This window comes from Onychomys torridus, chromosome 16 (assembly GCF_903995425.1).
Source record: "Onychomys torridus chromosome 16, mOncTor1.1, whole genome shotgun sequence".
Taxonomy (NCBI): Eukaryota; Metazoa; Chordata; class Mammalia; order Rodentia; family Cricetidae; genus Onychomys; species Onychomys torridus.
Window position 1 is genome coordinate 49,444,605 of NC_050458.1, and position 111,605 is coordinate 49,556,209.

Genomic DNA, 111,605 nt, shown 5'->3' on the forward strand with positions numbered 1-111,605 from the left:
AAGTCTCCCACAATGCTGAGCCTGTCTCCCTGACCTCAGCACATAGAGCCGTCAGTCCAGAGGCTTCACCCACCTTCCAGAGGGCCAAAGACCCCACTGACCAAATGAGGTATTAGGAGGCCCCCAGAGGCTGTGGAGGAAAGAGGGAGAAGGAAGTTTTGTACTTGAGTTCAGATACACCACACAATGCTCAGGAGGCAGAGGCAGGTGGATCGCTGTACATTTGAGGCTAGCATGATGCACATGGAGAGTTCCAGGCCAGTTGGGACTACATAGTAATCACACACACACACACACACACACACACACACACACACACACACACAGAGAGAGAGAGAGAGAGAGAGAGAGAGAGAGAGAGAGAGAGGGGTTTACAATATACTTCCTTCACACATAGGTAATGAGCCAACTCAAAGCCTCCTCCAGTCCTCAACCAGCCAATGAACAGAAGAAAATCAACTGGCATGATCAACAGTGCAGCTGGCCTCTTGCAAGGGACAAAGCCTGAGGATCAGAGTGGATGGCCCCCTAATCTGGCTGCAGCACCTAAACTATGTGCCGCTTAGACGAAGAATAAAGTGAGAAACAGAGCGGACATGGGGGCTGTGATGCAGCTCGGTGGGTAGAGCGCATGCTTGTGCATACAAGGCCTGCCTGGGTCTTATCCACAGCATAGCATAAACCTGGTGTGGTGGTCCACTCACAATCCCAGCGATGGAGAGATGGAGTCAGGAGAGCTGGAAGATCAAGGTCATTCTCAGCTATGTCATGAGCTGAGTCCAGCCTGAAACACAGAAGACAGTCTCAAAAAAACAAACACATAGCCACACACAGGCCTGTAATTCCAGCACTTGAAAGACAGAGGCAGGAGGATTTCTGTAAGTTTGAGGCCAGCCTGGTATATGTGGCAAGTTCCTGACCAGCCTGGACTAGATAGTGAGATTCTGTCCCAAAAAAAACAAACAGGGCTGGAAATATGGCTCAGAGGTTAAGAGCACTGGCTGATCTTCCAGAGGTCCTGAGTTCAATTCCCAGCACCCACATGGTGGCTCACAACCATTTGTAATGAGATCTGGTGCCCTCTTCTGATGTGCAGGGATACATACAAGTAGAACACTGTATACAAAATAAATAAATCTTTAAAAAAAAAAATAAACAAATAGAGTAGAATAGGACAGGATAACAAAAGTAAAATACAGTGTCAACACTATCTTTCATGGTGGATGGGGATGGAATTGGCAAAACCACCCTGGAACACAGGCGTCTCCTGACACCCTAAGCATACACATACCACATAACCCAGCCATCATACTCCTGGGCACTTTCCCAGACAAATGAAAACATATGTTCACATGAAAACCTATATACGAGTGTTTATAGCAGCTTTGTTTTGCACTTTCCCCAAACTAGAAACAATCCAGCTGTCCTTTAGCAAGGGATCGGCTAAACACACGGTGCATGCCCATCCCTTGGAAGACAACTCCAAAATCAAGACAAGAGACGGGCTTAGGATACCTGAACCCCAATTGAAGAAACACAAAGAAGGCTGTTGACTCCAAAAATAACCTCATAAGCATTGGAGATTTTTTTTTTTTACATTTTTATTTCCACCGTAGTGGGAGAGGGCATGCTGGTGACGTGGCCCAGGTGTGGAGGGCAACTTTGCAGGAAGTTGAGTCTCTCCTTTCACCTTATTTCAAAGGCCAATCTTTCTGGTTTCTGCCTCTTTTAGACTTCAGGACTCCCCAGGCTAGCTGGCCTGTGAACTTGCTGTTGGCCGTGTGAGTGCTGGGATTACAGATGCCATCGCTGGGGATGGAACTCAGGTCATCAAGCTTGTGGGACAAGCACTTGAGAGCCATCTCTCTGGCCCAACATGCATCATCTCTGAGATGACAGGTTGTAGAAATGGAGAACAAGGAAGGAGACAAGGATGTATGACAACACAGGTGTCCTTATGGTGACCAAATGTCCTCTATCTTTTTTTGTTATTATTATTTATTATGTATATAGTGTTCTGCCTGAATGTGTCCCTGAAGGCCAAAAGAGGGCACCAGATCTCATTATAGATGGTTGTGAGACACCATGTAGTTGCTGGGAATTGAACTCAGGACCTCTGGGAGAGTAGTCAGCACTCTTAACCACTGAGCCATCTCTCCAGCCCCCAAATGTCATCTATCTTAATGGTATTTTTTGTCTGTGTGACCAGCAGGGAAAATGGATCCAAGAGAGCTCTCTGTAGTCTGACTTGTCTTTTTCTTTCTTCTTCTTTTTTTTTAAGTGTCTCGTGTAGCCCAGCTAGCCTTGAACTTGGTATGTAGCCAAAGATCACCTCTAACTCCTAATCCTTCTGCCTCTACTTCCCAAGTGCTGGTGTACCCCACTATACCTAGTTTGTTTATTTATTGGGAGTGGGAAATGTGCTATGATACTCATGTGGAGGTCAAAAGGTAACTTTTCAACCAGGAGGCAGTGGTGTAAACCTTTAGTCCTAGCACCTTGGAAGCAGAAGCAGGCAGATGTCTGTGAGTTCAAGGCCAGCCTGCTCTACAATCGAGTTCCAGGGCAGCCAAAGCAGTTACACAGAGAAACCCAGACTGTCTCGGAAAAAATAAATAAATAAATAACTTTTGGGAGTTGGTTCTCTCCTTCCACTGTGTGGGTTTGGGGGCTCAAACTCAGGACATCAGGCATGGTGGCGAGTGCCTTCACTGCTGAGCCATGACACCAGCCCTGTATTCTTTTTTGTTTTAATATTTGTTTTTATTTGTTTATGTGTATGACTGTTTTGCCTGTATGTATATGTGTGGACCATATGTGTGCCTGGTGCTGGTGGAGGACAGAAGAGGGCATCAGATGCCTTGGAGACCTGAAGTTACAGACAGTTGTGATCTACCCTGTGGGTGCTAGCGACTGAGCCTAGGTCCTCTGCAAGAGCAGCCAGTGCTCTTATCTGCAGAGCCATCTCTCTAGGCCCCTGTATTATTTCTTATAACTTCATGTTGTATCTACAATATTCTCAAAATAAGAAAATTTAACTTGAGCCAGGTATGGTGGCACATGCCTTTAATCCCAGCATTTTGGAGGCAAGGGCAGGCAGATATCTGTGAGTTTCTGGCCTGGGCTGCTAGAGAGTTCCAGGCAAGCCAGGGCTACATAAGTAAAGTAAAAAGTAAGTTTACTTTGAAAAAGAAGTGGTGAACTGTGTGTTCTCACACCTAGAGGTCTATTGGATGGCCTTAAGGTCCAGCATCACCATAAGTTTCCCCATGTCTCTCTAACACCTCGGGGACCTCAGCCCCACCTCTGAACCCCTTCACTGTCTACTCAGGCTAGATGCCTCATAAACACTTACACCCCAGGTTTTGCTCCAGCCTGCCCTCTGCCAGGTAGATCTTCCTCTTGCCTCCCTCACTCCTGGACTGTGTGGACCCCTGAGTCCACTGAGGGTTTGGCTGGGTCACCCCCTCTTGGGGTGTAGCCACTAAGAGAGCTGGTACCTCACCCGTACCAGTGAACACTACGTCTGGGGCTGCTGGGTGGTTTCACTCCAAATGAGCAAGTGATGGGAGGGGAAGGTGTATGTGTGAGTATAGACACAGATTGGCACAATTGTGTTCTAGAATTTCCAACCATATCTACACATGAAAATACAATAACCAGAGACCATCTGCACTGAGTCTTGCTCTAGGACCCTGAATAGGCTTGCTGCCCTGGGAATTCCTGGTTCTGGAGTAACCTCTTCACTTCCTACCAACACATCACAAAGGCAGAGTGAGGTGAATTAAAAAAAGAAAGAAAGAAAGAAAAAAAAAACTGAGACGAGAGGGTGAGGCTTGGGTGTAGCGTGTTAGACATGGAATGCTGTGGAGAGTTGAGTATTCCCACAGAACAATTCTTGAGCTGCAAAATGGGAATGGCACAGAGCCGTAGCCCACCAGGAACTATGCTGGGCTTCCTGTAGACAGGGCAATCCATGGTTTTCTTCTAATTAAGAGCATACTGAGGTCACCCAGATCGCTACAAGCTTTGAGAACCTTAGCCGGGATATTTACAAATATCCCCGTGACTCAGGACAAGGACTGAGTCTGTCAGGTTTTTTGTTGTTGTTGTTTGTTTCTTTCTTTCTTCTCACAGCTACAAGCTCTCGATGGTCATTTAAGGACCACCAGAGGATGGATTCTAGGGATTCTGGCCCAAGGATGACCCGGGGAGCCCCCTACCGGGAGGATGGAACACACAGCTTGCGCAATGCACGCAGTGGTATACAGGGAGGAGCCCGCGCTGCCCGGATGATGGGCGTGTCCGCAGCCCCTTAAGCGCCCCAATTCTTCTTGCGGGAGACGGAGCCTCCGCGGGCTGGGCGGGGCCTTTCAGGGGCGGGGGATCCGCGGGCGTGGTCTGTGGTGGGCGTGGTCTCTGCAGTCCCTCCCCCAGCCGGTCCGGGCTCTGCGCGGTGGTGGCGGCTGCGGCGGCGGTGGCGGCGGCACGGGGACCCAGGTGAGCGGCGGTCGGTTCTCAAGGCCCGGCCGGAGGGGGAGGGTCCCGGGTCTGGGGGAGGGGGGCGGCACGCGCGCGCGGTTGCAGAAGGCGAGGCCCGGGCGGCGCCGCGAGTGCATGTGTGCGTGTGCGCGTGAGTCCCGCGGAGCGCCCGAAGGTGGGATAGGGGTGGGGGCCACCTCTAGGCAGAAGCAGCCCCTGGAGGAGTACAGCCTCCCCGTCAACCTCCTGGGACCTTCCTGGTTCGTCTCTCAGAGGCCCCCGCCCCGCCCCTTTCTCTCGGTATCTTGAGTTTCTCTCGGTCTCTGTGTGGGTGGGTCCCTATTGGGGTCGTCCAGCCCTCTGTCCAGCCGCCTAGCCTAGCCATCCTATCATCCTCCCTCCATCCGATGGTGCCTCCTCCCTATCACAGCCTGCCTCTCCCTCTCCATTGCCCCCCTTAATAGAGCAAACAAAGATGGTCGAGGGAGGGGGACCCTTGTTTCCAAGCTGTTCCTGGCTCAGGCTGTGTCCCCCCACACCCTCTGGCCTCTGGCCTGGGCCTCCAGCCACGTCCTGGCAGGGAGCTGGATGAGGGCAGCGGATGATCCCACACAGGCAGAGGCCCCAGGGCGGAAGCACTTAGGGGTCTGTCACCCTCCCTGGCCATTGACAGCAGGTAGGGACACCTGGCAGATGAGCCTGGCCAGGGTCTGAGCCAGTGACTAAATCACATGATTCCTACATGCCATCCCATATGAGCAGGGCCTAATGCTTTCCAAGATTTTCCTTGCCAGAGCCAGGGCGGAAAAGAAGCACAGGGTTGTGGGAGGGTCCCTGGCCTGCAGGCCCCAGGAGGCTGACTCCATCCTGCCCCCTGAGCTGCCATATCCCTGTCAGGCATGGGTAGGAGTGATGTTGTGAAGGACTGTAGAGACTGTAGCATGGTATCGAAGTGAAGTGATTAGGGATGTACTTGACCAAGAGTGTGGCTGCACCTGCCTGTGTCCAGGATCCCAAAGGCCTATGCCCTGGACTGCATTCAGAGAGGCCGGCATCACCCGGGGGCCCTCCTAGGATAGGCCTCCTAGGCCATTCTAGTCAGGTCTCTGGTCATCTCTTTGAGGACGTTTGATTCATAGAATGCAAGCCCTTGGGCTGTCCTAGGATGTTGCTGGGGCCCTAGGAATCTGCATTTACTACACAGACCCTCAGACCTGTTCAAGTGCACATTGAGGTGTGAGCCTCACTGAGAGAAGGCTGACTGACCATGGCTCAGTCTCAAGAAGGGTCCCTGTTAGTGGCCAAGGCTCAGCTGTGTCCCTGAGCCAGCCACTGCTCTCTGCAAGCCTAAGTCCCCTTGTCAGAGGTTATGACCTTCTGAGTGCTCCCATTGCCTGTTCTGGTATCCACAGCTCTTGGCTGAACTGTGGGACACAGGTTTCTATGAAGGCAGGTGAGCCTGAGCACACTCTGAGGCCCACTGCTGAGTGAGTGTGTGGCTCTGGGCAAGTCACTTTGCCTCTCTGATCCTCAGTGTCCCATCTGAAAACAAGGAGTCAGTATTTCTACCCACACGGGGTACCTCGGGAGGATCCATTGATGTGCACAGAACGTGGAGGTACCAGCCACAGGGTGGGTGGTGCTTGTTTTCAGGATAACTGCGTTAATGGAGGGTGCTGAGGACAGTTGTATTTCTTCAGCAGCAGGGAAAGTGTTTGTGCAGATGCTGGTTGGCAAATGGCTTTTGTTTCTAATGGATGGCCTGAAAGGCTAGGGCTGGCTGGACGGAAATGCCTGGGGAGGCAGAGCAGGCACTCGGTGTGATGCCAGCTTCTGTGAGCAAGCCTGAGGGGCGACAGTACGCCACCTCGGCAGCTCCCCACCCAGCCCCACCTTCAGTGCTCTCCTGTTCTCACAGAATACCCATGAGACCCCCATCAGGAAAGTGATCGGTTCTCAGAGACCTTCCCCTAGCCTGCAGGTGGCTGGAGGGACGGGGGATGGGACAGAGACCTCACAGAGGGAGCCAGGTACACATGACATGTGGATACAGAGCTGGAGGCTCAGATGAGGATGATGATGGTCCCCTGGGTTATACAGCAGGGCCCAGGAGTCCTGCCCAGAAGCTCAGGGTGGTCCCAGGGGCCAGTCACTCCCCATCCAGAGGCAGAAGATGAGAAATCGAAGTTTGCCTGGAATGAGGAGGTGACCCCTTAATGACAGTGTAATGCTTTTCTCTCTTAACCACATTGCTATTCATGTCTCAAAACTGGATCTGGACGCGGGACTTTTTTAAGGGACAGCATCTTGGCTGGGGCTGTAGCTCAATTAGTAGAGTGCTTGCCTAGCATTCACAAGGCCTGCCCCCATACACACACACACACACCACAGAAGTTAGGCATGATGGTGTATACCTGTTATTCCAGCACTGGGGGGCAGCGAGGGGCACAATGATCAGAACTCTAAGGTCATCCAGCTCTGTAGTGAGTTTGAGACCAGCCTGAGCTAGAGACCCTGACCTTGTCTCAGAAAGGGGGAATGGGGAGGAAATCACCTGTCCAAGGAAACTGCCTGATCCCTGTGAGCTGTGTTTCTCTCCTCTGCAGAGTAAGAGCTGGAATAGACGGTTTTTGCACTAAGTGGAGGCTCTGGGCCGGCTGTCAGGATCTAATCTGCACACCTTCACTAGCCCTGTGGCCTTGGCAGGTTTCCCAGCCTCTGGCTGCCTCCTGCTTTGTCTATCAAATGATGAGAATGGCCACCACATGCCTTACGTGTCATCATGAGAATTGAAGGATTGTCCCGGCCAGGAGTGTTCTCTGCTGGTGAGGAAGGAGGGGGGCTCTGTTGTAGTGACGCCACCTTAACAGTACTGTGGTACTGTAGACTCTAGGGAAGCCATCCAAGTCCAGGTCATAGTGTCGTTGTGGGCTGAGGTGACGGAAAGGATATAGGTGAGAAAGAAACAGGTATCCATGTAATGCAGAGTCCAAGGAACCTTCAGCAGCTCTGTGCCATCTGAACCACCCCAGAGCGGGGGGGGGGGGGGGGGACTTTACTGCCTTGAACCTACTGACCTCTGTGCCTGTGGGGAGGAGACAGTTCCTATCCAGGACCCATCAGCTGGACACAGCTGTAAAACTAGGTCTGACTCAGATGAACTGGAAGTCATCCATTATGGCTATTTCTTGGTGGAGAGACATGGAGCTCCAGCTTGATTATTTTAGATGTGAGGGAGCTCACTTCCCTATGATTGTTAGTCTAGAACTTGTCCAGATAACAGAACCTATCTCTGTACCCTGGACTGTGGCTGCTGTCACCTGCAGCCATGCTGGATGTCAACAAAGTCCTCAGTTCTTTATATCACTAATTTCTAATTCAAAGTGGGGTTGGTGTGTCCAGATACAGAGTAACCTACCCATACCCTATAGCTGCAAGGGAGTCCGAGAGACTGTGTTACTGCCTGTCACTCATCTTTTAAAAGATGAATGGTGACTCACAGAGATGAAACTCTCCAACTACATAGTGGGGCATGTCGGGGAGGCCCCTTTATAGAAGATTGTCCAGCAGGCATGCAGAGAGATTGCTCTGTTTGGTTCTGCCCCAGAGCTTGGCTCACCCTGAAATGAACAAGTGTCCCTATGTGTCAATCATCTGCTCTGTGCTGGGTCCCATGGCTTCTGTCTACTCTCCCAGCAGCCCAGGAGGTTACTGTGGCTCTGCCCAGTTAGCAGATGGGCAGACTAAGACCCAGAGACAGCAAGAGGAAGGGCCAGGGCTTACACCCAGGTCTCTGTAGCCAGCCACTTGACACTTGCCATATTGGTATGCTTAAAGATAAGGACATGAAGCCTCACCATCAAGGGCCACCACATGGGCTCCTTGGATCCCAACATGAGTCACATGCATTTTTCTAAAAGGTTCTCAAAGTTTGCTTGCTGGATGGCAATCATTAAATTGTAAAAGCATTTTGTCAAGCAAAATGAATGAACCTGCACCCAGGGGACAGTCCAGGAGATAGACACAGAGAACACCCAGCCTAGAAGACAGCCCCCTCAGCTCAAGAACCTGAGTTCTAGGTCTGATTCTATTCTGGACACCCTCTTTGAGTCTGAGGAGTTAATTTCTGTGCTACAGTTTTCTCATCTATAAAACAAGCTTTCTACCCTGTGTGACTGCAGAGAGTGTGATAGGGTAGCCTGCAGTGCTGAGAGCCAGCATAACCATTCTTGGCCTTCGGAATGCTCTAGAAAGGCAAATCGCAGGCACACAGACCTGCCTCCATGTTGCCCTCTGCAACTGTAAGGTTGTACAACTGGGCAGATGAAGGAGAGGCAGTGAGGTCAGTATCCAGGTCCTGGGTCACACAGCTGTAAGACTGAGTCTGACTCATGTGAACCAAAAGCCATCCATCATGGCTACTTCTTGGTGGGGAGACATGGCTCCTGCTTGATTATTCCAGATGTGAGGGAGCTTCCTCCCTCCCCTCTGACTGTTAGTCTAGGACTTGGATAGTGGCGGTCACAGCCCCTGGTGCATAGTCTCAAATGTGCCAGGTGGAGACAGACCACAGCTTGATCCTGCTTCTTGGGAGGCGCCAGAAGGCTCCTGTAGAGAGGGGAGACTCCCCCACTATGTCATTCGTAGCTGTGTCCTGCCCCTCTTCAGCCAGGCGTGAGACAAAGGAGAGAGCTGCCCACGAGGAGGGTAAATACAGTGTGCTCAAAGACCCTCAGGTGGGCCAGTCCTGTGTCACCCATGACCAGCCCAAGTGCCCAAGGCCTGGAAGGAGACGCCAGGCTCACTGCGCCCACACCCTCAGACCATTATTCTGAGAGTTTGGGTTTGGGCTTCAAAACAGGGTCTTACTCTGTAACCCAGGCTGGCCGGGAACACACTATATAGCCCAAAGCGACCTCAATGTCTCAACAATCCTCCTGCCTCAGACTCACATGTGCTAGGATTGTGAGTGAGCACCACCACACCTCTGTTTTCATTTTGTCTCTCTCTCTTTTTTTTTCCCAATAGATTCTGGAGTGGGGTTGTATCTACAGTACCCAGTCCAGATATGTCACCAGGCAGCACATGAATATGTGTCCTGCTTTTTCATATGGTGTCACTCTGACTTCTTCACTGTTTCTAGAAAGTTCCTACCAGGCCTGAGTTCTTAGCAGTGCAACATCCTGCACTGTGCACAGAGATGTGACAGTCCTCTGTACTTTAGGTTCTACCAGATTACACCCGGAACACTGTGTCCCAGAGGCCCTGGAAGGAGGGAGCCTTTGGTGGGATGCAATGGAGGGTGTCTACAAGCTGCAAAGGACTATGTGGTGGCTGCCATCGCTGTGGTTGCTAGAGCCTGAGTTATTGTTGTTGTAGCCATTCTCCCTACTAAAGTGGCTGGTCCTTGCAGGAGGAGACCAGGTCTTACATTCTGAGCCCACCTGACTTGATGTTCTGTGGCTTCCCAGCTAGAATGAACCTCCGTATGGACAAAGTTCCAGGAGACACTGCATGCATTCACACAATCTCATCTTGTCCTCTTTCATCGGGGAAACATTAACTCCACTGGAGAGCCAGGCACTATGATAGGCCTTCCCAGGATTGCATGACAGGAAGAGACATCCAGGAAGGCTTCCTGAAGGAGGTGGCTGGCACTGAGCCAGCAGGATGGAAGGGCAGAGTCTGGCTGGCATTCTAGTAGAGTGAAGAAGGGGGCTTTATGTGAGGGGTGTGGTTAAGCCTAGCATAAAGTTGAGTACATACAGTGCCTAGCATTGAGTCGTGTATAGGCGTTATGGGGTTGTGTATGAGCTGAATAGAGATGCCCTGAAGTCATCTCGGGTCAGAAATGAAAAGAACCATCCAGTTGCACCTCCTGGCACCCACCTCCCTCATCACTTCAGGTCTGGACAGGAAGGGGTGTACCGTGGGCTCCAAGGCTACAGGCACCCGCCTGGGAGCTGCTCCATAAGCATGATAAAATATTTATCAGGAAGCAGGCAAGCAGTTGGCTTTGCCTGCACAGACGGCCATGGGCAGCTCCCACCGAAGCTGGCTGCAGCCTCCCCGAGTTCTGAGTTCTGCTGAGTCACAACCCAGGAGCCCTCTGCCCAGCCCGCCTGCTCGCTGTCCTGTGGCCACATGGATTCCTCATAATATGTAAGCCATTGGGTAGTTCCACGACCAGGGCACCCAGCACAGTGAAAACGCTGACCCAACCAACTTCAGACCTCTCTGGACTGTGCAGGCCTCAGTCAAGGTCACAGGCAGACAGGCCACGGGTACCCCTTCCCTCAACCGCCCTGCAGCCTCTGGCACCTGAGCAAGGTAGGTCCTTTGTCTCTTTAGCATGGGGACACTGAGGCTGTGTGGAGGTCGGATGGGGTGGGTCTCTCAGGACCTGGTGGTTAGAGGAGACTTGGCATTTGTCTATCTGACCCAGAGTCTGTCTCTGAGGAGCCGGACTCCGATAAGGACCACTTCCTGTGTCCATCTTGATGTGACAGTATTAGGACTTTACGTTGGGATCAGCAGCAGCAGAAACAGTGGCAGATGGTGCCTTCCCTCTGCTGCGTGGAGTATGAGCACAGCCAGGCTGCCGAGTCTTCTGTTCACCCATTCATAAAACAGTCTGTCCATCCGGGCCAGCCACCTAGCTTGTGTCTTCTGTGCACGCTGTGCTGTGTGACCTTGGATGGGTTGCTCCGCCTCTCTGAGGCTCACTCTTGGATCTGTGACTTGAGGTTACATATGGATCTCCTTCATGTCCTCATATCCCTGAGGCTGGATGGGCCTCAGTAGGCCTTTGGAAAAGGCTCCACTTTCCAGAAAGGCCCTGGCACTGCCTGAGTTAGGCTTGCCAGGCAGTAAACCAGAGGCTTGAGGACAGTACTTGTTGGGCTGGATAGAAGTGTCTCTGAGGTTGTCAAGTTCCCCAGGGAAAATCTGTGGTCCCTGGAGCTGCTCCAGAGCATCTGGGGGTGGGACAGGGAGCTGGCCACGCCAGCCACTAGTGGGGACCCTGGGGGCTGCTGAGCCAGTGCACACCCCAGTTCTGGCCGGGCCATCATGCCCCTGGCTGCCTGTGGTGCCTGCTACCCCCGTTCCTGCCTGCTCAGCTGCCCTTCGAAGGCCTTCCTCTGCTGCTGTTCTTCTTGCTGCTCTCCTCCAGAAGGGCAAGCTCCTCCAGAAGCCTTCCTGCTCTGGGGGGCCCTCCCGGCTGTCTGCCTCCCTTGCCCAGTCACGTGTCCCAGTGCCTTCCCATGCCAGTCATGGGGTCCCTCTCCTGGCTCTGAGAGGTGATTGCTACAGCACTCCCATGCCTTCTCAGGGCTCTGTGTGAAAGCTCCTGGGCCTAGTAGTTCCTTGTGGGTTTTCTGGAGTGTCTCTTAGGTGAAGACAGGGAATGCAAGTGGCAGATGTCCAGTGAAGGCCTTGTGGAGCAGAAGGAACCCCTGCCTGTCTGGGAAGGCCCCAGCCAATGGCCTCTGTCTGCCTGGTTCTCGAGGGTGGTGGAAGCTGATGGTGATGGGGTGATAATTAGGGCATCTGGGCCTGGAAGGTAGGTGGGGCCTGGGGCAGAAGATAATCTTGCCTCAAGTCCAGTGGGCAGGCCCAGTGTTGTCCACTCTAAAGAGCAGGCAGGGGATGTGCAGGCCGGGGCTGTCACATTCCTAGTGGTGGCTGACACACCCGACAGACAGCCTGGTGTTGCAAAGTACGACAAGGAAATGCCCTGGTGGGAGCAAAGCTTTCTCTAGTGGTTACTTTCTCTTCCATCTTCTGCTTTTGAAAAACATCCTGGAGTTCCTTCAGTGACTTTGGATGTCTTCAAAGTCCTGTGACAAACCCTGAATTCAGTGGTTACAAGGACATTCAGGGACACAGCCTGATGGGATGATTGACCACAGTCTGGCAGCAGAGACTGGTAAGCCAGTGTGTGAGGTTAGGCTCACCAGACACAGCCTGATGGGAGAAGCTGGGCAGACAGTCTGATGGAGGAAGAGAACCACCAAGCAATCTGATGGGGGTGGGGTGGGGGTGCTAATAGTCTGACAGAGCCTAGTGGCTTGCCAAGGTGGCCCTGCAGATGAATTCCTAAAGCCACAGCTCCATCCACAGAACTGGGCATGTCTCCCAGCATCCACATGAGGGGCTTGTGCCTGTCATTTCCAGATGTCTACTGCACAGCCAAGGGCCCACTCCCCTCCAGTCAGGCTCCCAGGAGCCCTGTGCTTTGCAGATCATAGCCACAGGAGGTGTGGGATGCTCTTTCCTTTGTGAAGAGACTAGCCGACACTTCTCAGCTCTGGGGAGGTGAGGGTCGGATTTAGCTAGCCTGCTTCAGCAATAGAGCCTGGAAGGGAGGACCCCTGGGCTGCTTGGGAACTCACTGAGCTGTGCAGTCAGGTGTATAATGGCTATAGCAGGTGGTTGGCCAGTAGATGGCAGCCTAGTTCAAGGTGTGTAACATGGTCCCCACACCTCCTCCACCACAGACACCTACACTGTGAAGAATGGGTCAGGGCAGAGGTCAGTGCAGCCACTTTGCTGTGGCTACTGAGCATCCCCGTCTGGTCCAGGTGGTGGTATGCTTTTTTTCACTCGGCACCTCTGGGCCTCAGAATTGCCTGGCTAGCACTGTGCAGCATAGGAGCCCCGCTGAGGACCACTGCCCATCCAGAGCCTACTCTCTAAGCTGGAGCCTGGCTCCTCCTGATGACCTGTTGACTCATCCCTCCTCAGTGCTCCAGTAGGGGGAAGGGAGTGGCATTCCGAGGTTGCTGTGGCAACCCCACAGTATCTGGGCGGTGGCAGATATGCCCAAGTGAGTGGACCTCAGAGAGAGGTATTCCAAGTAGGGGAAATGAGGACTGGGCATCCCTGAGCACCTTGGAGCTCCACCCTCAGAGGAAGTACTGTAGGGGTTCTGCATTCAGAGTGAGCACCATGGAGACTCTACCCTCAAAGTGAGCACCATGGGGGCTCCGCCCTCAGAGTGAGCACCATGGGGGTTCCACCCCCAGAGTAAGCACCATGGGGACCCCACCCTCAGAGGAAGTACTGTAGTGACCCCACCCTCAGAGTGAACACGGTGGAGCTCCACCCTCAGAGGGAGCACCATGGAGGCTCTACCTTTAGAAGGAGCACCGTAGTCACTCCATTCTCAGAGGGAGCATTGTGGGTGCTGGGCATAGGAACTTTTCCAGACTATTTTCTCAGAGCAGGAAGAGGTGGTGCTGGGGACAGGGAGCAGGGCATATCCCGTGGAGAGGGAAGAAGGCCGTGTGACCAGTGACCGAGAGAACAGATGAGAGCCACGTGGCAGTGGAGGCCAGAGGAGAAGGGGCCTACCATGAGGGAATCCCTGTTCTGCAGTGAGCATAGAATGGACCCTGGCCACTTACCTCCCATCTCAGCACACAGGAGCCGTAGCCCCAGGGGGCACACAGCCCACGATCCTCAAAAAGCCAAGGCAGGGGAAGGCTGAATTAGGTCGTGGAGTCAGAGGGCCTCTGCCAGAATGGAGCCTGGCAGTTGGGCAAGCTGGAGCCAGAGGTGACTGAAGTAGACAGGCCAGCTGTGACAATGGTGTCAAGGTCAAATTTCAATGGTGTCAAGGTCAAATTTCAACGTATTTCTTTGCAATTCTCAAATCTGTGACGCGCCCCATTCCATAAAAAGTTAAAGGTGTAGGGCCAGCAAAGTGATTCTGTGGGTAAAGGTGTTGACCTGAGTTCTATCCCTGGAGCCCACATGGCGGAAAGAGAGAATGGGCGCTCGCAAACTGCCCTCTGACTTCTCCATGTGTGCCAAGGCATGTAAGTGTGCGCACACACACACAGTGAATAAATAAATGCAATAAAAAATGTTTATGTTATAAGAAGTGTCTGAAAGCCGGGAGGTGGTGGCACACGCCTTTAATCCCAGCACTCAAGAGGCAGAGGCTGGTGGATCTCTGTGAGTTCCAGGCCAGCCTGGTCTACAGAGTGAGTTCCAGGACAGCCAGGACTACACAGGGAAACTGTCTCAAAAAACAAGCAAGCAAACAAAAAAGTGCTCTGATGAGCTAAGGGCAAGGCTCAGCCATATTGGTCTCAGGCTGGGTCCTTTTCTCCTCAGAATCCCAGGACTCTTCAATGAGGCCCAGCTGGGCTGGGCAGAACAGGAAGCATGGAATCACAGGATTAAAAATCAGGCCGTGTGGCCCATACATGTTATATTACCTGAGGCAAGGAAAGCACTAGGAATTTGAGTTCCAGCCTAGCCTGGGCTACACTGTGAGATCATACTTCATTTTTTTAAAGATTTTATCTTACTTTCTACTCGTGTGTGTATGAGCATTGTATGCAGGTACTCTCAGAGGCCAGTAGAGGGTGTCAGATCTCCTAGAGTTACAGGTAGTTATGAGTCCCCACCCTGTGGGTGCTGGGAATTGAACTGTCTTCTACAAAAGCAAAGAGTGCTTGTAACTGCTGAGCCATCTGTCTCTAGCTCCCCTGCAAAACAATTTAAACATTTAATTAAGAAGACCTGGTCACGGTGTAGCCTGGGTGATCCCTGTCTAGGTTCTATTCCACAAGGTGGCCCCAAGTTATTTCTGGTGTTTGAGAAATGATCAGATTCTCATAAGACAGTCACTCTTGGTCCAGCATGTGGCCTGGCCACTCTAGAAGAGGCCCTCCTTTGGGAGGTGTCCTGTCCCTCGAAGCTCTGCAGATCGCCATTGCTTGGGGGCGTTTCTGTACCTTGTCATAAAAATAGTTGTCTCTCAATGTTGTTGTTGGGATCCAAGGTGACTGCTGGTTTAGGGCATGGATTGGAGACCTTTGGGCACCTTTCAAGGTCTGGAATAGGACATTGTGAAAGTTGACCATATCTGCCTCAGCAGTAGTTTGTGCTTTTAGCCTTGAAGTAAGTTACTAAGGGACAATCCTTGGGTGATTGGCATGTCTCTGCACGGAAGTAAGTGAAGGAGACAGACAAAAATAAAACAAGGGATGCTGTGCTGTCGTTCTGCCTTCAATGGCCTTGTTGGATGGAGAGGGCCTGTGTGCTTTTAGCAAAAGTTGCTCTTGGGTGCCTGTTGCAAGGACACTTCCCTGACATTAATAGTTACGTTTTCAAAAAAAAAGCATAGCCAATGAGAGGTGGGGCCAAAGAGAGACCACCAGACCGTACCTTGACCAGGACTGCTTAATTATGTGTATGCTTAAATTGTTTTGCCGGGCAGAGTCAGACAATGCTAGGTGGAAAGCAGGCAGGATTCTAAGGTCCCGGCAGGAGTGGAGGGAACAGGGAATGGAGGTCTCAAGAGAGGAAACAGGACCCAAAGGATGCACGCTGGGCCCTGCCTGCCTAGGGTCCAGAATGCCAGCCTTTGGAATTTGGAGTTTTCTCCGAAGGCACAGGACCTGATCTAAGGATTAAGTAGGCAAGGCAGGGGCCCATCTGGACAGGGCCAGGGATCCAAGCAGGTGGCAGAGGAGACCTGAGCCCACAGGAGGTTGCTGGTCCCCATGGAAGCTCTGGGGCGCAACAGAGAGCCAGGGCCCCTAGAGCCCCAGCCACATTGCCCAGGCAGCAGTGGTGGGTCCTGGTCTTGCTGCCTGACATTAGGGCAACTCCAGCATCAGTCTGAGCTCCGACTCTCACCAGTCTGTGACTCTGTGGTGACCTCAGGATTTGGAACCTCCCCTGGGCTTCGTGGTCCGGGCTGGGTGTGACAGGTACCTGGTAAATGTCACTGCTTTTCCTGACATTGGTGCCCAGGTCCACTGGGGATCCCACCCTCCAGGGATTTTCTCCTTCACAGAGATTTTGAAGGAGCCAAGTTTTGACTGCTGGGTTTGTCTCCGCCTCTCCCCACCAGGTGACATGACTCCTCCCCCAGCTCAGGGCTCTCTAATCAGAAGAGCTTTTCACAGATAATAATTTCTTGAGTGTCGAAGGCCAGGAGTGGGTGGCTTGGGCAACACCACCCTGGGGAGCAGCACCCTCCCCCTGGGAGGCCCTGGTGGTATCCAGACAATCCCGGGCTGGCTCTTTGTACTTCAACCAGAAAGTGAGGCTCAGCGGCCAAGGGTTTGTTCCCCCTGTTCCCATCGCCCACGTTGGCTCCTGACAGAGAGCAGCACTTCCTACCTGGCAGGGCTGGGTGCAAGGTTCAGACAGTCAGAGAGAGAAGGAACTTTCTCCATTCAGATCTCCTACCACGCCTGCGTACTGTGTCTGGGCTCTTCTCCGGTAGTGCCAGCAGGAGCTGATTCCTAAGTCACAGTCATTCTTTCCAAGAATTCTTCTAAGAAAAAGCTACTGGCAAGAAGGTGCCTCAAGGAGAGCCCAGAGCAGGAAGGCAAGCTGGCAACCTGCAGGTCCCTGCTGCTGGCGTGTGGGCCTTCGTCCGTCCACAGAGTGGAGACAAGCACCATAATCAGGCACCCACATGAAGCAGGACAGCCATATTCAATGCTAATGTTGCGATGCCTTTGGCAGGGCTGGAGCAGATCTCCCTAAGAGAGTCAAATCTAATTCTCTGCCACTCCAAGATTCAGCTCCATGGGGAACCTCACTTCCCCCAGGGCACTGAGTGAGGGATCAGAACCAGGGTTCTAAACCACCCTACCCAAAGAACCTTTGGAAACTGATGTCCAAGACCTTCACTGAGGCTTGAAGGGAGAGTCTCTTGGGGTCACATGGATGTGGTGAGGGTGTCAGATACAAGAGATCTCTGCTGGTCAGAAACCCACAGCAGCCAGAAGCATAGGAGGGAAGAAGTGTTTAGGGCAAAGGATCAGGACTAGCCAGGTGAGCTTGTCCCATGTCAGGAAGACCTGAGGGGAGGGTAGCATGGATCGAGGAGACATGAGTGAGGAGGCAGATGGCACTGCCTACTGACTGGTCGGCTGGCTTTGGGGTACAGGGAGAAGAACCTCCAAGATCCTAGCTACCCCATGGTGGTGACAGCTTCACTGGGCTTCTTCAGCCCTGGCTCAACCTCCCTTCTCTCTGTTCCTCTGTAACAGGAGCAGTTGCTAAGCTCCTGATGTGACCCCGCGACCTTGTGGTTGCCCTGCGCCACCATCTTCTACACACCAAGGAAGGGATGAGACATGACCCAGGGGCACAGGCCAGAGAGGCAGAGCCAGGCACACTTCTTAGCTAGCTACTGGTCCTCTTTTGGGTATCTAGGACCCCAGGGTTAGGAGCCAGCTCTGCCACAGGCTGTTAGAGACATGGTATCAGTCAGCTTTGGGCAACTGCCAGACCTTGCCAATGGGGCAAAAGTGCCCCCTCTGGAGTGAGTGACTCTTGAGAGGAGAGCCTAGTGAGCGTGCTTATGGGGGAGGCAGGTGACGGTGACTGAGCTGGGGCTGTTTCCTGCTCACCAGGCCAGACTCCAGCTTCAGCCCTGCCACTTGGCTACCCTGATTTTGTGCATGTGCCCCAGCCTCCCGGAGCTTCCATTTCTCTGTTGTGACATGGGATCCCCTCACCTCCAGGGAGCACCGCAGCCTTGAGAGCACCAGATGGGGCAGTGTGTTCAAGTCCTGCCTCTCTGGCCTGTCTCTTGTCCTTCCCACCCCTAGCAGGGACCTCTCCTCAACTGGTTCCTTTCAGATAAGTTCTCTGTCCCCTTTAGTTGTCGTGGGCAGGTGAAACTACATTGTGATCTTGTCCTAGGAGACCAGAGGTCGGTGGTCGGGGTTTGAGAGTACCATGCCCTGCATGTGAACCATCTGGGCCAGCCCCTCGGTACCTTCATACCCCATGAATGGGAGAGGACTGTGGGGAGTGTGGGGCCCCTCCGTGCTTCAGTTTCTCTTTCTTGACTCTCAAATTCTGAGAAACTACCCATCTTCCACATGGGTTCCCCGAGTCCCTAGAGGTCAGCTGATCCAGTAGCAAGGTTTGATGAGATGGACCCCAATCCTGGCTGCTCACTCAGGCCTCACTCCCAGCAGGATAGCCCTGATGCCCTTGGTGTCTCACTTGGTGGCCAGGATCCTGTCTCAGGTTCCTGTTCCTCGCTGGCCAGGTAGAGGTTGGCGCTTGGGTCCCTTGGGAGGAGGCCATGGTTCTGAGGCGGAGACACTGGCTGCTTAGGGGATGTGTGAATGAGTTCACTTTCCCCCCCCCCCCCCCCCCCCGGGTCCTTAACCAAGAGCCTTAGACACAAGTGACTCTCTTCAAGGCTGTTCCTAAGACAGCTGCTCCATCCTTGATCCAGGGACCAAACCCACAGGTCCCCATTGGTGCCTGGAGGGTCGAGCAGGGTGCATACAGGGTGATAGCTGTACCAAGAACTGTCTAGGAATTCTGCCAAATAGGGTTCTCTGTCCCTTTGACCTATAGACACTGGCTTCATAGGGTTTTTTGGTTTTTTTTTTTTTCTGACACTTCAGGCCAAAGGAACACTGTTAGGGGTTAAACTTGCCCCCCAACTCCTCAGTTGTCTTTTCTGGGGAACTGGAACAGACTCAGCCTTGGATTTCTGGGCCCAGCGAGCTCTGCCCTTTGCTGCCTACCACCAACACTCACCCGCGCTGCCTACCACCAGCCCCAACACCCGTTGGCGGCGGCGGCACCGCACCCCCGCGTCTCTGTCACACTTCTGCCTTGGGCTGTGGGTGTAGCCGGTGTAAGTCTGTGCTGGGGCGGGAACAGCTCATTTCTTCACTCTCTCTGGAGATGTCTTCTCTTCTCTTTTCCTGTCTTTGAGACATTGTCTCCTAAGAATCTATAATTCACTATGGAGCCCAGGCTGGCTGCAAACTCAAGGCAATTCTCCTGTCTCAGCCTTTCAACTACCAAGATTACAGAGGAGCACCCCTACAGTTGTCTCTAGATAGGTCTTCTAATTCTCACAACCACGGACCCCATTCTGCATGTTATTTATCTCACTTCTTAGACCCTGGCTGCACTCCAGCCCCTTCCACTGCCTCCCTGTGCAGCTCACTTCTCCCTCCCTCCTCCTGCCCACTGTGGTCTCCCCTCACCTACCAGCCTCTTCCTCTGGCTACTCTTCCAAAGCAGCCCAGACTGCCTCCCTGTTCCCAGCCGGCCACTCCTGCCAGGCAGGCAACCAGAAGTCAGTCCTGCCCCTTGACCTGCCTATCTGTGCTGGGTACAAGGCCAGGCTTCTCTGAAGAGCCTGGGATTCTGCCGCAGTTACACCCAAAGCGGAGACATGGCTGCCTCATATCCATGCATCTTGGTTTTCACCAATATGGCCTAACACATGAGATGAGTATATCTATCTATTCCTATCGCGCACCTACTGTGTGCTAAGCATAGGGAATGTGAGTATAAGCATGTTACAGCCCCTGGCCCTGATAAAAAATGTCAAGAAAGCCATCCTAACTCTAAACAAGGGCAGCGGCAATCAGAAGGGGGAGTTGACCTTCAGCGTTGATGTTCTGGAGAGCAGGAAGGCATGGAGGTCTTGTAGGTGTCTCAAGGATTGGCGGCCTCAGGCTTGCTCTTTGGCACAGTGGGAACTACTCAGGAGGGCAGTGTGTGCCATGGCCAGATCTATCTACTGGTTTGTGAGGGCAGCAGGTGTGACTTGGAGAGAATGATCAGGAGGGGTCTGTAGTCCAGGCTAGAGATGCTGAGGACTGAGGCTGGGGAGGGGAAGGGCAGGTAGGGGCAAGAGGAGGGTCTAGTACATGTATCCAACCTTTGTTTTTGTTTTTATTTAAAATTTTAATTGTGTGTCTGTATGTATATCTGAGTGTAGGCTTGTGTGCTTGCATGCAGTACCTAAAGAGACCAGAAGAGCATGTCAGATCCCTAGAGCTGGAGTTCCAGGTCGTTGTGAACTGCCAGATGCAGGGGCTGAGAACCAGCCTTAGGGTAAGGGTTGTGATTTTATGGTGGCCGGCATTCATATTTATCCTGACACACAGAGCTCACAGGCAGCAGATTGGACATTCCTGATACAGGATGAAAAACCTCAGCACCTGGCCAAGATGTCCTGGAGGGACAGGGAGAAGCCAAGATTCTGTGGCCTTCACTTTCCACACAGGAAACTGAGGCCCTAGAGAAGTGACTCATCCAAGGCTCCAGCTAGTCCAGATCTCTCAAGGCTGGTGCCATGGGACAATGACTGCCCCACCCACCCACCCCACCCTAATCATGGTGACCACTATGCGCCACCATCGTGGGCTGGTGGGTCAGTAATTCACTTGGGATTTTCATCCAAGTTTTTTTTCTTTTACATTCAGATAGGAACCCCTTGTCCAGTTGTGACAGTGTCCTATGCATGTCAGTATGGCTGGAAAGTGAGCAAGCTGGCTTCTTCCTGCTCCCTTGAGCAGAGCTCCTGGCCAGTATGTCCAGCACTCCGTAGTTGGTTGAGCACTTTACACCTCTCTGGGTGAACTGGCTGATCCCTGCTTTGATTGAGAAGGAATGGAAGCCCCCTCAACAATCCCCACCTGAATGCCTCCTCTTCCCAGACCTGGGTTCCTTGACATGGATCAGGAAGCTGGTGCCTGCCATTGTCACCTCCACCCTTGCTTGGAGGCTGGTGAGCTCATCTGCCGCTGACCCCCAAGTCCACACTGGCAGGGACAGACAGCCTGGGAAGCCATTGACTGGGAAGGAGGCTGGGGAGCCCAGCCCTTCCCCGGCTGTCCTTTCACAGTAGCTTGAGTGGCCTTAGGCTCGATGGGAGTTCTTGTGAACAAGGAGTTGTCTGTTTATCACTGCCTCCTGAGACAAGCGTGTGGAGGTGTCCGGTATACAGTGGGTGCTTAGGAAATGCTGGCTGATTGTAGTTGAACCATGACTCTGCTCTTCTGCAAGTCACCAGGGGCCACGTCTGTCCCCTGTGTTTGGAGATGGCAGGCAAAACTAGTGGCACTCCCAGAAGGTCGGCTGAAGAAGGCTCTGTGTCCAGTTGGGCACTGTGTGTTCATGAGTCCTGGGTTAGGTCCGGCTTGCCATGTTTGAGTGGCAAAACCCTGAAGAGGTTATTTTACCCTGGATGCCACAACATCCCCAACAGCTAGAATCCAAATTGCTCTCAGTGGCCCAAGGCTGTGTGGTATTCTGTCCCAGGATCATCTTGCCCAGGCACAAGGATTTAGGATACTCCCTGACTTCTACCATACAGGGGAACCTAGGACTCAGGGGGTATCACTGCCCTTCATTCCTTCGACTCCCAGTGAAGCAACCCCTCAGGCCAGTCAATCATCCAGGATCCCAGCCTGAGAGGACCCTAGTCCCCGGCCCCTCCCCTAAGAAAGAGGTCTAGGACTGCCTGGTTCGTGCTGGACTCAGGTGAGGTGGGGCTGATGGTTGAGGCACCCGGTTGAAAGCTTTGATCCGCAGTGGGAGGAGCTTGTACCCACGTGAAGGGGGTCTGGATGGATCTCTGTGGGCACAGCCTTTTCTCCTGGGATGGATGACTGGCGAGGGAATGACTTCAGGAGACGTTGATGGGAGACCTGTGCGTGGTTTGTGTATGCGCCCATAGTGTTGGGTGCCGGGTGGGCAGTTGGGGTTGGACTGCTGTGTGGCTCTTGTGTGGTGGCTTCCTAAGGGAAGGAAGGAGGCGGCTGAGAGCGCACCCTGAACTGGCCCTTTGGCCGCTGAGGGCTCCAAGACGCCAGCCCCGCCCTCCCAACGCGAGACCACGCCCACCGTGGCCCCGCCCAGAGGGAGGCCCCGCCCCCGGCCTGCTTTTGCGCTCCGAGCGCTCCACGCTGCGCCGCCGCGAGCGATGGTTCACAGGGCCCGGCGCTGGGCGCGCGGCCCCGGGCGGAGGCGCGGGGCCGGGGCGGGACCCCACGGGGTCGCCAGGCTTGCGGCTAGCAGCCGAGTATAGTCGTAGGGGACGCCGGGCGCGCGTGGGCCGGGGTGAGCATGAGGACTCTCCGCAGGTTGAAGTTCATGAGTTCGCCCAGCCTCAGTGACCTGGGCAAGAGGGAGCCGGGCGCGGCGGGCGCGGACGAGCGAGGCACGCAGCAGCGCCGAGCCTGCGCCAACGCCACCTGGAACAGGTAAGGCGCGCAGCCCGGAGCGGCGTGGCCGGAGACGGCACCGCGCCACTTTGCGCGCAGCTCGCCCCGCCGCCGGGCCGCGCGCGGGGAGGGAAGTGAGTGCAACGTGTCGGCGGCTCGAGCCCGCGATCGCGCCTCGGGGGCGGGCGGCCCGGGGGCAGGAGGCCTCTGATTCTCCCCACTTCGCAGGGGCGCACTTGAGCTTCGTGGGGCCCCAGCGGGGCGCCGCTGCACTTCCTGTATGCGTGTCGGGCTGTCGGCGCGGGGTGGGCGGTGGCTTCCCCCGAGTTGGACCCCGGGCCTCCCAGCTGTCCGTGGGGGTGCGGCAGCTGCCAGACATTCCTTACCGGACCCTTCCGGAGGCCCATCCCGGACCAGCCGGGCGTGGGAAGCCCCTCCCCCAGCTGTGCTCCCAGAGTCAGAGTCACAGATAGTTCTTTTTCGTTGAGTTCCCCAATGGGTCTCCTCTTCAACAAAAAATAAGTATTTCCACCCAAAGTAAAATACGGATCGAGGGAGTGTGAGGCAGGCTGTTGAGGGAGGTCTGTGGATGCTGGCTCTCCACTCCACCCCTCCACCTGGCAGTGAAATCCTGCCAGGTGCTTCACCCGCTGTGGTCTGCCACCAGGGACCCGGCTGTCACTTGGACACACATCTTCTGTTCATCTAGTCCGTGAGCAACCCGGGGAAGATGGGGCTGCCAGCTGGGACCCTGTCTTCCACCTTCCACTTAACTGCAGACTGCTTAGGAGGCAAGACTACCTACCTGCCTCAGTTTCTCTCTATCCTAGGCCTGCACAGTCCTCCTCACTGGGCTGGAAGCAGAACAGTGAGAGAAGAAAGACTCCTTTTACCCCAGAACTGCTCACTACTGTCTCCATCCCCTGCCTTGTCTCTGGCCAGGGTTTAGTGGAGCCACGCTGACTTTTGGCTCAGATTTCAACTCCACTTCTCTGCTGTGTGACCTTACGCAGTTTGCTTACCACCTCTGGTCCTCAGTTTCTTTATCAATAATATGGGTGAGTGACTGTTGTTGGATTAAATATGAAAGGTGTAATAAGGCTCTGAGCATGGCTCCTGGCACACAGTAGGTACCCTGTGATCCAGAACTCAAGTCAAGGTACATGGAAAGAACACCCCTAGGAGTGATGTCTGGGGAGTTACTAAAAGCAACTTTGTGGGGACCCCTTTCACTCCCTCAGATTCAGAGGTCTTAGATGGCTCCTCACCTTGTGTGGTGGTGAGGGGGTCTGCTTTTTGCCAGAGCTCTGGGGGGCTTTGCAAGGAGAGGTCACCAAGAGGCTCGATGGCAGCTCCTATCTCCAGCCTTTGGGGCTCTGCTGTGTTCTGTGCTCCTATCCTGTGTCAGCCTGTTCGGGGACCTCAGTTCACCTTGTCCGATCTTAGCCAACAAGGGAGGGAAGTTCTACCCTCTACCCCAGATGGGAGATTCAGGGTTACCCAGAGCACCTAGGACCCATACTGTGAGCACTGCTTGATTCCTGATCCCCTCCCAAAAGAAGTGAAGGGGCTTGGGACCCTGGGCCCAGAGTCCCCTCCCAGCCCCCCACCTATCTTCCTGCTCCTCTCCCAGCATACTGCCTGCAAAGGCTCCAGGATATCAGCCCTGAGCCTGATCACCCACAGCAGGATCAGCCTGTAGATCCTGGCTAACCTTCCAAGCTATGGCCCTCATTCTGAGCCCAAGGTGCCCCCTCTTACCTCCGTGACCTCATTAGTGTCCTGGGGCTGTAGAGTCACACCACACTGGCCCACCCTGAACAACAGGAGTGTGTTCTGGCACAATAAGAAGTGAGGGTGTGGCCTGGCCATCCGCCTCTGGGGACTCTAGAGAGGGTCCTGCCTTTGCCCGTGCTGGCTCTGCTGTCATGGGTTCATGGCAGCTTCAGTTTAGTTCTGTCTCTGTCTTTACAGAGCCTTCCCTAGTGAGGTCTCTGAGTTTTGTAAAGGAGTGTTGGTTTTCTGTTTGTTTTTTGTTTTGTTTTGTTTTGTTTGCTGTTTCTTGATATTTTTATTTAGTGTGTATGAATGAGTATTTTGCCCCCCCAGTGTGTGTGTGTGTGTGTGTGTTTGTATGTGTGTGTGTGTGTGTGTGTGTGTGTGTGTGAGAGAGAGTGTGAGTGTGAGCACGCGCGTGCGCGCGCCTAGTGCCTGCAGAGGCCAGAAAAAGGTGTTGGATCCCCTGGCAGTGGAATTACAGGTTGTTAGTCACCGTGTGGGTGCTGGGAACTGAACCTGGGTCCCCTGCAAGAGGAGTTCAGCGTTCTTAACTACGGACTTGCCTCTCCAGCTCCCTAGTCTTGTCTTGTCTTGTTTTTTGAGACAAGGTCCCAGCATATCCCAGGCTGACCTGGAATTCACTATGGAGCCAAAGATGACCTTGAATTTCTGATCCTCCTGCCTCCACCTCTCCGAGTGCCAAGACTGCAGGCCTGTGCCACCACACCTGACCCAAGTGTCTTTTGTTTATGAGGCCACCTCAGCCCAGGACCACTTCATCTCTCAACTTCTGGCCCTTTGTAGCTAATTTCTTTCCCAGTCAGATTGGAAGCTTTAGCTTTTACACAAGACACCTGGGAACAGTGTCCAACCCAGTGACAGTGAGTACATCCCCCAAATTCCCTGCACAACTGTTGCTGTGTCCTGAGATAGTCCACATACTCAGTCATGTGTTCGTTCATTCATTCATTCATTCATTCATTCATTCTTCATTCATTCATCTTCTTGCTGTTGGCTGGACCAGGCTGAGATCTTGATTTAACAGCAAACAGCCTGCTCAGAGCCGGAGACCCTAGACTGAGTCAGAAAGTAGACAAGGGGGCTGTCAGAGGGGGAGGTAGTTGCTGGTGGCACTCAGCACTTGGAGGAAGTAGAGCAGGAGCCACTGGACTGCTGGCTACCAGGTCTGCCCCTGCTCTCCATGTCTGCTGGGTGTGCAGGGGCATGGGAAGTTCTCTGAAAGAAGCATGGCATGCTGCCTTGTCCCCTACCAGCACCTGGAGTCCAGAGCTGTTCCCAGCCACCTGCTGCTGATTTCCCAGAGCTCAAGGGCACAACAGGCCTCCCCACCTGGCTTCACAGTTCCCTGCTGCCAGGGATGTACCCTGGCTGTTGTCCCTAGCCTCCCAAGCCCAGAGGCTCCCAACAAACTCCTAGAAGATGTCGAGAATCCACAATAGATCCAAAGTGCTAGGGCAACCCATGGGGGAGTCCATACTCAACCAATGCCTCACCTCTGTCCCCCAGCAGGTGGAAGTCCTGGGCAGGCAGGAGCAAGTACACCCCAAAGTGTGGGACCCCTGCAAAGCAAGGTGTGCACCCCTGCCCCTGGCCCTCCTCCTCCCAAGTGGGCTGTCCTCCTTGTCAGTAAAGAGAATGAGGGCATCAGAGGAAGGAGGTGACCAAGGTATCCCCTGACAGCAGTGTCTGGGGTCTGAGCGCGGCCCACCAGGGAGCCCAGTGTCAGGGATGCCTCTGAGTTCCTGTTTCCCCCAGGCAGGGTGAAGCAAGGGTTAGCTCTGAGCTGTCTTTCCAGGGCAGGTGGTCCTAGCTGAGGTGAGAATAAGGAGCAGGAACCGTAGGGAGGAGTTGAATACACTTAATGTAGAGATGAGAAACTTGGGATTCAGAGAGCTGCAGGGACCACATAGGCCCAAAATGTGAGCGGGAACAGAGGCAGATCCCACCTAGGTTCAACTCTGAAGTATATTGCAGCCTCCAGCCCATGGGGTCTTTAAGGGCCAGAGGACTGAGCCAAAAGCATCCAGGCTAGGGTCCTAGGGTTCTGGGCCCTCACTCACCTTGCTCTGCCCTGGGCCCCAGTCTAGGTGTGGTCAGCAGAGCAGTGGCCCCAAGAGTGTCCCTGCCCCAGTTCTCAGCCTATGGATGTGGGCTTTCAGGTGGCTAGCAGACTCAGCAAACGTGGTTAAATTACAGTTGCTGAGCAGAAGAAATGGCGCCCAGCCTGTCTAGGTGGCTTTGTGTGGTCACAGAATCTGTGATGGGTGGGACAAGTCAGAGAAAGAGGTGTAATCAGGAAGCTGAGACCTAGAGTTGTCCTACCTTGCTGTCCTTGAAGACAAGGAAGGACCTGAAGCAAAGGACACAGGTGCTTAGAAGGCCCACAAGGTGGAACATATATAGCCTGGAGCCTCCCTAGGAGGCACATGCTGTGCTGGGATTTAGCCCAGTCTGGTGAGTGATGGGTGCGCTGGTGTCAGAGTAGATTTGGCTTGCTGTAGGCTACTAAATGATTTTAAGCAGTCGAGATATTCACCCCTGGCTCTTCTTCCCTACTTGGGCCTAGGCACTAAGAACTAGGTCTGAGGTGGCAGCATGGCCGCCTGTCAGCCCACCTTCCAGGTACATTCAGAAAAGCCCCTGGCAAAGAAGGAACAAGCTTCTATCTCCATGTCCTCAGATGCCTCTGGGGGAGGCCAGCGCAGGCCAGGATCTGGGGAAAATGGTGCCCTACCTGACGCCCCACCCCCCCCCCCCCACTGCCGGAATCTCAGCCTCCTGGTGACATTGTAGAATCATTCTCAATGGAACCAGAGCAGCCACAAGTGAGTGTCCAGGAGCCTCAGGACTGGGCTGTCCCCCCTCTGGTGGCAGTCTGCCTCAGGCTGAACTTCCTTCTGCCTCTCCCTGTGCCCACCCAGTGAAGTGAGCCAGCCTCTGAGGCTGGGACCTGGCCTGCCTGCACTGGGAGCCTGGTTTTCTAGTGAAGGCTAGAGAGGGGTGCGGCTCTACACCTGAGGATGCCTTCCCCTGCCCTCTCCCGGAAGTCCCTCCGTTCCTGTGGTTTCCTGAGGACCATCTGCAGATGTCCTGACTGGGCTTGTTACTCTCTCTGGCCAGGAGGCTGTTGTTGAGTTAGGCAGGGTTTCACTTCTGTGTTTCAGGGTGACAAATCATGTGGAGTCCCCTGGCCCTCTCTATCCTCCCTTTCTCCAAGCTGACAGGATTTGTTTGATTTGTTTTTGTTTGGTTGGGGGGGGGGGGCTTTGGAAAGCCCACAGAGCCTCAGAGCTAGGGAGAGTCAAAAGGATCAGGGTCTAACCTGTGTACCTGAAACGTGAGGGACAGGAAGACTGTGAGTCATTACTTCATCTCAATTCTGGTCCTGCTGAATAGATGTGTCCCTTGGCCTCATTAAGCCTCAGTGTTTTCTTCTCTGATTGGGGTCTGACTGTCCCCACCACATGTTGGTGCTTAGAACACCAAAGAGACCACGTACAGTGAGTGGCCCCTGGGTTCGGTGTGGCTAGGTGTCCTGAGTACCCATCTCTAAAGAGGCCTTGTAAACGCTGTGTTCACTTAGTTCATTTATATGGAAAGGAACACCAAGGTCTGGAAGCCAGAACAGGATGCAAACCCAGGCCTGCCCCTTGCTCAGCCCATCCATCAGGCTGGAGTGAGTGCAGGGCCCAAGGGTGGGTGGGGAGCTGGGCAGAGACTCAACCTGGACTGGCCTAGGAGATGATCAGCTGGCTATGTGGGGGGCTCCAGGGCTGTTGGCTCAGCCATGGCAGCCTAGGTTAATGCCTAGGCAGGTTCAGCTCAGGGGCTGCTGAAGCAAGCCCATGGGCCAAACCCAATCCATCATCTGATATATGAATAATAAAGTTTTATTGGTATACAGTCCCACATTCCTAACTTCAACAGATAGCTGAGTAGCTGCAGGAGGCTGGGTAGGCCTCAGACCTTTAACAGCTAACCCTTTGACCCTTTAGAGAAAAGTGTTTGCAGCTTCCTGCTTGAGAGAGTTTTAATCAGCAGGGCCTGGACAGGGTCAGTGTCACTGTTGACATTGGAAAGGGCTGTGGGGGCTGGGACCCCAGTGGCTGTGGGGCTCCATCATGGGGCTAGAAGTATTGGGGTGTGGAGGCAAAGTATTGGGCGGACACACGGAAAGCAGAGGGAAGAGATGCAGAGGGCCCCGAGTATCTGGCCCGGCTGGGAGGATTAAAGCGTGCAGGAAGGAAGGGAAGGTCTGCCCAGGTTGGACTGCAGCACCCGCAGGATGCCTGGCCGGTTCCGGTGAGCCAGACTTTGTGTCAGGAGTCCAGACCTGGAGTTCAAGTAGGGAATGGGCACACCCATGATTTCAGGAGTAGGACTGGATGGGTCTGGATGGGTGGGAGGAGGCAGGCCCACCCAGAGGGAAGCGAGGGGCCCAGTGCCTCTGGGTGACCACTCCCCTGTCTGCCCACAGCATCCATAACGGCGTGATCGCCGTCTTCCAGCGCAAGGGGCTGCCCGACCAGGAGCTCTTCATCCTCAACGAGGGTGTCCGGTGAGTACAAGCCAGTCCTGCCTGGGAAACCCATCTGTGTGGCTGGGGGTGGGGGAGGGAAGGTCCACACCCCACCCTCCTGGGGACGCCCTTCTCCAGCCAGCAGGGTGGAACTTAGCGGCTTGAGATAATGTCCACGTTCCCTGCCGCCCCGGTGCATTACAGAAGGATATTTATTCTGTCAAAGAGGAAGGGCCCACCTGCTTAATGACCCACTGCCATTCAGGAAGCAGTCCAGCCACGAACACCCCTCATTTCCTGTGACTAGCTGGGAACCAAGTTGTGGGGCAGCTGTGGACGGGGAAACGCACTCAGGCTACTGCCGTAAACCAGGCCGTGGCCGTGGCCGCTTTGAGAGAGCGTGCAGTCATCATTTGTAGTGGAAGAAGCTAGAGGTTCAGCGTGGTCCTGCTGCTTCCCCAGGGTCACACAGCTGGTACTATGAAGTGTTTCCACTCTACGCTATTAACTTCCAGCCCTGACCCAGAGCCTCCTGTCCCTAGATTCAAAGCATATCTGGAAAAGTCAGCAGTGAACCTTTCCCTTGGTAGCGAAGGCAGGGTGTAAATGGGCCAGGGGTCAGCAACCCCACATCCACCTTAAAGGGTCCATATGTGGGTAAACTGAGGCCCAGGGCACAAAGGGGGCTGGCCAGAGTCAAACAGAATGGAGCAGGGTGCTTCCCCAGGCCCTTGTAAGCTTGTTGCTTACTTGTGGCATCCTGCTATTGGAAGCGCATCTGGCCAGCCCAGGGGACCCATCTTCCTAATGGGTTTCTTATAACAAATCTAAACAATCTTTAAATCCACCGAGTAGGTGGAGCCCAGCGCTGTGCATCTCTCTTGGCACTTTTGAGTGCGGCTGCTGTCTCTTCTCTAAGATGCCTCCAGCCCTTAGGGGTTACCCTGCTCCCCAAGATGGGTTGGAGGGGTAAAGGTTTAGAGGAGCCACCCTGTGTCCCAGCTCCTGACTAGAAAGCAGGTAAAAGTCAGGGTGATGGGAGGTCCTGGGTTCAGGGCCGTCAGATAATCTTGGGGTGGCTGTTTTTAATACCAGCGCAAAGCAAAATGCCAGGAATCCTTCCATAATGGCAGTGAGCTCCCTCGGTGAATCCCACTGCTGTGCCAGCATGTGCTGATGATACCTTGAACCCCTCCACTCACCTCAGCCCTCGGGTCCATGCCTTCATGCCTGTATTTTACAGATGGTCACCGGCTGGCAGTTGAGTGCCTTGGTCACTGAGCTAGAACTCAGGTCCCAACTCCAGGGTCCACGGCCATTCAGAAGTGTCCCTTCCCACTCTGGCCCTCCTCCACATTAAATTAACTAGGACTGAGGCTGGGAATGTGGCTCAGTAGGTGGAGTGTTTGCTGAGCACACATGAACGACACCTGAGTTCCAACCCCACTACATCAGTGGTTCACACCTGTAATCCCAGCACTGGAGAGGTAGACACAGAAGGTCAGGAGTTCAAGAGCACTCTCCGCTATATATCGAGTTCAAGGCCATCCCAACATACTTGAGACCCTGTCTCAAATAAAAATGAACCGCAACTGATTGTGCTTCAAATACGTAGCTGGTCATTGGCTTTGATCCAGCAAGAGAGCCTATGGATGGAGGAGCCATTGATGGCTTCATACCAGAGTTACCCACCACCATAGTAAGGGCTAGTCAGTGACATGGACAGGTCTGTCAGCTGTATCTAGATAGGTACAGTCACAGTTGAAGTGTCCACCATCTGCATCACTCTTCTCTCCCTTTATATGTGTATGTGTGTACACATACTTATGCATGCACATGTACACAGAGCCTCGAGTGGTTTGGTCACAGGACACATCGGCATCCCCAGGCACTTCCACTGTGTGAGATAAACTGAGTATAGCTTCATAAACCCAGATAGTAGATCCAGCTGCATGCCTGTGGTGCGGAATGTAGCCTGCCCAGTGCTCCCCAGACACCAGCAGGTCACTGTCCTGGGTACTAAGACACTGTGACATGGTGCTATGTATCATGGACAAGGTACAGAGATGCTCAGTGGCGGGAACTTCCAGCCTCGTGGTGCACCTGCACAGCCACTGTCCTCAATGGACCTGCCACTTGTGCACACGGCTGTGTTAACTTTGACTCACATGCAATTCGTGTACCATAAAGTTGCCCTGAAGAGGCCCTGGCCAGTGTTGAGTGTGCATCTGTGGTTGTAGGACTATCACCAAACTCGCAGTTCATTCTGCTTCACTCCAGAAGAGTCCCTCCCCTTTAATAGCCTATTCGTTATTCACCCCAGCCTGGCAAGCATGTCCCCTTCCTGTCTCTCTTGACTCCCTCTTCTCGACATTCCATATGAATGGCATTTCATGACAGCCTGCCGCCATTCCCTTGGTGCTTCTGTGTCGGAGTTGTGATAACATTGAGTTTGCTTCACCTGGTTACCTGTGTGGCCCGTGGCTGTGGCGGAGTGCTGAGTGCTACTGTTATGAGCGTCCTTGTGCAGAAGGCTTGGCGGTTTTCGTTTAGTTCTGTGTTTTGTTATCATTATCTTGTCTGTTTGTTCTTTTGAGACAGGGTCTCTTGATGTATCAGTGACTAGTCTGGCACTCTCCATTTAGCCTTGGCTGGCTTTGAACTCACAAAGATCCTCCTGTCTCTGCCTCCTGGGTTCTGGGATTAGAGGTATGGGCCACCTGGCTATGGTTTGTTTTCTTGTTTTTTTTGTTCTTCAAGATAGACTTTCTCTGCGTAGCCCTGGCTGTCCTGGAAAACTCGGTAGAGCAGGCTGGCCTCGAACTCACAGAGATCTACCTGCCTCTGCCTCCTGAGAGCTTCAATTAAAGGTATGTACCATCACCGCCTGGCTTGGTTTTGGTTTTAAAGAATGGGTCTGGCTGGGTGGTGGTGGTAGTGACTTTAATCCCAGCCAAAGCTACACAGAGAAACTCTGTCTTGGAGGGAAAAAAAGAGTGGACCTGATGACCTCCACAACCTAGGCTAGCATTGAACTTGAGATCCTCCTGCCTCAGCCTCCTGAGTGCCAGGATTGTGGATATGTACCCAGGTTCTTTGTTCAAGATTTGACAAGGATGTGTGATACTGTTTTTCTTAGCCTATGTCTGGATCTGCTGGGGGCCAGGGTTTCAGTTTGGGGGAGCTCCCGGCTTCCCAGAGTGTGAGCAGTGAGGTGGGTCCCAGCTTCTTACTGCATTTCTTTCTGGTTGAGATTCTCACAGCACTGTGGGTGCCACAGTGGCTCCTTGTGGCGTTGGTCGGCATTTCTTGGTGACTAATGGTGTCGGGCATCTTCTTGATGCTCGCTGGCTGCTTATGCATATTCTTTGGAGAAGCATTGGCTTGCATCCTTGGCCACATGTCACTGAGCTGTCTTTGCTGTGAGTTTCTTGGTCTAGCAGGTGTATCAAGCCTGCAGCCCTCAGGCCACGTGCATCTCTGGATAGCTATGAGTGCAGCCTAGCACATTCATGGTGCTACCTCCATAGCACATGGTGAAGTCTAAACCCTTACTGGGCGCTACCTTCAATCTTTTCTCCGCATCCCATATCCCTTCCCCTTTTTCCTTGGCTTTCTCCAGAGCACAGAGGGTTTACTGTTGAGGAAAGCTTTTTGTAGCAATCCTCCTGCCTCTGCCCACCCCGAGTGCTGGCATTACAGCTGGCACCACCATGCCTGGCCAGGTTACCTTTTTAATCCACAAGATTAGGGAGCCAATTTGGGGTCCCTGGGCCTGACTCTGACTCATGCCTTCCGAATTTCAGTTTCTCCTCCTGAAGACTGTGAGTTTAAGACCAGCCTAGGCCCCATAGTGAGTTGGCAGCCAGCCTGAGCTACATAGCAAGGCCCTGTCTAAAATGAATGGATGAACACTCCAGAATGGCTCTGCCGCCTGGCTTGTCCAGAGCATCTCACTTGCAACACAGCCATCATTTTCATGCTGCACACAAGATTCAGTAAATTGCCCGAGTCCACACTTTGTGTCAGTGTGGACCAACAGGAGACTGTGTTCTGAGCATGTGGGCCCACCTGTGCTGTTGTGTTCATTAGATGGAGTGGGTGCATTTTTTGCTTTTTTTTTTTAAGACACAGGATCTTTTGTAGCCCAGGCTGGCCTACAGACTCGATGTATAGCCAAGGATGACCACAATGTCCTGGCAGATGTATGCCTCTGCACTCAGTTTTGTGAGTATATTCTGGATGTGGGCACTTTCAGCTTCCCGTGCACATGTGGGAGGGCTTGCTTTCTGGTCTGCTGGTCACTTCCTCTTTTTGTTATGTTTTTGTGTTTGTGTGTGGAGTTTTCACCCTCCTGTGTTTCCAGTTCCTGTGTGGCTGTTGTTCTCAGTTCTGAGAGCTGAGCCTTGTACGTGCCGGGCAAGTGCTCTACCACGGAGTCACCTTTCCAGCACCTGGCTTGTCTGTTTTCATGAAGTGTCTTGTGGGGGTTGTTCCTGGGAGTCCAGGAGTTGATGGAGCCACGTGCTGGGTTGAGTGTGAGCTGGAGGACAGATGATCTATAGGACCAATGACAGAGCAGCTTTGAAGAAAGTGCTGTGCTCAGCCACCCATCAGGATGGGGAGGAGCTTATACTGTAATCACTCACTGTGGCCACTGAAAGAGGACCATGCTGTTGGGGATGGTGTTTAAGCCCGAGTAACTAGGGTTGGTGTGTATCGGAACCATGACAGGCGAGGGCTGCCTGTAATTCTGGACTGGTTACGTCACCCAGGTGGAAACCGCTATCAGCCAAGGTAGGACCCCTGCTGGGTTTGGCTCAGCACATGAAGACTGTGCTTGTCCGAGGCTTTCCTTCCTGGTGCTGTGATTAAATGCTGTGACCAGAAGCAACTAAGGGAAGAAGAGTCATTGGACTTAGGCTCAAAAGGATGAGAGATCATCATGGTGGGCAATCATCAAGGGGCGGCCCTGGCCGTAGGAGCAGGGAGCTGAGAGCGCCCATCTCCAAACCTAAGCTTTAGGTAGAGAGTAAACAGGAAGTGGGGTCTGCCCCCAGTGACTTAATTCCTCTCTCCACCTCCGAAAGGTTCTACAAGCTCCTCACACAGCGTCACCATCTGGGGACCCTGGTGCTCAAGGATCCGAGCCCACGGGGCATATTCTCATTCAAACCTCACCGTAGCCATGTTTTCCCAGCATGGGATCCGGGCAGCCATGTTTTCCCAGCATGGGATCCGGGCGGAAAGTAACTCCACTAGAGACTAGAGCAGCGCTGTTCACAAAGCAGCGAGTCCTGGGGTGATCTGACATGGGTTGTGTGGCTTAGGGCCAGTAGCTGACCTCTCCGAGCTGCTCCTGCCTCAGCTATTTACCAGGGCCCCAGTCAGTTGCCTGCCTGCCGCTGGCTCTGTGAAGACTCGGAAGAAAGGGGAAGCCGCTTGGGAAAGGAGGGCTCTGCCGGCTGTGGGAGTCAGGCAGATTGAAGATGGATGAGCCCAGGGGTGCAGGGTCAGGCCCGCAGGCGTCTGCTTGAGGAAGTCGAAGATGTCATGGTCCCCCTGGGACCCTCAGGCTTCTCTTCTGTGGGTTGGTTAGAGGAGATACATGATGAGCTAGCCGCTCTGTGGGTCACCGAGGGAAATGTTCTCTTGGGCCGATTGTGTTGTGTGCCGAGCAGGTGGGTCCCTGGCTGCCCGGCTGACTCCAGCCTCACCAGCACCTGTGACCTCAACTCATTCCCATCTCCCTTTCCCAACAGGCAGCTGCTGAAGACAGAGCTGGGGTCCTTCTTCACTGAGTACCTGCAGGTGTGTGGGCCTTGCCACGGAGGAAGGCTTGGTCTGTGTCTCAAAGGATGTCACTCTATCATATGACCTGGGACAGCCCACGCAGGCTCAAGGCTTGCCTCTCAGGGTGCACGGGGTTTTGATTGTGTGGCAGGAAAGGGTGGGTCTGCTTGTTGGTGGACTCCTGGGGGTCCTGTGGGCCAGACCACCTGGGATAGCTGCAGGCCGGTGATGGCACCTCTGTTCGCTTTCAGAACCAGCTGCTCACAAAGGGCATGGTGATCCTTCGTGACAAGATACGCTTCTACGAGGGTGAGTCTGGGGCCTGAGTGTAGGCAGCCTGGCTGTGTCTTGGTTCTGGTTGATGTTCTGGGACAGAGGCATGGTAGGTGCTGCGAGGGAGGTGTGGTTCTCTGGTTAAGATGGCTGCAAAGGAAAGAAACAGCCTTGAGCAGTAAGACGAAGAGGGGAGCCTTGGGGAGAGTCTGTCCCCCATACTTGGGAGCCCAGAAAGGCTGTGCAACTCCAGGAAGAGCCCCTCTGCTTCATCTCACTACCCACAGGGACGGTGCCCCATGACGAAGCCAACGCTTCAAGAGGGTACCTTAGTTTCATCTCTGTCGCTGTGATAAAAACACGCTGCAAAAAGCAACTTAGGGGTGAAAGGGTTTATTTAGCTTATAATTCCGGGGCATAGGCCCTCATAGCAGGGGCACCACACAGGCCCAGTCGTCACAGTCAAGATCAGAGAGAGATGGACACGTGCATGCCGCTGTCTGCTGTGCTCAGCTCTCTCTTACACAGTCTAGGACCCCCTGCCTAGGAAGCGGTGCCACCCACAGAGGGCTGGGTCTTCCCGTCTCAATTAGCAATCAAGGCAGTGCCCCGCAGAGAGACCCATAAGCCAACCTGATCTAGATCATTTCTGATTGCGTCTCTTGCTCAAAGTTGGCAAAGCTAACCATCACAGAGGGACAGGGTTTATTTTGGCTCACAGTGTCGGGGGTCCAGGGACAGTCCCCGTGGGTAGTGAGATGAAGCGGAGGGGCACTGTCCCCGTGGGTAGTGACCTCATCACGTTGAGCCTGAGATGAAGCCAGTGTCACGTCAGAACATGTGGCTTAGCACAGCTCTTCACCAGGACCAGCCTCTGTGGCCAGGAAGCAGAGAGACAGGAAGAGACCAGAGGCAAAGCGTACCTTTCCCAGCCCCTCCCACAGAGCTTCGGTTATGTTTCTCGTTGCCATGGCAAAACCAACTTAAGGAAGGGGATATTTTGCTCACAGTCGGAGCCTGCAGCCCATCATGATGGGGAAGGCATGGTGGCAGAAACATGAGGAGCTAGGTCACATGGCACCCAGAGCCAGGAAGCAGAGAGATGAACGCTGATGCTCGGCTCACATTCTCCTTCTGACTCCATCCAGGACCCCAGCGTCTGGATTGGGCTGACTACATTGAGGGCGGGTCTTCTCCCCTCACTTAACCCAGCTTGGAGACTCCCTCATAGACGTACCCAGGGCCGATAGATCCCCTGTTCTGAACCCTGTGAAGTTGACAGCCAGCACTAACTATCACACATGCCTCCCACTTCCTCCCACCAAGCCCCACTTCCTCCCACCAAGCCCCACTTCCTCCCACCAAGCCCCACCTCCTAAGGCACATTTAACTCTGAACTAGTCAGAGGTCCATCTGTGATGAAGCCAGTGCCCTCATGATCCAGTTACCTCCACAGCACCCCCGGCTACGGACCACACCATCAACACATGAGCTATTTCAGGGGCTACCTTATATCCTGACCATAACAGGAACCCCATCCCATTGTCTGACAGTTACCATGTTGAGTCTGTGAATATCCAAAGACCAGAGAAGTAGGTGATGACAAAGGTCATTGTTCCCACACAGGGACAACAGAGACAGTAGGCAGTTTGTCCACCACCACACAACAGGGAAGGGGCTGAGGCAGAATTCAAGCCTTGGTGCGATGTCAGGGCACCCCTAGTCCTTTCTCAGGCTCCACAGTCCCAGCCAGCCTCCCTGCTTGGGTCAGCCTGCATCTTAGGGCAGAGGGCTTTGACCTCCTGGTCCCAGCACTTGAGGCCTCTGGCATCTGATAGTCTTGGGGTCCCAGGAGGAACTTAGCACTATAGTATGGCTAGTGTCCAGAAGACTTGGTATATACAGATTCTCCTTTGCAAATTCCTACTCTGTGCCGGGCCCTGTGCTGACTTTGGTAAGCACATTTGGTGAGCAGCATTTAATGAGCACCTACTATGGACTGGGTCCTAGACTGGCTTCAGGATGTGAGCATTTTATAGGCACCTACTTTCTTTATACTAGTTCCTGTGCTGGCTTCAGGATTTGAGTGTTTCGTAGTAGCTACTATGGCAGCTTGTGGTGGCACACACCTTGAGGCAGAGGCAGACAGATCTCTGAGTTCGAGGCCATAGTGAATGAATTCACTGGTCTACATAATGAATTCCCGAACAGCCAGGAGTACCTAGAGAAACCCTGTCTCAGAAACCAAACGAAACAAAACATAAAAATCAAGAAGAGAGACAGGAAAAAGGAAGGAAGGAAGACAAAGAAAAAAGCATGTACTGTGGCCTGGCTCTGCGTTGGCTGACTCTGGGCTTTGTGCACATTTGTTGAGTGTCTCCCGTGGGCCAAGCACCAGGTGTGTTCTCCACTAGGTTATGTCCAGCTTCTGCTGACTGGGCGGGCACCCCAGCAAGCCCTGGGAGGAGCCACAAATACTCAGTCCTGTTAGGGTCGCTCAGGTACAGAGCAGATGACTAGCTTTCGGTAGCCCACTGAAGTCACTCACGGTTCCAGGTTCTTCCTCCAAATGCTGGGCCCTGGGCACATGGCTGTCAGCCCACTTCAGAGATTGGGGGGCTGAGGCCCGGAGTCCTGCTTCACTCCAAGGGACTCCCTGTTCCCTGCCATCTTCCTACATATGTCAGATAAGGCAGGCCACAGCAAGAATAAGAAAGCATGAAAACAGTGGGTGTGGGCAGGAGGCCCAAGGCAGCCAGGGTCCAGGGGGCTTCCCAGGGAAGGCAGTAGCCAAGCCTAGGATGGCGCTGTGAATGTTTGGCACCTGGGGAAGAGGCCTCCCACACCCTCCTGACCCGCCTGATTCAGCACATTCCCTGAGGTGCCTGTGTTTCCCACCAACGCAGCCCAGGGGAGCCAGATCCTGGGAGAAGGGCAGCTTTGTGATGCCTGTGGAGCCTCATGACTGTGACTCCGGGCCTCCCAGGGAAAGAGGAAAGGCCCAGGGAAAGCGGCAAGCTCCAGGCATCTGTGAATACTCCATGGATATCACATATTGCAGCCGCCCTGCCCTCAGGGCCCCTCTCTTAACCACTGGAGCAAAGAAGGAACTATGTCCAAGCCAGAGCTCCAGGGAGTCTCCCTTGACCTGGAGATGGAAAAGATACAGGCCCTACCCTGCAGGAACTTACAACTGAGGACTGAGACATAAACCAGATGTCCACAGGCCAGTGTGATGAATGTCAGGTGAAGGGAAACTGGGGAAGGAAGGCTGACTCCATCCTCGCACACAGGGAAAGCTGTGCAGAGCTGTGTTGCAGCCCCTGGATATGGCCTCCGAATGTGGTCTGCTCAGGAGCTTATGCATCCTTTCAACCACACCGCTGCCCTAGGGGCCAGCCATCTCGGCCTCTCTCCACCCTGTGAAATTCATCATCCCCTTGAGCCCTCAGCCCATAACTGCTAGAGGGGCCACGTGAGGCAGGTGGTAGCCTCCAGAGGGCAGTCCAAGCCTGGGCACCTCTCCCCTCTCCGCAGCCTCTAGGGAGGCCCTAGTCATCATCTCCCAAACTGGGTGGTTCCTGGAGTCGGCAGCCGGCTGGAGCAGGCGTACCCCGCAGGGGAATAGCCTGGCACCTCACGAAGCTTCCCAGCTCAACACCCAGGCCGTCACAGGGGTCTGTGGCTGTTGAGGCTGGGGTCTGTATCTTCTCACCTAGGAGCCAAACTCAGTGTAGTTGATGTGACGGTACACCCAGCACTCTCCTCTATCCCTGGCTGCCTGCCTGAGCCCATGCCTCGGCCCCAGCTATACAACATCATTAGCTCCAACCTCCATCATTTCCCCGTGGACTGGAGCTGTACCTGCCTGCCTCTCTTCTGTTGGTTCTTACCACCCTGGGGCCGAAAAAGGGAGAGTCTAACTTGCTGGTGAAAGCCGTCGTCAGGGAGCCTCAGCCTGGCCCTTCACCAAAGCGTTCTGCTCCACCTCTGCCTGGGGTCCAGGCAGGGCACACCCACTCACTGGCTGTGTCATACCAGCAGCAAACACAGGGTACCTTGTCATCGATCCCTGGGGACATAACCTGTCCCTTACATAGAGGGTGCCACTAAGTCTGTCTGGAAGAACTGTGTAGGGCTCCGCCACAGCCACAGAGCAAGGCTCCAGCCTCCGTGTCTGAGTTTAGCCTCTGCTGACCCCACTCCCCAGCACGTAGCCCAGTCCGCAGTCCCAGGCGAGAACCCAGCCAGAGACCAGGCTATCCTTCCGGGTCTCTGACAGCACACAGCTCCAGCTGGGGCCTGGATTCTGTGTTTTACAACATCTGCTTTCTATGGTGTGTCCGCCCTGTGGGCTGGAGGACGACCTTCACTTGGTGGCACACTGCCCTGGCCGGCGCCCAGGGCCACCCCACAGCCAGCCAGGACTGAACAGCCTTTCTTCCTGTATGATGGCAGAAACTGAAGGGACTTTGTGTTCAGGCAGGGCTCCGAGGGGCTGTGAGCATCCGCCTGCCCCGGGCATTCCTGCGGCCTCCTTGCCCCTGGAGCCAGGTGTGGGCCACCCGGGAATGTTAGAGCTGTCGGCCAGCAGGCAGCCCTGGGCGGCCACACACAGAGGCCAGCCTGCTCTCTGTGCCCTGGCCCCCAACATCTTTGCTCTGTACCGACCTGGGGCGTTCCATGAGGGAAAGTTCCACAAGTACTGAAAAGCTGGGCAAAGACCTTCACAGGTTTCCTTGTTCCCATAGAAACTGGAGACAGGCAGGCTGGCCCTCAATCAAGGACCCTTTCTCCCCCCCCCCCCCCACTGCTCAGACCCACATAGCAGCAGAGGCCAATGGGACACATGCTGGGCCTGTTCACTCCTAGACTCGTCTCTGCTGTCTGCCCTGGTGACAGATTCCTAAGTCTACAAGCCACAGAGTCATCTTGGGGCACCTAACTGCCCCATTCCCCAATGGCTATCCACCTGAGTGCCACTCTGCCTGAGGCCAGCTGAGTTCCTACAGCTTGTCCAAACTCCAGTTCCCCACGGGCTGCTGCTTTCTCTTGGTAGAGATGGGGAAGGGATGGGGTAGGGGTGGGTGTCCCAAGCCCAACATATATCCATCTGGGAAGCCAGCTTAGACACCAGTCAACTCCAGGAAGTCCTCCCTGCCAACCCTCTGCCCCATCTCCCACCAGTAGGTTGGAATACTGTAGCCTGGGTCACTGACCCTAGCTAGAAGCCACTCTTTATCCATTATCTTCCCCAAGGCTGTTCTGTATCCTGCTTCCCTGCCACATAGTAGGGGGTGCCCAGCGCCATTGGGGACTTGACTGTCCCCAGTGCCCAAGATCGGGCCTGTCCCAATTAGGAGTTCTCTACTGGATGGGGCTGGGCAGTGATGGCGCACGCCTTTAATCCCAACACTCGTGAGGCAGAGGCAGGCGGATCTTTATGAGTTTCGAGGTCAGCCTGGTCTACCGAATGAGATCTAGGAAAGGCGCAAAGCTACATAGAGAAACCCGTCTCGAAAAACCAAAAAAAAAAAAAAAAAAAATGTAGTAGATGCATGTATTGGGAAGAGACAGATTGGTGAAAGGGTCTGTGCCCAGCGCCTGTGCCGGCATACTCAAGGCAGGACAGGAGTCAGCTGCCAGTATTCACCATCACCTGGGCTGAGCATCTTCATGGATGCGTCTCGTTTTGTTCCATCTGCTCTAGATTGCAGGCCATGTCAGGTACACACTTCACAGGGGCTCAGGGTGGCAGAGAGCTGCCCTATGCTGGGGCAGATAAGGCCTCTGCGGAGCCTTAGGGACCTCCCACTCTTGCCTAGCTCCTTGTCCTGGATGTGTCTGCTGGTGTGTTCAGGACATGCCGTAATGGATTCTCTTGCCCACAGGCCAGAAGCTGCTAGACTCCCTGGCAGAGACCTGGGATTTCTTCTTCAGTGACGTGCTACCCACGCTGCAGGCCATCTTCTACCCCGTGCAGGTACATGGCTGGGTGCGTGGTGGGAGTGAGGGGAGTCCCAGTTGTCCAAGATACACTGTGGGGTCCTGGGATGGCTCCAGGAAGGAGGATTCCAGGCCTGATGTCCCACTCTGCACTGATCCTGGCTGTCCTTTACAGGCCTGGACTAGGGAAGCCTAGTGGTGGAGCCAGGCCCTGCCTGATAGAGAAAGCCCTACTAGTGGAGGCCTCAGGGAATCTTAGATCTTTGCGGGGTTCATGTGGGAGAGAGAATGGGGGAAGGGCTGGGTGCCCTGGGCCTGTTCCCACACCCCACCCTTGACCTGGGACAGAAAGAGAAAACTGCATGATAGCTGTGGGGTGAGCATGCCTCTTCCCGTGTCCACAGGGCAAGGAGCCATCAGTGCGCCAGCTTGCCCTGCTGCATTTCCGGAACACCATCACCCTTAGTGTGAAGCTAGAGGACGCGCTGGCCCGCTCCCACGCTCGCGTCCCCCCTGCCATCGCACAGATGCTGCTGGTACTGCAGGTGGGTCGAGGGTTTGGGGATCCTGAGATTGGGAAGACTCTGATTTGGGAAATGATAGAGACCGACTGTTGGGCAGGGAGTGGGCAAGTGAGGCCTTGGGGCCAGGATGTGAACCAGACCAGAATTACTTACTGATGGCAGCAGCTGGCTGTATGTTCGATTGGTTACCAGGGCTGGACGGACACACACACACACACACACACACACACACACACACACACACACACACACCACAAACTGGTTCCGGATACTTGGTACAGATGGACTCCATCAACGGGGTTAGGAGACGAGACAGTGGCCAACAAGTACAGCTGGAGTAAAGGCCCAGGACAGAGGACTACCAACAGCACATGTGTCCTACACCTGACACCTCCCCTTACAGTTTGCCAGCTCACCTTACTGCGTTCTCACAGCTTGACATCCTTACAAGACTTTAGAGGTACCACCAACTGCCCCATTTGACTAACAGGGAAACATTTTACTGTTCACGGGAATACGGCCTCACTTGGGTTCTCATAGGCACCAAAAGCCTTATTGTAATGAGCCCCCCATACCTGTGGAGTCCTTAAAATTAGGGTTTGTGGGGTTGGGCTTAGGGGCAGAAGGAAATGGTACAGATTTCACAGCAAGGAACAAACAGGCTGTGGTTTCCAGGGTTTTCAGGGACCAGGGGCTGCCCTAGGTTGGAGGCTGTGGTCACCTTGGAATGAAGCCTTTGGGTGGGATTTCCATACTCCAGCCTGGTAGGGTGTGAAAGGAATTGGGAGAGATGGAAGATCAGGTCTCTGGTCCTGGGATCTGGGATTCCATTGGAGGAGGCAACCCAATGCCCAGGGCGGTGCTGCCCCCTGCTGGCTACTGTGCCTCCTGCAGCTTCCTGGCTATGGTTCTACATCCCAGCATAGCCTCTATACCACAGAGGCTTCCATTGTTCCGCCTGCCATCTCTCCCCAGCCTAAGTGACCTTGACAACTTGAGGTGGCTGTGAACTTGTCCCCTGATCTCACCTTGGTCCCCAGGTGAACCTGGCCCCCACTGTTTCAAGTCTTGAGTCACTCTGAGGTGTGTTGAGGGCCTACTGTGTATCCCTACCTAACCCCCAGAATCACAGCTCCTGCTGGGGGTCCGAGGGGTGGGGTGCCAGTCACACTAAACAGCCGAGTGTGAATCTCACTTGTACCATAGGCAGGGGAGATGTGACTTCATAGAACTCACAGAAGTGTATGGGCAGGGTCTGGTGACTCACATCTGCAATCCCAGCTCTCGGGAGTCAGGCAGGAGGATCTCATGGTCAAGACAGTCTGGAATACATAATGAGACCTAATCTCAAAAAGAACATGGGCTGAGGACCTATCTCACCCTATGAGCAGCCTTTTCTGCCTGTACCCCACCCTCCCCAACCCCCAGGCATGAGCAGTGAATGAGTGTAGGACCTCCGGTGATGAGCTTGGTGCTCCTGGGTAAAGCCAGCTGTCTCTCAGAGGACCACCCAGGACCCCCAGGACACCAGTGCCAGTGACTTAAGTGTTAATCACCTTATGTGACTATTGGGCACCCAGATATGAAGGAGACTGTAGCAGCATCTTCCTGCCTGAGGAAGACGGGTCAGAGACAAGCTGCTGCTGAACCAGGGTGTGTGACCCCATTCTCTTGCAGGGAGTTCATGAGTCCAGGGGTGTGACCGAAGACTACCTGCGTCTGGAGACACTGATCCAAAAGGTGGTGTCCCCATACCTGGGCACCTATGGCCTCTACTCCAGTGAAGGGTCCTGCACTCATTCCTGCATTCTTGGTGGGTGCTGCCTGGGGCTGGGACTGGAGCAATATGATAGCGTGGGCAAAACCAGGAGACCAGCCACAGTCACATAGCCTGTCGTCTGTCCTGTGCACCTGCCTGGCCCTGCTGTGTGCACAGCTGGAGCCCTGGGGTAGAGGGTGTTGGAGGGTAGCAGGTAACCCCCAGAACAGTGGTGGCGCTCCACAGAGACCCACCATGCGGGGAGCCTCCCACAACCCCTAGATGTCACGTCTGTACTGGCTCAGGGAGGGATGAAGTAAAAGGAGGCCCTACAGAGTCTGGTGGGTCCCTCAGAAGCCAACCACGTCATCCCACGTGCCCTTGTTTGGGCACCTTCTGTGTCCCAGCCCAGTGACCAAGCCACACCCTCCTTCATAATTCTGGGCTAGCAGGGAAGATGTATCAGTGAGTCCCCATGGTGACCACTGGGTTGCAGGAGGGGATACAGACTAGATCGTAGGAACAAACAAGGTGGGGTCGCTTGGAAGGCTTCCCATCATCTGGGTTGCTACCTAAGGTATAAAGCCAGAATATTAGGTGTGCCTCAGCTCAGGCAAGTTAGAGCTGGAGAGCTTTGCACCTCTCGGGACCTGTTTGTCTGTAGACAGTGGGATACCCTGTAGTCAAGAAGGCAACCCCTCCTGATCAGAGAGCCTCCCTGACAGAGCTTGCTGTACTCAGGAGTGCCATCCCACAGTCACTATTGGGCATTGCAGGGTCCTGCTTGGAAGCCTTACTAATACAAGGCCAAAGGGATTCTGCTCTGTCCTCACTCCCTGTGACTCTCTACACAGCCAGTGAGGCCTATAAACAGCTGGTTCATAGCACTGCCCCACCCTGCAGCTCCTCTATGCAGGCTTGTCCCCTGGGTGCCAGCCTGTGAGAACAGAAACCCAGTCTTTCCTAGGGAAGACTGGTCCCTAAGATCCATAGGCTTCCGTGGGTAAGGAGAGTGAGACATGGATGTATGACTGTCATGGGGTCATTCACAGGTCTCTGACAGCTTGCAGATTTGAACCTGGGTGGCTGAGGCCCCACTGCCTATTCAGGCCAAGGCTGGGAATGTTAGTTAAGGTCCTCTAGCTAGGGCAGGAGGCTTGTACCCAGTGGCTGGTGAGGCTGATCCAGCACGAGCGGCCACTGAGCCTTTTACTGGGTGGCCCATCTGTGCGTTAGACACTTGATGAGGAGCCTCTGCCCAGAGTTGGGACTTGGATCATACAGGGAACATGTGGGGCAGCATCCACCATCCTGGTGTACATGACTGTGTCTTTTCCTGCAGAGAAACGGTTTCTGCGCCGCTCCCGCTCTGGGGATGTCCTAGCCAAGAACCCAGTGGTGCGATCCAAAAGCTACAACACGCCCCTGCTCAATCCCGTGGCTGAGCATGAAGCAGAGGGCACAGCGGCCGGGGGCACAAGCATCCGCAGGCACTCAGTCTCCGAGATGACATCTTGTCCTGAGCCCCAGGGCTTTGTGGACACACCTGGCCAGGGCCCTGCAGGGAACTTCAGGTCCTCTCCAACGCCCCACTCAGGGCCTTGCCCCAGCAGACTGTACCCCCCTGCCCATTCTCCCGAGCAGGGCCCAGCCCACGGCTCCCCACCCACCTCCAGCCCTGAGACACTGGTGGACCAGATCCTGGAGTCCGTGGACTCAGACTCTGAAGGAATATTCATTGACTTTGGGCGGGGCAGTCGCTCCAGCACATCTGACTTTGATGCCACCGGAAGCCGACCGAGTGTTGTGTGATGACCTGAGGTTAGTTCCTGTTTTTACTGGCCCGTGTGTGTGCGTGCGCGCGCGTGTCTGTATATGTGTGAGTGAGAGACTTGTTACTCTTTCCTAATCTCGCTAGTCCCCTTGTCACTGCCTTGGTCACTTTATACTCCCAGTCTGGTGGAAAACCTATCCACTTCCCATGCTCACCCCAGGTCTGATTGGGACGTCCAGTTGGCGCCACCCAGATACTCAGCCACCTCGAGGATGTGGTCACCATGTACCCTCCTGCCTGCCCCACCCTTGGTGCCCACACCTACCCAGGAAAATGTGAAACCAGTGGGTTCTGCCTATGCCAGCCCAGCTTGGCTCCCACAGTGACAGGACTCACACCACAGCCAGACCTGCCTCCCTCTGCCCTGGGTGGCCACGAAACAGGAAGGCATGAAATAAAGTTACAGCTCCAGGTTCCTGTCTTCCCCCAGGTGTCCTTCCGGGACCCCCACCTCACAGGACTTCCTCCTGCCAGGGCACATTCCCAAGCCGAGGCCGTGGTCACTTGCCCATTGTCAACTCTTCCACTGTTGTCAGGACAGCGTTGCTCTGTCATCTTGATGGAAGGATCCGGAAAGCATATAATGAAGGCCTGAACCCTTAATGGATGGTGCTTAGATATAAGACAGGCCGTAGTGTGGATCCCTGGTCCGAGCCCCATACATTGGCTGAGAGGGACCCACTGCAGCCAGGAAGGGAAGAGGGTCACATGAGATCTACAGACCTTGCCCTCTGTGTGGTGGGGGTTGCTGAAGATGCTCCTGGCCTGGTGGGACAGGCACCCCAGCCCTCCCATCTGCCCTAGGAGTGGTTCTCTACCTCTGGGGAAGTTTACCCAGAGTCTGAGGGTGGTTAGGGCCTCCCAGGTCTGCAGATGGGCTGGTTCCACTGCTGGGCAAATGGGCATAAGTGTACTTGAGTGCTGGCAGGTTTGCTACAGGATTGCACCAGCCCAGCCGCTTAGCCTGACAAGCCATGCCTGGAGTAGGCCTCTGTCCCATTGAGATCCTCTCTAAAGAGCCAGGGAGAGTCTGGTCCTCCTTGATCACATGCTGACCCCTGCCCCAGACCCTTCAAAGCCCTCGGGTCTTGATTGTCTTCTGGGAATAACAAGCGAAGAACAGACCCAGGAGCAGAGTGACCAAATCTGGCCAGAAAACAGGATGGGAAATGGCTACTTCACGCGAACTGCAAGGCCATGTGGGTCCAGGGGATCTGCTGGAGATGTTAGGACAGAGGGTGCCCTGTCCCCCAGGGTGGGAGAAACAGCCTGCTCCAGTTACTGTGCTGCCTGTGGTCAGGGTCAAGGCTGAACTCACAGGGTGTCTCAGCCAGGGTCACTAGTACTGTAATGAAACTAGACTCAAAAGCAACTTGGGGAGGAAAGAGTTCATCGTTTGGGCTTACATATCCAGACTCAGTCCACTGAAGGAAGGTGAGGCACGAGCTTGGAGGCAAGAGCTGACGCAGAGGCCGTGGGGGATTCCTGCTGGCTCTTCATGGCTTCTCCAGCCTGTTTTCTTTTGTTGTAGTTTTGTTTTGTCTTGAGACAGGGTCTCTACATAGCCCTGGCTGTCCTGTAACTATGTAGACCAGGCTGGCCTCCAACTCACGGAGATCCACCTGTCTCTGACTCCTGGGTGCTAGGATTAAAGGCGTGCACCACCACCACCAGCTCAGCCTGTTTTCTTATAGAACCCAGGACCACCAGCCATGGGTGGCCCCTCCCACAATGGATTGCGCCCTCCCCCATCAGTCACCAAATCAGAAAATGCCCTACAGGCTTGCCTGCTGCTGGATCTTAGGGAAACATTTTCTCACTTGAGGTTCCCTCCTCAGATGACTAGCCTGTGTCGAGCTGACAGAAAACCAGCCAGCACACAGGGCTTTGGAAAAGTGACCTCCAGGGACCCAGGGGAGCAAGAGCCATCCCAGTCTCAAGACAGGCAGGGCATCAGGCTGGGACCTGAATCAAATCCCTGGCTAGAAGCTGCCCGGGTTGCTGCGGGCTCTCGGGGAAGTGAGGTCGGCTTGGGACCCGGCTAAGCTGTGCCACCCTGCCTCCCTCAGCACCAGCAAAGTCCCATCTTCAACCCTCACTTCTCTGGAACCCCTTTGAGAGCTGGGAGTGGATCTATGGGCAGAGGCTTCTGCTGGGGAGGGGTTCTACTGTAGGCATAGTGAGCAATCACAGCCAGTTAGATTAGGATTCTCTAGAGGTACAGAACTGGTGGGCTGTACATAAGAAGTGGGCTCTAATGCCAGTGAAGGGATGAACTCTTCAGCAGGAGTGAGAGCAGGCAGGCAAAGAGAGCGAGCTTCCTTCTGCCACATCCTTTAGATAGGCAACTACCAGACGGTGGACCCAGATTAAAGGTGGGTCTTCCCACCTCAAAGATCCAGATTAAAAGTGGGACTTCCCACTTCAAATGATTCAAGTAAGAAAGAAAATCCCTCACACGTGTACCCAACCACTTGGGTTTTAATTAATTCCAGATGTAGTCAAGCTGCCAGCCGAGAATAGCCATCACACCAGGCGTACAGAGACTGGCACACCAGGATGCGCCCACACACGAACATATTGCTAGGATGTCCCACTCACTCCCCGGGAGACCCCTGAGCCAGGGGGCCCAAGTTCCTAGCTGAAACGTCATGGTTTCGTGGTTTGTGGTCTCCCACTCCAGGCAGCTCGGTCGCTCATCCACTGAGCTCCCAGATCTGTTCCAGTGCCAGCCCTGTGTCCTGCTACTAATTAGTTACTACTAAATCAGCATGGGGCCCCAGGGGAAGCCCAGTGAGGGCCTCTCGGTGTCCTAGGCTGCTTCCATTGGTTCCCTGGACCAGCCTCCCTCTACAGACCTGCACGTGTGTTTCTGCCACCCATGGGTTGGAAGGCAGATGTTTGTCACAAATGACAATTGATCAGAAGTTCAGCACACAGGGAAAGCATGAAGAAGGCCCATTCACTGCTGACTGTCGTGGGGTGAGACACCAGGCCCTGCCTGTTGGCCTTGAGCTCTGAGCCTCAATTCATTCTCTTGAGGGGAGGGGTGGGGATATAGGGAGCGCACAGAAAACAGCTCTTGGGAATTTTTATTGTTTTAATGTTGAGTGGGGTATGATGGCATTTTCCTTTAATCCCAGTACTTGGGAGGCCAAGGCAGATGGAGCTCTATGAGTTCAAGGCCAGCCTGGTCTACATAGCCAGTTCCAAGCCAGCTAGAGTTCCATGATGAAATAATGTCTCAAAACAATAATAAAATGACATAGAAAACATTTTCCAACTGGAGTGACTCTTGGTAACTGACACTTGGTTTGTGCTAACTCCCAAAGGCTTCTGGGACAATAAACAGCACCCTTCTCTGGAGAGGATGTTGTCTTGGGCTTTAAAAACTTGGCATGTTGGAATGTGTGTCCATCATTTTTCTTTTTTTTTTTTTTTTTTAGCTTTTTATTGATTCTTTGTGAATTTTATGTCATGCATCTCCGTCCCTCCACCCTCACAACCTCCCCTCCCCAAAAGAAAACAAATTAAATAATAAAAAGTAAAAAAAAAAAAACAAAAAGAATCTCGCCGTAGAGGCTGTGGCATGTCGTGGTGTGTCGCCCAGTCTACCCTTTTGCCCAAACAGCTTTGCTTACAAATGTCCATTGCAATGAGTCCTTGGTCTGGTTTAAGGCTCTGGCTTCTGCAACACCAATAATACTAGATCCTCTGAGAGGGACTCCTCTCTGGTATCCTGTTGTTGCCCTGTGTCATGGAGATCCTGCAGCTTTGGCTCTGCAGGACCGGCCCCTTCACACGCTCCAGCAGTTCTTAGATGGGGTGGCTGAGATGTCATCGAGCCCTGGGAACACAATCAGGGTAGGTTTCACCATCAGCAAGCCAAGCCCTCGGCTCAGTTCCCATCACTAGAGTTTGATAATACAAAGATACCACTGCTTAAGGCTGAAGATGTGGGTCAGTGGGTAGATTGCCTGCTTATTAATATGCACAAGGCCCTGGGTTGGATCTCATGGTGACTCACACCCAAAGTCATCCTTAGCCACACGGTGAGTCTGAGGCCAGCCTGGGTCACATGGACCCTGTCTTTTTGTTATGTTTTGTTTTGAGACAGGGTCTCACTATGTAGCCCTGGCTGGTCTGGAGCTCACTGTAAACTAGGCTGGCTTCCAACTCACAGAGATCCCTTGCCTCTGTCTCATAAGTGCTGGGATTAAAGGTGTGTGCCACCATCCCCCACTGAACCTCTATCTTAAAAAAAAAAAAAAAGAAAGAAAAAAGAAAAGAAAAGGAAGGAAGGAAGGAAGAAAAAAAGAAAAGAACCATCACTTTTCCATCAAGCTATCAGACACCTGGGCTTTATCTCCTGCTGTTTGGAGGCAAAGGCATGCCAGGTCATGAGCCTCAGTGAGGCTGATGGGAAATTAAGGGGCTTTGTGGTCTCACATGGGGGCCTGGTTAGTGTTGGTGTAAGAATCATGCTTCCTGCTGGGCGGTGGTGGCGCATGCCTTTAATCCCTGCACTCAGAAGGCAGAGGCAGGCGGATCTCTGTGAGTTTGAGGCCAGCCTGGGCTACAGAGTGAGTTCCAGGACAGCCAGGGTTACACAGAGAAACCCTGTCTCGAAAAAATAAAGAAAAAAAAAAAAAATCATGCTTCCTGCCTGGCCTCTCCCTCACACCCACAGGACCCACTAAGACAGAAGGCCTTGTTACCTGGATTCCTCTGCCCCACCCTGTCCCAAGTCCACTGGCCATACTTCTGTGGCTCCTGCACTCGACCCTTAGCAGCCTGGCCCAGACTGCACAGACAGGGATTAGGGCACAGTACTCCTTTGTCCTCAATTCTGCAGTGGCCCCCTGTGCCCATTCTGGTGGCTTGGAGATGAAGGTCATTGCATTCACAGAGAGGTACGCTGACCTTCCCACCAGCTCCCTCACAAACGTGCTCACGAGGGATTGAACCTCCTCGGTACCCTTTTCAACAGTCTGTCTACCTGGCTAAAGCCTCAGCTCTTGGAGCTCCCAGGTTCCCCTGCACCTGTGCCACACAGCACAGGAAGTGTGTTGGGAGTGGAGAGGGGGGACTGCCCCCCCCACCTGCATTATTCTCAAAACCTTTGAAACTTCTACCAGGGAACTGGCAGCCACATCTGCTTCCTGAAGCCCCAGGCCTCTACCCACCCACTCTGCTGGAAGCTTCGCTGTCCTGTCTCCACAGGGACACTGGGACTTTGGCTGAAATCCCAACACTCTTCACACATACGGTCATCACACACACACACACACACACACACACACACACATACACACGTACAAAGATAATCCTACACCCACACATACATACTTGTATACTTACCCACTCACAGTACGTGTTCACACTTGCCTGTACACACAACCTAGGAAGAGGGGCCTCCTGGCCCGCCCCTGGATGGGTAGGTATGCTGTAGAGAGGGTCTTCAACTCCTCCGCTCACCCCCATTTTCCCAGAGTACCCCCACCATTTCTGGGCACTACTGTTGACCACAGATTCAGGAAAGCACTGCTCTAAGCTCTGCCTGTGTTTGCCAGGCCCTAGACCAGGCAGCTTGGAGGCCACAAAAGGGACACAGGCTGGGGCGACCGATCAACTGTTTTTGTTTTGTTTTGGTTTGGTTTGGTTTTGAGACAGGATGCTATGGGATGTCTTTCTGTATGCTGTGAATATGTGTTGCTCTGATTGGTTGAGAAATAAAGCTGTTTGGCCAATGGTGAGGCAGAATAAGGTTAGCCAGTATATTCCCACTGGAGAGAGAGGAAGAAGAAGAGAGGCAGAGGAGAGGAGACGCTGGGAGCCCCGCCAGGAGGAGCAAGATGTGAAAGTACCGGTAAGCCACAGAGCCACGTGGTAACTTACAGATAAATAGAAATGGGTTAAGTTGTAAGAGCTAGCTAGTGAGGAGATTGAGCCATTGGGCCATACAGTTTGTAAATAACATTAAGCCTCTGAATGATTATTTTATAAGTGGCGAGACAGAAACACTTCTGACTACAACAGGATTTCTCAGTGTAGCCCTGGCTGTCCAGGGTCTATAGACCAGGCTGGCCTCAAACTCACAGAGATCTGCCTGCCTCTGCCTCACAAGTACTGGGATTAAAGGTGTGCGGCACCACTGCCAAGCAACATTCTTATATTTCCTACAGACAAGCTGGGAGCACCAAAGCGGCTGGGATGGAGTGTGGCAGGGCATGGTTCTTGGCTACGGCCAAGTGGGGAAGAAAGAAGGGACAGAGAGGGAAAGAGGGAAGGGTGGAGGGAGAAGGGGGGGGTCTGGTCCTGAGCCTCACCCTCACAGGGCCTTGGTCTGCCAGTTACAGGTTATTGTGGGCCTCCCCTCTCAGTGACCTTGCCTACACCTTTCTGAAGGATAATTTGTTTGGGGGTGGGAGGGAGGGAGACAGAGATAGAGACCCCACAAGATAGAGGTGAATACAGCAACAGTAGCCCCTCCAAGAGCTCTCTATGTAGCCCAGGTTAGACTATCACACACAATGATGCCCAGCTAATACTGTGAATATATTGAACATTGTAGTTGGAGAGCTTCTCTCCAGGTGCCACCAAGCCCTGTTAGTCTGACAACCCACTTGTAAAATAAACACACAGACATTTATATTATTTAAACTGCTTGGCCATTAGCTCAGGCCTACCATTGTCTAGCTCTTACTCTTATATTTAGCCCATTTCTGTTAGTCTATACTTTGCCACATGGCTTGTGGCTTACCGGTGTCTTTACATGTTGCTTCTCATGGCAGTGGCTGGCAGTGTCTCTTCCAGCCTTCCTGTTCCAGCCTCCTCCTCTTCCTTGTCCCGCCTACCCTATCCTTCCTGCCTGGCTACTGGCCAATCAGCACTTTATTTATACAGAGTGATATCCACAGCAGAACATGGCTGAGCTATACCCTGAATTCACAGTGTTTCCCAGACTGAACGCATACTCCTGCCTCAGCCTCCATCCCTGTTCTGAACTTCATGTTTTAAAATCATAACAATGTTAATATCCCCCCGCTTCCCCCACACAAGCACACACAGGATCTCAGTAGCTCAGGCTGCCTTTGAGCTTCTGTAATGGGTTACAGGCATGTGCCACCACACTTGGCTTGTAGTAAGTTTTTGTTTTGTCTTGTTTTGTTGGTTTTTCTTTTTCGAAACAGGGTTTCTCTGTGTAACTTTGCACCTTTCTTTCCTGGAACTTGCTTCGGAGACCAGGCTGGCCTCAGATTCTGCCTCCTGAGTGCTGGGATTAAAGGTGTGTGCCACCACCGCCCGGCTGTAATAAGTTTTAATGATATACATTCTATCAGGTTGTGTTTATTTATTTATAGGCAGGGTCTCTTGTATATTTCTAGCTGGTCTCAAACTCACTATGTAGGCCAGGTACTGGCCTCCAGCTCACAAAGATCCACCTGCTTCCCACGTGTTGAGGCTAAAGGCTTGGACCACTATGCCTGACTTAACATATTATGGGGGTTTGAATGAGAAAGGACCCCATAGGCTCATATATTTGAATGCTTGGTCCTCACTTGGTGGACTGGTTTGGGAAGAATTTGGAGGTGTGGTATTGTTGGAGGAGGTGTGCCCCTGGAGACTTTGTGGTTTCAAAACCCAGTCTTACTTTCTTCCTATTGCTTGCAGAGTGAGGTGTAAGCTCTCAGCTACTGCTCTAGCACCATGCCCACCTGCCTTCCTCCAAGCTCTCCACCATGATATTTATGTACTAATCCTCTCTAGCTGTAAGCCAGCCCCCAATTAAATGCTTCCTCCTGTAAGTTGCCTTGGTCATGGTGTCTCTTCACAACAATAGAACAGTAAGGAAGATATATAATCTTTAAATAAATGTGGCATATGTGTATGCTGGAATATCACTCAGCCTGAAAAAAAAAAAATGAATTCAAAGGGCTGGGGAAATGCTTCAGTAGTTAAGAGCATTTGTTGCTCTGATAGAGGACCCAGATTCAGTTCCCAGCACCCACATGGTGTGTCATAACCATCTACAACTCCAGTTGCAGCGGACCTGACGCCCTCTCCTGACCTCCACAGGCACCAGGCATACACACCCACACATGTAAAATAATAAATCCAAGGAACTCATACAGTACTAAAACTTGGGTTGGCCTTGAAGAAATGTAGAGGGGGGAAGAAGACTCAACAATCCTTAGTCTCCTGTGGAATACGGGATGTGACCCTTGCAAGCCTAGACACTAAAGACCAAGAGAAGAGGCCCCCATTCCAGCAGGAGACCTTGGTCTCCGAGCTCCAAGAGTGTCCACTGGTCAATTGGTGATGTCTTGGGGGCCTAGAGAGGAGTAGGGGTCCTGGGTAGAGGAGCCTACATGGGGAATTAGACACATCCCCTGACAATGAGCCCCGACATGGCATCTCCCAGTGTCCTCTATGTTCACGTCCTGAGTACATCCATGTCTTGTGGACTCCTGTGTTGAGCAGGGTAATGGGACCAACTCTAACCAGAGAGTTCTCAGGGGGACATGGGGGAGCCTTCTGGAGCTGCAGCATCGTTAATGGGTGGAAACCCACGTGGGCTGTCTCTCCCTTGCTTCTGGGACTAGCAGCATTCCAGGTGAGCTGCAGATGTGTGGCATGCATGACGTGTACACGAAGCTGGGAGAAGATGCTGAGCCTGGGGTTCAGAGATGGAGGGAGATGGGGTGCTGTCATTTTGGCAGTAGCACTCAGTGCGACCTGAGTACACATGCCTCTTTCCGGGAGTCCAGAGGTTTATGGGTTCTCCAGATGGAGAGAAGGCTGATGGGAGAATATTAATTACACTGTGTTCATGTATCCCCCATACCTCTCCTGGAGACAGCAGGTACTACTAGCATTGAGTCTGAGATGATTGCTGTGAGATATCAGGCAGGCCAAACAGCCTCAGTTTCTCCATTTGAAGAAAGGGTCTTTGCAGATTTTGGTGACTTTGCTGGTCTGTGCCTGTGACTCACATACTGGGTTGTAAAGCCGCACTACTGAGCACTGCACAAAGGCTGTGTTCAGCAGCAGATAGGTCCTTCATGGGCTTTGGCCTGAAGGTGATAAGGGCTCAATACTAAACCACTGGCTTTGCCCCCAGGACCCTCCCCTCATTGATGGATATGTTTGTAGAGAGGGCACACCAGCTCTAACCAGCAGTGAAAGGCTATGAAAATGTAAAGGATCATCACATTACCCGCAGAACAATCTCTAATCTAGGGACTCTCTGGGACTCTCCTCAGCTTGTGTTTGGTGGAGATGAGAGCAACATGGGGATGCTGATCAGGGAAGGGTCTTATGTGTGAGCCACTTCGGCAGCCCCTTGCTGAGGCAATGCTGATTGCCTGGTGGTAGGAGCTTCCCAAGTTGTCAGGAGTGGGGAGCCACACGCAAGCTCAGCCTCCAGGAACAGCGTCCCAAAGCACCCAACGGAGCAGAGTCCGCCTAAGGGCAAAGAAGTGACTAGTGTAGCTACCCACAGGAGGCTCCACCCCATAAGGAGACTCCACCCACAGGAGGCTCCACCCCACAGGAGACTCCACCCCACAGGGAGGGAGACTCCACCCAAAGGTGATCACCTCACAGGAGATTCCACCCCACAAGAGGCTCTACTCCTCAGGAGGCCCCACCCCACAGGAGACTCCACCCACATGAGGCTCCACCTACAGGAGGCTCCACCCACAGGGAGACTCCACCCATAGGTGACCACCTCACAGGAGATTCCACCCACAAGAGGCTTCAATCCACAAGAGCCTCCACCCCATAGGGAGACTACTCCACAGGAGATTCCAGTTGTACTGATCCAAAATCAACAGCCACAGCAGCCATACCCGGAAGGTCCCCATCATTAGCCTGAAGCCACTTTGCACACCACCTTCCTCCACCCCATCCCCCGTTTCAGGGGTCTCTGCAAACACCATAGCCGGCAGAGTAATAATCTGTGAGAGGCAAGAAGGCAGTTGGGTTCAACGTGACTCAGTAGCTGGTGTTGGTGCAAGCATTGACTGTCTGACCTTGAGTAGTTTATTTCAGGTATATTTAAGCACAGCACAATTTGATGAAGAGTTTCCTGGTGATGATGAACTCAGTCCCGTGTGCACAATAAAGCTTAAGACATGACTACGTCGAAACTCTTTGAAAAGCACAAGAGGCATCTTCAGTAAAGATAGGTTCTGCAGATTCACTGAGAAAACAGGCTCATGACAAGGATCTGGGGGAGAAAAGCCTGGCCACACAGACGTCACCAAGGTCACCGGGCTATTAACCATGTCTGCTCCCAGCCTTCTGGACAGAAAACAGGTTGTACATCTCTCCCCTTGAAGAGACAAGCCTCTGTGTTTTAACATTTCTGTTTCCCCTAGTGCTTATGTGTGACCATAGAGCCTACGTGCCTGCTACACACCACCACACACACACACACACACACACGCTGGACACAGTAGCCCTCGTAGCACAATGTGCTCCCAGTCAGCCCCCTCTCTGAGAGTGTACCTCACCACAGTGGAGCCTGTCACTGCCCATGCCCTGGTGGCAAAGGAGCCTGGGTTAACTAATTGTTAGGTCATGGTCTGTCAATGAGGCTGTCTAGCTAGTTTTATGTCAACTTGGCTATTGTCACCTGAGAAGAGGGACCGCAATTGGGAAATGCCCCTTTGGATCAAACTGTAGGCAAGCCTGTGGGACATTTTCTTAATTGATGATTGGTGGGGAAGGCCCAGGCGACTGTGCATGGTGCCATCTCTGAACAGGTGCCATAAGAAAGCGAATGGTAAGCCGGGAGGTGGTGGCACAAGCCTTTAATCCCAACACTCAGGAGGCAGAGGCAGGCGGATCTCTGAGTTTGAGGCCAGCCTGGTCTACAGATCAAGTTCTAGGACAGCCAGGCAGCCAGGGCTACACAGAGAGATCTTGTCTGGAACACTTCCCACCACCATCAAAAAGAAGAAAGAAGGAGGAGGGGGGAGGAGGAGGAGGAGGAGGAGGAGGAGGAGGAGGAGGAGGAGGAGGAGGAGGAGGAGGAGAAAACTAAGCAAGCCATGAGGAGCAAGCCAGTAAGCCGTTTTCTCCACGTTTTCTGCTTTAGTGTCTGCCTCTGATTCCTGCCTTGAATTCCTGCTCTAACTGTCCTGATGGACTGTGATCAGGATATGTGAGTTGAAATAACCCCTCCCTAAGTTGCTTTTGGTCATGGTCTTTATCACAGCCACAGAAACTTAACCAAGACAGAGGCCTATGAGATGAGACCTCTTTGATAACACGGGCATTTGAAGAGCTGGGATACCAGCCTAGGACACCAGTGGCCACACTCCGGTCAAACAAGAATGAACTGAAGTTCCTGAAAAGACGCTGCACCTGTAAGGCCAATCCACTGGTTGCGGAGAGGTTGGAATGTTGCAGATCCAGAGCCAAGTTATCTCATGCTATGTTGATAGCCTCCATTCATCACCCTCCTCTGTGTCCTTATGACTATCCCGGGAGACCCTGGGGGATGTGCTAACAATAGTTCCTTATCTCCCCTCAACCCAAAAGCTTAAGAATGTCATCAGACAGCGTCTGAGGTCTGTGCAAAAGATCACCGGGATTTGTGGAACTCGCCTACCTGATGTTCCCACCATTGTGTTTGTAAAGTGTGTTGATTCATGACTTCTTCTGTTGTTCTAAGAAATTCATTCGGGTTGGGGATTTAGCTCAGTGGTAGAGTGCTTGCCTAGCAAGCACAAGGCCCTGGGTTCGGTCCTCAGCTCAAAAAAAAAAAAAAAGAACTTCTTGCAACCATGCCACGCTTGGCGTCGCTCATATTTGGCTCTAGAACAAACACATATTCCCTTTGAGGTAATCACTGTTTTTTAGGGTTGCGGTATCCAAAGCAGAGGCCCCTAGGCTGGGGATGTAAAGGGCTTCCACAGTGGGCCAGAGGGCCCCAGAGCACACCATGGAGAATGCACCAGAGTTCATCCTTGTCTACACCTGCCTCTGCTGGGAGACCAGAGCACGGCCCAGTCTCTGCATTTGGCTACCATCAGAAAGCAGGCCCAGAACCCATGGGTTCCAGTGCCTCGGGCAGCAGAGGAGGTGGCTGGAGGTCGGCCAGATTCCTTTCTGCCTGTCTGTCCCCATGCGTCAGCAGCACGGAAATGCAGGTTTCCTGGCTGTAAGAAGATTGCAGCTCCCCACAGCTGGCTGGGTGAGCCACTAGGGAGAACACAAACAGGAAATCTAGGATCGAGACTGGTGGCCCAGGTGTGTGCCCCCCCACCCCCCACCCCCACCCCGTCTCCTGTGCTCCACCTCAGCACGCTCATTAACTTAGAATTTGCTGCTTGGGAGAGAAGGGGCCTCCGACTTCATAAACATGTGTAAGAACAAATTTAATAAAGGCAGCAGTAACAGCATTCGGTGGTAACTCTTCACTTCCCATTATCATCCTTTTTTTTTTTTTTTTATTGCAGAGCCTTTGGAATGCAAAGTTATTGTTATAGAAACAGAAGGGAAAATCCAACAGCCTGATTACTGTTAGAAGAAAGAGAGGGAGGGAGCCTGGTGTGCAGTTCCTTTCCGGCCTCTGCCCTTTCTCGTCAGTGGTAGTACACACATTTCTATGCCATGCAGTCACCGTCGATGGTTGGTTTACTGTGTTTTAATTTGTGTGTGTGTGTGTGTGTGTGTGTGTGTGTGTGTGTGTGTGTGTGTGTGTATTTTGAGTGCAAACCCACTTGGTAGATAACTAACTCCCAAAGGTTGTCCTGTGACTTCTACACACACGCCCTGACACACATGTACCACCATAGCGTACCCAAAATAAATTAATAAATATAATAAGAAATAGAAAGAATTAAGCCTGGATTCTTTGCTTCCTGCCCCCTCGAGTCCTCTGTGGGGAGGAAGATGTTAGATAATCATATCCAAGCAGTTCTGTGTTGGTTTACAGGCCCACATGCCAGCATGGTTGAATTGTCTGCACAGAAGAAGCTACTGTGAGGGTACTGAGGGAATGTGGAGGAAATTACCCCACCATCCTACTGTGCAGACACAATCCTACTGTGTGCTGGGGCAGTGAGCAAGTGGCCTCTGCTTAGCACAGGTCACTGTTACCTCTACCTCTTCCTGGTGATTTCATAGTGATTTCACAGCAAAACAAGTGACCGTTCTGGAAAGATCCTTGTGTGTGTGTGTGTGTGTGTGTGTGTGTGTGTGTGTGTGTGTGTGTATGTATGTGTGCGTGCATGTGTGTGTGTGTGATAGCTATTCTTGTGTGTGTATGTGTGTGTATGTGTGTGTGTGTATGTGTATGTATGTGTGCGTGCATGTGTGTGTGATAGCTATTCTTGTATGTGTGTGTGTGTGTGTGTGTGTGTGTGTGTGTGTGTGTGTGTTAGCTATTCTTGGTTGTCACCTTGACTACATTTGAAATGAACTAGAACACAAACAGCTGGGCACACCCGTGAGGGATTTTTTTTTTTTTTTTCTTTTTAAGTAAATCATTTGAAGTGAGAAGACCCACTTTTAATCCGGATTTTCTGAGGTGGGAAGATCCACCTTTAATCCAGGCCACACTTTCTGCTGGCAGCCTATGGAGAGGGCATGGAAGAAGGAAGCTCGCTCTCTTTGCCTGCTTGCTCTCGCTGGCAAGTCCATTCCATCACTGGCGTGAGAGCCTGCTTCTTTGAGATTCCAGCATACCGAAGGCCTGCTGAGACATCCAGCCTCATGGACTGAACATCTCCTGGATCCTTGGGACTTCTGTTGGTAGACAGCCATTGTTGGACTGGCTGGACCACAGCCTGCAAGCTATTCTAATAAATCCCTCTCATATACTTACATTCTATCAGTTCTGTTCCTCTAGAGAACCCTGACTAATACAGTCTAATATCTTAGACTCGGTTGATTATCATCCTCCCCTGGGATGAATTTTTTTCCCTGCTGCTAGCTTTGTCAAAGAGACAACTTAGATAAAAAGCCAGAGTAGTGGCAGCATATCTCTTCCAGGATGTGGGAGACACCAGGTTCTATTCCTTGTATTGATAGGAAAATAAAAAGGCTGATTTTTCCATCAGGGTGCTTTGACTCCTGTGGAATAAAAAAACACAAGCTCAAACAAAAATAGATGGTTTGGATGCATGAAGCTCAAAGGTAAGAAGGCCTCAAGGCAGGTTTGATCCAGGAAATGTTCGATGTTGCCACAGACTCAGGTCCCTGCCAAGTCTACCTCATCCTAAGCCTAGATCCCACCATGGTGACCAAATGGCTAGTGATGTGGGTTCAGAATGCACTGCCCCCAAATGTGGTACTTGGGAAAGTTGATTCAGGAAGAAGCAGTGATGGTTTGAAGTGTTCAAATTCAACCTAAGTGACAGACACCTAGGGGTATGATGTGACTTCTGGAGACCTAGGAGGACCCATCTTGAATGTGGGTGTCACAGTCTATTGGGCTGGGGTCCCAAAGCGAAGGAAGGAACAGGAGAGATGGCTCTGCCATTAAGAGAGCGTCCTGCTTTTGCAGAGGACCTGAGTTCAATTCCCAGCACCAAAGTTGGGTGGCCCACACTGGCTGTAACTCCAGTTCCCAGGGATCTATCACCTTCTTCTAGCCTCTGAGGATACCCCCCCCCTCTCTCTCTCTCTCACACACACACACACACACACACACTCCCACTTACTAAAAAGAAAAAGAAACAGAAAGTGACCCATGCACCAGCATATCTCTCAGTACCACTGCCCTGCTGTTCCCTCAAACTGGGGGCCAAAATGAACCCTTCTTTCCTTAAGCTCCTTCTGTCATAGACATTTCATCCTTCCCTGTCCTTTCTCCCCTGAGCAGGTCATAAGACCCCATGAGAAGTGCCTCGTGACACCCAGGGGAAGAGAACACTCTCATCTCCTGATACGGGGACACAACGACGGGGCTAACTTCCTCCAGTTTATTACCATTAAGCCATGACCAAAAGGTCATGCCTGCCAATCATATTCCCCCCTGACTAATGCCCCTCCTCAAACCCAAGTATGAAAATACATAATGCACCTGTTTCTCTGGGTCTTCCTTTCTTTATGAAGCTTCCCATGTCCCCTAAAACTCACACGAGCCAGGTGGCAGTGGCGCACGCCTTTAATCCCAGCACTCAGGAGGCAGAGCCAGGCCAATCTTTGTGAGTTCAAGTCCAGCCTGGTCTATAGAGTGAGATCCAGGACAGGCACCAAAACGACACAAAGAAACCCTGTCTCAAAAAACAAAACAAAACAAAACAAAACAAAACAAACTAATAAAAAACAAAAAGACCTCACATAAAATGGGACTAGAGAGGTGGCTCATTGGTTAAGGACATTGGCTCCTCATACAGCCTAGACTCAGTTCCCTGCATCCACATGGCTGCCCACAACCCCAGTTCCAGGGGATCTGATGCCCTCTTCTGAGCTCCATGGACACTGCATGCATGTGGTGTGCAGACATACGTGAAAGCAAAACACCCACACACGTGAAATAGAAATAAGTTAAAAACATTTAAAATCTTACATGAAATAATCTGGCTTGTTAAGCTGTCTTCTGTTATAGGGGCTTCAGTTATGGGCTCAGCAAAGGAGGGTGGAGATGTTTTTGACTTTCACTAATGCCCCCCATGAGCCAAGCTTCCTCTACTAGGGTGAGGTGGTAGATACAGTGAACTGTATTTTTTCTCTTCCCCACCGTCCAGCAAATTCCAACAGATCCACTGTGCTGCTGGCCTGAGGCCCAGTTACTTCTGGAGGCAGGAGGTGGTGGCTTGCACTGGATGTCCCCTGAAGTCACTACACCCTCTAGAGGTGGGTGGTATCAATCCCACACTGTTTTAACTGGTTCCTCAGGACCATGTCCCCTCCATGCAGGGCAGCTGACTTAGGAAGCTGCCTCATCTATTGGACAGGAGAAACTTCAAGTGGAGCTTGGTGTGAGGGTCCTCAGAAAGGGACCCCCAGACCCTGTGTGGGAACAGATGGACAGGAGGCCACTAACTTGACTCCCTGGGAAGTGGTGGTACTAACGGGGTGGCTAACGGGGCTTGAGAGTGTCCCACACATAGGATGTGAGGACTCAGCGGTTTGGCCCCCACCGTAGGAAGAATGAGATGGGCAAGGCTTGGGGAGCGGGTGAGTGTGCCGCTCCAGAGGTTGGGTATCCAGTGGACAGCTAGGAGCCTGAGCTTGGGATTGAGGTAGGAGCTAGGGGTCATCGGAGTCGGAGGTTGGTGGACAGCAAGTGGATGAAGGAGATGGGGTGTAGGTGGAAAGAGGTGCCGGCCCAGCATGACATCAGGAAGTACTGGAAGCAGCAACCTGGAGGCAGAAGTACGCGCTCTGGTAATGCCACTTTCGAGCCTCCCTCCACCTCTCGTCTGCGCTCCCTAGGACATCAAGACCTCCTTGTGCCTGGAGGCAAGTCACAGGGGCGTGGGAGTGGTTCTGAGTCTCCAACCCTGGCTTCGCTTCTCGGGCAGGGACAGCGACGCACCGAGGGTGGAGGGAGCCCTCGCAGCCTGAGTCAGGCCTGGGACGGCGGGTCGGGTGATCCAGGATGCGGGCTCAGTTTCCTAACTCAGCACCGATCTCCGGTGTCCCGCCTCATCCCGAATGAGGGTAAACCTGCGGGCTGGCAGCGGGTGTGGAGGCGACACAGGGACAGTGTCCCTCTGCTCCCTCCGGCCCTGATCTGATCCCGCCCACTCTGAGGACTCCGGGCTGTGCGCCTCAGGACGTGGGGCGGGGCCTGGCGGGGAGGGGCCTGGCCAGGTGAGCGGCTGGAGTTGCAGAGGCCAGGTGAGCTGCCCTGTGGTCGGGTGAGTCCCCCACCCTGGGAGAACTGCTTGGTTGGGGAGTCACGGTTCCTGTGCTTCTGATCCCTTCCCACCCCACCTTCCCCTGGCTGTCCCTCCACTCCCCACCCCTCCCCGCTCTCGGTGCCCCCTACCTTCCTCGCTTCCTTCTGACCTGGGTTCAGTCCCCTTTGGACCACCGGGCTCAGCACCCGGCACTGGCCGCTCGGCTCCCCCATCAAACCTGAGCTCATCGTGGTGGCATCATTCCCGCTTCACAGGTGGGAACACTGAGGCCGGGGCGGGTGCTGAGGATGCACGTGGGGCCTGAGGCTGGGGTCTGTCTGGTCATCTTGTCACACTGGGTCCAACTCCCAGGATTTATAGGCCGTGAGCCTCGGAAGTCCCCACTTAGGCAGGGCAGCCTGCGCGGGTTTCTTTCGTTTTCCCAAATCTGGCCAAGGCCTCCCGAGAATGTTGCTGGGCGCCGGGGCTGTGCTGGGGAAATTGCGGAGGCCACCAGGGGGGAGGGGTGGCATTCCTCCGTCCTGTTGACTGGGGTGGGGACGTCCTGGGACTGTTGACTGGTCCCAGGCTGCAGACAGGTTCTGCTCTGAGACTTCCGTCGAGTGTGCGCGCTGTCAGCGAGAGTCGGGGCGCACTTGAGTCCTCAGTTCGACTCGACAGTTTGGAAAGTAGGCAACCCTCCACTGGCCTCTGTCGTTTCAGAATATGCTTGGGAGTTCCTTGTGGAATGCCCCGCCAAGCCCTCCCCCCACTCAGCGCCGGGATGGGGGAGGGGGCAGGGGACTGGAAGTCTGAGCTCAGCTACTCCCAGAGGGTCAGTCAGGTCAGCCTCCCGCGGGTGCCCAGCTCTCCGGAGCCCAGAATCAGCTCTCTGTGATCAAAGCCATAGGGTGTGGAGACTTTCCTGGAGGAGGCTGCAGTTGAGCTGGAAGTTGGGTGGGAGATAAGCAGATGGGGTATGGCCCTCAGAGGTTGCTGGGAGGTACAGAAGAGGTGGAGATGGGCATGCCCAGGCCGTGTGCTTGGATCTGCTCACAGGACAGTGAAATTTCGGAGAGCTGGGTAAGGTTCGGTATTCCCCTGGCTAGTCATCCGGCGAGTCCTGGTGTCTCTAAGTGAAGGTTTGGGGTACCCTGTCAATAATATCAGTAAAAGAGGACTGCAGGGCTAGGGATGTAGCTAAGTTAATAGAACCCCTGCCTAGCATTCGCAAAGCCCTGTGGCTCCCCAGTGGCGCACAAACCAGAAGTGTGGTGGCCTAAGGCTGTAATCCCAGCATTTACCACAGAGATGACAGAAAGTCATCTGTGGCTACACAGTGAGTTTGAAGCCAGCCTGGGTGGGTGAGACCCTGTCTCTAATAATAAAATAAAATATAACAGGCTAGCCAAGAGCTGTCACCTGGAGGTGCCCGACCACACTAGAAACCCATCCCAACCCCTAAATCACCTTCATTTCACTGGTGGGGAAAATTGAGGCACTGGTCACATGATTCAGCTAAAACTTGAGGAGGATTTGGGAGAGCTTGATTATTTTATTTTGTTTGGAGACTGGTCTCACTATTTGGCCCAGGCTGGCTTTAAACTCGAGGTAATCCTCCTGCCTCAATCTTCCAAATGCTGACATTACAAAAATGAACCACTACACCTAGCCAGGTGAGTGGATTTTGAGCTGGCCACGTTGCTGTGGGGAGCTGCCTCCACATCTGCAAAGTCCCCTAGCAGAGGTCAAGTCATCCTTGCATGCCAATTGCCTCATTCCTCACTCAAACCAGCCTCCTGAGATGGCAGTGGTATTGCCTACTTCACGGATGGGGAAATTGAGGCAGGGGAGTCCTAGGCCCCAGGACTGGTAAATGGAAGCCAGGTTTGGAATCTGCCTTGGTGGGAGCAGGCTGATGAAATTTGGAGGCTTTAGAAGCCCTCCAGGAACCACCTGCCCTTCCAGATGTACACAGTGAGAGGCAGATGTGCACCTCCATACTTTGGCCCTCAGTGGCCTGAGAAGTTCCTGTAGGGACCTCAGCCAGGATCTGTGGCTTCCACTTAAAAGGGGATTTCAGGACTAGGCAGTGTGAAACAGAGTTGGAGTTTAATTAAAAGTGGAAAGGGAGGTGCTCAAGAAGACAAAAACACACTAGGGAGGGAGGCTTTGCAATGAAGAGTTGCTATTTATTACAAGAATGTTTGTGGGCTGGAGAGATAGTCCAGCACCCATGTAGTGGCTCACAACCTCCTGTAACCCCAGTTCCAGTGGATTCAACACCTTCTTATTACATTTAAAACATAATGGTTTTATTTTAAATGATGTGTGTCTGTGTGTGGGGAGGGAGTGGGAATGTGCACACGAGGCCAGGCTCTTGTGGAGACCATAGAGGGTGTCAGATCCCCTGGAGCTAGCAGTTGTGAGCTACCTGATGTGGATGCTGGGAACTGAACTTGAGTCCTTTGCAAGAGCAGTCCATGCTCTTAACTGCTGAGCCATCTCTCCAGCCCCTAAAAGACTTCTGTGGTTGGTTTGAGACAAGGTTTCTCTATGTATCTGTGACTGTCTTGGAACTTGCTATGTAGAACCAGGCTGACCTCGAACTCACAGAGCTCCTGCTGTCTTTGCCTGCTGAGTGCTGGGATTTTAAAGGTCTGTGCCACGCTGCCACCACAACTGTCCACTAAAAGATATTTTTACATAAATTTTAAGCACTGGGGTTAAAAGAAAGAGAAGCACTCAAGGAAAAATTAAGATATATCCAAATGTGGGCAGGGGCTTCTTAAGGGAGCGCCAATAAGTGTCTTAGCATTAGCCATATAGACCATTTTAGTGGCTTTCAAATTATGTCTCAAAAGGTTGCTAAGAATCTCTCGTCTCCCCCCACCCTAACCCCGTCTCTTCGCCAGGTAAAATTATGGGGTGGCTCTGGAGGTGGGTTACATTCTGATAAAGTTAAATCAAGAACCTCTAAGGTTACACAAGGGTCTTGGGATGTGTTTTACTGTAAATGGAGTTTTCTGTGAGAGTCTTAGAAAATTGCAGATTTAGAGCTGGGAATGGAAAAGACCTTTAGTAGGTGTTGAATGTGCTAAAATTCTGCTTCTCGTCTAGGGAGAAGCTTCAACCAGACTCGTGGGCGAGGGTTCCTTTCCTTTTTCCTGCTTTCATTATTTTCCATGTCCTTCTGTCCTGTGTCACAGACGTTAGCACAGGGATAGAAATAAGACGTTTTCCACTATTTATTTTCCCCCGGTATGTGGTTACATTTGATGCTTGCTGAACATGTCCCACAGGTATCTGGAGGCTCCTTGGGTGGCTCCTGTGGGTGGGGACAGACTTGGATCTGGTGTACAGTATGGAACTTCTGGTAGCCCATTGTCCAGGTTTCTGGGGTTCCTTGAAGCAGGGTTGAGTGAATGGCTCTCCCCAAGCTACTGCTTTGGGTCCCCATCTTCTCTCTCATGGGCATCCTAAGGCCGTTGAAGCTTGGAGGATATTGTGTGTGTGTTCAGTGGAGGCTGTGTAACGGTTAACAGCTGGGAGTGGGTCTCCACACCCTGGCCACAGGCTGTGTGACCTTGAGTCAATTGCCAGCCACTCTGAGCCTTGTTTTCCTCACCTGGGAAGTTCCGTACTCCAGAGTTATGGAGGGGGATCAAACTAAGTTGATTTGTGCAGAGTGCCTCAAACAGGTCACACAGCTTTGGGAGAGATCATGTTTGTTAGCGTTCATTCTGTCTGTGGCCTCTGGGAGCAAGCCTAGGTGTTGAGTGAATTTGTGTGTTGCTGGCCTTCCCTGCTGAAGTCCAGCCAGCTCCAACTTGGGAGCAAGAAATGACCTTTCAATCCGAGAGGGCAGGAGCCAGGTACTCTCCGAAGGAACTGGTTAGGCAGGTCTGGATTCTGGAGATTTCTAGGAGCTACCCTTGCATTTTTTTCCCACTGGCCTCAAAATTCAATTCTACAGTGTCACTGCTGAAGGGACGGGATGCCTGGGCTGGGGTTTGCTGGGTTTGTGATCTACAGTAGATTGGAACCCTGAGGTCCCAGAACAGGCTCTAAGTCAGTGTCTCGGTCTCCCTGAGGTCCCTGCAACTATGCCACCCATCTCTCAAGCTGTGCAGGTGTGTGTGTGTGTGTGTGTGTGTGTGTGTGTGTGTGTGTGTGTTGGTCAGTACTCTCAGAGGCCAGAATAGGGCATCAGATCCCTAGTGTTGGAGTTTTAGGAAGTTGTGAGCCAGCTGATGTGGGTGCTGGAAATGGAGCTCAGGTCCTCTGGAACAATGGGAACTCCCAACTACTGAGCCATCTCTCCAGCCCGCTATTGATCCATTTCACCCAAAATTTTTATTATTTTCATTATACATACATGTGTGTAGCTGGAGAGTTTCTCTGGTCCTGCCTGGCCCAGGGTCAGGACAAATCTCTCTCACCCACCAGTCCCACAGCGGCTTAGAACCAACCAAGAAAACACACAGAGACTTATATTGCTTACAAACTGTATGGCCATGGCAGGCTTCTTGCTATTTACTTCTTCTATCTTAAATTAATCCATCTCTATTGATCTATACTTTGCCATGTGGTGTGTGGCTTACATCTCTTGAAATGGTGGCAGCTGGCAGTGTCTCTCTGCCTCAGACTTCCACTTCCCAGAATTCTCTTCTCGGCTTGTCCTGCCCATACTTCCTGCCTGGCTACTGACCAATCAGTGTTTTATTTATTAATCAATCAGAGCAACACATTTGATATACAGAACATCCCACAACTACTGAGCCATCTCTCCAGCCCACTATCTATCCATTTCGCCCAAAATTATTATTTTTTTCATTATACATACATGAGTGTGTCTGTGTGTCTGTCTATGGGTGTGTGCCCATGAGTGCAGGTTCCCAAGGAGGCCAGAGGGGACTTGGAGCCCCTGGAATTGGAGTCACAGATGGCTGTGACGCACTCTGGGAACTGAACCTCAGTCCTCTGGAAGAGCAGTAAGTGTTCCTAACTTACTGCTGGACCATCTCTCCAGCTCTTATTTTTTAAAGTTTTATTTATTTTTATTTTATGTGTATGAGTGTTTTGCCTACATATATGACTGTGCACCATGCGTGTGCAGTGTCCCTAGAGGCCAGAAGAGGGTGTCAGAGCCCCTGGAACTGGAGTTATGGCTGGTTCTTAGCTCCTGTGAGGAAGCATGGGAAGTTTGAGGCAGGACTGTTGAATCGAGACTGAACAAGTCGGACTTCAGTCAGGGATGAGAGGTGACGTTGGCTATGGATCACTTGCCTTGTGTGGGCTGTGTGTTCTAGGTAACAAGGACAGTATGTGCAAAGGCTCTGAGGCGGCCACAGTGTGGTGTGTAAAGAGCACCTGAGGATCATGGGGCTGAAGCAAGAGGCACAGGGTGGAAGTGGTCCATCTTGTTTTCTAGAGGCAGCCCTTGGGTGGGGGATGGGGACTTCCGGAAGATAAGAGTTGAAACAGGAAGCACTGAGCAGGCATTGGACAGCCAAGTGTTCTGTTTAAGTTTTATTCTTTTTTTTTTTTTTTTTTTTTTCTGGTTTTTGTTTTGTTTTTCGAGACAGGGTTTCTCTGTGTAGCTTTTGCACCTTTCCTGGAACTCACTTGGTAGCCCAGGCTGGCCTTGAACTCACAGAGATCTGCCTGGCTCTGCCTCCCGAGTGCTGGGATTAAAGGCCGGCTAATTTTTATTCTTAACTCAACACACCTAGAATGACCTGGAAAGAGGGAACCTCAGGTGAGGAATCTCACAGACCAGATTGGCCCGTGTGGCCGTGGTCTGTAAAGGACTGTCTTGACTGGTGATTGATGTGGGAGGGTCCATCCCACAATGGGCAGCACATCCATAGGTAGGTGGGCCTGGGCTACATATGCAAACTAACTGAGCTTGAGCCCATGAGCAAGCCAGGAGGCAGCATTCCTCTTTGGTTCCTGCCTTGATTTCCCTCAATGATGAATGAAGCCCTTTCCTCCTCAAAGTTGTTTTGGGTCAGAGCGTTTTATCATAGCAACAGAAAAACTAAGACAAGGATGTTTGGGGCTGAGACTAGGCATTGAGGGCATGATCTCAGGCTTCAGCATCCTTTTTGGGAAGAGCAGAAGGCCAGGCACCCCACCCACCCCCATCTCCCCACCCCCCACCCCCAGTGGGGGTGCCAGCTGTGCCCGAATGGTGATGCCAGGGGTTCCAGATGAGAGTGGGGCTAGACGAGGAGGGACCTTGAACTCCAGTCTCCTGACAGTCAGCCACAAGGACTTCACCACTGTTGCCCACCTCTCCTGCCCCGCCCCCAACCCCCAGTCTCTCACCTGCATCTTGTGCTCAGATTCTGGTGGCTCCCTAGCTCTCCCTCTGGACAAGTAAGTAGTCTGTGTGTGCCTCTTGCCAGCACCAGTGACCTCCATGGCCTTGTTGGTAAGGTGTGGGCATAGGGGAGGGCCTGTGGCCACAAGCATGTTTGAAACAAAAATATGGATCCTGCTGTGGCGTCTGAGGCAAATATGACATGCCTCTTTCTTTCTGAGCCTTAGAGGGTTAGGAATGGTGGTATGGGACCCCTCTCCTGAATTCTGAGAGAGCCTGGAGATGTGCACATCCACTGAGCTCTTTATCCGTGTGCCCCACCCCCGATGGGCTGTGCTGTTTAAGGTAAATCCAGAGTTAATTTGCCCGAAGTAAGTAGGTGTTCATTTGTAGCTACAGCATTAAGATAATTGCTATGAGGGTCTGTTTGTGTAATATGCAAACACATTTTGACAGCAGCAAACCACTTTGCTGTGAATCATAAATAGACCCCTTGGGTGGTTTGGAATCTGTTTTGCATAGCATGCCTGCTGCTGGAGTGCCTGTTCTGGTCTTGGGCACCAACAAAGACTGAAGCTCCCCCAGCATCACAGATGCCAATGGCTCTCCCAGGAATAAGTCCCCAATGGGGGAGACTCCTGGAGTCCACTGAGCTGCAAAGGGAGCAAGTGGAGGCAGTGGACACAGGCAGGTGTGTGTGTGTGTGTGTGTGTGTGTGTGTGTGTGTGTGTGTATGTGTGTACTGGCAGAGCCAGGCAGGCTGGGGGACAGGGCTGAGGCCCAGAAGCACTGAGCAGGACAGATCTGTTTGCAGCGGGACTTGTCACTCTGGCATTTATGAGGGCCCTCGACTACGCTGGCCCTGCATGGGGCATGGGGGGGGGCGTGTCTCAGGCTCCTGTGAAACTTCACTCCACCTAGGGAGACCCAGAAAGCTGGAGTTATGAATCTCTGCTCACCCCTAGTGGGATTGCTATGATGTAGGTGCCAGTGCCAAGAGGGCTGACACTCCTGTGGGACATGGAGAATTCCCCTCCAGAGTGAGGAGGTTGGATAGAGGCCAGACCGGGTCTATAGCCAGGAAAATGTACATTGGTGGGTGCGGGCTCAGTGAGTAAGTGTGATTGCAGTGGAAGCTTGAGGTTCTGAGTTCTGATCTCTAGCCCCCTTGTAAGAAGCTGGGTGTGAAGCCAGGTGGTGGTGGTGGCGGCGGCGCACGCCTTTGATCCCAGCACTTGGGAGGCAGAGCCAGGCGGATCTCTGTGAGTTCGAGGACAGCCTGGTCTACAGAGTGAGTTCCAGGACAGGCTCCAAAACTACACAGAGAAACCCTGTCTTGAAAAAACAAAACAAAACAAACAAAGAAAGCTGGGTGTGGCTGTGTACCTGTAACCCTAGCCCTGGGGAGGCAGGCAGAGACAGGAGGACCTCTGGGGCTTGCTGTCTGCCAACCTAGCTTTGGGTTCACTGAGAGACCGTGTCTCTAGGGAATAAGGCAGAGACTGACAGGATACCTGATGTCTTCCTCTGACCTCTGCATTTGCATGTATGTGCAGCTGCACACACACACACACACACACACACACACACACACACACACACACACGCATGCACGCACACACCCCACATGCCAGATATATATATATGGCGTATGGAAACTGGGAGTAGTGTGACTCAGTGGAAGAGCAATTGCCTAGCTTATGCTAGGACCTGGATACCTATATCTATATCTATGTCTATGTCTATATCTATGTCTATGTCTATGTCTATGTCTATGTCTATGTCTATGTCTATGTCTATGTCTATGTCTATGTCTATATCTATATCTATGTCTATGTCTATGTCTATATCTATATCTATGTCTATGTCTATGTCTATACCTATATCTATGTCTATGTCTATATCTGTATCTATGTCTATGTCTTATCTATATCTATATCTATGTCTATGTCTATATCTATGTCTATGTCTATATCTATGTCTATGTTTATATCTATATTTATGTCTATGTTTATATTTATATCTATATCTATGTCTACGTCTATATCTATATCTATATCTCTATATCTAATGAGCATCATTTGCTATATGTTTTGAGCTCTTTCAGCTACAGTTGAGTTTATGTTAATGAGGTGACTCAAAATAGTCCCAGCTTAACTTCAGAATGGAATCTACGCCTGAGGAACCAGCTACACTGGAGGGTTGAGCCACTCCTAGGGTCTTTACTGATTAGATGGCCCCTGCCTACATTGAAGAGGGTCAATGTGCTCTACCTGAAGCCACCTGGCTTAAGTGTCAACATCACCCACAAATATCTTCACAGATGAGACTAGTGTTTGAACGAACACCTAGCATTGGTGGCATAACCAGTTGACACAGAAAAGGGACCCTGTTAAGGGCCTGTGTGTACAGCCTCATCTTGAAACAGAGTCATTCCTTAGGACCTGTCAGTTAGCATCTCCGGTGGCTCCTGGGCCTGATAGCCATGTGGTACCTGGTGGGGACAGGATTCGGGGACTCTCAGAACCTCCTAGACCTCTCAGAGGCAGTATGGTCCAGCTTCCTTCTTGGGTCTGTTCAGACTCCTCTGGGAGGCGGGTTCCCACTGTCCACAACACCAGGAGTCAGGTGAGGCTGAGAGCAGTGTGGGATGCTGGAGGAGCCTTGCTTTAATTCCCACTCCGTGGCTGCAGCGGGAAGGGGGCACCCCTTCCTACCACTGGTGCAGTAGGGCTGACTATGCAGACTTCAGAACAAAGAGTCCAGGCTGTGCCAAGGGCCAAAGAGTTTGAGCTCATCAAAGAGTTTGAGGTCCAGTTGATGAGAGAAGAGGGATTCTATGAGCAAGGGACATCGAGATCATGATGGGGAAACATACAGAGAGGACCAGGCCAAACGAGTTTGAGCTTATAAAGGGAAATGGACCCACATGTTGGTTGGCTAAAGCAGAGGACAGGAAAATGGAGCCATCACTGCTACAGAGGCCATGGCTGTGGGCTCTATGCAGTTTCTTTGCCCTGGGGATGGTGTGAGGACTGGCCTCTCAGTCATTACTGGTTCCTGGCCAGCCACCCCAGGCTATGTGTGTCCTGAGCTGTGGGCTCGGAGGGCCAAGTTCCTTTGCTGGCTTTTGCAGTAGGTTTTCCCTGCAAGGTGTGGGTGGGCTCAGAGTCCCAGCCTAGGCATCATCCCACACCAGTGAGATCCCCAGTGAGCTGTTCTCCAGCGTGGATAATTTTGGATTTGAGGAGCACTGGAGAGCAGGTGGGCTCATGCAGCCTGGCCTTGATGTCCTGCGCCCTGCCAGGAAGCAAACCTGATCCTGAGTATGCATCTGGGGCCTGGGCCAGTGGTTCCCCAGCTCAGAGCCTCAGCTTCTCGAGTTAGGTGACGTGGAAAAGTACCGGGGCAGGCTTGGGGAGACTGAGGGTGGGGAGGCCACAGGTCGAGTCTCTGTGTGAGGTATGTGAGGGTTAAGGTGTCTCAGCTGTCCACACTAGTGTAGGAAGGAATGTCACAGGATTAGGATGGGGAGGTAGGTGATCCAGAATTACAGGTACTCTAGTCAAGATTCGTCTGTCTCCATGTCTGTTGCAAGTGTATATGTAGAAGGGATGGGACACAGGAGACTCCTTCCTGCTGACCCCTCTAGGCATCATGCCCTTGGCTCTCTCCTGGGACCTTTGCCCTCTCTGTTCCTCCCCCATTTAGGATGCCTTTCTTTTAGGATCTCCTGCCAGCATTGCCCTGGCAGCTCCAGGGACTTGGCAATAAATTAGCGACTGCCCTGCCTGTCTGACCACCCAGATGGAGCAAAACTCCAGGCCAGAGCCACACAGCAGCATGGTGGCAGAGTCCTGACCAGGGCCACAGATGGCTGAGGGCTTCAGGGAGGATAGACTAGCATGGGGAGGGGGAAGAGGGTGTGTAGCAAGTGGACTAATTTAACAACACCCCTGCAGGGAGCTTCAGCAGGGAGAACTCACTCACATCACCTCACCTGCTGGAGAGCTTGCAGAAGCACAAAGCCAAGAGTCTGGGCTTGCTGTCCTGTGGATGACCTTGGGCTAGTCTGCACTGAAGCAACACAGAGCTGTGGTGATATATTGTGTTCCCCAAAATATTGTGTATCCTAATAAACTTATCTGGGGTCAGATAAGGACAGCCACTAGATATAGAGGCCAGAAAATGGTGGCACACACGCCTTTAATCCCAGGAAGTGATGACAGGAAGCAGAAAGGTGTATAAGGCGTGAGGACCAGGAACTGGTTAAACTTTTAGGCTTTTGAGCAGTAGTTCAGCTGAGGTCCATTCTGAATGAGGACTCAGAGGCTTCCAGTCTGAGGAAACAGGATCAGCTGAGGAAGTGTCAAGATGAGGTGACTGTGGCTTGTTCTGCTTCTCTGATCTTCCAACATTCACCCCAATACCCAGCCCCAGGTTTGTTTTATTAATAAGACCTTCTAACAATTCATGCTACACAGAGCTCTGATAGGTAGAGATTGGTTCTCCTCAGGGCACTGTGGTTGAGAAAGGCACATCCCCTCAGTCACTGCTTCCAGCTCTTGGTAATATTTCTTAAACATTTCTGTAGCCTGAAGATTGGGAGGAGGTGTGTTTCTGTTTTGAGACAGAGTCTTGCTGTACAACCCAGGCAGGCCTCACATTTACTAGTCAGTATCATGAGTTCTAACAAGTTTCACACCTTAGCCTAGAGAGGTCTGACCTCCCTGATTATCAGCACACAGAGCTGCTGTAGTGTCTGTAGTGATGTCTCCTGGTTACATTTTTTTAGTTTCCCATCTGTATTTGAAGACATACACTTGTCAACTCTTCTGTGTTTTTTGTCAAAGAATTAAAGTTGGTTTTTCTCCCTCCCTGCCCCCAACCCCCCCCCCCCCCCGTGTTTATCTGTGGAGGTCAGATGTCAATGTCCAGAGTCCACCTCAATCACACTCTCCACCTTATTTTCTGAGACAGGGTCTCTCACTGAACCTGGATCTTACTAATTCCCCTAGACTGGCTGGCCAGTGATCCCCAGAGCCCTCCTGTACCACTCCCCAGTGTTGTGACTGCAGGTGTGTGCTGCTGTGTTTTGCTGTTTTACTTGGGTTCTGGAGGAGTTGAGCTCAGGTCCTCATGCAGGAACATCCAGCCGCATCCTCAGCCCTGGAGTTCTTTGGTGCAGATAGGAATACTATCTTGTGCCACCCTTCATGCTTGGTTTTTACTAATTATTCTAAATGCCAACCAGAGTTTTAAAATGCTTTACAGACAGAAGTTTTATAATACAAGGGTGGCCTGGGACTTGTTAGAACATGTGAAATAGCTAGGTGCTTTTAATCCCAGCACTTGGGAGGCAGAGGTGGGCAGATCTCAGCGAGTTCAAGGCCAGCCTGGTCCTGAAACAAAGCAAGTTTCAGGACAGCCAGGACTGTTACACAGAGAAACCCTGTCTTGAAAAACAAACAAAGCGGTAAATAAATAGGAGTGTTTTGCCTGCATGTGTATATGTGTACCACATGCATGCAGTGTCGTTGTGGGTTGGAAGGCTGCACTGATTCCCCTGGAACTGGAATTACATACACGTGTCTGCTGGAACTGAACCCAGGTCCTCTGCAAGAACAGCCAATGCTCTTAACCACTGAGGAATCTTTCCAGACCCTGTAGAACTGCTTAAATTATTATTTTTAAAAGTTTTAATTACATTTATTTATTTACTTACTTTGTTATTTTTGTGTGTGTGGGGGGGAACACACACTGGTATGCCATGACCTACACATGGAGATCAGAGGCCAGCTTGTAAGTTCTGTCCTTCCACTGTGCATTCTGGGGATGGAACTGGAGTTGTCAGGCTTAATGACAAGTCCCATGACTACCTGAGTCATCTTATGGATCTGACTATTTTCTTTATAACTCTTTCTTCATCATTTGGAAGGGCTACTTTTAAACAGAAATTCCAAGAGGCTCTGGTCTCTCCAGGTAGTGTGCATAGACTGAAGACAGCGAACACTCTGAGTCTCCCAGTTACTCAGACATGTGTCTTACAAGTGGCACACACCAGCCTCAGCTCATCAGTCAGTGGGGTTGGGGGGGAGGGGGCTCCAGTTGCCTCAGGTGGGCGTGGCTACTTCTCCCCTCACAGTCTTCCAGGGGATAACTAGAGCACCTCCCGTGGCCTGGCCACCTGCAAGGTTCGCATCATTCTTTCTTGGCGCTCTGCTGTCTAAAGGAGCCCTCTGTCATCTCTCACTGGGTCGCTTCCCCAGGCCTGGCCACTACTCAGACCTGTGTATGCTGGAGTTGCTGCTAAGCTTTTACTTGCCCAGGCTGGTCACGGTTACTGACCCCTGTCTGGTGCTTAAAGATTCACCCAGTTTTGAAATCCTCTCCCATCAGTTATTAACCGAAAAACCTAAGCTCTTCTGGGATATAAAGGGGTGCCTTTCACTCCCGGGTCAGGTTTCCAAAGGCTGCCTTCAACAAAAGTGCAAAGACTTGGGTGGAGTCTTTACATGAGGTGGAGGCAGAAAGATGAAGAGTTCAAGGCTATCCTAAACTACATAGTCAGTTCAAGGCTAGCCTGGGCTACATGAGACCCTGCCCTAAAAAAACAAAAACAAAATCAGAGCTGGGGGTTTAGTTCTGTTGGTACAGTCCTTGCCTAGCATGCCCAAGTCCTAGTTTCAATCTCTAACATCATATAAAGTTGATCATGGTGCCACTTGCCTAAAATCCCAGGCAGGAGGATCAGAAGTTCAAGGTCATCCTCAGCTGAATATCAGATTTGAGGCCAGCCCTGTCTCAAAACAAAACACACACACTACAAAAGAAAAGGTGAGTTTAAAAGTCTTGAATCTACTGTGATTGGATGACTTGGGTCATGTGATCATTCCTGTTTTGTTTTGTTTTTTAGTAGCTTGGGGTTTGGCCAGACACAGGCTCCATGTTCAATCCTTGGTACAATTTCATGGTGTGTGTGTGTGTGTGTGTGTGTGTGTGTGTGTGTGTGTGTGTATGAGAGAGAGAGAGCGGGGGGGGGGGGGGGGGGAGGAGAGAGAGAGACTGGGGCCCAGGGATGCTGGGGGCTGACTGACAGTTGTTCACTTGGGCTGCTGGCCAAAAGCCCCTTTACTGTGGGATTGTGGGCCTGGACTGTAGGCCTCACACCTGTCTCTGGGCATCTTCCTGTTGAGCCCTGTCGGGGAGGGAATGGCAGAGTCAGCCACCCTTGCCCCACACAATCTTGAAAAGTTCTGTTTGTGCATGTATGAGGGACGTTCAGTCCCCTTCTCTGTGATGGTCAGCTCTCACGGGGCCCCAGCACTTGGCAGCTGTTGTAAAACTTGGCTTCTGACAACAGTCAGTGGTGACAGGAGACAGCAGCAACAGGTGGCACTGGCTAGTGTGCAGCTCTCAGGCCTGGGTGTCTGCATCCCAGCCCTCACAGTGACAGGTGTGACACTCCCAGGCCTGGGTGTCTGCATCCCAGCCTTCACAGTGACCAGTGTGACACTCCCAGGCCTGGGTGTCTGCATCCCAGCCCTCACAGTGACAGGTGTGCAGCTCTCAGGCCTGGGTGTCTGCATCCCAGCCCTCACAGTGACCAGTGTGACACTCCCAGACCTGGGTGTCTGCATCCCAGCCCTCACAGTGACTGGTGTGCAGCTCCCAGGCCTGGGTGTCTGCATCCCAGCCCTCACAGTGACAGGTGTGACACTCCCAGGCCTGGGTGTCTGCATCCCAGCCCTCATAGTGACAGGTGTGCAGCTCCCAGGCCTGGGTGTCTGCATCCCAGCCCTCACAGTGACAGGTGTGCAGCTCCCAGACCTGGGTGTCTGCATCCCAGCCCTCACAGTGACAGGTGTGCAGCTCCCAGGCCTGGGTGTCTGCATCCCAGCCCTCACAGTGACAGGTGTGTAGCTCCCAGGCCTGGGTGTCTGCATCCCAGCCCTCACAGTGACAGGTGTGCAGCTCCCAGACCTGGGTGTCTGCATCCCAGCCCTCACAGTGACAGGTGTGTAGCTCCCAGGTCTGGGTGTCTGCATCCCAGCCCTCACAGTGACAGGTGTGCAGCTCCCAGGCCTGGGTGTCTGCATCCCAGCCCTCACAGTGACAGGTGTGTAGCTCCCAGGTCTGGGTGTCTGTAGCCCTGAGCCTTTTGGCAGCTCCTGGAACTCTGGTAGCAATTAGGGCCCTCAGCTTCTTCAGACCTGCACAGCTCTTGTGTCTACCACATTTGTTCTTTTGCGTCTGCCCCTAGGCAGTCTCTGGAAATCTCCGTCTGTACTCTGTTTGTTTGGTTGGTTGTGTTTGTTTGTTTGTTTTGTTTTTAGAAAGCATCTCACTACATAGCCCTAGCCAGCCTGAACTTATTATGAGGATCAGGCTGGCCTTGAACTCACAGGGAGAGGGAGAGTCAGGGTTTTTTTGTTTGTTTGTTTTTTAAGAATGCAGCCCCTGGGGCTGGAGAGATGGCTCAGTGGTTAAGAGCACTGGCTGATCTCTTAGAGGTCCCGAGTTCAATTCCCAGCAACCACATGATGACACACAACCATCTATAATGAGATCTGGTGCCCTCTTCTGCTGGGTAGGCGTACATGCTGGCAAAATATTGTATGCATAATAAATGAATGAATGAATGAATATTTTTTTAGAAATGTAGCCCCTGGTAAGTGAACCGTGCTCCAGTGAAAGGCCACAAATCCAAGAACACATGGGCAGCACAAATTTGACTTTCATGAGTTTAGAGGAAGAAACCAAAGACACAAAGTTCACCCAACTTTGGTAGGGAAGCAGTAGATCTAAGGGTAGTTGGAGGAATAAGATCAAAACACATTGTATGAAAGAACTAATAAAAATGAAGGGGGGAAAGCCAGAAATGAGCAAGAAATGGACACCAGCGAGAAGCCTTTAACGGGCCGAGGGGTGACACGGGAAACTGCCTCCCTCTGAGTCCCAAAGGGATTCATTCACATAGCCTGTAGATAGAGCAATGGCTGTGAGAGCCTGGCTGGGGCATCTCTAACAACTGTGGCAGGCCTTCACTCCAGTGAGGGACTCAGCCAGTCACAAGCCTTCTGCTGGGTCACCAGGGGAAGTACTCTCCCTCGGGTCTGGGTAGAAGTGGCTGCAGGCTCATGCAGAGTTCACTGAGGCTGATGGCAGGGTGTTGAAGTGGGTGTGGCTAGACAGAGCTTTGGGAGACAGAGCCATGCTTGCACAGCAAGCAGCTGTGGCTGCTGTGGGGCTTCCTCCAGGCCCTGCATAGCGCTCAGAGCAACCATGCGTGGCTGGCTACTTGGAGGATAATCATCCACTCAAAACATCAAGGCACCAGGGAAGGGTCTAAAAGCTGTTATCTAGGAAGTCAGCTTTCCTCCCTCTCAACATCTCAGCTTAAAAGCAAAAACACACTTGGAAAAGGATGGTTACCATAAAAGCTAACCGTTAATGGTATACCAATAGTATTTAACAGCAATTTGTCAATGCTTGACGATAGGTCCCCCTAACCTAGCTTGCCTCCTGACTCCCTTTAATTCCTGTGTCCCCAGCAGAGCTACAGAGAGACCAGGAAGCAACAGCCACACTGGGGGCCACAGGAGGGCCCTCAATAGTGTCCATGGCCAGCCAGGACCCGACGCTGAGCACGAGTCACCCATTCTACGACGTGGCCAGACACGGCATTCTGCAGGTGGCAGGTAGGTGAACCATCTGGCTGGTCCCCAGACTGGGCAGTATAGTCTTTTAGGTCTTGCAGGATAGTGGGCTGTCACAGGCTCCCTCTGTCCACCATGGCTGTTTCTCTGTTTCCAGTGAGCACTTAGTGTAGGACACATTTTTGGCAGTCTCCCACTGAATCATTCTTGTCACAAAGAAAATCTCCTCTTCCCCTCGCAGGGCTTGGTACAACATTCAACATTGGCTCCTGTCTTTAACTCCGGTTCTTGAGTTAACTTCCGTGGGCTGAAGGGCAGTTCTGAGCCAGGGACCACCTTCCCCCCAGGACTCCTTCTTAGGAGGCAGTTATATCCTCCAGGTGTAACCAGATGTGGCTTCATCTAGGGGTAGTGTAGCCTTCCCAGGGTCCTACAGCCAAATCTGGAGACTTGCCAAAGTTAACTAAAGAATGGCATGCCACCTAAGTGGGTGCTTTTGGTCAGCCAAGGCACCGTAGAAGCTGTGGGGACTTCGGTACATTAATAAGTGCTCTAATGGAATGAATGCTGTTTGGGGATCCGAGGCTGTGGCCTAGGGGGCTGGGCTTGGTAGAGATCACGTGGTGAGGACGAGAATGGGAAATGGAAGGTTCTGGTTCTAAATACCAGAGAAAGGAGGCGGGAAGCATGCTCTTGGAGCTGTGGAGGGGAACAAGAGGCCTGGAAGAGAAAGAGAAGGCTATGCCAAACCTGGTTTTTGGGACGTCAGGTGTCATCCTTACATTTAGATCATTCCACTCAGCACGTCACAGCCTTCTGGGCTTTCCTACGGGACAGACAGACTCTTCCAAGATTTCCCATCTCCCTCCAATTTTGAGGGAACCCTTAGCAACGCTAAATAAAAAGCCCCAAATAGACCAACTTCCACATCCTTTGAAGTAGACTGTGACCCACTCAGACCCTCTGCCTTGCTTTGCTGGATAAAATGATGGACGTGTTGTGCCTGCCATGAGTGACAGCTCTGGGAAGCCTTCCTTTGGGCACCTAATGGGCATCTGTGGTGTAGAGTCGAGGACAGCTAGTGATGCCGTGTTGTAGACTGGGGGAGAAGCGGACAGTGGACTAATTTCAGGCCTGTGGAATTTGCGCCTGTGGATAGTGTTCATCTATTTCCTGTTATTATCATTTCAAAGCCTGTGTATAACGTGTTGGAAGGAACGCTTCTCATAGTGACTGATGTCACGAATGCAGACGCGACACTAACAACTTAATAAGGCAGTGTATGGTTTAAGAGGCAGAGGGAGGCAGGACAGGGAGAGGAGGAGAGAGAGTGTGTTCTGGGTGTGCTCCTGGCTTCTGAGGAGTGTGCAAACCCCTGTTTGGAGCAGCAGAGAACAGCTCTCTGTGGCTGCTGGGCTGGGCACAGACGTCCTATCCCCTGCCTGCAGAAGTGGCATCTCCTGGCTTCTCCTGCACTGAGATGCTGCAGCCCTCAGTGAGCATTGACTAACTGATCTTTGGATCAGGCAAAGGGGGAAGGAGGAAGGGACCACCAACAAGGAGGGGATGCTGGGGAGCCTGGACCTCACAGGGGGTGCAAGGAAGCAGAGGATAGTGGGAGCCACAGACTGGCTTCTGTTGTGTAGGACCCAGGCTTTGTGTGGAGAGCCCTGAAGAGTCAGGTCTGACTCAGCCTTGGGGAATGTCACTTTTTTTTACTCCCCCCCCCCTCCCGAGATAGGGTTTCTTTGTGTAGTTTTGGTGCCTATCCTTGATCTCGCTTTGTAGATCAGGCTGGCCTCAGAACTCACAGAGATCTGCCTGGCTCTGCCTCCCAAGTACTGGGATCAAAGGCATGTGCCACCACCACCTGACAGATCACTGTCTTTTCAAGCAGCCATACTGTGACTCAGAACTTCCAGCTGAGGGGTGGGTGGCCCTTAGACACAGGGCGCAGTTGCCTTTGGAACCCAGTGGCCCAGGCAAGAGAACCCAGTTTGGAAAACTCACTGTTTCTGGTGTTGTGCCCAGAGCCCTTGCTGGACAAGGAAGGGGACTGTGTGGTGGGTTAGAGCACAGAGCTCTAAACAAAGATAGGCCTGGCCAAAGTTCTTAAGGACGGGGAGATGAATGGACGCTGTATTTGCAAGCAGATTGTTCTAGAATCTTAAACATCCCAGGCTCTGGAGCTTCCCAGAGGAAGGATGGTGTGGTGTTGTACATAACAAACAGCTTTCAAGCTGCAGAGGCGTGAATCAGGAGCCCACCCAGGCCCATGCAGTCAGCGCACGTAATCAGTTCATGCTGGTTTATTACCTTTCAGGGCATACATTGTCCTCTGTCCCTGCATCACATTTGAGGGAGTGAGGAGGGAACTCTGAGGATGACTGCAAATACTTCTTTACAACACAAGTGAGTTTAAGATGGGTCTCTTTCTAGAAAGAGAGCTTTGTTGTCTTCCGGGGTCTGTCCTTCAGGCAAGCAGTCAACGACAATTGGACCTGCAGACAAGGAGATGAGCAGGAGCCCCCAAGGGTGCTGGAGGGGTCTCCTCAGACTTCTCAGGGATGAGTGAGGGCTGTGGACTTCCAGAGCCCTCCCAGGCCGCTGGGACAGGGCCAGGCAAAGGGAGGAGGAAGAAGAGGCCACAAAGAAGAAAAAAGGTGGCACTGAGGAGCCCGGACATCACGATTGGTGGTGTGGGGGCTGCAAGGGAGGAGAAAGGGCAGAGGCTCTCCCCTTCAAGGCAAGCAAAGGAGAATGGCAGGAGCCACGGACGGTGGCTGTTCTGTGGGACCCAGGCTTTGTGTGTGAGCCTTGCGGACCGACATTGAGCAGCGGGGAGCCTTTGTCCTGATCCCCTGCTATAGTTGAGAGAGGATGTGGGCCAGAAGAGACATTCTAAATTCTAAATAGAGACATCTGTGCCCTTCATTCTGAGACTGGACATGGAGGCAGCCTGAGGTGCGGAGGCCTCTCCCCATGGTATAGGCTAAGTCATGCCACAGCTCCGGCAGCATAGCTCTGGCCTCTTCCTATACACTGGAAGATGGCCACAGACACAATAAATTGTAGTACTTCTATCCACTGTCTGTGCAAACTATAAATGAATCCATTCCCTCCACCAAGTTCTGTTTCCTAAGACTCTCTGGAGTACAGAGAGAGAGAGACTAGGGTTATGGACCCTGGTGACAGATAATAATTCTAGGGTTGCTGGAAGAGAGGGTCCCAATCCAAAGAGCTTCACAGAACAGACATTCATTCTCATGGCTCTCAGGTTCAGAAGAATCCAAGGTGTGGGTGGGCTGGTTACCTGGAGGCTCTGAGAAAATTCACCCCAATCTCCTCAGCATCTGGGGTTCTGGCATCCCTTTGACCTCTTGACCTTTGACTCTCACTGTACTCCCTGCCTCCCTTGGCCCGTGGCTTTGTACTCTCCTAGGTCAGTGTCTCTGGCCTCTTCATTCTAAATCTAGGACAGCCCTATCTTAAACTTCCACCTAATTAAATCTGTGGACCCTGTTTGCAAACAAGGTCACATTTGGAGGGAGGCTCTAGGAAGTCATGAGTTGTTTTGGGGGGGAGGGGAACAGTATTCAACCCAAAGCTGCCTCTAAGGCTGCTTTCCCTGAAGTCTACCCCCTCAATGTCCACTCAAGGGCAGCACTGCCCAGTGCAGTGTGATGGAAATGCTGTGGCTACTCGATCCAAGATGGTGGCTCCTCGTCATGTGTCACTGCTGAGCCTGCAGCGTGTGTGGCCGATACCTGAGGGTACTAGATGCCCACGGCAGCCAGACGCCCTTCACATACCATGACTCCACAGGAGTTGCCTGTCCTCTTTCTGTGTGCATGGGATGGTGTGTTCATAGATGTGGGGCACAGTGTGGGGGCCAGGGTGGGCAACAGCTTGATTAAGAAGTCGGGGGAGTCAGGAGGGATGACATTGGGGCTGGCACAGGAGGATGCCTTCTATGAAGTGCATGTCAGATGTGGTGGCACATGTCTGCAATTCTGGTGCAGACATGGAAACTCAGGCCGGAGTGTCAGAGGTTCTGGCGAGAGGCAGCCCAGCGCCGCCACAAGACATCTTCTCCTTGGAACCTCCACTGTGGTAAAGCTGGGCCTTTTGTTTGTTTTGTTTTGTTTTGTTTTGTTTTGTTTTGTTTTGTTTTGTTTTGTTTTGTTTCGAGACAGTGACTCTCTATGTAGCTCTGGCTCTCCTGGAACTCACTCTGTAGACCAGGCTGGTCTCGAACTCAGAGATCCACTTGCCTCTGCCTTCTGAGTGCTGGGATTAAAGGACGCACCACTATATTTGGCTAAGTTGCGTCCTTGACTGCATTGCAGAAAAGAATTTCAGGATGGAAATAAAAAAGAATAAAAACAAAGAATTTAAGAACAGTTTGGACTATGCTGTGGTGGTGCAAACCTTTAATCCCAGCACTCAGAAAGCAGAAGCAGGTAGATCTCTGTGAGTTCCAGGCCAGGCTGGTCTACAGAAGGAGTTCCAGGACAGGCAGGGCTGTTACACAGAGAAATCCTGTCTCAAAAACAATCAAACAAACAAACAAACCAATTCAGAAGTAGTCAAGTTAGTTAGCAAGTTTTTGTTTGTTTTGTTTTATGTGTATGGGTGTTTTGTCTGTGTGTATGTCTGTGCACCACATACTTGCCTGGTGTCTGTGGAGGCCAGAAGAGGGTGTCAGATCCTCTGGAACTAGAGTTATAGACCATTGTGAGACACCATGTGGGTGCTGGGAATCGAGCCTGGGTCCCCTTGAAAAGCTGCCAATGAGTGCTCCTAACTGCTGAACCATCCCTCCAGCCCTCAACTAGCCTGTAGGGGAACAGCTCACAGGAAGGGGACAGCACACACTTGAGTGTGAGTCCTGGATTCTGGGGAGTCACACTGAAGTGTCTTCACAGCGACTGTATGTATTCACACCACATGCATGCAGGTGCCCACGGAGGCCAGAGGGCATAGGTCCCTGAAACTAGAAACACGGGCAGTTTTGAGCTACCTGGTGTGTGTGCAGGGAAGCAAGCCAGGGCCTCTGCAAGAGCAGTGAGTGCTCCTCCCGTCCCCGCTGAGCCATCTCCCCGGTTCCAGTGGTTGTGTTTATGATTCTGCGGCTTTGGAAGCTACGTTGTCCAAATAATATTGTGTACAATGAGGTTGAGAGATCAGGCAAAGTCAAAGGAGCTGGGAAGATGAGGACTCAGTGGGGAAACTGCTTGTCGCATGAGCTGGAACAGCCGCGTTCATTCCCCCAGAATCCTTGTAAAAGGCTGGGCAGAAGATGCGCTCCTGGAATCCCAGCACTGTGGAGGTGCGGACAAGGGTCCCCAGGGCTCCCTGACCAGCTACTCTTGTGGAATCAGTGAGCTCCAGGGTTAGTGACAGGCCCTGCCTCAAGAAATAAGAGGGTTAAGAGAGAGACCGAGGAAGATGCCCAACACAAACCTTCAGCCTCTGCCTGTGCACACAGGAATATATACACACTCTACAACACACACAGAGATAGGGGAAGTTTTAAAAAAAAAATCATGTTTTAAAATTTAATTTAGGGCCTGGAAAGATGACTCAGTGCTTAAGAGCACCGTCTACTCCTGCAGAGGTCAGGAATTTGATTCTCAGCACACACACATGGCACCTCACAATCATTTGTAACTCCAGTTCCAGGGGGTCAGGCGCTCTCTTCTGGCTTCTGCAACACTGCATGCATGTGACACACAGACATACATGCAGACAAACACCCACACACATAAAATAAACTAATCTATTGTTTTTAAATAAGATGGTTGATTTATTTCTTTTCCTTCCTTTTGTGAATGTCATTGTGAGGTGGATTTATGGATTGTGTGGCTTAAATTTAGGGGTGAACAGGGAGTGCTGACTCAGCTAAACTCAAGGCCACGAACATTTCTTTCCTAAGGAAGCACAGTTCACTGGTTGCCTTTAATGTCTGTGTTTAAGAAGTCTTTAGACATCTTTGCACAGTCAGCTCTTTTGGCTGTGTTGAGCCAAGAGTCAGCAAGGACAAACAGGATTCCAGGTTGAGGTCATCTGTCCCTTCTTCTGTCCCCTTTTTTCTTTTTATCCTGATTCAGGAGGCTCTCTCACTTCAGGCTAGCCTGAGCTACATAGTCAGGCCTTGTTTCAAAAGGGGTGGGTGGGGGACTGCTGAGATGGCTCAGTGGGTCAAGGTGCCTACTGTCAAGGCTGAGTTTGATCCTGGGTCCCACATTAGTGGAAGGAAAGAACCATCTGTCACATGTTATCCTCTGATCTCTACACATGTGCTGTACTGCACACACACACACACACACACACACACACACTCTGTGGGAAAGAAAGAAAGTTATGAAGGAAGGTCCCTGAAGCCAGGTCTCCTTGCTTTTGAACCCTGGAGAGCTAGTCTCTTTCTGGTGCTCGGCACATGTCCTGGTTTCGTTCACCTGTGCCCTGTGTTTACCTGTAACAAAGTGTGAAGGCCAGAGCTAGCACAGCCCATCATTTTCTTCCCATGTCTCTAAGGCAGAGTTGTGAATAAAGCCCCAAGGACCCAGTGGGCAGGAGCTGTGACTCCAGGCTGCTGCTCCTCAGCATAACGGGGGGGGGGGGGGGGGGGGGCTGCTAGTCCTGATTTCATCCTTCACTGTGCACCTGGGGTGCCATATGGATCGAAGGAAGGTCCAACCATCGCCTGGGGGGTAGCACATGCAGCACCTGGGACCTCAGCAGCTACCTATCCTCTGGGGAGGGGCTGTGTGCTCTAGCTCACTAAGGGCCACCATATGCCTAGGCTCTGGGGATGGCCATCAAGTCCACTTGAGAGTCATCTGAGGAGGCTCCTGTCACTGTCACCTACCATGGCTGCCACCGGCACCATTTGTATGCTGGGACCAATTTGCTTCTTCCCTAGCCAACTGAATTATAGGTACTATCTCTCTGAAGCTGAAGACCGTCCTGTCCTGTCCTGTTCAGGGGCAACTAGCCTCTGGCCCTTCTGGCCTTCTCCAAGACTCAGAGTCCTGGGACACTTTCATGAGAAGGAGGTAGCCAGATCCTGTACTTGAAATCCAATGAAGAGAAAATTAAGCTGGAGGGACCTGGCACTGGTGACGTAACTCGGCAGCCCCAGTGTCCCATCTGTTAAATGGAGTGATGGCTGGCTGGAAGGTTTTCTCAGAAAATGTGCACATCACATACCTCCCTCGGGTATGACCTGGCCGAGCCCCAGCCCTTTGCATCCTGGCTGTTAGCTCACACCTTTGTCTGTTCCTCCAGGGGATGACCGCCAGGGGAGACGCATCTTCACATTCAGCTGCTGCCGGTTACCACCCCTGCACCAGCTCAATCACCAGCGTCTGCTGGAGTGAGTACTACCCATTTCTCGGCCCCGGGCATCTACCTCCCAGGGTGACCATCTTCGTCTCAATTCCCAGTGTGGATCTGGAGACACGCTAAGCTCAGGATCTTCCTAACCCACTCCAGAGCCATCTGGGAAGGTTCCCATCACCAGGACTACCATGGATTCACCAGCACCAGTAGAGTGGTGGACACTGGCTTGATTCCCTCTTAGCCAGCTGAGCTGTGGGCACTGACCTCTGAGGCTGGGGATAGTCCCCTGTCCTGGGTGCATGGAGGCTTGTCTTTCATTCCTGATGGATACAGGCTGTCTAGAGGGCAGGAAGGTATGTTCCTGGTAACAGTAGATCAGCAAGACATCTGTGCTGGATAAGACCATAGTGCTGGGGCGAGGGCAAGGCTGGAAGCCACATGGCCTTGAGTTCGAATCTCGGCCCCTCCTGCAACAGTTTGCTGTGGCTATCTTAACAAATGATCATGAATCTAGAGCCATAAAACGGTAGAACTACATCATATGCAGAACAAGTGTGTATGTGTCAGGCATACTCCCTTAGTGCATGCCCCAGGGAAGAGCAGGCAATCCATCTCCCTTAGCTCCCAAATACCAGGCAAATCCTTGCACCTCTTGCCAGGGCTGCATCATGTCCACTCCGCCTCCATCTTCACACACTTTGTCTCTCTGAGGGTCTTTGCTATGGACCCATGAAGGGACCTGGGCCTGGGTTTGCATCTCCAAGAGTTCTCTTAAAAGCCCATCCTGACGGGTCCAGCATCCACCCACCCACCCATCTCTTAAGACCCTGGATTCATCATGAGCACCTCTCTTCCAAATGTGGGGTGGTCACAGTTTCTGAGGCTTTCCTGTGGATTTCCTTGGGGCGATGTCACATCTCCTTGTTGTATGACCTTGGGTCAGTGAGATAACACCTCTGAACCTCAGGTGTCACCTAAGGAACAAGAACATGGAGTCTCCATGTGGTTCTGGAGATAACCCAAGCGTGGTCTGCTCCAGCACCTGCTGACTGTCCATGGGTTCTGTTTCACGGACATCAGTAACTCACAGTGTAGAGCAAGTGGCTGTCCTGAAGAAACCTTGTGTCTTGTGCCCTTCAGGTATCTGAAGTACACTCTGGACCAGCATGTGGAGAATGACTACACCATCGTCTACTTTCACTATGGCCTCAGCAGCCAGAACAAACCATCCCTGGGCTGGCTCCAGAATGCCTACAAGGAGTTTGACCGGAAGTACGTACAAACCACCTTGGGAGACACAGGGGTGGGCTGTACACAGGGACTGAATGGTGCAGTCATGGGCTATGCAGTGAGTAGAGACAGATGCAGGGGTCTCATTTTAGTGATGGAGAGAGTCCATTTGGGGGAAGGCTACAGCATCTCAACACTTCTTCTGGTCTGTTGCAGGAGGCAGAAGTGTATAACATACCTGGGGGTGGGCATCTGGGTGAAAGGTGGTGATTTATGTTTGTTTGTTTGTTTGTATTTTTGAGACGGGATCTAACTGTATAGCCCTGCCTGGCTGGAACTCTCTATGTAGACCAGAACTCTGTGTCCCAAGTGCTGGGATTAAAGGAATGTGCCACTATGCCTAGCAGGCCAATGGTTTTGGCACAGTGACATCTGCAGAGGTTGGAGGCCACCTGTGTCCAATGCGAACAGACATTCGTACTCACGCTGCAGGATGAGAGAGAGCATAATTGGCCATGAGCAGGGACAAAGTCCTTGCTGGCTGCCTGTTTCCGGCTCTTCTAACCTGGGTCAGCGGGCACTAGACAGAGGTAGGAGGAAGATATGGCTGTGGTCTCCGGACTGGGGGAGCCAAACTCCAGTGTTTAATTTCCCCACTCTCAGCCAGCTGTGGTGGGGCATGCTTGTAATCTAGAGGTGGAGGCAGGAGGACCAGAGTTTAAGGTCGCTCTGGGCTATGTGAGTTTGAGGCCAGACTGGGCTGCATTCGACCGTGTTTCAAGAATAAGACCCAAACAAAACAAATCAATAAAGATTTGCCTACTCTCTAGGAAAGGGAGATGGGGCGGGGATAGGATTGTCTATGTTGGCTCCATAGAAACAAAACAACCGCCCAACAAGGTGAAATGTGGAGGGTGATGAGCCCTCTGTCCCTAGAGGCCTGCAACTGTGACTCCAGCTTCTCTTTCTACTGGGAGAGCCGTCACACTGCCTCTGCTCTGCCCCAGAGGCATCCTACCCACTTCCCTCTTGGGTATCTCCCTCAAGCCAGGCCATACCTGCTCTGTGTCCACCCCTCACACAACCTGATTCCGGGAGTGCTGGTCCTGTTCAAGGCTTCTAGTGAGAGCAGCCGCCTCGTCAGTGGGTGTGGGGCAGCTCCAGGCTCCCCTACCTTGTGGCCAGAGATTTTCAGATGTGATTCATCAGAAGCTCTTGGCTGATCCACTGAGGCCACTTGGTTGTAGCATCAAATCTCCAGATGGCCTTTGTGCCTGGCCTCACTCACGGTTGGCGCAGAGGGGGTGGTGGTGATGATGGAGCACTGCCCTCTCCTCTCGCTTACGTCAACAGGGACATGCAACTTGGTGTGTCACTCAGTGGGGTATGTGTAAGAACTAAGTCATTGGGAGGAAGGTGATCTCGGAACAGCAAGAGCAGACTGTTGGTCCGAGGTTGGCGTCCTCACGCCTGTGGCTTAGTCTGCAAGGGTACGGGAAAGTTCACTGTAGAGGGTCTGAAAATCAGTTTTTGTAGAGAGTAGGAGAAGGGAGGGCCTGGCTTTTCCAGTCCCAGAAACTGTGGAGGTTTTTTTTTTTTCCCTGAGAAACTTTTTTTTTTTTTTGAAACTGTGAGGTAAGAGATCAGTGGGATTGCCTGTTTTTTCGACCTTCTGACCTTCCCGGCTGCAGGGTGAAAGGTAAGTCGCCTGTTTCCTATGACCTGAGCTCCAGGGTGCATAGTGGGGGTTAACTGCATTGTGGAATTCCACAGCCGCAGATTCCTTGAAGCCTGTCGTATGGCCTCGATTTTGGAGGGGTGACTTCCTTTAGTATGCCCTTTATCATATCATGTATTGCTCACACGACATAAATTTATCTTCACCCACCGTTGCCCCGCAGCCTGGCTCAGGGTCCTGTTTCACCCTTCACTCTCTCCAAGCTTCCGTCGCCCTCTGATCCCAACCCTGGAACCCGTCATTTCTCCCAGGATGCTGCCTCCTCCCTGACCACTGTGTACTTAAAGTTCCTATCGCCTTTCTTGCCTTGGGCCATCACGCTACTGAGCAGCCTCATGAGCTGACAGTGTGAGCTCACGGCAGCCCAGCACCCACTCCTCGGCACACTCACCCCAGCTCCTCCATCTGGCTTGACTTCTCCCTGACACAGCCCCTCCTCTTTCCAGATGTCCTTACCCACTCTGCTCTGGTGTCCCATGCCAGGCCACCTCAGCCCTCTGCTCAGATGCTTTCTTTGTCTGAGCTTTGATTCCTGTCCTGAAGGACGTAAGTCACACTCACCCCCAGCCCCTAACCCGGCCTCCTGGTGTGTTGTTGCTGCAGTTTAACAACCTGGCTGTCGGGCTGGCTAGGGCCCCTCACATGATCTCTGGAGTAAATCCTGCCTCTGCCCCCCATCGTGGCCTCATGCACACTACCTATAAGAGCTCACTACTGGTGAGCCCTCTAGACAGGTTATTATGAAAGCTGCAGCCAGGTCATCTTGGTTTAGGGCTGTGCTCCAAGCCCCCAACCCAGCGTCTGTATTTGCAAAAGCAGCCACAGCCACAGGCTCCACGTCACACACATCACATCACACACATGCAGTGTAAACTCTGCAGTAGGTGGGCTGGGGGCAGAGGGATCAGAGTTTCTGAGTTTAAATACCTTCCGCAGCTTCTACAGTGTGTGTGTGTGTGTGTGTGTGTGTGTGTGTGTGTGTGCATGTGTGTGCATGTGTGTAGGCCAGAGGCTAACCTCAGCTGGCATTCTTTCTTAGGCACCATCCACCATGTTTGTAAGATGAGATCTCTCATTTGCTTTGCCCAGCAGGCTAGGCTGGCTGGCCAGGGATCTTCCTGCCTCTGCCTCCCTAGTACTGAGATTATAAGCACCAGCCACCACACCCAGCTTTTCTTATATGGGTTCTGGGGTTCTCAGGCACTTTACCAACTAAGCCATCTCCCCAGTCCCTCCCTCTTCTGGTCTCTGATTTTGTTTTGTTTTGTTTTTGAGAGAGAGTCTCACTGTGTAGCCCTGGCTGGCCTGGAACTCTCTACATAGACCAAGCTGGCCTTGAACTCACAGAGCTCCACCTGCCTCTGCCTCTCAAGTGCTGGGGATTAAAGGCATGCATCCCCACACCCAGTTCTTTCTGGGTTTTAATCCACATCCTTTAGTTGGCCCCTTTGAGAAGTGGATTTTCTGAGTACAGGCCTGCTGTGCAGGCAGGCACTCAGTGTGGAGTATGCTGGAGTTAGGGGACCTAGAGTCACCTCACCTTTCCCTCCTCAGGTATAAGAAGAACCTGAAGGCGCTCTATGTTGTACACCCCACCAGCTTCATCAAAGCACTGTGGAGCATCTTCAAGCCCCTCATCAGGTGAGCATGCTGGTAGACTCTCACACCACCCACCATCTCTGAGGCATACCCCTACAGAATGGCTCTGTGCAGGTCTGTCTCTGAGGCATACATGGGTTTTTGTGGAGTCACGTGACCACCCAGGCTATGCACTGTGACTCTCCGAGGTTGTGGACAGGACTACTAGCCTATGACATTGATGTGGAAGCTGTTATTTTAAATACTCTATGACGTGAATGCCCACGTTTTGCATTTGTATCTTGGTCCTCAAAGTCACCGTCAAGTTCACAAAGCCCACCAAGGGGGCTCTAGTGTGCCCAGCAGGGTAACTGTGTAAATGCAGAGGCTGGGACACAGGTGCACAGGGTCCCATCTTTTGTCTTCCGGGAATGATCTGGGACAGCCTGTCCCCTGCAGCTGAGTGTGACATGGTGAGGAAGCTCAGCCGTGCTCTGTGCCCAGATGTTTTCTTAGGGTTGATCCTGTAAGTGTGGACACCCCACAACCGGCCTCAGTGACTCAGTTTCCACTCCATCTGAGTGCAGACAGGCTACCCTGTGAAGCCCTGCCTCAATCATCTACTGATATAAATCATGTGATTTGGACCATGGCCATGTTCCAGGTTTCCTCTCTGGAGTAGGTGAAGGCACAGACTTTCCTGGAAGCTCAGGATAGGCACCCCAAGCCCATAATGCCTATACCTGGGCCAACAGCCCAGAAATTTGGGAACTTCTGTTAGCTCTTTCCAGGATGTCTGGACTCTTTCTCACTGGACAATGATTTCTCTGGGCAGTATTGGAAAGAGCTCCAGGGGATCCGAAGGCTTGGCTCTGCCAGGGCCCCATGGGCATCGTTACTTCCTCTCCGTTCTGCCATAAGTACCAGGCACAAAGTGTACCCAGCCACACTGTGGGGGTGGCGGGGAGGGGGTGAGCTTCATTCAGGAGGGCTCAGAATTTGCATGGGGCAGGTTGGGACACTCAGGTGAGGCAGCATGTCCAGAGAGGGGGTGGCAGTGTCCTTCCTGGTCAGCCAAGAGGATTCAGGAGGATTTTCAGAAGGAGTATTTTTTTTTAAAGATTTATTTACTTATTATGTTTTCAGTATTCTGCCTGCATGTGTCCCAGCAGGCCAAAAGAGGGCACCAGATCTCATCACAGATGGTTGTGAGCCACCATGTGGTTGCTGGGAATTGAACTCAGGACCTCTGGAAGAGCAGTCAGTGCTCTTAACCGCTGAGCCATCTCTCCAGCCCCAGAAGGAGTATTTTAGCACAGGGGGAGCACACACAGAAGGGGTAGTCACCCTTTGCTGGACATGGCCCTCAAAATCCCTTGCTACCTCCTCCTCCAACATGTTCCCTTCACCTCCTTCCAACTGTTCTTCCTACAGTGCCTCAGAGGCCTGTTACTAACAATGCACTTTGCTCTCAAGCTCGTGGCCACACAGGAGGTTTATATTGTGCCTTGGGTATAGGCAAGAAAGCAGGACAGAGGCAGGGTCAGCCATTCCCTATGTTCCTGTTTCCTCCTGACCTCAGGAAGGCAGCCCAGCCTACCAACTGCATGGAAAACTCCCTTTCTCCCTCATCCCCCATCCCCTACCGGCCTCCTTGAGGACTAAGCTGTGTATCTCACCTTGCTGTGCTCTCGAGCCTCTGTCACCACACGCAGCCTTCAGGACACGGCTGACATCAGTCCTTGGGGCCTGCAGACCCTTTCTCACTGGACCGTGAATGACCCTAGAGGTTTCTGCACTTGGGTCCCAGTCCGTCAAGTATGTCACATTCCACAGCACAGGGGCTGTGCCAATGAGATTAAGGCTTGGAGTTACAAACAGAAGACAACTCGGAATGTTCTAATGGGCTCCAGGTGGTCTCGGGGGTCCTTAGTGGATACCCCTTTCCCAGCAATGTCGGGAAAGAAGCTCAAAGATGCTGCACTGTTGGCTTGGAAGATGGAGGCAGGAGCCCCACATCCTAAAGGAAAACGGGCACCCTTAGGAGCTGGAAGAATTGAGGGGCTGCAGCGTTGCCCACTCCTGGACTTTCACACTGACCTGGACCTGTGGAGGGTACACTGGTGACATTTTAAGCTGCCTGTGGACCACCCATCTATATCCAAGGGCCCCGGAACCCCACTACTATATGCTCTTGAATGGCTGCCTGCACGGATGTGTGCACACACAAGCTTGCTCCACACAGTCTCACTCCCATGTGCATGAGCATTTGCATGAGCATGCGTACACACACACACACACACACACACACACGCACACACACACACACACATTCATCGTCATCATCATCATCATCATCGTCATCATCATCATCATCATCAACGGGGGTAGGGCTGTACCGCTTCCCCACCTCAAGCCTCATCCCTCAGCTGTCCTGCATCTCAGCCTGCCTTCCCCAAAAGCTCTCGTGTTCTATGGAATGTGGCATGTACCACCCTGCCTGATTTATTCTAGAATGGTTTAAACTGTCCTTTTAGGATGGAATTATCTATCCACCTTATGTAATACACACCAAAACCATCGTATGTACTTCTAAACAGGGGAGGTTGGTGCTTAGAGAGGTTATACAGTTTTCCCAAGCCACACAGTCATGGGACCCAACACCAGAGTGATAGGGTGAAGGGTGGACCAACACAGGCTTGAGCTGGATCCTGAGCACCATCCTGCCTCAGCCTCTCCTGGAAGCTGGGGCTGTGACAGAAACCCTGTCCCATCCATGCCCCGGTACATGCCTGTGCTGGAATTCCTGACTGAGCTGCCCAAGGCTCTTCCACCAGTGTAAAAGGCCGGATGGGTCATGTCTATTTGTCCAGCGGGTGACTCCCTTGAAGGAGACATCAGGCAGCTACAGAGAGAGAGGTGGCCTGTGGTTCCTGAGTGGACAGGAGTGGCGTGAGGACCCCACAGTGCTGAAGCAGACGTCACTGTCCAGACAGTTCCACAAGACAGGCCCCTACTAAGCTCTGTGGGCTCCTCTTGTCCACACACAAAGCATTCACAGCATTTCATACCCCCAGGGACCTTTAATGTCCTCAGAGCAGAGGCTAGACTGTCCCGGAGCTCTCTGTTACCTGAATGCACAGGTGGTGAGGACATCCCACAAGACCTGCCCCAACCCCTTCCTGGGGCCCAGGGCTGCGCTCTTCCACAGCCTGGGCTTCCTCATAGCACCCTTGTAGTCTGTGAAACCTTACCTTGCTTGTGGCTGAAGTATGACCTCCAGGTCCAATTCACTCATGTCCACTAGAGGGAGCCAGTGCACAGGCCTTGGCCCCCCTTGGGATGTTGGGAACTGGTTTAGGCTGGAGTTGGCACAGGACCCAGAATTCTACTCTGCTCACATGGGTGTACCATCTATCATGATCCCTGTGGTCTTGTTTGGTTTGGGCAGTCATAAGTTGGATAATCTTAATTCCACGTTATCTACAATGTGAAGAACACAGAGTGTTCTGACCACAGCAGAGCTGGCCTTGCTGAGCATGTAACTTGCCTCTTTTTTTTTTTTTTTAAATTCATGAAGAAATTTATTTTACAACAGTTCTTTGTATACACGCACACACACACGCGCGCGCGCACACACACACACACACACACACACACACACACACACACACGAACTTATTAAAGACAAAAGCAAATTCATACACCAGTAAGATGAACATCCTTGTTTTTACATGAAGAACTGAGTCTTAGCTAAATGTCTGATAAGGCAACATGTCTTTAGTATTTCCTCAGAGTTGGTCAGTTTGACTTTATAATCATCAATGCTGAGAATGCTGCTTTGCATAAATGTGCTGTAAAAGTAGCATATACATGCTTACATATATTGCTGCCATGTAGAGACGTCCAGGGCTGACCCCTTGGGCTTGAACGAACGATACAAGAGCCCCTCCACGGGAAGAATGAGTCTCCCCTTCTTAGCAGCCATTTGCCACCTCTGGCTCTTCATCTAGAGCCGGGAACTTCCTCTCGAATCAGCATGTCAGCCAGTGTTGCCCCTGTGCCCAGCTAGAAAGCCTGTGAACCACAGCACAGATCAGGCTGCCCAGTTAGCCCCAGCGGTACAGTAGTAGTGCTTTTATGTCACGTGCCTTTTCTGGTCACCGCCATTCTGCAAACTGGCTCAAGTACAGAGTCTGTCACTGAGACCCAGGCCTTGGCAGGTCAAGGGGGCTTATCCTGGATTCCTGGGAGAGGATAGAATTGATGGCAGAGGCTGTCTCTCCATGGCCTCCCGAGACACTCCTGGAGAGTCTCCCAAGGTCCCTGCCCTGTCCCTAGGTGGGGTGGGGGCGGAGGGGGGGCAGGAAGAAAGTGGTTCAGCACAACACCACCATTCACTTGGGACCATGGTATCTCCAGGTGGCAAGCTCAGTCCACTGGTCCACTGATCCCCGCACACAGTTATGGTTATCACTAAGGTCAACACACATAAGGCAGGCTGTAGAATCACATGGAGAAGAGAAGGGCCTCTGGGCATGCCTGTGAGGGATTATCTTATTAACTGAGGTGGGAAGCACTGCCCCCTGTGGGTGGGACCATTCCCTGGGCAGGGGATCCTGGCTTATATAAAGGGAGAGGAGGAACTGTGCAATAGCATGCATGGATGCGTGCATTCTCTTCTGGCCCAGACATAACTTGAACAGCCGCCTCAAGCTCCTGCTGTGTTGATTTCACTGCCATGATGGACTGGACCTTGAACTCTGAGCTACCATGAACCTTCCCTTCAGTTGCTTTTGCCTGAGTATTTTATCACAGTGACAGGAAAAGACACCAAGCCACATACTCCACCGCACACAGAAAGGGGCTCTCAGGCTGGCAGCTCTATGTAAATTCACTGTCAGTTCAAACTGGAGACCCCTGATTATTTTATACAGGTGAGCCTCCAGTGCCTTCGGCCCATTCCGGGACTCAGTACATGACCTGTCTCATGTGCGGCCCCCCAACTCCCGCAGCCCCGTTACTTTATTCTCTTGTTTTTCCTTCCTTAGCCACAAGTTTGGGAAAAAAGTCACTTACTGCAGCAGCCTGCGTGAGCTCCGAGAACACCTTCAGTGTGACCAGCTACTCATCCCCCCAGAAGTAGTACGGTGAGTGCCCACCGCCCCAGAGCCGTGCCTAATATCCACTCACATGCGCCGGAGAACAAGCCACGAGGGCTGCATGTGGGTGGGAGGTTCCTCCTTTCACTGCCGTGCAAAACTGATTAAAACCACATCGAGGCACAGGGTTGCCGTTCTGCTTCTGAGCCGGATATGAAAGGGGTTCCCTGGTGTGCAGATGAGCCGTGTGTAGAATGAAATGATGCAGGAGTGGCAGGCACAGGGGGTTTGGAAGACAGCTAGTGGAGTTTTGTTCAGCTCCCGCAGAATGTCTCACTGAGTGTGGCAAGCCAGAGCACAGGGTCTCAATTGTAGAGCAGCCCTGGCTTCAGGCCTGCACCAGGCATGCCAGCTCCAGCGGGGCTCCTCAGCCTGGTCTCACTCTGAGCCCCTCACTCCTGAGAGTGCAGCACCCTGCCCAGGATGCCTAAAACTTAGAGAGAAGGCTAGGATGTGTGCGTTTCCCATTAATGTCCATAGAAGCCTGGTCCACATATAGCACTTGGAAATGGCTTCCCAGGCCAAAAGGCTGTCGCCCGTGAGGTGACACTCTCCTGTTGTGTCTGCAGGTACGATGAGAAGCTGCAAAACCTGCACAAAGGCCAGCTGCCCCCTCCCACCAAGACTCCGCCACCTCGACCCCCTCTGCCCACCCAGCAGTTTGGCGTCAGCCTACAATAGTAAGTGATGGAGGGTGGAGGCTGGTCTGCTGCCTTGAGCACTGGGACCCCTCTGTGTCCTGGGAGGTTGCCTCAGGCCTCTGACTGCCAAGCTTAACTCTACAGGGGGCATAGAGTCAAACCCCCACTGAGTGCCCACAGCGCTCTCGCGCTCTCTCTCTCTCTCTCTCTCTCTCTCTCTCTCTCTCTCTCTCTCTCTCTGTGTGTGTGTGTGTGTGTGTGTGTGTGTGTGTGTGTGTGTGTGTGTGTGTGCAGGCAGAGGACAAGAGCTTTCTGGTCACCTTCAGTTCTGGCTCCCTGCCCTTCAGGCCTCTGGTTAGGATGTTCACGTTCCAAGTGAGATGTGCTCATAAGACTTTGACCTTTAGTGGATCTGCATCTTCCCCTACCTGTTTACCAGGCTAACTTCATTCCCACTCATCTGGGGCCTCTCCTCCAGAAGCCTCCCCTGGTGCCCAGTCACACAGGCACCCCCAGCCCAGCCCTAATCCAGGTTCCTACGTGTCTCACCCTCTGGGTTGTGGGTTTGTCCCTCTTTGGGTCTCTTGTCCTGGTAATCGACTTAACCAATGAAAATGCAAGGTAATTTTTAAAAGATCTATCTATCTATCTATTTATCTATCTATCTATCTATCTATCTTACATTGAGGTTTGCCTGCACGTATGTCTATATGAAGGTGTCAGATCCCCTGGATCTGGAGTTATAGACAGTTGTGGACTGCCATGCAGGTGCTGGGAATTGGACCCGGGTCTCTTGGAAGAGCAGCCAGTGCTCTTAACCACTGAGCCGTCTCTCTAGCCCCCCAAGGCTACATTTTGTCCTAGAGCAGCTGAAGCAGTCAGATCACCCACAGTGAGCACAGGAAGAGCCAGGCCTGATGCGCGGCAGGTACCCGAGACCTGTTGCATGCATGTCCCACTTGAGTCAATGGCTTGGTATTAGAAACACTCCTGAGCTTAGGTTTTTCACTTAAAACCGGCCATCTTTAAGGTCCATGTGGATTTGGGAACCCTGGCAAGAGTTAAGGGACATCTGGTGGGGTTCAGGGTTGTCCTTGTCCTTTATGAATCACCAGGGCAGGGTTCCTCATGTCCTCATATATGTCTTCTGGGATAAGACCCAACCGCGTGCTCTCATGGCCTGTGACGCAGAGGGCATGTGTGGAAGGCAAAGCATGTCCAGTGCAGGTCACATCCTAACCCCTAGAGCTGTGGCCTCACCCGGCTTCTGAGAAGGACTTTGCAGAGGTGAATAGAGACTTGAGATGAGGACTGTCTGGGCCACCTTGGTGAGCCCAGGGCAGCCGGCAGGGGTCTATAAGGAAGAGGCTGTGAAGCTGGAAAAGCAAAGAGTATGTTCCTGAAGCCTGCAGGTACCAGACCCACACCTGTTCTAGACTTGAACTGTATGGTAGTTCAGAATGTTGTGTCAAGCTAATTAGTCATCACAGCCACTGGGAAGCAACAGGGATGTGGGGGGGAGGCTATCACGTGGTTCTGTCCCTGTCAGCAAGGAAGGCGTGACAAGGCAGTGTTCGCTGTGTCAGGCAGGGATGCATCTGGTGACCTGAATGGCTGGAGCAGGATGAGCCTGCAGGGGAGGACGGGAGCATCTGGGGATATCACAAAGAGGACTGTTACTCCCTATATGTGTGTCCCTGGACCAGCATCATCCAATGGGGCTTCCTGCTGTGACAGGCACGGTCTGCTGGACCCACTCTAGGTTGAGTGAGCGCATGGCTACTTCCTGTTTAAACAACTTGAATAGCACCCCTGACTCTTCCTACTGGACCCCACGGTGCCTCCCCACCCAGACGCACATTCTCAGAGAGAAAATGCAGTGTGTGGTGATATGGTTGGCCCCCAAACTGGAGCACCAATTTGCCACTAAAGAGTGCTTTCCTTTTCATGGATTCTGGAAGCATGCTGCTGTGACTCCCTGGTGGTCCACACATCATAGATGCCCTTGGTGGCCACCCCAATGGCAGGGCAGGTGCCTGCAGTAACCACAAGCACCTCTAGAGGTCGCTGGTCAGGAGACCCAGGCCATCAAGTGACAGTTTCACAATGTTTCTGAGGCCTGCGGATGTCCCCAGTGGCTCTGCCACTCAGTATTCCTTGGTGTAGAGGCTCCACAGCCATGCTGTCCAACAGCCTCTTACACCTCTGTCTTCTCATCTATAAAAACAAAACAAAAATGGGGCCACGAGCACTTGCCACATTTCTGGGGCACATTGTCTTTACCATACACTGCGGTGTGCTGTGTGGTGTACCTGTGATTCCATCACTGTGGAGTCAGAGACATATTTGGAGTTCACTGACCAGCTGGCCTAACCCAATCAGCGTGCACAGTGAAGCGTGGCACCCCAGGTTGTCCTTAGTCGCACCCCACACTCACAAGCACACACATACACACACAACCACTTGAAAATGAAAAACAACTGTAATGTACAGGTTTTTACAAAACTCACCCGAAACTGCCCGGGGCTGTCAGAGGCCTCTCAGCTCTACTGTGTGACTGGCTTCTTGCAGGGAGACTTGGTCTTTGTTCTGTTGTATGTGTGTGTGTGGGGGGAATATGGGGGGGTGTTTTGTCTGTATGCATGTGTCTATACACCATGTACCTGCCTGGGTCCCACGGACACCAGAAGAAAGCATCAGATGCCCTGGGACCAGGGTTACAGATGGTTGTAAGATGCCAGGCGGGTGATGGGAATCAAACCTGGGTCCTCTAGAAGAGTAGACAGTGCTCATAACTGCTGAGCCATCTCTCCAGCTCTGGAGAAGGCTATTTTTGTTCACCTCAGATGGGAAAGATTGACAGACTAAAGAGGGGGCTCTGTCCAAGTCTAGTCTGCAGACCAATGCGTTGCTGGGGTCACTCATGGGGGCATAGGTGACTCAGGGACCTCATCACTGAGAAGCCCCACACCCAGCATGGGTAATGGCCCAGGAAAGCTGCATCCCTGGAGCTCTCTGTGGGATCTGTACAAAGCTCCAAGAGTGCTCCCTTCCCAGCAGCTGTTCACTGTTTATATAACCTTATACAAGCCGCATGTGTCTTGTAAGTTTCTGGTGAATGCTGTGAGCTCTGTGAACCTTCCTCCTTCCTCCCCTCTCCAGGAGGGGGTGTTTCATTATGAAGTAAACAGCTACACAACCAGGCTATCGGGGAACACCTTTAGTCTTGTGACCTGAGCACTTGCAGGACATGTTGACAGAGTTGTCAGTGGACAGGAAGCTGCTGGGACTGTCACATTGCTAGTGACTCCTGCTGTAGGGCCTGTTGTTGCTCTTGACAATGGGGACATCAGACAAACCGACAGAGCTGGGGTGCAGCTTGGTGGTGGAGCGCTTGCCTGGTATACATTACCACTGCAATCCACTCCAGCACCACATAGAAAAATCCACTTCATTATCTCTTTAGGGAACGGCACGCAATGTCAGATGCCTTTGAATACATTCCGGGCACGCCACTTTAAGAGATAATCTGTATGATTGCTCCTTTAAATTAATATTTTATGTTGTCTCATTGCCAATGACTATAATAAAATGGCAATAAACGTATTAAATAAAGCACCAGATATCTAATTTGTTTGGACTGCGAGCGAATGGAAGACATTAAAATTCATAACTAAAGCCTACTCGCCAATGTTAATTTGCTGATTTAAGTTCACAACAGAAAGCCATCACTTGGAACGAGCCGCTTACGCCAACAGAGGAAGGCAAAGTCTGGGAGTCAGAGGTCTCACTTGGGCTGGGCCAGGGCTCAGAGGAACTTCCTAGCATGGGCAAAGCCCTGGGTTCAGTCCCCAGCACTGCAGAAATATAAAGCCTTGCTTGCTGTTCCCAAAGAGGGAGGAGAGAGATGTGAGTCTCCTCTGGGCAGCTGTGAGTCTGGGAAAGAGGACAAGTCTAGAGATGAACCACCGCTCTCCTCATAACCTGGTCCAAGAACCTTGTGACCATGGGCCTTGCCACAGAGCATGCAGAATATGCGCCCTTCACTATCCCCTCCTCCAGGAAGCCTTCTCGGATGGTTTCACACAAAATAGGATGTGTGAGACTCCTTCCCCTCCACACACACATGTACACACCTTACTTACATCCTCCACCTGCTCCTCAGAGTAGGATTCAGTGCCCAGATGCAGGACTGACCTACACATGCATCCAGGAACTGTCGAGGCCTAGATTATTGGGTAAACTTCCTTTTTTCTAAGTATGTCCTTCTGTTATCTGAACCCAGACACCAGACCAGAGAAGTGGCCTCCACCCAGGACATCTGTCCTCCTGGTGGGGGCTGGAGCAAGCATAGCCTAGTCAGGAGGTCTAACAGAATGTGTGCATTGTGTCGTACGTCCCACAGCGGGTTGTGTGGGCCAGCCCACGGCCAGTGCACAGGGAGGCAACTGTCCTGCAGGTGCAGGTGACACAGAGACACTTGTGACACAGAGACACTTGTCCTAAGACACAGTGGCTCCCGCCACTGCGGTCCCCAGTCAGCACTGGATGCCGAGGACTCAGAATCTGCACCGAGTCCTTCTGAATATCTGTTGTTACTGTGCTTCAAGCCCCATGTTTTTATCATGTACTTTTGTTTTGTTTTGTTTTGTTTTGTTTTGAGACAGGGTCTCTGTAGTCTTGGCTGTCCTGGAACTCACTATGTAGTCCAGGATCCATCTGCCTGTCTCCGCCTCCTGAGTACCAGGATTAAAGGCGTGTGACACCATTCCCAGCAAGTACTTTTTAAAACTGGATGGATGAGTACCTAGTCTGGTCTCCCAGGTCCATGCTCACAGCCAGACTTTCTCATACCTCTGTGTGTCTTCTTGTCTGTAATAGTTTTTTTTTTTTTCTCTTGTGCCCTCTGGCAAGCTCCTATTCATCCCTCAAAACCTCTGCCTTAAAGTAGCTCCTTGAGGAAGCCTCCAGCCCCACCCCCAGCATTCCCCACAGTATATTCTGGGTGGAGTTCTGGCACTTTGTTGTCCTTCCAAATGTTTGGACTCTCTCTTCATGGGGCCTGAGGCTGTGTCTCTCCCTGGACACTCCTTGATGTTCTATTCTGCTGGAATGGGGAATCTGAGAACCTTCCCCTGCCTGTGCCCGCCCTCAGGGTCTGGAATAAGTCAGTACTTTCTTCTCCCTCAGCCTCAAAGACAAAAACCAAGGTGAACTCATCCCCCCTGTGCTGAGGTGGACAGTGACGTACCTGAGGGAGAAAGGTAAGGAGCTAGCTCTGCCCGGGACACTCAACAGCGCCTTTCCAAAGGGGGCTCCATTTCAGATCCTGAACACCCCACAAGCCAGGGGCTGCTGGAGCTGTGGCCTGAGCATGTGATGTGTAGGCACAGTGGCCCTGGTTGTGTGTGCATGACTGAGGGTCTGTGGGAAAGCTAGGAAGGAGAGGCAGGAGAGACCAGAGGAACTTCAGCCTCCAGGCTGCTGCCCAGCGTTCTCATGTATTCTAGGGTGCTGTTCCCCACATTGAGCAGGCTCAGGCCTTACTTTCTCTCCTGGTTGTGAAGCCAGCAGCAGGGGCCCGGCAGGGAGGCAGCCAACAGATGACATTAGAAGAAGAAAGGCTGAGCATTTTCTTCAGGGTCACATAGCAGCTAGGAGGCAGAGGCAACTGGAGCTCGGGCCTGTGTGTTTCTGCACTCCCTTCTCTTAGGGAGGGAGGACTTGGAGGTGGGACATCAGGTGACTGGAAAAGCCTGATCTGTCACCACAGGATGTTGATGCTGCAGACAGGGGAGTCGCAGAATCTCCAGAAGGCCAGAGTTCTGGGATCTGAGACGTCTGGACTTTTCTTCCTGCAGGGCTACGCACGGAGGGCCTGTTCCGGAGATCGGCCAGCGCCCAGACAGTCCGCCAGGTGCAGCGGCTGTATGATCAAGGTGATGCCCCAGACCCCTCCCTGCTGCCAGATTCTCAACTGCCACCCCCAAGTCCTCGGTAACTCCACACCCCACCTAACCCCAGAAACAGATCTGGGTGGGCTGCTGTCTGGGAACACAACCACCATCCCATTGTAGAGCAAGGGAGTCCTGTGTCCAGACTCCAGCCAGCCAGGCAGGGCGCTGTCCCAGCCCTCAGGACCTCTGCACCTTCTCCACTGACACCAAGTGGCCACATGGTTTGAACTAACACTTCAAGGTAGGGCAATCATGTTATGGCGTTCCATAGGCAGCCCCGACTCTGCAAGCAGAAAACTGGACTCTGAGCTGGGGGTACCCCCAAAATAACACTAAGTGAGTGACTACCTTACTCCCAGGAACACTCACCCTCTAGTCCTGCTTGAGCCCTCCATGTTCCTGTGATTGCAAACTCACTCATCAAACACTAGGCCCATGCAATCCCAAACTGGACATTTATACCTTAGCCTGGCCCTGTGTGTGCAGCCCCAGAGCCAAGGCCCTGACCTCAAGCCTCCATCCAGAGCCAAACCTTACCTGAAGGGAGCCAATAGCTGCTCCGTGGGCACCCTAGAAGAGGGAGGCAGTAACACACAGAGGAAGCTGGTGGGGAACAGCACCCCCATACCCAAGTGGGGACAGAGGCATCCCTGGGACATAGGGCTGTGACCTCCCCCTCCCTCTCCCCCTCCCCCTCGAGCTCTCAAGCCCTGGGCTGAGTGAACTGCTCAGCCGCGCCATGTCCTGTGTTCAGGGAAGCCGGTGAACTTTGATGACTATGGAGACATGCATGTCCCAGCCGTGATCCTGAAGACCTTTCTGCGTGAGCTGCCCCAGCCGCTGCTGACCTTCCAAGCCTATGAGCAGATTCTCGGGATCACCAGTATGTACCCTCGTGAACCCTGGCTAATGACTCAGGTCAGCCTCTGTCTTGGCTGAGGCAGTGTCTACCCAACCTTGGCCCATTACTGTCCAGCCCTATGGGTCAGCAGAGGGGAACTTGGGGCCACCCCTCTATTCAGTGAGGCTGTAGGCATCAAACAGGCCATATTGTCCTTGTGTTTGGGGAGGGTGACCCTAGCTTACCTGGTGGCCCTACCCAGGTGGTTACTTTTCTCCTTCAAGTGAAGTATGCAGGCTCTTCCTGGGAGCCCTGTGGAAGCTTCCTGAAGGCTGTAGTCTCCAGAGACAAGGCGCACACTGCTGGTGACCAAGGAGTCAGGAATCATCGCTCTGGTCCAGAGCTGTGTCTCGGATCCCTGTTTCTCCAATCACCATTTGTGTGACCTGGGGCAAGTCATGCAGCCCCTCTGTGTTCCCTTCCCTCATCTGTATTCACTAGGGCTCTTCTGAGGATTGAAAGCACATAAAAGGGCTGGGGATGCAGCTCAGTGAATAGAGCACTCACCTAGCATGCAGGAAGCCCCAGATCCCATCCCCAGCACCAAAGAAAGTAGGCATGGTGCTGTGTAGATGTAACTCCTGCACTTGGAAGACAGAGGCAGGAGGATCAGGACCTCCAGGTCATGCTTGGCTCAAAATAAGTAAAGAATATGAGCAACTGACGGCTGTCACAGAGTCACTGTTGTGACATTCTGCTGCTCTGCCTGCTTCCTCGGGAAGGGATAAGAGGGACCACTATGGGTGGTGGTGGCACACGCCTTTAATCCCAGCACTCGGGAGGCAGAGCCAGGCGGATCTCTGTGAGTTCGAGGCCAGCCTGGTCTACAGAGCGAGATCCAGGCCAGGCACCACAACTACAGAGAAACCATGTCTCAAAAAAACAAAAAACAAACAAACAAACAAAATGACAGCCAAGGCGGCCTGCATCCCTCCCATGTCGTCTCTATGGCCATCATTCTCTGAAGAGGGACTTGAGACAGTGTCATCTGCAGCCTGGAGCTGGTGGCCACTGGTTTCCCTGGAAAGGTGAATCACAAAGAAACTCCTTGTCCACTGAGATTACTTAGCAACTACAGCTTGGTTCCCCAAGACTTTTATTAGAAAACCCTTAAGCTTTTCATAGATGGGAATCCTGGGTCCCAGCAGGAGCCTTCATACAGTGCCAGGGTCTCCTGGTCACTACACAGGCTTAGCAGAGGGACAGTAGTATGTCAGAGGCTGGGAGCTCAGGAACAGGGTTGTGTACACGTCTGTGGGTAGAGGGTCTAAGGATGTAGATTGTTTAGTAGAGTGCCAGGGCTCCATCCCTACCTAGCACTACAATAAACCAGAAATAATGGCACACACCTATAATCCCGGCTCTTGGGAAGTGGAGGCAGGAGGACCAGGAGTTCAAGGGCATCCCCAGCTATAGAGCAAGTTTGAGGCCAGCCTGGGACGTGTGAGACCTTGTCTCACAACAAAACTCAAATGGAGGGCAAGGGTGGGGACTGAGAGTCTATGTGTGAAACGGTTAGATCCAGCCCCCTGACCTCACCCCTGAATGTGGGACTTTTCCTGAGAACAACACAGCCTGGTGATCTGTGTGCTGAGAATCAGAGGCAGGTGCATTTATCCTGGTGAGGCCAAAGAGCAAACGCTTTACCTTCCCCAGCCACACAGTGTCCATGGCAGCTGCCAGCTCCATCATTGTAACCCACAAGCAGCCCTAGGCAATGTGTCTACGCACAACCACGGTTGAGTTCAAGTGAAATATTACTGCTGATCGCTGGCATGGTGGTAGTACATGCCTCTAATGCCAACACTCGGGAGGTAGAGAGAACACATGAAACCTTTATTAACAAAGAAATGTGTTGGGCCAGATGTGGACGGTGGTCTATGTTTAAATGGCTGGCCCTGGTCTAGCCTTTTCCTGTTTGCAGAGTGACTCACTGCCCTGCTTTCCAGTGGGCAGTAATTTCTGTAGCCATCATGCAGAGGAGGAAGGAGCCTGGCAGAAGTAGTGGGGTGCTGGCCAGAGCCACATGGCCAGGCTGGCCTTAGGACTGCGCTGCCCAGGCCAGCAGCCTCATGCCGTTGCAGGTGTGGAGAGCAGCTTGCGCGTGACCCACTGCCGCCTGATTCTGCAGAGCCTCCCGGAGCACAACTACACCGTCCTCCGCTACCTCATGGGCTTCCTGCATGAGGTAAGTGGGACTAGCTGCATCCCAGGATGAGGAAGCCCAGCCCCAAGACTGCCCCTGGGGGACTCTTGTCGTCACAGCCCCGTGCTGTTTGCCCCAGGTCCAAAGTCACACCCACTCCACTCTTGAACCACCAAAGGATGCCACTCAAGGTCCAGCCAGACTCCTCTGAGAAACTTGACAGTCTGATGCAATGCCCAGGGATGGGAGCCAGGAGGGACAGAGGGGACAGCTTGTCATATGATGTCACATTCTTGGCTTTGTGTGTGTGGTATATATTCATGTATATGTTCATGCGTGTGTGTATGCATGAATACACGTGAATAGACGTGTGGAGGACAAACAGCAATGTTAGAGATCTTCTTCAGTCACTCATGTTTTAAGAGAAAGGCTTACCTAGAGTCAGCCATTATTGGCTGGCCAGTGAGCTCCAGGGATCTGCCTATCTTTATACTCCCATACCCCAGTGTCTGAGTAGAGGCATGCGCTGCTACATTTTTTTTGTGGGTGCTGGGAATTGAACTCATGTCCTGTGGCAAGTACTTTAGCCGCTGAACCACCTTCCCCAGCTGCCTTCTACCCCACCCTCACATTCACCACAAGCACATCTGTGCTCAGACCCTCTCAGCAGAGAACAGATTTCTCAGGCTTCCTCCTCGGGCACTGGTGTGGGCTGGTCTTTGTTATGTTGCTCCCACACAAGGGCTCAGAGGCAGGTCTTCCTGCCCTCTGGGCTCAGTTTTCTCATCTGCAAAATGGGGAATACTGAATCCTACTTGTCCAGATGGCCATGTCAGCCAGGAGGACGGGAGCCCCTACAAGGTAGAAAGCACTTGGCTTTCACCACCATACCTGCAAGCCTGAGCTCAATCCACCAATCATATCATGGAAGCCAGAGGCCGCATGCACTGGCACACAAATGTGTACACATGCTCCAGCATGCACACGTGGAGATCTGAAGACAGCTTGCATGGAGCAGGTTCTCTTGGAACCATGTGGGTCCCAGGGCCTGAACTCAGACTGCCAGGCTCTGCAGACGTTATTGTTACTCACTGAGCCAGCTCACTGGCTCCATTTTGGTTTTGAGATTGGGGGTCTTTCATTGGCTGGATCTTGCCAAGTCAGCGAGGCTGGTTGACCAGTGAGCCCCAGGGATCCACCTATCCCTGCCTCCCCAGTGCTGGGATTACAAGTGTGCACCAGATTATTCTGGGGACCAAACTCCGGCTAGCGTGGCAGGAGCTTGGTGAGACAAATTGAGCCATCTCCCCAGCTCCCTCCCTCCCTCCAGAGCTCTTTCCACCACGTTAGCCCCTAGCGGGGTGAGGATGGAATCATCAGGAACCCTCTCTACCATACCAGTCTCCTCTGGGGTGAGGACAGAATCCAGGCTGCTAATGCCTGGGGATTCATTTATTGGTTTCCGGTGCGGCCTCTTCCAGGTGTCTCTGGAGAGCATTTCAAACAAGATGACCAGCTCAAACCTGGCATGTGTGTTCGGGCTGAACTTGATCTGGCCGTCTCAGGGGGTGGCTTCCCTGAGCGCCCTGGTGCCTCTGAACCTGTTCACGGAGCTGCTGATTGAGTACTACGACAAAGTGTTCAGTACCCAAGAGGCCCCCGGGGAGCACATGCAGAACACTGTGGAAATGGAACAGGCTGGCCCTGTCACCAAAGGATTCACGAAGACAGGCCCTCCCCAGGCCTCACCATACTTACCGCGCTTCCGCATCCCCTGACTGGCTGGAGACACCTCAAGATGGAGATGCCCCCTTGCAATCTATGTATCTGTGCCCCCGTTTGTCTTATAAACTTATTGTCTGTAAGAAGATACAGGAATTAAATGAACCCAGAACTTTTTAGTGGGAATCTTGTGCTTCTGATTGTTGGGTCCATCATGGTTCTGGGCTGTGGCTGAAATGAAACACATGTGTGAAGATGACTGTCTTGAACCATACCCCAGTGTGACTTAAGAGAAGTATGAATTTGTGAGCAAGAGGCCTGGAACAGTCACTGTGTGACAGGCCATCTGACCTAGTGACTCACACAGCTGTAGGCTGGCCACACTCCATAGTTACGTGACAGTTCAAGGGTCCTTGCTGAACAATAATATGCCCTGGATGGGCTGGCTATCATCCGGGGAGACTTGGCTGTCTGGCCGATTACTCCTATCCTCCAGCAGGTGGCTTGGGGCACATGTTGCCTTGGGCAGAGGAGCTGTTCAAGGTTAGTATGGTCTTCAAGATCATGGAGAGCAATGCTCTCAGGTCCCTGTGGAAAGGGACCGGTCCCTATGGAGACGCGTGTCCACAGGCAAGCTCATGGGCCACAGTGGAAAGAGGAACATGGTAGGCACTCCACACAGGAGTGGAACTGACGTGGGGCAGCCAACCTGCCAGAGGGTTCCAGACCTGTGGCCTCAGACAGATTGTCCCCTCAGGGTTGTAGAATGGACCCTGTATATCATCAAATACAGTGAGTGCAGCAAAGTCACCAGCAGAAAGTTCTGTAAGTTATTTGGATTGGACAAGCTTAGGTCACGTGCCAGCCCTGGACCAATCACTGTGGCCAGAGGATGCACTGCGGGGCTAGATCTGAGTTACGCGCTTCCTGCTGGGATCTAGATCACCAACAGTTGACGCTCACCACAGGGAGAGTCCTATGTCAGCTGTCTTCACACTCTTGCTGAGGACCAAAGCCCACTTCAGATACCGGCTGTCAGGCCTGGACGGGGGCTGCCCCAAACTGTGGTGACTCCAGTGCCTGTCCAACATGGTGTAAAAGGAATGCCTTTAATCCCAGCACTCGGGAGGCAGAGGCAGGCGGATCTCTGTGAGTTCGAGACCAGCCTGGGCTACAGAGCAAGATCCAGGAAAGGTGCAAAGCTACACAGAGAGACCCTACAGGACAGATTAGGAAGTAGAATTGAGACAGGAAGTGAGGTCAGGCTGTGAGCCTCACCATCCACTTAGTGACCCACTTCCTCCTCTCCTAAAGTTTACAGAAACTTCCAGAACATTGTCACAACTGAGGGCCAAGTTTTAAACACAGGAGCCTGTGGGGGACATTCTGCACCCCTGAAAGTACAGGCTTTACTCAGTGGCTAACACTACAAGACTCCACGGAGGATAGAGACCTGCCTGAGAACTACCCTCCCCCCTTCTCCCTCCCCGCTCCCCGCTAACACATCATTCTGATCCAGACAGTATTGTCACCTGGTGAATGGCCCAGCAAACACCTGATTCCTGAGGGCCCATTTGGCTGATCATGCAGGGAGGCTCCCTCTCTTATAGACAGCCATTGATATGGTCCCCCTTCTGAGATGCAGAGGACACGGGGATTGAGCCTAGCTTAAAAGGATTTCCTACTGTGGACAAAGAATGAGACTGTGTCCTCCTCCTCAAATCATAATCTCAATCCACAAATGAGGACCCGGAGACCCAGGAAAGTAAGAGTATATTCATGCACAGAGCCATGCTGTTGAAAAACACCATGCCCAAAATTAACTTCAGCTTACAGGTTACAGTCCCTCTCGAAGCAGGAACCTGGAGGCAGCAACTGAGGCAGAGGCTGTGGATGAATGCTTACTGGTTTGTTCCTCACGGCTTACTCAGCCTGCTCTCTTATAGCACCCTGGACCACTAGCCCAGGGGTGCTGCTATCCCTAGCGAGCTGGGCACTGGCATGTCACTCATCAGTCATGAAAATACCCCCATAGGCTTGCCTACAAGCAATCTGATGGAGGCATTTTCTCAACTGAGATTTTTCTTTCCAGATGGCTGTAGCTTGTGTCAAGTTGACAAGAAATTAACTAGTCTAGCAAACTGTGTCCAAACCTATGCAGGCTTTTGCTCTGTGGCTTTTACGAAGAAGTGAGGCTGAGGGAGGCTCTGGGCTTGCTCTTCCCATCTGGAGGGTAGGTGTTTACACCATGTGCACCCTTCCTGGAAAGTCTAGCTGTGGGGTGGCTTGAACTAGAATTGTAGCCCCACCCCTGGCATCCTCAGCACGTTTGGTCTCTTCTGCCTGATTCCTGTCTGGGCATAGAGCAATGAGACAGCTGAATACTCTCCTGAACGTGGATGTTTATTTATTTTTATCTGCCACTGAACAGTCAGGCTGACATTTATTTGCTGGTTGTATCTGAATTGTTCGGCATGTCTAAAACAAGGTTCAGACGCGATCCGCCATAGTTGTGGACGCAGCATAACCCGAAATGGCAAAGTTGCCTAAAACATGAGAGTTGCTGGCCTGTGGTGGCGGCGCACGCCTTTAATCCCAGCACTCAGGAGGCAGAGGCAGGCGGATCTCTGTGAGTTCGAGGCCAGCCTGGTCTACAGAGCGAGATCCAGGAAAGGCGCAAAGCTACACAGAGAAACCCTGTCTCGAAAAACAAACAAACAAACAAACAAACAAACCCCATGAGATTTGTTAGTGATTGGGGAGTGGTGGGGTGCATAACGTAACAGTGCAGGGTGAGCTTGAGGGTGCTATCTTGTCACACCACAGAAAAGCTGGACACTGATAGATATTTGAGATGAAAATAGAGTTGTCTTCCTGGTGTCCATCTCCACTGGTTAGCGCTGTCACGCCTCTGCTGGCAGCCTGAAGTGGCCCTCAGCTGAAGCATCCTTCAGCAAACGAGTGCCCTCCCTGCAGCTGGCTTGCACTGCCTCTGAGCTCAGGTGGGACTCAGAAGCCCCGGCCTGACCCTGGTGTTGAGAGGAGCCCTTGGTGCCTTTGGCTTTAGTGTCTGCTGGATTCTCTTCTCCACACCCCGTCCTCTCACCTCTAGCCAAGCTCCAGTCACATGTGTCGACGGCCCCATTACCCACCCACCATGCTCGGTCATGGGTTTTCTGCTCTTTCCACTTCTCTGTCGTTCCCGGTCCCTGAGGCCATGGGATTCTCCTGGGCTTCATGAAATTGTGGTTTCTCTCTCTCTCTCTCTCTCTCTCTCTCTCTCTCTCTCTCTCTCTCTCTCCCCCTCTTTCTTTCCTTTTCTCTCTCTTTCTCTCTTTCCCTCTCTCTCTCTCTCTCCCTGTTATCCTACAAAGCCTTTCTTTCCCCCTCTGTCTCTCTCACTTTGGTTTCATTTCTTCCTTCCCTTTTTGTTTTCCTTCCTCTTTCTTCCCTCCTTCCTCTTTATTTTTTCTTTTTCTTCTCTTTACTCCTTGCTCTCTTCCCTGTTATTTGTTCCTTCTCTCTCTTGTCTTTCTTCCTCTCTATTTTCCCTCCCCTCTCTCCTCCCGTTCTCTCCTTCCTTTCTTCTTTCTAACAACCCTTCCTTTCTGACCCCCAAAAGTCAAACAAAGTGGGCTCTAATAAGGCTCAGTATGGAACCCGAGGCAGCCAGCCCTCATGTCCCCTGCCACAGCCTCTGGAAAGGCCATCATGCATCTGCATGCGCGTGTGTGTGCACACACACACACACACACACACAAACACACACACACCCCTCCATGATGTCTGTGCTCACAGAATGCTGAATAACCCCGAAGGGCCTCAGAGTTCTGCTGCCAGGGAGAAAGAAAGAAAGAAAAATGATGGCTCCCTTAAGAGCCTGCCATTGTGAGCCCCGAATTAACAATGACATTAAATCAAGCCTCATGCATTATGCAGCGGGGTTTACAGGGAAATGCATGTCTGTGAAATATATGTTTCAAATTTCCTGACTTGGAGAGGTGCCCCAAGATGGTCTCCTGCGGGTCCTTTTATAACAGTTTCTCTTCACAAATGGTAATTGTAGAATCCCAGCCCAGCACTGCGTGGCCCCATCACCTTCCTGTGTCTCGGCACAATTTCCCGATCATTCCCACAGCAAAAGAAAGTGATTACAGCTGTCACATGTGGGAAGCACACAAAATGTCCCAGTTTAAAACAATGCTAACAATACCCGGACAAGGACTCCAGGGTGTCCGCATCACCAGGACACACAGATGAATTATCCAAACATTCACTTTTGCAGAAATGACAGAGATTTCCAGGGACTCCAGAGGTTCAGCAGGCTGCCCAGAACTTGTGGTTGACATTCACAGTGAACCACAGGCACCTGCCTAGACCCACACGAACCAGGGCTCGTCATGGCAGGAAATGTCAGAGAGAGAAAATGGAAGTCAGAACATAGAAGTCACTCATCCATGGCTGAGGCACAGACTGTTGTGGACACAGGGAGAGCAATGCCTTTCCACTTGTGCACCACTGCATGCGCGTGCACATACACACACACACACACACACACACACACACACACACACACACACGCACACACAGTAAATAGGAAAAAAACCTGAATGAGGGGTTCGGACAATGGGATTTGGGGATAGAGCACTTGCCTAGCACATGTGGGGCTGTGGCTTCCGCCCTTAGTGTTTGGGAAGGCGGAAGAAAGGATGGGGGCGGGGCACAAGGTGTGAAGACATAAGCAAGCTGAACATCTGGATCTCCGCAGTGTTTACAGAACATCATACTCAACAGCTGAGGGGTGTGTATTATTCCACAGGACATGGCTACCAACGTGGACCAGAGAGTCTGGGTCAGAAGGCAAGCCTCAGTAAATTAAAGGAATTAAAATCCAGCAAAGAACACAATGGAATAAAATTGATCTGAAAGTCAATGATATCGAGAAGGGGGGAACATCCAAGTATATTAAAAATGTCTTAAGAAAGAAGACATACACAAATCAGACTAAAGAAGTCAGAATGTAAGCAAGAAATCAATCTCTAATACACACATGCATGAGGTATTCAGTGTGCCCTGTGTATGTAGAGGTCAGAGGACAACCTTGGGTGTCATTTCCTGGGCTCACTTATTTTTTTGGCTAGCCTGGAACTTGTTATGTAGATCAGGCTGGCCTCAAACTCAGAGATCCTGAGTATGAGGACTAAAGGCATGTGCCTCCAAGCTTGGATGATTTTTTTTTTTTTAATGTGTACCAGAGTTTTGCTACAGGTAAGTCTGTGTCCCATGTGCATGCAGTGCCCATGACAGCCAGTAGAGAGTATCAGATCCCCTGGAGTTACAGATGGTTGTGAGTCACTGTGTAAGTAAGTGCTGGGAACTCAACCTGGGTCCTCCTGCAAGGGCAGCCAGTGCTTTTAACTGTGAGCCATCTCTCCAGTCCCATGGTTCCGGTTTTTGTTTGTTTATTGTTATTTTAAATA

General features: G+C 52.4%; 2 protein-coding genes across 9 annotated transcripts; both read left to right on the top strand.

Annotated features, from left to right (window-relative positions):
• Positions 1-4,439: 4,439 nt before the first annotated feature.
• On the top strand, positions 4,440-46,460 carry Prr5 (proline rich 5). Of its 5 annotated transcripts, none has more exons than XM_036207968.1 (9): positions 4,440-4,500; positions 22,377-22,496; positions 28,735-28,815; positions 34,539-34,587; positions 34,821-34,878; positions 40,734-40,825; positions 41,193-41,333; positions 42,990-43,125; positions 44,414-46,460. In XM_036207968.1, the coding sequence occupies exons 2-9, from the start codon at positions 22,387-22,389 to the stop codon at positions 44,881-44,883; spliced, it is 1,137 nt and encodes a 378-aa protein (XP_036063861.1). In that variant the 5' UTR covers positions 4,440-4,500; positions 22,377-22,386; the 3' UTR covers positions 44,884-46,460. The 5 variants fall into 5 exon arrangements, with proteins under 5 accessions (XP_036063861.1, XP_036063860.1, XP_036063858.1 ...); XM_036207967.1 differs by lacking the exon at positions 4,440-4,500 and adding an exon at positions 10,542-10,812; XM_036207965.1 differs by lacking the exon at positions 4,440-4,500 and having other exon boundaries at positions 22,193-22,496; positions 44,414-44,892; positions 45,066-46,460.
• Positions 46,461-61,628: 15,168 nt separating this feature from the next.
• Positions 61,629-106,304, top strand: Arhgap8 (Rho GTPase activating protein 8). Of its 4 annotated transcripts, none has more exons than XM_036207970.1 (12): positions 61,629-61,714; positions 77,599-77,745; positions 84,997-85,084; positions 86,191-86,322; positions 89,573-89,659; positions 94,648-94,746; positions 95,328-95,438; positions 100,590-100,663; positions 101,261-101,338; positions 102,111-102,239; positions 104,342-104,445; positions 105,885-106,304. In XM_036207970.1, the coding sequence occupies exons 2-12, from the start codon at positions 77,667-77,669 to the stop codon at positions 106,179-106,181; spliced, it is 1,278 nt and encodes a 425-aa protein (XP_036063863.1). In that variant the 5' UTR covers positions 61,629-61,714; positions 77,599-77,666; the 3' UTR covers positions 106,182-106,304. The 4 variants fall into 4 exon arrangements, with proteins under 4 accessions (XP_036063863.1, XP_036063864.1, XP_036063865.1 ...); XM_036207971.1 differs by having other exon boundaries at positions 77,602-77,745; XM_036207972.1 differs by lacking the exon at positions 61,629-61,714 and adding an exon at positions 61,721-61,734 and having other exon boundaries at positions 77,602-77,745.
• The last annotated feature ends 5,301 nt before the right edge of the window (positions 106,305-111,605 follow it).

Bases quoted from the DNA above. Each gene is read 5' to 3' on its own strand.
- Prr5 (XM_036207964.1), top strand. From the start codon at position 22,360: ATGAGGACTCTCCGCAGGTTGAAGTTCATGAGTTCGCCCAGCCTCAGT. The intron at 22,497-28,734 runs GTAAGGCGCGCA...GTCTGCCCACAG, and splicing joins GCCAACGCCACCTGGAACAG to CATCCATAACGGCGTGATCG. The intron at 34,588-34,820 runs GTGTGTGGGCCT...GTTCGCTTTCAG, and splicing joins TCTTCACTGAGTACCTGCAG to AACCAGCTGCTCACAAAGGG.
- Arhgap8 (XM_036207970.1), top strand. From the start codon at position 77,667: ATGGCCAGCCAGGACCCGACGCTGAGCACGAGTCACCCATTCTACGAC. The intron at 85,085-86,190 runs GTGAGTACTACC...TGTGCCCTTCAG, and splicing joins AATCACCAGCGTCTGCTGGA to GTATCTGAAGTACACTCTGG. The intron at 89,660-94,647 runs GTGAGCATGCTG...TTCCTTCCTTAG, and splicing joins ATCTTCAAGCCCCTCATCAG to CCACAAGTTTGGGAAAAAAG.